The 144,179-nt window shown below is 40.2% G+C and overlaps 1 long non-coding RNA gene across 2 annotated transcripts; it reads right to left on the bottom strand.

The window, feature by feature from the left end:
- Positions 1 to 46,897: 46,897 nt before the first annotated feature.
- LOC129652611 (uncharacterized) lies at positions 46,898 to 119,830 on the bottom strand. Of its 2 annotated transcripts, none has more exons than XR_008714619.1 (5): positions 119,547 to 119,830; positions 103,434 to 103,501; positions 101,004 to 101,228; positions 95,760 to 95,819; positions 46,898 to 48,276 (listed from the first exon to the last, which is right to left on the bottom strand). It is a non-coding gene; the product is annotated as an uncharacterized LOC129652611 (long non-coding RNA). The 2 variants fall into 2 exon arrangements; XR_008714620.1 differs by having other exon boundaries at positions 101,004 to 101,093; positions 119,547 to 119,823.
- Between the last annotated feature and the right edge of the window lie 24,349 nt (positions 119,831 to 144,179).

Here is a 144,179-nt window from a genome sequence, read left to right as displayed (position 1 = left end):
ACATGACTTTAGCATTCCTGACAAATTTGAAAATTGGCAAACAGCCTTTGTCCCATTAAGCAGGTTCAACAGTCATGGCCTTTAAAGCTCAGTTTAAGTCTAAGCTAGTGAGTGACAAGGGAAGGAAGAAAATAGTTTGGCATTGAGGTGTTCTAATAACATTGTTCTATTGTTTTTTAATCTGCATTTCTTGTCCAAATTGCTTTTCATTAGTATCTTTTACTTCTGCTGTATCTTATATCATTTGCTGTTATAATCCCTGAATTTAAATGTACTGTGAGGATTCTGTGGTACTTTTAAGAATACAATTCATACTTATTGTTTAGATATATTTTCACATGAACAATAAAATAAGGTGTAAAGCTTAATTGTGAAGGAAAAAAATATTATCCAATCAAGAAACCTTCTTTATATCTTTTCAGAGTACTACACACATTTCCAGATATAGTAATGACACTGATTTCACACTTCCATCACTTGCTTTCTTGGTGCCAGTTTGATCACATTCAGACCAATTTTCAGTAAGAACAGAATTTTGTGAAATTTCAACTAACTCCAGTTTCATTCCCATCCCCTGCTCAGTGGTAGTTGTGAAAATAACAGCCTACATTCCCAGGACTAGAGGGGAAAAAAGAGAGTTTATTCTCAAAGAACTGTAATTAACTAAATGAATAAATAAATAAATGACAGAGGAAAGACAAATCTCCTAAGTGAAAGAACTTCAAATAATTCATGTAGATGCTCTTCCCTCAGAGAAGTGATGTTTTTCCCCTTCTATATGGACTGTGTATAAGAAAGACTTCTTTCTAAAAAGTACAACACAGAAAAGGGGATAAATGATAATTTTGCAATGAAAACCTGACAATAACTCTTTCAGCCACACAATATCAAGGTCTGCATCAACAGACATAAATCATGTCCATAGTATGTGTGTAATAAAAATGATGTATTATGTAATAAAAATTGCATTTTTATCTCTGTGATCTTTCTCCCCAAAACTTCTGAACTCAGTTTTATCATGAGAAAATATCAGACATGACAATAGAGGGGCATTCTACAAAATATCTGACTAGTATCCCTTAAAACTACCAGAGTCATCAAAAACATAGAAAGTCTGAGAATTAGTCACAGCCAAAAGCAGCTTAGGGATCAGTTCAGTTCAGTTGCTCAGCTGGCCAACTCAGTTGTCCGTGATCCCATGGACTGCAACATGCCAGGCTTCCCTGTCCATTACCAACTCAGGGAACTTACTCAAACTCATACCCATTGAGTGGTGGTACCATCCAACTAGCTCATCCTCTGTTGTCTCCATCTCCTCCCGCCTTCAATCTTTCCTAGCATCAGGGTCTTTTCCAATGAGTTAGTTCTTCGCATCAGGTGGACATGGTATTGTAGTTTCAGCTTCAGCATCAGTCTTTCCAGTGACTATTCAGGACTGATTTCCTTTAGGATGGACTGGTTGGATCTCCTTGCAGTCCAAGGGATTCTCAAGAGTCTTCTACAACACCACAGTTCAAAAGCATCAATTCTTTGGCACTTAGCTTTCTTTATAGTCCAACTCTCACATACATACATACATCACAGCTGGAAATACCATAGCTTTGACTAGATGAACCTTTGTCGGCAAAGTAATGTCTCTGCCTTTTAATATGGTATCTAGGTTGGTCATGGCTTTGCTTCCAAGGAGGAAACATCTTTTAATTTCATGGGTGCACCTATCATCTGCAGTGATTTGGGAGCCCAGAAAAATAAAGTCTGTCACTGTTTCCATTGTTTCCCCATGTATTTGCCATGAAGTGATGGGACTGGATGCCATGATCTTAAAAGTTTTCTGAATGCTGAGTTGTAGGCCAACTTTTTCACTCTCCACTTTCACTTTCATCAAGAGACTCTTTAGTTCTTTGCTTTCTGCCATAAGGGTGATGTCATCTGCATATCTGAGGTTATTGACTCTTCTCCCAGCAATCTTGATTCCAGCATGTTCTTCATCCACTCCAGCATTTCTCATTATGTACTCAGCATATAAGTTAAATAAGCAGGGTGACAATATACAGCCGTGACATACTCCTTTCCCAATTTGGAACCAGTCTGTTGTTCCATATCCAGTTCTAACTTTTGCTTCTTGACCTGCATACAGATTTCTCAGGAGTCAGGTCAAGTGCTGTGGTATTCCCACCTCTTTAAGAATTTTCCAGAGTTTGTTGTGAGTCACACAGTCAAAGGGTTTCACGTAGTCAATAAAGCAGAAATAGATGTTTTTCTGGAACTCTCTTGTTTTTTCGATGATCCAACAGATGTTGGCAATTTGACCTCTGGTTCCTCTGCCTTTTCTGCCTTCCAGCTTGAACATCTGGAAGTTCATGGTTCACATACTGTTGAAATCTGTCTTGGAGAATTTTGAGCATTACTTTGCTGGCATGTGAGATGAGTACAATTGTGTTTGAGCATTCCCAACACATTCTCAGTTCTCAAAAGTAGTTTGAGCATTCTTTGGCATTGCCTTTCTTTGAGATTGGAATGAAAACTGACCTTTTCCAGTCCTGTAGCCATTGCTGAGTTTTCCAAATTTGCTGGCATACTGAATGCAGCACTTGAACAGCATCATTTTTAAGGCTGCAATAGCTCACTGGAGTTCCATCACCTTCACTAGCTTTCTTCATAGTGATGCTTCCTAAGACCCACTTAACTTCGCATTCCAGGATGTCTGGTTCTAGGTGAGAGATCACACCATCATGGTTATCTGGGTCATGAAAATCTTTTTTGTATAGTTCTTCTATGTATTCTTGCCACCTCTTCTTAATATCTTCTGCTTCTGTTAGGTCCATACCATTTCTGTCCTTTATTGTGCCCATCTTTACATGAAATATTCCCTTGGTATCTCTAATTTTCTCAAAGAGATCACTAGTCTTTCCCTTTCTATTGTTTTCCTCTATTTCTTTGCATTGATCACTGAGGAAGGCTTTCTTATCTTCCCTTGCTATTCTTTGGAGCTCTGCATTCAAATGGGTATATATTTCCTTTTCTCCTTTGCCTTCAGCTTCTCTTCTTTTCTCAACTATTTGTAAGACCTCTTTAGAAAACCATTTTGCCTTTTTGCATTTCTTTTTCTTGGGGATGGACTTGATCATCCCTAAGCTGATATTCAGCTTCAGTTCAGTTGCTCAGTCGTGTCCAACTCTTTGCGACCCCATGAATCGCAGCACGCCAAGCCTCCCTGTCCATCACCAACTCCCGGAGTTCATTCAGACTCACACCCATCGAGTCGGTGATGCCATCCAGCCATCTCATCCTCTTTCGTCCCCTTCTCCTCCTGCCCCCAATCCCTCCCAGCATCAGAGTCTTTTCCAGTGAGTCAACTCTTCGCATGAGGTGGCCAAAGTACTGGAGTTTCAGCTTTAGCATCATTCCTTCCAAAGAAATCCCAGGGCTGATCTCCTTAAGAATGGACTGGTTGGATCTCCTTGCAGTGCAAAGGACTCTCAAGAGTCTTCTCCAACACCACAGTTCAAAAGCATCAATTCTTCGGCGTTCAGCTTTTTTCACAGTCCAACTCTCAAATCCATACATGACCACTGGAAAAACCATAGCCTTGACTAGACAGACCTTTGTTGGCAAAGTAATATCTCTGCTTTTGAATATGCTATCTAGGTTGGTCATAACTTTCCTTCCAAGGAGTAAGCGTCTTTTAATTTCATGGCTGCAGTCACCATCTGCAGTGATTGTGGAGCCCCAAAAAATAAAGTCTGACACTGTTTCCACTGTTTCCCCATCTATTTCCCATGAAGTGATGGAACCAGATGCAATGATCTTCGTTTTCTGAGTGTTGAGTTTTAAGCCAACTTTTTCAGTCTATTCTTTCACCTTCATCAAGAGGCTTTTGAGTTCCTCTTCACTTTCTGCCATAAGGGTGGTGTCATCTGCATATCTGAGGTTATTGATATTTCTCCTGGCAATCTTGATTCCAGCTTGTGCTTATTCCAGCCCAGCGTTTCTCATGATGTACTCTGCATATAAGTTAAATAAGCAGGGTGACAATATACAGCCTTGACATACTCCTTTTCCTATTTGGAACCAGTCTGTTGTTCCACGTCCAGTTTTAACTGTTGCTTCCTGATCTGCATACACATTTCTCAAGAGGCAGGTCAGGTGGTCTGGTATTCCCATCTCTTTCAGAATTTTAGGGAAAGACAAAGAATAAATGTAATGCATTATCCTGCACAGGATCCTGGAACAGAAAAGGGACAATAAGTAAATACTAAGGAAATGTGAATAAAATACACTTTAGCTAATAATAATCCATCTGCATAGATTCAATAATTGTATCCAATATACCATACTTATATAGTATGTTAATAAAAGGGGAAACTGGTTTTTGAACATTTGGGAACTTTCTGTACTGTCTTTGCAATTTTTTTGTAAAAACCATTTAAAAACTGAAATGTATTTAAAATATACTAAGAAAATGGTTGACACATTTATTTATTTAAAATTAATTACTTAATTCTGTAAGATAAACCAATTTAAAAAAATTACGTGAAACTTATACCCATCATGTGTCCTTTCCTCAGCACTTCCCTATGTTCTGTCATGTTCTAGAATCTCATAGATTAGAGCAGAGCTCTTTAGTACTTGTGTCATTTAACTACTCTGAGACTCATAGGAGGTAACATAGTTGTGATGGAGATTAAGTTAAATAAAAAGATGTGTGGTGCCCTTTGTGAACTCATGGACCAACAGACTAGCACAGCTCAATACATGTAAACAAAGTATTAAATATAAAACAATTTTAAGGCAAAATAAGTAGGTAAATAAATATGCATTTAAACATGTCTCTTGAAGAAAATTAGAGATACCAAGGGAGTATTTCATGCAAAGATGGGCACAATAAAGGACAGAAATGGTATCGACCTAACAGAAGCAGAAGATATTAAGAAGAGGTGGCAAGAATACACAGAAGAATTGAACAGAAATGTCTTAACAACTAGACAGCCATGATGGTACAGTCACTCACCTAGAGCCAGACATTCTGGAGTGTGAAGTCAAGTAGGCCTTAGGAAGCATTACTTCTCTTCCTTGTTTTACTCTTGGGAAAGTGCCTACTTTACACCTGTAGATTTAGAAATATTGAACTTCAAATATAAGAGGCAGCAAGCATCTCAAGTTTAAAATTTTAGCACTTTTCTATGCATGGGAAGATGCAAGAGTCAGGGTTCATTAAATCCAATTTATTTATCTTATCTAACTGGGGCCTGTAATCCTGCTTTCTCAGTTTCCTCAAGGTTAACCATAGGGAGTGGTTGGAGTGGCTGAAGTCTAAGGACTGCTAGGTGGCAGGCATTTCCTTTCTCGGGGTTCACTGGCTCACACTGAAGGGCTCCATTCGCTGATTCCATTTCTCTGGTCTTCAGCTTCTGGTCATGAATGACCATTACTGGGAAACATTTCATGATCAATATTTGTCCCAATCCACTGGGAGGCTCATCCCAGTTCAGGTAAAAAATTATTGATATGTCACTACAGGTGTTAAGTTTGGGACCAAGCCTCATCAATAATTAAAATTGTCTGGGTTCTTTATAACTTGAATCCATCAGACAGTTTCCTTTGTTGCTTCTTCCCATATCTGGAATCACACTATTACAATTATTTCCTCTGAATGTTTAATCATAGAAGTATTGTTGGAGGCCTGATTGACACACTGGTCACTGTAAGAACAACAATCTTACAAATTAAACAGAATATAAGTAACACAGACAATGACATAATGCAATGCAGAGATACAAAGCCAGTTTGTAAACAAAGAACAAATTTAGCTAATGATTAGTATAACTAGTTATAGCCCAGTTTTAATAATCGAGTGACCAAAGGAACCATAACTGATTTAATGAGCTATCTGCAGTTTCATTGTACTGGCCATGCACAGTTATGCACAGCTTAATCTTTGAGACAACCATATGTTACTGGCACAATCAACCAGGTAGAGAGAAAAAGATTAATATTCCAAAAGGCATGATCTACCAATTTATTGCAAGTCATAATTAATTGAAGAAGTTTTTTTCTTACATCTAGAAAACACAGATTTAAACCAGTAATCCTTTGAGATAGAGACCATAAAAATTACAACCATATTTACCAGTTTCCTCAATTCTATGTAACTAATCCCTCTTATTAACAGCTTTATGAAATCTTGAGGTTTCTCATTTGAATTCAGTTTTGTTTTTTTTTTTTAACTCAGTTCAGTATTATTTTCTAAAAGTCAGAAACGTGTATGTATCTGAAAGTCTTTTTCATAAATTTTCTTGAAGAGGAAGCATTTTTACAAAGGCATCAAAGTGAAACCATAACTGTGTATATTAACAAAGACTTAAAGAAGGCAAGTTTAAATCTGCTTACTGCTATAATATACAAAACCTTCAAGCCAGAAAGAAAAACACCAATACAGTATACTAACGCATATATATGGAATTTAGAAAGATGGTAACGATAACCCTGTATGTGAGACAGCAAGAGACACAGATGTATAGAACAGTCTTTTGGACTCTGTGGGAGAGGGCGAGGGTGGGATGATATGGGAGAATGGCATTGAAACATGTAAATTATCACATGTGAAACAAATCGCCAGTCCAGATTCGATGCATGATACAGGGTGCTCAGGGCTGGTGCACTGGGATGACCCAGAGGGATGGTATGGGGAGGGAGGCGGGAGTGGGGTTCAGAATGGGGAACACTTGTACACTTATGGTGGATTCAAGTCAATGTATGGCAAAACCAATACAATATTGTAAAGTAAAATAAATAAATAAATGAAAAAAAAAACCTTCATAACTAAAATTATGACTGACAATATTCTATCAGGACACATGAGATTCTTAGGAACTCCATATACTCTCTAGAATATCTCCACCATTTTCCACATAACTTAAAGTTTATTATTCATTTGACATCTCTTCCCTTGTAGTTTAATATATCAAATGAACCTGACTAGTTTAATATCTCTCTTTGGGGTCCCTCAGGGGCCCCTTTGAAGGACTCCAAAGTTAGCTGGAGGTCAAAGGAACTTTATTATAATTTGATTTGGGAAGCCTTGTCAAAGGAGCACCAAGTAATGTTTTACCATGGGTCACTGTGAAACTTAGCCAAAATGACAATAAAAGACTTTGAAGGCAAATACAGATTAAATACACTTGAACTCTGTATCAAGAGGCAGTTTAGCATCTTCAGAAAATGTGTCTGTTTTAAGAGAGAGAAAAGTCAAAGTTATGTTTTACATTAGCTTAAAGTTTCATTTATTCAATTAGACTTGTTTTAAATCATAGTTAATTCTAACTGATCATGTACAAAAACCCTTTTATCACTTAATTTAACATAATTTTAACTTTTAAGTTGTAGACTATCTGGAGAGATCCTAAAACATGTATTTCTAAAAGTTTCTTTACATTTAACTGGGCCTCCACCCACTTGTGGGTGTATCACTTAGCTTGCTGATATGTTACAAACAGCGAATATTGAGGCTCAAGGTCTAGTGGAAATTGACCACTCCACCATCCTGGACATATTTGCTTATATTCAGCCTGTGTAATGTCCTTGGGTAATGTCATTCTTTCAGAGCTTGTGTCCTGCCCCATTTCCTGTTTCATTTCCCTCCTCAGATTTTACTCCTATATTCTTATGGGAAGCAGAGGGGTGAAGGTCTGCCTTCTGTAATTGCTTTAAGGCTGAGTAGGGTGTCGACCCTGATGTCAGGGAGCAAAAATCTCAGGATACCTGGTCTAGGGGCCCAGGGGCAGGACAGCCTTGTTTTAATCTGTGTGGGCTGGAATTCTCACACAGTCATCACATTGATGTGGAACTGCTACAACTGCTTCCACTGCCTTCCTGTAAATTTCCTTGATAATGAAGCCCTTTTTGTTCAGCATCAGAGTACAAAAGTATCTATAAATGACAAAAGACTGGAAAGTCATGGTTAAACATCTGATCTGTTGACAAAGGGCTTGGATAATACTTATTTCTTAACCAGAGATCTCAAAGCGAATACACATCACTTAAAGGCAAAAAGCTCATTTACTCCATCATCAAAATGGCATTCCAAGAGAGCTTTTCTCTGAACAGAAAGAAAAGACAAGTCCATGTCCTAGCTTACTCCCACACAAGATCCATTCACCAAGATTTACTCACCCAACCAAATTCAATCTGGTTTTAGGAATCCATGCATAACTCTTAATGGCAACCCACTCCAGTACTCTTGCCTGGAAAATCCCATGGACAGAGGAGCATGTTGGGCTACAATCCACAGGGTTGCAAAGAGTAGGACAGGACTGAGCGACTTCACTTTCACTTTCACTATGCATAACTCTTAAGTTTTTTTTTTTTTATTTCTCACACCTTCTACTGAAAACATGTGTCTTCATTTTCTTAAAGTTTTTTCCACATTGAGGTATATTTTGGCTGACAAATTTGTAACAGATATAGTAACTTATTTATGTTAAAGTGAAGTGGCTCAGTCATATCCAACTCTTTGCAACCCCATGGACAGTAGCCTGTACCAGGCTCCTCCATCCATGGGATTTTCTAGGCAAGAATACTGGAGTGGGTTGCCATTTCCTTTTCCAGGGAATCTTCCCGACCCAGGGATCGAACCCAGGTTTCCCTCATTGTAGACAGATGCTTTACCATCTGAGCCACCAGGGAAGTCCTAATTTATGTTAAATCTAAACAAAATGAAAGTATTATACTTAATATTATACTTAACATGTTGATGACTCAAGACATGTCTATATTATTATTAGATCAACAAACTTAAACATTAATGCTGCTGCTGCTGCTAAGTCGCTTCAGTCGTGTCTGACTCTGTGCGACCCCATAGACGGCAGCCCACCAGGCTCCCCCGTCCCTGGGATTCACCAGTTACTAATTTAATATTAACTATTTCCCAGTTCATGTGAAACTGAAACTCATTAACCATGGCAATGTGGTTAAAAAAACAAAAGACACAGACACACATTGAAGTCGCAGTTCTTATTTTGGTTTCAACCTTCAGTCAGGTCCAGTAATATAAAACCCATTAGTTTACAAAAAGATTGTATTAAAATTGGGGTTCTCACGGATGAAACAAGTCAGGCTCACTTGGCTAGGTGGCTAAATATTTATAGAAAAACCAACTTTTAATAACATCAGACAAGCCAACCTCTAAGTTCTTCTACTCTTTTCAAATTTGCATTCAAAAGACAACAGAGAAGACCAGAGAGGATATTTGCATCTCAAAGGTAAGTTCTTCCTAGGATGACCCTGTTTCCCCTTTGTTTAAAATTGGCAAGCTTCATAAGATGGACAGGGAAGCTTGGGAGTGGTGAAAGGACTTTTGGAGCCACTCTTCTGGTCCTGTGAAGGCTACATTTGTAAACCAAGGACAGTTTTGCTTTTCCCTCCTTTGCGAAAGAATTGGGTGGCCTCCCCAACAAGGACTGATACCTCTACCCACCCGTGTTGGAAAGCTTCACCTCTCCTCCTAATAGCCTAAGGGAGAAGGCCTCTCAGGAAGGCCTAGGGGCAACACCCAGGCTCCCACAAGAAAGAAGGGAAGGCAAGAGGAGAGACAGGGTAGAGGGTCTGAGGAATCTGCCCTGTAATCCCATCAGCCTGGTCCTCAGCTTAAGGGAGGAAGAAGAAAGGAGAGCCCTTACCCACTTGAGTGGCAGCTACTGGGGCACAGTGGGTACACACAGAGAGTAATACTGGGCAGAGTTCCTCAATTGTTTCTACAGCCACTCACCTGTTCACAGAGGGTTCGAGGAGAAAGAAATGAGAAAACCATAGCGGAAGCCCTTAGCACCAGATGTCTGCTCATTACCAAAAGTAGAAAAGTACTGATTGCTCAGTCATGTCCAACTCTTTGCGACCCCATGGATTGTAGCCTGCCAGGCTCCTCTGTCCATGGGATTTTCCAGGCAAGAATACTGGAGTGGGTTGACAACACCTTCTCTAGGGGATGTTCCCGACCCAGGGATTGAACTGAGTCTCCTGCACTGCAGGCAGATTCTTTACTCTCTGAGCCACCAGGGTAGCACATTACCAAAGTAACCAGAATAAACCCAAACCTAGCCAGCCAGAAAGTCATATTAACATGACTTCCTAGTCCCATTAGACCAGTGACCTTTCTCCAAAGTGCCTTATAAACAGTTGCCCTTCATATGGAGAACACCCCAAATTGGAGCCACAGCCCACCAGAAAGTAGCTGAAGCTCCCCAGATTGGACAAGGTCAAAAAGGCTCCAGTGGGACCCTGATGTCAAGCTGTTCTGGGGAAAAGATTATTCAAGCATTTAATTTACAAAGGAGAGTAGTAGCTATTAGAGAGTCAATCAACTTGTTCCTCACTGTCAAAGTTATCCAGGGTTTCTGTAGGGGAAATTAGAATTGGATGCCTCAAGTCCAAAGGAGCCCCAGGTCTTTTCCTTTTCAGAGTATTCCTCTCCTTTGTAAAGTGCTTCTGACTGCCAGTCAGTCAGTTCAGTCGCTCAGTCGTGTATAACTCTCTGTGACCTCATGGACTGCAGCATACCAGGTTTCCCTGTCCATCACCAACTCCCGGAGCTTGCTCAAACTCATGTCCTTTGAGTAGGTGATGCCGTCCAACCATCTCATCCTCTGTCGTCCCGTTCTCCTCCCACCTTCAATCTTTTCCAGCATCAGGGTCTTTGCCAATGAATCCATTCTTCACATTAGGTGGCCAAAGTATTGAAGCCTCAGCTTTAGCATCAGTCCTTCCAATGAATATTCAGAACTGATTTCTTTTAGGATTGACTGGATTGTTCTCCTTGCTGTCCAGGGGACTCTCAAGAGTCTTCTCCAATACTACAGTTCAAAAGCACCAATCCTTCAGCGTTCAGCTTTCTTTCTGGTCCAATGCTCACATCCCCATACATGACTAGTGAAAAAACCATAGCTTTGACTAGCTGGACCTTTGTCAGCAAAGTAATATCTCTGCTTTTTAATATGCTGTCTAGGTTGGTCATAGCTTTTCTTTCAAGGAGCAAGCATCTTTTAATTTCAAGGCTGCAGTCACCATCTGCAGTGATTTTGGAACCCAAGAAAATAAAGTCTGTTACTGTTTCCATTGTTTCCCCTACTATTTCCCATGAAGTGATGGGACCAGATGCCATGATCTTTGTGTTTTGAGTGTTGAGTTTTAACAGATGTGACTGCCAGATTGTTTAAATGTGAGCCATTCAGAGGCCATTGCTCTTCTGATCTTACCATATCTAATATTCACCCCAAAGATCTTTTCTTTGGGATAGATGAAATATTTCCCATTTTATAAGCTTTATAACACCAAAACCCAAAACATGCAGACAAATTTCAGCAAAAATGGCACAAATTTCAGCATCCATGCACAGATGAACTGATTCCCTCAATCAGGTAAACAAGTTTACCCTACTACACAAATGAACTAATTACAGCTACCCTTTCAAAAAAAATAGCTCCCCAATGAATCGCTTCCAACTGAGCCAATTCCCAAATCAGGTAAATGTACCCTACAAAACAAATGAGCTAAATCTAACTAGGGTGGACTTGCCCCACAAGAACTAGTTTCCAAATGAACCAGTTCAGAGTGGACTCCAACAACATTTTCCCTCTCCAATAGGGTACCCCAACCAAACTGGCTTGTCCCATACAGGAAAAGCACAAATTGGCAGGGCGGGGGCGGGGGAGGGGGGTGGGGATGGAAATGTTCCCAGTGTTCTCACTGGAGCGACTTACCCTCCAAAATTGAGCCCATGGGCTGTTAACACAAAAGGGTAACATAAAAACAAGCAAACTGGCTGAACTGGCAGTTGAATTGGATAGACTTACCCTACAAATGAAATGAAGTCCGTCAACTCTTAGAAGTTTGTCGGTTCCTTGTCTCAACTGCCAAGTGCTGGGGGCTGCTGGTACCATTACAGGGAATCTTGAAGGAAAGACCCTCAGGACAAATGGCCCCAGCAGCTGCCAGGGGCTTGCCCCAATATTCCCTGATTGGGGCCGGCTAGCCACCAGCAGCGAGGCTCCTGGCTGGCCAAGTTGTTAGGAGTCCAGGCTCGCTCTGCTCACCATATGACAGGCCGATGAATCTGTGAGATGAGGGGATGAGGCAAGGAAGAGACTTTATTCAAAGAAAGCTGATCAAGACAATGGCAGGCTAGTGCCTCAAAATAACCATCTTGTTAAGGCCTGGTTGCCGGGTTCTTTTCTGGATCAGAGATGGTTCTTTTCTGGATCAGAGATGGGGGTGGGGTGAAGTAAAAACTATTCAATCCTTGCAAATATCCCTAGAATGGCAAGCCTTACAGTCCTTCACAGGTGGGTTGCTCAGGTTATCTCCCTCAGGCAGACCATTATGAATGTTTATAATAACAAAAAAGGGATAAAGTCACAGAAGCAGATCCAGTGTAAATTTAAAATTAACCCTTCTCCATTATACTCTGTCCAGGTTGGTGATAGTCCTTTGAAATATGTCTTTGTCACAATGTATAAATCTCTGGTTGCAGGTCACTGAGGCATCTGATCTTTATCTAAAGATAGTTTAGTGAGATAAGCTTTAGAAACTCAGAGTGTCCCTTAATAGCTTAATTAAACTTTTTAGCAATATAACACAATAGCAAGGAACTAACTGGAAAGTGAGCTTTACAAACACAAACCTAATTAACAAAACTGGAATTTAATATTTAGTGAAACAAAAAAAAATTTTTTTCATTGTAAGGGCATTAGCCTTGCTGCCTGGGAAGGCTTTATTCCATTAAATAAAAATGAGCCTGTCGGTAGTAAGGCCAATTCTCAACCTCACAATCCAACGTTTCCTGGGGCCTTGACCCATGACCCAAGTACTCTAGTCCCTTGACCAGTGACATTTCTAATATTTCTTTGTAAGTCAAGGATCACAGTCCCATCGCTCCTTTGATGCTCAAGCTGAAACCCACTGCAGCTGCCCTCACCAATCAAGGTCGTTTTAAGACGTCTTGTCCTCCAAGCGGCCTGCAGTCTCAACAGTAAGCGGTTTACCCCAAGTTTTCCAGGACTTCGCAGTCTCAGCTGCCTAGTTTGGGCTGAGACGATTGAGCCTGGATAGGACCACTGACCCCTCAACTGGGTCTACACAGGCCTGGGGCCTAGTTGTACCTGTGCACAGGAACCACTGGGCACCTTTCTAAATCGGGATTCCTGGCCTCCCCTGGCTGCCTGTGCAACGCACCCCCGGTTCCCCATGCCCCATGGTTTCCCATGCCCTGCGGAATCGCATCCACACCTCTCACGCCCTCTGTTTCCTGCGTCCACGCCCCCACGTCCACACCCCCCACGCTCTACAACATCACGTCCACGCCCCCCACGCCCTGCACTCCCACGTCCACACCCCACAGGCCCTGCGCCCCCGCACCCGCGCCCCCACCCCCACCCCCACACCCCCATGCTCTGCGACCTTGTGTCTAGCCCCACCCCGACCTGTGTTCCCACATCCACGCTCCCCACGCCCTGAGTCCCCGAGTCCACGCAGCCTGGGTCAGCTGTTCGCTGCTTCTTTCCTGTCCTTGGGCTTCGCTGAGGCATTTTGGAAGCTTGCTGTCCCCTCTCGTCGTCTCGCTGTGAGTAAACCCTCTCCGTGCTTCACCTCAGTTTGTTTTGCGTCAAACAAAACCAGCTTGGTGACGAATTTGGTGATGGATTTGGAAGTGGGCCGGGAAGGAGGAATTACAGGGGGACCTCGGCCCAAGGACTTCGCCCCTCCCAGGGACCGGGAGGCCCAGCCTGAGCCTTGGGTCCCTCTGCATCAGGGCCGCCTCCCCAGCCCTCATCGGGCACCCTGACCTCCTGTGCTGTTTCGTTTTGTGGCAGAAAAGCGGTTTTAGAGTTTGGGTAGGAAGATGTCCAGAGAAGGCGATTGCACCCCACTCTAGTACTCTTGCCTGGAAAATCCCATGGACGGAGGAGCCTGCTAGGCTACAGTCCATGGGGTCGCTAAGAGTCGGACACAACTGAGTGACTTCACTTTCACTTTTCACTTTCATGCATTGGAGAAGCATCAAGGGAAGTCGTTACAGAAGAATCGGACACAACTGAGTGACTTCACTTTCACTTTTCACTTTCATGCATTGAAGAAATCCCCACTCCAGTGTTCTGGCCTGGAGAATCCCAGGGACAGAGGAGCCTGGTGGGCTTCTGTCTATGGGGTCGCACAGAGTCGGACACGACTGACGCGACTTAGCAGCAGCAGCAGCAGCAGCAGCAGCAGGAGGAAGATGTCTTCTGGGTGTGTTGCCTTGTTAACGAGACGCACCTGTGCCAGGTCGTAGGCTTGTCCTGACCAGGGCAGGGCTCGAGGCCGGCTGGAGGGCTTTGGAGACTATTATGCAAAGTCTGGCATCTGAGGGGCTTCCCGGGTTGGGGTTGCTCAGCGATTAAGAACCCGTCTGCCAATTCAAGAGACACAGGTTCGATCCCTGGGTCAGGAAAATCCCCTGGAGAAGGGCATGGCAACCCACTCCAGTATTCTTCCTGGAGAATCCCATGGACAGAGGAGCTTGGAGGACTTCAGCCCACATGGGGCCGCAAAGAGCTGGACATGGCTGAGAGCTCACACCGCAGCTGAAACACCAGGGCTGGAGCCCAGGGCTCTGGTGTTTGGTCTCCTTTGTTCACGTCTGTTTATGTCTGACATGTCTGACTGGCTTAACTGTCGAGATTTGGCCTCTGAGTTATGGTTGATGAAAGAATGCCCCAGATCTTGGTTCTGTGCAAGAAACAGTTATCCAAAATGGTAATAAACTTAATATGCTGCTCAACTCTTAAGAAAATTATACAAATTAAGAAAATACACTTTAATCTGCATGAGGTTGTGTAGAGTACAGAAGTGTGTGGATGAGACAGCTGATGTGGAGAACTTCTTTTGTTAAACTTTTGTGGATAATTGTTGAAATTGGACAGTTGGAATAATATGGAGATCCTGTATGCTCTTTACCCAATTTCCCTCATAACTCCTGTGAAAAACTATAGTTAAACATAGGAACTAGCCTACTGACCCTGATACAGTCACATGCTAGGTTGCTTCAGTCATGTCCAGCTCTTTGTGATCGCATGGACTGTAGCCCACCAGGATCCTCTGTCCATAGGATTTCCCAGGCAAGAATACTGGAGTGGGTTGCCTTTCCTTCTCCAGGGGATCTTCCTGATCTAGGAATTGAACCCGAGTCTGCTGCATCACAGGTAGATTCTTTACAGACTGAGCATCAAGGGAAGTCTTTACAGACTGAGCTTTCAAGAAAACAGAACATGTAAGCGCCCACAAAAACCTTGTTCCTGACTTTAAATGGCTACACCTGCTTACCTCCTGTCCCTGCTACCTTATTCATCCTTATCTCCAGTTCTGTAATTTCCCCATTTTCATAGATGCTGTTTAAATTCAATCTTACGGTATGTAACCTTTGGCTTTTTTCACTCAGTAATTCTTTGGAGATTCATACAGATTGAGGGCTTCAGTGGTCTTTTATTTTTCATTGCCAAGTTACTGTATCATTGTATGAGTGTTGCTACTGCTAAGTCACTTCAGTCGTGTCCAACTCAGTGTGACCCCATAGACGGCAGCCCATCAGGCTCCCCCGTCCCTGGGATTCTCCAGGCAAGAACATTGGAGTGGGTTGCCATTTCCTTCTCCAATGCATGAAAGTGAAAAGTGAAAGTGAAGTCGCTCAGTCGTGTCCAACTGTTCACAACCCCATGGACTGCAGCCCACCAGGCTCATCCGTCCATGGAATTTTCCAGGCAAGAGTACTGGAGTGGGGTGCCATTGCCTTCTCCGTTGTATGGGTGTATTACAGTTTATTTACCTGTTGAATGACATTTGCGTTGTTTCCTGTTTTGTGTTATAATAAGTAAAGGTTCTGTAAGAAAAACAAGAATTGGTTATTGGCGACTAAGCTTCTTGGTCACCACAGCAAGGACCCTTACATTTCATTGCTGTGACCACTGGAAGCAAAGCGGCTTCAGAATGGGAGGTGCTAATTGCTACCCCCCTTCCTCCGTTGTGATTCCCTTAAACTGTGTTCACCAAAGTTGGGTGAGCTTGACTTATGAAACCACGCCCAAGGAAAAGGTGGTTTTCTTCCTGCCCACTTCTCCTCTACCGCCCCCCTGCCTTTCTCTCTCTCTCTCTCTCTCTCTGCATGGCCACAACATCCTATAGACTCCAGAGGAAAACAGCCTGGAAATAAATTCTTAAGTTATAGTACAAGTTTTCAACCAGATTTATTTTGTAAATGGGAAAGTGAAATGCTTTTTCACAGTCTCCTATGTTGTATCAGAATACACCTGTGCCAGGAAGATATAAAGTCCCACAGGGAAGGGACAAAACCTGTTTTGCTTGGTCTTAGTGAAAAGGAGGATGACTTGCTGTCAGTCAAACCCACCGGGGCACCTGATTGGGCTAGAAAGCTACCCAAACTCAGGTGGGGCAACATCTGTTAAAGCAAGTTCCCTTGGGGGTGTGAATGCGAGGTGGGTGGGATGGATCTAGGTCCACTCTTCTTCTGCAACTTTAAATTTATTTGGAAGAACAGTATGCCAATTTACAGAGATGACCCCAAGGGGGCAGAAAACATTGTTTCAATCTTTTTTTTTCCTCTTTCAATCAGCAGCCTGACCTGGGGAGATATTCAAAGTGTATTAAACACCCTTCTCACTTTAGAAAAATGTAGAATAGTGCAGAATAAAGCTCAGAAGGAGGCAGATGGGCTTCTACAGAAACCCCTGGTGACTCAGCTTGGGCTGCAGCAAGTGTAGCTGTGTGAGCAGGTCCCAGTTGGGATGTGAGTGCTGAGGACAGGCTGAAACGTGACCGTCATAGAGATTGCATTCTTGCAGTGCAGTGAAGAGGGGGCCAAAACAAAGAAGCCTTCAGTTCAGTTCAGTCGCTCAGTCATGTCCGAAAGAAGCCTTAATGAAGTACAAAAGGTAAACCAGAAACTGAATGAGGAGCCTTCAGAATTTCTAGACAGGGTCTGTAAAGCCTACTGGCAATACAGATACAGACCATGAGGACCCAGGGAAAAATGATCCCATGATTCTCACTTTTCAGAGCAACTCTGACAACAGAAGAAGCTGCGAAGGATGGGGGATACTTTAAGGATGCCGATGTCTCAACTTGTTGGAATGGCCTTAAGTCTGTGTTTGCAGGGATCAATTTCAGGAGACAAGGAAACAATGGAGAATGAAATGGTCCATTGTGCTGGCGGCTGCCTGAACTCATGAAAAGTGAAAGTGAAGTCCCTCAGTCATGTCAGACTCTTTGCGACCCCATGGACTGTAGCCTACCAGGCTCCTCCATCCATAGGATTTTCCAGGCAAGAATACTGGAGTGGGTTCCCATTTCCTTCTCCAGAGGATCTTCCCAACCCAGGGATTGAACCTGGGTCTCCTGCATTGCAGGCAGATGCTTCACCATCTGAGCCACCAGGGAAGCCTGAACTCGTGAAAGAATGAACCAAACCACGACCCCCACAAGGGACTTGGGAAAAGGTAGAGATCCAACCAGTCCATTCTAAAGGAGATCAACTCTGGGTGTTCTTTGGAAGGAATGATGCTAAAGCTGAAGCTCCAGTACTTTGGCCACCTCATGCAAAGAGTTGACTTATTGGAAAAGACTCTGATGCTGGGAGAGATTGGGGGCAGGAGGAAAAGGGGACGACAGAGGATGAGATGGCTGGATGGCATCACCGACTCGATGGACGTGAGTCTGAGTGAACTCCGGGAGTTGGTGATGGACAGGGAGGCCTGGCATGCTGCAATTCATGGGGTCACAAAGAGTAGACACGACTGAGTGGCTGAACTGAACTGAACTGAACTGAGGAGGCCTTAAACCCCCATTCGAATGGGGCACCTAGTAGTGGGACCTTACTAATGTGTATACCGCAGGCAGGAGGGACCCTGGAATAGTGTCCCATGCTGCAACTCTTGAAGAAGGTAAACAGGTGGCACCTCCACTGCCCCAGGTAACTGACAATGACCAAGGGTGAGGCTGCCAAATCATCACTGCCTCCCACCTGGAGCTCTGGGTCACTTGGCAGATGGAAATCACTACATGGGAGTCAGGGAACTTGGTTTTAAATACCCGGCTTTCTAAACTTTCTTTGAGACTGTTAGTAGCAAGGGGCGTCAGAGGACCCTAGAGAAAAACTTTTCTCCAGTGGGGGAAGAGCCCCTAATAGCTTTCTGTCCATGCCTGATGGCCTCACTCCCTCTCTGGGATGAGATTGACTGAACTAAGTGCCAGTGTATTCCTCTGCACCTGGACACCGGGTGGATTTTAAAGCACCACCAGAGCAGTCCTGCGAGTTGTAGGCTCTACAGTGGCAGTTCTGGGAGAGAAACCCCAGAGGGCAAGTCTGGGGGATGGGCTATGGGGTTGCTGGGAAGAAGGGAGATGGCCACAGCCATACGGGTCAGGCTCTGCAGGGGGCAGGCATCCAGGCCTTATCCAGTATCCATGAAAAGGAGAAAGCAAACCCTGGGGTGTGGACTCCTAACAGCCTTCCTCCAGGATGACCCAGTATGCTTCTGATGGTTACTTTGTGATTGGCTGGTCCACAGCTGAGTGTTTGTACCTGACTGAAGAGCACTTAATAGGTTGTAGGAATGCATTGCTGTCCCTAGCCCATCCTCTGCTGACTTTGTCCAGAGACTCTTGTTGGGTGACCGTTACGGACTTGAAGAAGGCCTTTTCTGCACACCCTTGAGTTTTGAATCCCAAGTCTTCTTTCAAGTGGGAAGATGGACGTAAAGGAGTTAGCGCTTCCTCGGGGACTTACAAGTTCACAATACTTGAAGTCCTGGCCAGACTTGGAGGACCTTGAACTAAACAGAGAGGCCCTGCTCTAGGATCTAGATGATACTCTGATCACCAGGGGACAGAGGACACCTGAGACCAGGGTACCGGTTTGACTTCAAACTTCTTTTCTGAATGAGGCTATAAGGTGTCCAGGAAGAAGGCAGATTCTCAGCCATCTGCTAAATATTTGGGGTTTTGAACTCAAGGACAAAGAGCTGATGGGGGTGGGGTAGAGCTCTAACCAGGATTGCAGTTGCTACCGGAAGACTGTAGGGGTCCTGGGAGTGACTGGGCTCTGCCACATCTGGACCCCCAACTTTGGACTCAACAGAAAACTCTTCTCATGACACTTTTAAAGGAGGAGACAGGGACTTCTAGATTGGAATCTTGGAAGATGAACATCTAGAAGACTGGCTTCATCCCTGCTGGACAGGCTCTCAGGAGAACTGCAATGGGAAATGAAAACTATGCTGTAGAAGGAGGACCTTGACCAAAGTTGTCCAAACCTCACTGGTTCTAGACACTGGTTTCTCCCAGGGGCAGAGCAACCTCGACAGACCTCAAATTGCTGTTCAGAAGCAGGAAAAAAAAAAAAAACCTGCAAGAAAGAAACTAAGGTGAGTGGGTTCGTGGCCGTGGTGGCTTTGTTCAAGTCGGACCCTTTGGAAAGGAACATAAAGACTTGCTAGGTTATGAGGAGGACGTATTCTTTTGTGATGCCTTTGTTTCTAACCTCCCAGGGTTGGGAGGACTCCTGCAGTGGTAGAAGTAGGTAATGATGAAGATTTTTGCTACATTGGTAGAAGAGGGTAATCTCTCTGGCAACAGCTCTGTCTTACAAAACCTGTTTCTGTACCAGCTTGTGCTGACCCCTTGGTTGTGCTGGTCAACTTTCTGACCACAGCTAACTTCACTGACTTCAGATGTAACCTATCAATTGAGTGATCACCTGTCCCCTCCTTTCCCTGGATCACTTCATTTCAGTCGTGTCCAACTCTTTGCAGTCGCATGGACTGCAGCACACCAGGTTTCCCTGTCCATCACCAACACCCAGAGTTTACTCAAACTCAATCCATTGAGTCGGTGATGCCATCCAACCATCTTATCCTCTGTCATCCCCTTCTCCTCCTGCCTTCAATCTTTCCCAGCATCGGGGTCTTTTCAAATGAGTCAGACATTTGCATCAGGTGGCCAAGTATTGGAGTTTCAGCTTTAGCATCATTCCTTCCAATGAATATTCAGGACTGATTTCCTTTAGGATGGACTGGTTGGATCTCCTTGCAGTCCAGGGGACTCTCAAGAGTCTTCTCCAGCACCACAGTTCAAAAGCATCAATTCTGCTGTGCTCAGCCTTCTTTATATCTAACTCTCAAATCCATACGTGACTACTGGAAAAACCATAGCCTTGACTAGACGGACCTTTGCTGGCAAAGTAATGTCTCTGCTTTTCAATATGCTGTCTAGGTTGGTCATAACTTTCCTTCCAAGGAGCAAGCATCTTTTAATTTCATGGCTGCAGTCACCATCTGCAGTGATTTTGGAGCCCCGAAAAATAAAGTCTGTCACTGTTTCCATTGTTTCCCCATGTATTTGCCATGAAGTGATGGGACCGGATGCCATGATCTTAGTTTTCTGAATGTTGAGCTTTAAGCCAACTTTTTCACCCTCCTCTTTCACTTTCATCAAGAAGCTCTTTAGTTCTTTTTCACTTTCTGCCATAAGGATGGTGTCATCTGCATATCTGAAGTTATTGATATTTCTCCCAGCAGTCTTGATTCCAGCTTGTGCTTCTTCCAGTCCAGCATTTCTCATGATGTACTCTGCATATGAGTTAAATCAGCAGGGTGACAATATATAGCCTTGACGAACTCCTTTCCCAATTTGGAACCAGTCTGTTATTCCATGTCCAGTTCTAACTGTTGCTTCTTTACCTGCAAATAGATGTATCCAGAGGCAGGTCAGGTGGTCAGGTATTTCCCATCTCTTGAAGAATTTTCCACAGTTTATTGTGATCCACACAGTCAGAGGCTTTGGCATAGTCAAAAAAGCAGAAGTAGATGTTTTTCTGGAACTCTCTTCCTTTTTTGATGATCCAGTGGATGCTGGCAATTTGATCTCTGGTTCCTCTGCCTTTTCTAAAACCAGCTTGAACATCTGAAAGTTCACAGTTCACGTACTGCTGAAGCCTGGCTTGGAGAATTTTGAGAATTACTTTACTAGTGTGTGAGATGAGTGCAGTTGTGCGGTAGTTTGAACATTCTTTGGCATTGCCTTTCTTTGGGATTGGAATGAAATCTGACCTTTTCCAGTCCTGTGGCCACTGCTGTGTTTTCCAAATTTGCTGACATATTGAATGCAGCATTTTCACAGCATTATCTTTTAGGATTTGAAATAGCTCAACTGGAATTCCATCACCTCCACTAGCTTTGTTCATAGTGATGCTTCCTGAGGCCAACTTAACTTCATATTCTAGGATGTTTGGCTCTAGGTACGGGATCACACCATCATGGTTATCTGGGTCATGAAGATCTTTTTTGTATAGTTCTCCTGTGTATTCTTGCCACCTCTTCTTAATATCTTCTTCTAGGTCCATATCATTTCTGTCCTTTATTGTGCCCATCTTTGCATGAAATATTCCCTTGGTATATCTAATTTTCTCAAAGAGATCTCTCGTCTTTCCCCTTTTATTATTTTCCTCTATTTCTTTTCATTGATCACTGAAGAAGACTTTGTTATCTCTCCTTGCTATTCTTTGGAACTCTGCATTCAAATGGGTATATCATTCCTTTTCTCCTTTGCCTTTCGCTTCTCTTTTCACAGCTATTTGTGAGGCCTCCTCAGATAACCATTTTGCCTTTTTGCATTTCTTTTTCTTGGGGATGGTTTTGATCACTGCTTCCTATACAATGTCATGAACCTCTGTCCATAGTTCTTCAGGCACTCTATCAGATCTAAACTCTTGAATCTATTTGTCACTTGCACTGTATAAGCGTAAGGGATTTGATTTAGGTCATACCTGAATGGTCTAGTGGTTTTCCCTACTTTTCTTCAATTTCCGTCTGAATTTGGCAATAAGGAGTTCATGATATGAGCCACAGTCAGCTCCCAGTCTGTTTTTGCTGACTCTTTAGAGCATCTCCATCTTTGGTTGCAAAGAATATACGCAGTCTGATTTCTGTATCAACCATCTGGTGATGTTCATTGTGTAAAGTCTTCTCTTGTGTTGTTGGAAGAGGGTGTTTGCTATGACCAGTGTATTCTCTTGGGGAAAACTCTGTTAGCCTTTGCCCTACTTCATTCTGTACTCCAAGGCCAAATTTGCCTGTTTCTCCAGGTGTTTATTGACTTCCTGCTTTTGCATTCCTTTTCCATGGATAAAACCCCTAAAAATCCTGAACGTTAGCCATGGCTGGCATCCCCTGTGCCCCTTGATGGTCCATCTTTGCAGTGTCAGTTACCAGCCTTGGGCTGGTGCTGCCTTGATAGCTGGTGCAGGAACTATTTTTTGTTGGGGTGAATGTTAATGTGGAACCAGAAATAAGAAAATACACTCAGGCGAGTGCTAAGTAGTTCGACTCTTTAAGCCCCTGTTGGGTCTCCTTACAGCAGAAAGTTGCCAAAGCTGCCCTCACCCCTTTACCCAGATTGAGGCACAATCACAAATGGGGGGGTCAGTGAACCCAGAGCCTGCAGGCTATACCCATTCTACCTGCTGTCCCTAATCAGGGTTGTGAAGGCTTGCATGTCCTCCAAGCAGTTCAGAGCCTAATCAGTTAGCTGTTTATCTGAGTTTTCCTCTAGGGACTTGGAGGCGGCTCTGTTGAGTGTGGGCTGAGCTGATTGAGATGGGATAGGACCATCTCAACCACCAACACCTCACCTGGGTGAGGACCACCAACACCTCACCTGGTGAGGTGAGCTGATGACCTTGTGAACATGCAGAGGCTTGGAGCCTAGTCACATCTGTGCACAAGGATGTTTAGGCACCTTCTTAATCCTAGTGCCCAGGCGGCCCTGTTCACTGTCCCATCAGTACTCCAGCTCAATGACTCCTGGGAGGCAGACCTGAGATTTGTTCTCCAGTCTCCTCACTTGGCTGCCTCATAAATAAGCCCTATTTGCTGACAACCTTGGCATCTCGGTGTCTTGGCTGGCTGTGCGCCTGGCAGAACGAACCTGGTCCACTAACAGTGACAGTACTTCACCTGTGACATGTTGTCTAGGAGGGTGCCTGCATGCTTCATCCCCAGAAAGCCACTGATGGGCAACCCGGTGCAGCTGGGCTCAGCATCCTCAGATGCCAGGCCTTGCCAGTCAGTCCTGAAGACCATGTACCTCGTTATCAGAAGTGACTGGTCTTCTAATTGTTCAGAGCTTGGAGGCAAGTCTGTCTTCCCTCTTGTCTGGAGCACTTCCTGAGTGGGGGCGTAAGGTCAGGGAGACCCAGGGCAGCAGGAATTCTGTGTGACCAGGATCCAGGGCGGGTGTGGACTGGTGTCAGGAGTGCTTTTCCAGATCCAGCTGTCTAAAGATGGTGGGCTCTGAACTTGAAGGACGAGGGTCCAGTCCCCTAACCACTCTGGGAAATACCATCATTTGAGGGGCCAGGGGGTGAGGGGTGGTCCTGCACCGATGGTGGATGCTCCTCAGGGGACCCTGGATCAGTAAACAGACATCTCTCCCGGGCAGCTGCTACCCATGCAGGGGGTGTCCCATGGACGTAGGCGCCCTCTGTTCTGTGCTCTGCAGATGCTGTGTTTCTTAATAATCAAAGGTTTGTGGCAACCCTGCCTTGAGCAAATATGGTACCAGTTTTCCAACAGCATTTGCTCACTTTGTCATAATTTAGTTACTCTTGGGGTATTTCAGACTTTCATTATTTGATTCGTGATCAGTGATCTTACTTTTCTGACTTGGAAGGCTCAGTTTCTGGTTAGCACTTTTTAGCAGTGAGGTATTACAGTGTGTGCACTGTTCAGACCTAAGTCTATACACATAGAAGACTGCAGCGTAGTGTCAGCGAGCCTTATATGCACTGGATACCAGTTCACATGGGTCACATTGTGTGGTCAAGTCCTGGTGATAGACATGAGCCCAAGTTCTCTCCCAGGTCTGCCTGTCATTTGCTTCAGGGGGAGCCTGTGGAGTTCTGGGAGAAGGACTGGGGGTCCAGGAATGCTGTGGGCCCCGCTGAACTGTGGAGAAGGGACAGTCTGGGCCAGAGTGACAGTGACAAGTGGGCTGGACTGGGGAGGGTCACAGTCTCTCGCGGACCAGATTGTAGTCAGGCTCCTCTGAGTGGCTGCCAGCGAGGTCCTGACTCCTCAGGCTTCGGGGTCTGTCTCTTTATTGTCCAATTTTATCAAGATTCCTGTTGAGTCCGATTAGTCAGAGCTCGCCAGGCTCAACATCAGACCAGACTGCTCGTCCCCCACTCCCTGATACTGAGGTCTGATCCCCTGCCTGTCTTCAGCATGAATCCTGTACGTCGGTTTAGTGGGGTCATTCTGCTGCAGTCTGAGTGTGTATCCCCCCAAAACTCAGGTTGAATCCAAATGCCCAGGGTGGTGGTGTTGGTCTTTGGGGAGTGATGAGGTCATGAGGGTGGAGCCCCCCATGAAAGGGATCAGAGCGCCCCCAACCCTTCTGCCACTTGAGGACACAGGGAGAAGGCATCGTGTGTGAACCAGGAAGGGGCCTCACCAGACACTGAATCTGCGGTGAGTTGATCTTGGATGTCTGTCCTCCAGGCTCTGAGGATTCAGCTCATGGTCCTGCTGTTATGAGTTCGACAGATGCACCCCCACCCTGCCATTTCCTCTCACCGACTTCCTGTTGGTGGCCCCACCCTGCTCCTGGCTGTCACCCCCAGAGTGGGATGTGAGCCTGACCTCACCCCCACATCAAAGTCCACGGAGGAATGAATCTCTCTTTCCTGGATCTTCTGCTGTCCTGACAAGCATCTGGGGATGAACAATGATGGGACCCAAGAATGGAGGAGTGGCCACCATGTGTCCTGTCGGGCAGCATCCTCATGTGTCTGCTATTGGGACCAGCTGCCTCCTGAATTCACAGAGGAGAGAGCATGGGGCTGAGATTTGCTGGGCTGAGTCCATTCTTGTCTTGGTTTTCATTTGTAGTAACCATTAAAATGTATTCAACCCATTACATATTGACATAACATTTCCTGTCTTATAGAACTGCTTTCCAAAACCAATCATTCATTGAGAAGAGTAAATTATTGTTTATTTTTGCCAATTTATCCTTAACTTAAATAGTGAGGAGAGCTCACACCTGTTTCAGTGTCTGTTGGTCGTACCAGACTGGTGCCTGGAACCCTGGCCCATAAGTAAGGAAATAGTAGGGAGGGAAAGGTACACGGGGCTAGTGGGGACCCAGCCATTCCGGGGAGCTGTGCTGGTGGCCTGGCTGTGGTGTGGGGACTAGGGCTCTTACCTTGAGAGCAGAGTCACTGGGGTGGGGGGGGGGCAGTTCTTCAGCTGAGGACGGCTGTGTGGTGACTTTCAGGAATGGGGTGGCTCTGCCATGTGGACCAGGCTGTGACGGGGAGCCAAGGTGGAGGCTGGGAAGATGGGGAGACGTGGACGGAGGTGATGGTGAGGGTTCTGGGCACGTTCTGCAGGTGCAGCCGGCGGGACATGCTGACGGAGTGGCATCCAGGAAGGTCCTAGGAGTATTGACTTAAACAACAGTGAGTGAAGATGCGCCCTTTATGGAAGCAGCTGAGGAAAGACAAGAAGAGGCTGGTTTGGGGGTGATGTGGGGCTCAATGGGTTTTGGACACCCTGGAGTCACCTGGGGGAAGCTGGCTGTGCAGCTGGAGCAGAGGGAAAACCTGGGAGCCTGGGGGGACAGGCCTGACTGAGACCCGCGAGGAAGGTGGGCTGGCCTCTGGAGCGCACAGTGGCGAGGGGTCTTGGGGAGGTGGAGGGACCGAGACAAGGTTGTGTCCAGGATCTGCAAGGAGGAACCTTGAGATGGGGAAGTGAATGTGTGAGTGCCCTTGAGGGTCAGGCATGGGGGCCACCATGGCAGGGGGCATGCCACAAGGGAGCCAAGCCCGTCTCAGGAAGACAGAGGGCGGGGGCTGCCGTGGACGTGGGATCGCGTGTGAAGGAGGCTCTTTCAGGGTTCTCTGTGAAGAGGAATAGTGGCAGTTGAAGATGTGAGATCCAGGAGGTCTCAGTGTCGGGAACGGTCACTGCACGTTTGTGGGCTGTCACCAAGCAGAAGGGGTGGCTGTCAGGGAAATGGGCAAGTGATGGTGGAGGAGGGCAGCTGAGAAAGGCCTGGACAGGCTTGGGCACTGGCGGGAAGAGGCTGGGGGGAGGCTGGTCCGGGTCCCCTGAGGCAGAGGGGTGGAATGATGGTGAGAAGATGTGGACCTTCTTTCTGTGCAGAGAGAGGCCACGTGGTCTTCAGGCCATGAGGACTTGGGCGATGCTGGGGGCCTGAGGGGAACACACTCAGGCCAGGCATCAGGACCTCGCGGTTGGTGGCTGTGCGTTTAGCAAGAGGCTGGTCAGTAGGGCGTGGACTCGCAGTGTGACTGCAGGCCTGGGGTGGGCTCAGATCTCCCTAGCTGCCTCTTTTGTAAATACTGCTGCTGTGAAGTTTGAGTTGCACGTTTTTTTTCAAGTTAGTGTTGTCATTTTCTTTGTATATGTACCCAGGAGTGGGATTGCTGAATCTCTTGTTAGTTCTGTTTTTAATTTTTTCCACTACTGTGTTCTGCCTAGTGGCTGTACCAATTTACATTCCCGCCAGCAGTGTAGGAGCGCTCCCTTTAATCCACATCCTCACCAGTGCTCATTCCCTTTTTGAGGATATCCAGTAAAGAATCTGCCTGTAATGTGGGAGACCCAGGTTCGATCCCTAGATGGGGAAGAGCCCCTGGAGAAGGGAGTGGCTACCCCACTCCAGTATTCTTGCCTGGATAGTTTTCAAGGACAGAGGAGCCTGGCAGGGGTCCAGGGGGTCACAAAGAATCAGGCATGACTGATGACTAAATGCTTTTTACTTTTCATTTTGACAAGTACAAGGTGAAACTTCACTATGGTTTTGACTTGCATTTCCCTGATAAGCCAGTGATGTTGAACATCTTTTCATGTGCCTCTAGGGGATTTGCATTTCTTCTTTGGAAAACTGTCTTTTCAGTTTCTCTGCCCATTTTTTAATCAGAATGTTCATTTGATACTGAGTTGTATGAGCTGTTTTATATACTTTGGATATTAACCTTTCATTGGTCATATTATTAGCAAGTATTTTCTCCCTTTCAGCAGGTTCTTTTCATTTTGTCATTGATATCCTTCACTGTGCAAAAATATTAAGGTTTAATTGGGTCCCATTTGTTTGTTTTTGCTTGTTTGTGTTAGGAGAAAAATACAGAAGATACTGCTGTGATTTATATCACATGTGTGCCTATGTTTTCGTCTAGGATTTTTGTGGTTTCTGGTCATACCCTTAGGACTTTAATCCATTTTGATTTTATTTTTCTAGGTGGTGTGACTGCATGTTCTAATTTTGTTCTTTTACCTGTGTCTGTCCAGTCTTGCCAGCACCACTTATTGAAGAGATTGTTTCCCCAGTGCCGGGGACCAGCCCCGGCTGATCCAGGGTATTCGAAGGAGAGACGGCTAGGCGAGGGTCAGGGAACAACTGCTTAATTACACTTTAATTAAGGATACAAAGAGTAATAGAATAAGGATAGCTCAGTGAGGAAATTCAGTGGAGAAAAGCGGCTGAAATAAGGATAGCTCAGTAGGAAAATTCAGTGGAGAAAAGAAGCTGAGTGGCTTGGTTTACGCGGAAAATCAATATAACCCGTGACACCAGGTTAGCTCTGACCACGGAGGCCGCAGGCGCCCTCTCGAATAGCGGAAGGTGCCCCACCTTAGACACCTTCTCGAGTGGGTCTTAGAAGCCCAGGCAAATAAATGGTCGCAGAGGACATCCGCGCTCCAGATGGACACTCAGCTGGAATTTGGGAGATAGAGTGACATGGGGAGACCAAGTTTCAGTGAACAAGGCCCGCACTTTATTTTCCAAAGTAGTTTTTATACCTAAAGTTGTGCATAGAGGATAATGGGGGAAGGGGTGGAGTCATGCAAGGACAGCAGTTCCTGGTCCTAATCGAAGCCAGGCTTTCAAACTTATCATATGCAAAAGTTCAGGCGATTGACATCATCTTCTGGCCCGGAGGCCTGTTAACATTTTAAGAAACTTATTTTTCTCTAAAGGTGATTATTCCAAAGTCAGGCACCAGCCTTCCAAAAAGCATTAGACAAAGCTGCATTTTACATTTCTATACACCCATTATATCAATCAATACACTGCCAAAGACACAGTAGGTAAGGAGTATGGAGACTTAGCAGCAAACATTGGCCCAACAAGTGAAAAACCCTTCACCAATACAATTTCTAATCAATCTTTTAACTACTCAAAGGAATCTGTGTTTAGGCAGTTTAGAACATCTCCTGCCTCTCACAGTTGGGAGGCTCTGAACAATCACATGTGGCCAGAAAAACCCATTCAGGCAGGCTAGAGGATTTCCAAAGGAGTTTGTAGGTTAAACACTGTCACATCCAGGAATTATTAACTGGAGCTGTAAGCTAACTCTTTTTTCAGAGAGAGGTAGTGGGGGACAGCCCCCCGTAAAGTCAGAGGTGTAGGTGAAAGCACAAAGCACAAAGTAGGCCGACTCTGGTTTTGGGGGTAGATGCTCGAGAATTTCCAGGGGGACTCCTGAGGCTCGATCCCGCCTTTGCGTATGCCGAGCCTCCTTCCTCATGACCTTTGTCATGGGCGGAGTGCCTCACGCTGGCTCCCGGCAGTGATAGAATTCCAGTTGAGCTATTACAGATCCTCACTCAATATGCAATATGCCGGCTCCCAGCACCCCAGTGTGTATTCTTGCCCCTTTTGCTGATTCATCATGAGTGCATGGGTTACTTTCTGCAATCTGTCCTGTCCCATTGGTCTGTGTGTCCTTTTTTTGCCAGTGTTGTGTGTTTTGATCAGCTTTGTAGTCTGAAGTCAGGGAATGGGACCATACTTAAGGTGGCTTTTGTTCTTCAAATTCTCTTGGTTTTCCATACAGACCTCAAAATTATCTGTTGCAGTCAGTGAACACTCTCATTGATGTTTCATAGGGGGTTGTATTGAATTTCAGGTGACATTGGGTAGTACGGTCATTTTGACAATATTGATTATTCTAATCCAAGAACATGGTCTGTCCTTTCATACAGTGGTGCTGTGTCACTCACCAGTGTCTCTATTGTTTCCTCACTACAGGTGTTAGCCACGTTAGGTAAGCTTATTCCTAGTTATTTCTTTTCTTTTTTTGGTGTGATTGTAAATAGGATTGTTTCCTTAATTTCTCTGATAGCTTGTTAGTGTGCACAAATAACGCATTTCTGTATATTAATTCTGTATCCTGCAAACTTACCAAATTCATTGAGCTCTACTAGTTGTCTAGTAGCACGTTTGGGATTTTCTGTGTAGAGTATCATGTCACCTGGAAACAGTGACAGTTTAATTTCCAATTTAGATTCCTTTTATTGCTTTCTACCACTAGGACTTTTAAAACTATGTTGACTAAAAATGGCTAGGCTGGACATCCTTGTCTTGTTTCTGATCTTAGAAGGTATGTTTCTTCTTTTCACTGTTGAGTCTGATGTTAATTGTGCACTTAATGTACATGGTCTTTATGCTGAGGTATGTTTCCTCTATACCTACTTTCAGGTTTTATCATAAATGGCTGTTGACCTTTGTTAAAAGTTTTCTCTGCATTTACTGAGATGGTAATATGGCTTTGATGTGGTTTCTTACTGTGGTGTATCACAAGGACAGTGGATACTGAGCCATCCTTCATCCCTAGGATAAAACTCACTTGATCTTGATGTGTAGTCCTTTTAATGAGTTCCTGGATTTCCTTGGTAATTCACTGAGGAGTTTGCATCTATGTTCATCATTGTTATGGGTGTGCAACTTTCTTGTTTCTGTGAGTTGTCTGGTTTTGGCCATAGGGTGATGCTGGCCTCAGAATGAGTTCAGAAGTGTTCCTTCCTCTGCAGTTTTTGTGGAATAGTTTCAGTAGGGTCAGTATTAACTCTTCTCTAAATGTCCAGTAGAATTCACCTGTGAAGCCATCTGGTCCTGGACTTCTGTTAGTTGGGAGTTTTAAATAACTGGTTAAATTTCAGTACTGGTAATTGGTCTGTTGGTGTTTTCTATTTCTTCTTGGTTTAGTCTTGGGAGATTGTACATTTCAGATAATTTGTTCATTTCTTCTAGCTTGTTTATTTTATTGATATATAGTTATTCATAATAGTCTCTCATGATCTTTTGTATTTCTGTGGTGCCAATTTTAACTTCTTTTTTATTTCTGAATTTTATTGATTAGGGCCCCCTCTCTTTTTTTCATGACTGAGTCTGTTTAAAGGTTTATCAGTTTTGTTTCACTCTTCAAGAAACCAGCTGTTTGTTTCCTTGATCTTATCTGTTTTTCAACTTATTATTCACTTATCTCCTCTGATCTTTAAGATTTCTTTCCTTCTCAATTTGGGATTGTTTATTCTTTATCTGTTCCTTTGGGCACAAGTTTAGAATGTTAGAGATTTTTTTTGTTTCCTGAGGTAAACTGGTATCACTGCAACTTCCCTCTTAGAACTGCCTTTGTTGCATCTGATAGATTTTTTTTGATCATTGTGTTTTTGTTGTCATTTGTCTCCAAGTGTTTTTTTAAATTACTGCTTTGACTTCTTCAGTGACTCATTGGTTATTTAGTAGTGTATTGTTTACCCTCTATGAGTTTGTGCTTTTTGCAGTTTTCTTGTTGATTTATAGTCTCATAGTGTTGTAGTCAGAAGAGATCACTGATATTTCCTTTTTCTTAATTATCAAGGCTTGTATTGAGGCTTAGCATGTGTTGTATCCAGGGGAATGTTCCATGTGCACTTGAAAAGAATATATATTCTGCTTTTGAATGGAATAACCCAAATGTGTGTGTGTGTGTGTGTGTGTGTGTGTGTGTGTGTGTGTGTGTGTGTACACATATATAAAGTCCATCTGAACCACTGTGTCATTTAAGGCTGGTGTTTCCTTATTGATTTTTCTATCTGGGTGATCTGATCATTAAGTCCTCTGTTATTATTTTGCTTCTGTCAGTTTCTCACTTTATGTAAATACTAGTTTATATGTGTAGGTGCACCTACTTTGGGGGCATGTATATTTACAATGAAAGAAAGTGAAAGTGTTAGTCGCTTAGTTGTGTCCAACTCTGCGACCTCATGGACTGTAGCCTGCCAGGCTCCTCTGTCCAGGGTATTCTCCAGGCAAGAATACTGGAGTGGGTTGCCATGCCCTCCTCCAAGGGTATATTTTTGGATTCATCTCTTGGTAATTATACACAATCCTTTGTTTCTTGTAACAGTGTTTGTTTTAAAGTCTGTTTTGTCTGGTAAGTATTGCTACCTTGACTTTCTTTTGGTTTCCATTTGTATAGACTACCACTTTTCATCCCCTCACTTTAGTCTGTATCTTTAGATGTAAAGTGAGTGTCTTGTAGGCAATGTATACAGGGGTTTTGCTTTAGCGTCCTGTTATTCTGTCTTTGGATTGGAGCATATAGGCCATTTACTTTAACTTTTGATTTGTATGCACTTAATGCCATTATGTTTATTATGTCAGGGTTGTTTTTTATTCCTTTATGTACTTGGAGTTTTAATGACAATCTTCAGCGTTTAAATTTCCTGTGTTCTTTGTATCACTGTGGAGCATTGTTGATTGGGGTTTGTCATTACCATGAGGTTATATAATCTGTATATGTGACTATTTTAAGTTGCTGTCCCCGAATTTTAGATGCATTTTAACAATCCTGCATTTTTACTGGCCTCTCCTTAGGTTACTGTCGTTGTCATATTTTACACCCATTTTGTAGATGATTATACTAAATTAAATTGTAACCTTCTTACCAGTTGTGTGCATAATTTAGTAGCTTTACTAAAATTTTTGCCTTTATTATTGAGTGTTTTCCTTTTATAAGTTTCATGTTTTAGTTGTGGCCTTCTCTTTCTTTGCTTAGAGAAGTCCTGTAACATATCTTGTAAAGCTGGTTTGGTGGTGCTGGACTTTTTAGATTTTCCTTGTGTATGAAGTTCTTAAACTCTTCATCAAGTATGAATGAAAGTCTTACAGGACAGAGTATTCTTGGTCACGTTACATATATTGTGCTGCTCACTTCTGGCCTGTGAGTTGGTGTTGAGAAGTCAACTGAAAGCGTTATGGTAGTTTCCCTTGTTGTTACCTGTTGCTTTTTCTTTGCTGCTTCTGATGTTCTGTCCAACCTTTGCCATTTTACTTATAGTGTGTCATGATGTGACCCTCTTTGGGTGAATCCTGTTTGGGACTCTCAGTGCTTCCTGGACCTGGAAGTCTGTTTACTTCTCCGGTTTGGGAAGTTTTCAGCTCTTTCTTCTAACGTGTTCTCTACTCCTTTGCTCTTCCCTTTCTAGGGCCTTTATAATGTGAATATTAGTTACTTGATGTCCCAGATGTCTCTTAAACTACCATTTCTTATTTTTTCTGTTCAGCATCAGTGATTTTCACTACTGCCTTTCAGCTCATTGATCTGTTCCTCTGCTTCAATCTGTTGATGTCTTCTGCTGTACTGATTTCAATTATATTCTTCATCTCTGGTGGGTTGTTAACATTTTTTTAACTGTTTAAAACTTCTCTCTTCTTACTCGGTTAATCTGTTCGTCTCCTTAGTTCTTCAAGCAGCTTTATGATCATCCTCCTCAGGTAGATTCCTTGTCTTCACATAACTTCTAAGAAGAACTGGTTCCTTCATTTGGACCATGTTCCTCTGTCTCCTCATCTTGCCTAAATTGCTGCACTTTGTGTAGGTGATGTTTGGTTCATTTTCCTGAACTTGGACAAGTGGCCCCTGTAGGAGACATCCTCCGTGTCCCAGAAGCATACTCCCCTCTTGTGACCAGAGCTGTATGCTCTAGGGTTCCCCATGAAGGCTGCATAGGTCCTGTGCATGATATTCAAGGCTGAATACTATGAGTGGTCTGTCTGGTAGGCGTGGCTGGCCCTCCCATCCATTGGGTTGCCAGGCCCTGCCTTGCACAGAGGCTGCTAGATTTTGGTTGTAGGGGGAGGTCCTGAGAGGGTGGCTGCAGAATCATGGGGGATCCCCAGGGCTAGTGCTGACTCACAGGTGGGCTAAGTGGAGCTCCAGGTAATCCCAGGGCTGTTCCCCACCCGCCAGGTGGTGACACTGGGTCCTGGGGGCGAGTGCTGGCCCTTTGGCAGGAAGAGCCAGTCCTGGGGTCTGGCTGAGGGCCTCTGAGCTCCTTGGCTGGTGTCAGACTGCTGATGGGTGGCGTGACACCTGATGCTTGTGTTGGCCTGCTGGTGAGTGGGCTGGGTCCTGTCACAGCAGGCTGTAGTTGTCCTGCAGCTGGTATCTTCCCACTGCTAGGTGAGGATGGTGTCAAGGCTGGAGCAGGCTTACTGGTGGGCAGGGCCGGGTATGGGGTCTCTGGCTGCAGGACTCTGGGTGTCCCTGATCTAAGGCCTGTGCACTGCTTGTGTGTGGGGCCAGGTCCCGGGCCCTCTGGTGGGCAGGGCCATGTCTGGGGCATCTGAGAGCTGGCGGGTGGGGTGGTGGTGGGGCACTTAGAGAGGCCCTCTGGTGGGTGGGGCTTATCCTTGCCCAGTTGGTTGCAGAGCCTGAGCATCCCAATCCTGGTGCCCACAGGCTGTTGGGTAGAGGCAGGGCTGGGCCCAGAGGCTGACCAGCTAGAGGGAGGATCCCACAGTGGTGGTGGCCGGCACGTGTCCATGTGGGACAGTGAGATCCCAGATGGCTGTTCCCAGTGGCTGTAAACCCAGGACAACCAGTCTCCTGAAAGTAAGCCCTACTGTCCTTCAAAAGCAAACTGTCTAGGGGCTTGTCTCCCTGTTACAAGACCCCCATTCTGGGGAGCCTGGTATGGGACCCCGACCTCTTGCTCCTTGGGGAGAACCTCTGCAGTTGTAACTGTTCTCCTATGTTTGGGTGACCCACTCTGGGGGATGGGTCCTTCTCTCTGGAAGTATGTTGTTTCGGGAGTACAACATAGTGACTCAGTGTTTTTACAGATTATACTCCATTATAAATTCTTACACAATAATGGGTACAGTTCCCTGTGCTATGCAGTTGAACCTAGTTGCTTATCTGTTTTATGTATTCATATTTGCCCCATTTTGTGTCTCCCTGCTTCATCTCCCCTTTGGTAACTGTAAGTTTGTGTGTCTGTTTCTGTCGTACACATACATTCGTTTGCATTTCTTAGATTCCACATATGAAGTGATACCATATAGTATTTGTCTTCTCTGACTTGTTTCTCTAAGCATAATATTCTCCAGGTCCATCCATGTTGCTGCAGATGGCATTATTTCATTTTATTTTAGTCTTTTTCCCATTGTGTGTTTGTACCTTCTTTATCCCTTCTTCTGTTATTGGGCACTTAGGTGCCTTCCGTATCTTGGCTGTTTTAAGTAGTGCAGCTATGGACATTGTGGTGCACGTATGTTTTCAGATTAGTATTTGTGTGTGTGTGTGTGTATGTTTTTCCAAAATGAGCCCAGGAGTAGAAATGCTGGATCCTGTGCTAGTTGCAATTTTGTTTTTTTTTTTTTTAAGGAAACTTTGTGCTGTTTTACATAGTGGCTATACCATTTTACATTCTCATAAAAAGAGTACAAGAGTTCCCTATTCTCTACATCTTCCCTGACATTTATTATTTGTACCTTTTTGATGGTGGCCATTCTGACTGATTTGGGATGAAACCTCATTGTAATTTTGGTTTGCATTTCTCTTTTAATAACCAGTGTGGAGCCTCTCTGCACGTGCCTGTTTGCCATCTATGTGTCTTCTCTGGAAAAAATGTTTGTTGGAATCTTCTAGCCATTTTTTTGATTGGATCTTTTTTTTTTTTTTTTGGTACAGAGTTGTATGAGCTGTTGGTATATCTTAGTTATTAACCCCTTGCTGGTCATGCCATTTGCAAATAGTACTTTCCATTCAGCCGTTTTTTTGTTGATGACTTTTGTGCAAAAGCTTTTATGTGTAATTTGGTCTCATTTGTGTGTGTCTTTTTAAATTATTGTTTGTTTTGTTTGCTTCAGTTTCTTTGGTTTTAAGTGACTGAATCAAGAAATAGCGCTATCATATATGTCAGAGGCTCCTATCTTCTTTTGTATGGATTCTATGGTTTTATGTCTTATATTTAGGTCTCAAAATAATTTTGAATTTAGCATGTTCTGTCACCTCACATAGTAGAATTATCTTTTTTTTATATGTGATCGTCCAGCTTTCCTAGCACCACTTGTTGAGGTGGTCTTTTCTCCATTGTATAGTCTTGCCTCCTTTGTAGATTAATTGACAGTAGGTATGTCAGTTTATTCCTAGGCTCTATACTCTGTAACATTGCTGTATATCTGTTTGTCTACCAATACAACACTGGTTCAATTACTGAGCTTCGTAGTATAGACAGAAGTCTGGGAGTATCATACTTCCAGCTTTGCTCTTTTTTTTAAAGATTGCTTTGGAAATTTGGAGTATTTTATAGTTCTCTACTAGTTTTTTGATTATTCTAGTTCTGTGAATAATATTCTCACAGTTTGATAGGGATTGACTTATATGTGTAGATTGATTTACGTATTATGGCCATTTTAATAATTCTTTCAATCCAAGAGCATGAAGTATCTTTCCATTTCTTTTAATCATCTTCTATGTTTTTTAACAATGTTTTTTATTGTTTTTAGCCGATAGTCTTTTCACTGCCTTGGTTAAGTTTTATTCATAGGGTTTTTTTCTTAATGTGACTTTAAACAGGATTGGTGGTGTTTTTGTTTTTGTTTTTAAATTTTCTCATTGTGATATTTTATTATTAGTATATAGGAATGCAACTTATTTCTGTATATTAACAAGCTTGCTGAATTCATTAGTTCTCATAGTTTTTAGGTGGGGACTTTAGGGTTCTTGATAGTGTCATCTGGACATTTACACGTCTTTGCTTCCAGCTGGGTACCATTTATTTCTTACTGTGTCTGATTTGCTCTGTCTAGGGCTTCCAATACTATTTTGAATAGAGGTGGTGAGAGTTGGCATCCTTGTCTTGTTCCTGAATTTAGTAGAAAGGCTTTCAACTTTTCACCATTGAGTGTTATATATTGGCTGTGAGTTTGCTTTAGTGACCTTTTTTATGTTGAGACACATTCCCTCTATACCCACTTTGTTGAGAGGTTTTAGCCTGGATGGATGCTGCATTTTATCAAAAGCTATTCTGCATCTATTTAAATGAAGATTATGTTTCAGTCTTCCTTTTTTTTAGTGTCAGTCAGTTCAGTTCAGTCGCTCAGTCGTGTCCAACTCGTTGCAACCCCATGAATCACAGTACGCCAGGTTTCCCTGTCCATCACCAACTCCCAGAGTTCACTCAAACTCACGTCCATTGAGTCGGTGATGCCATCCAGCCATCTCATCCTCTGTCGTCCCCTTCTCCTCCTGCCCCCGATCCCTCCCAGCATCAGAGTCTTTTCCAATGAGTCAACTCTTCGCATGAGTTGGCCAAAGTATTGGAGTTTCAGCTTCAGCATCAGTCCTTCCAATGAACACCCTGGACTGATCTCCTTTAGGATGAACTGGTTGGATCTCCTTGCAGTCCAAGGGACTCTCAAGAGTCTTCTCCAACACCACAGTTCAAAAGCATCAATTCTTCAGCGCTCAGTTTTCTTCACAGTCCAACTCTCACATCCATACATAACCACTGGAAAAACCATAGCCTTGACTAGACAGACCTTTGTTAGCAAAGTAATATCTCTGCTTTTCAATATGCTATCTAGGTTGGTCATAACTATCCTTCCAAGAAGTAAGAGTCTTTTAATTTCATGGCTGCAATCACCATTTGCAGTGATTTTGGAGCCCAAATTTTTAGTGTAGTTATCACTTTTTGTTTTCATTTTACGTATGTTGAACCCTCTCTGCAACCCTGAAATGAATCCAATTTGAGAGTGGTATTTGATCCTTTTTGTGTATTGTTGAATTTGGTTTGCTCCTACTTTATTGAGGATTTTTGCATGTGTGTTTGCCAAAGGTGTTGGCCTGTAATTTTCTTATTTTGTAGTGTCTTTGTCTGGCTTTCATGTCAGGATGATGGGTGGCTTCATGGAATGCATTGGGAGTGTTCCCTCTGCAGTTAATTACTTGAAAGAATTTCAGAAGGATAAATAGAAGGCACACAATCCTTTGTGTGCCAGGTAGAATTACCTTGTAGACTAGACTGGGTCAGACTTTTCTTTAATAGGAGTTTTGTTTTTTTTTAATTACAGATTCACTTCTGATGATCAGTTCAAATTGTCTAATTCTGCTTGACTCAGTCTTTGCAGTCTGTAGGTTTCTAGAAGTTTTTCCATTTTCTAAGTTGTCCTATTTGTTGGCCTATAGTTATTCATAGAATATGATTTTTTTTTCATGGTACCTGTTATGTATCCATTCATTTCTCATTTTATTTGGGTTCTTTCTCTTTTTTGCATGTCTGGCTAAAAAGTTTATCAATTTTATCTTTTACAATAGTGCATGGTTTCATTGATCTTTTATTTTCTCTCTGATCTTCATTTCCTTCCTTCTGTTCACATTGTGCTGTTTTTTCTTTTGGTAATTCTTTTACTTGGTAGGTTAAATTGTTTGAGTTTTTATTATTCCTTGAAGGTCTATATTACTATGAACCTCCCTCTTAGAACTAATGTGGCAGAGTCCAGTAAATTATATAGAGTCATGTTTCATTTTCATTTGTCTAAGGTATTTCAATTTCTTTTTGATCTCACTGTTGACACATAGATTCTTTTCAGAAGCATGTTTAGTCTCCACATGTTCTTTTTTCCACTTATTCTCTTCAGTTGATGCAACAGTGGGAAAAATGCTTGATATGAATTCTATCCCCTTATATTTGTTGAGGCTTATTTCTTGACCTAGTAGATGATCTATCCTAGAAAATATTCCATGTGCACTTCAAAAATACTGAAATTCTGCTTTGTTAGATGATATGACCTATGGATATCAATTAAGTCCAACTGATCTATTATATCATTTAAGGTTATGCTTGACTTATTAATTTTTTTAACTGTCTTATACTTTTTTTTTTGGATGTCACTGGGCTGTTAGTCTCCTTCTATTATCAATCTCTGTCTTCATGTCTATTAATATGTCTATTAATATTTGCTTTATATGTTGTTTATGTTTAGTTGCTAAGTAATGTCTGACTTTTTGTAACCCCATGGGCTGTAGACTGGCAGGCTCCTCTGTCTATGGGATTTCCCAGACAAAAATACTGGAGTGGGTTGCTATTTCCTCCAGGGAATCTTCCCAACCCAGGGATCGAACCCACATCTCTTGCATTGGCAGGCAGGTTGTTTACCACCTGACCACTAGGGAAGCCCTTTTATCCTATATTAGATATGTATGTGTTAACAAACATTCTCTTATTGCATTGATACTTCAAGCATTATATAATGTTCTTTTTGCCTTTTTTTATCCTTTGATTTAAAAGCTGTTTTGTCTGATAAGAGTATCGCTACTCCTGCTTTCTTGGTCCCACTTGCATGAAATCTTTTTCTATCCTCTCACTTTCTCTGTGTCTTTCACCCTGAAATGAGTTTTTTGTAAGCAGCCTATTGAAGGGTCTCGTTTTTTTAATTCAGTCAGCCACCCTATGTCTTTTTGCTTTGCAAAGCTATGTTTTAGCACTAAAGAGCATATATTTAATGACAGTAATTAAGTCAATGTACATAAAATGACTAAATTCCAAAACTCCTTACTGTGTTAAAGTACAAATTTCTAGTTGTAAGTAACAGCAAAATGTGTTGAATAATGTTGATTCCAGTTGTGCATGCATTGATGCATATTTTAAATAGGATTGTCTTACCTGTAAATAAAATATTGCTACTGAAGGTAAAAGAACATTATTATATAAACTTATAAGCAAAAAGTATAAAACAGTATCAAAGTTTGGGCTTCCCAGGTGCTGCTAGAGGTAAGGAACCTACCTGGCAGTGCAGGAGTCATAAGAGATGTGGGTCTGATCCCTGGGTTGGGAAGATACCCTGGAGAAAGGAACGGTAACCGACTCCAGTATTCTTGGCTAGAGAATCCCATGGACAGAGTAGCCTGGTGGGCTACAGTCCATAATGTTGCAAAGATTTGGACATGACTGAAGTGACTTAGCACACAATATCAAAGTTAAAAGAATATAATGATTTGGGTATTTGGGGGCAGTTCTTTTTAATATAATTTTTTATATTTGGATATAGTTTATTATCAATGTTATTATCAGTGTTCATCTGTGCAACAATCATTTCAGGTATACATACACATATATCCATCTTTTTCAGATTTGTTTCTCATATAGATAATTACAGAATATAGAGTAGAGTTCCCTGTGCTATACAGTTCAGTTCAGTCACTCAGTTGTGTCCGACTCTTCGCGACCCCATGAATCGCAGCACGCCAGGCCTCCCTGTCCATCACCAACTCCCGGAGTTCACCCAGACTCATGACCATTGCGTCAGTGATGCCATCCTGCCATCTCATCCTCTGTCGTCCCCTTCTCCGCCTGCCCCCAATCCCTCCCAGCATCAGTCTTTTCCAATGAGTTAACTTTTCGCATGAGGTGGCCAAAGTACTGGAGTTTCAGGTTTAGCATCATTCCTTCCAAAGAAATCCCAGGGCTGATCTCCTTCAGAATGGACTGGTTGGATCTCCTTGCAGTCCAAGGGACTCTCAAGAGTCTTCTCCAACACCACAGTTCAAAAGTATCAATTCTTTGGTGCTCAGCCTTCTTCACAGTCCAACTCTCACATCCATACATGACCACAGGAAAAACCGTAGCTTCTATATAGTGTGTGTGTGTGTGTGTATATATATGTATGTATGTATGTATGTATATATATATGTTAAACTCCTTTAATTTATCCCTCCCCTGCCTGCCTTTCCCATTTGGGAACCACTAGTTGTTTCCAGAATCTGTGGAAAATCTCATGTCAGAGGAGCCTGGCAGGCTATAGCCCATGGGATTGCAAAGGTCAGACACACTTAGCAATTAAACAGTGAAAACAATTACAACCTTCAGTTCAGTTCAGTCGCTCAGTCATGTCCGACTCTTTGCGACTCCATGATCGCAGCACGCCAGGCCTCCCTGTCCATCACCAACTCCCAGAGTTCACTCAAACTCACGTCCATTGAGTCGGTGATGCCATCCAGCCATCTCATCCTCTGTCGTCTCCTTCTCCTCCTGCCCCCAATCCCTCCCAGCATCAGAGTCTTTTCCAATGAGTCAGCTCTTCGTATCAGGGGGCCAAAGTATTGGAGTTGGAGCTTCAAAATCAGTCCTACCAATGAACATCCAGGAGTGATTTCCTTTAGGATGGACTGGTTGGATCTCCTTGCAGTCCAAGGGACTCTCAAGAGTCTTCTCCAACACCACAGTTCAAAAGCATCAATTCTTTGGCGCTCAGCTTTTTTCACAGTCCAACTCTAACATCCATACTTGACCAAAGGAAAAACCATAGCCTTGACTAGATGGACCTTGGTTCGCAAAGTAATGTCTCTGCTTTTTAATATGCTCTCTAGGTTGGTCATAACTTTCCTTCCAAGGAGTAAGCATCTTTTAATTTCATGGCTGCAGTCACCATCTGCAGTGATTTTGGAGCCCCCCAAAATAAAGACTGACACTGTTTCCACTGTTTCCCATCTATTTGCCATGAAGTAATGGGACCAGATGCCATGATCTTAGTTTTCTGAATGTTGAGTTTTAAAGCCAAATTTTTCACTCTCCACTTTCACTTTCATTAAGAGGCTTTTTAGTTCCTCTTCATTTTCTGCCATAAGGGTGGTGTCATCTGCATATCTGAGGTTATTGATATTTCTCCCGGAAATCTTGATTCCAGCTTGTGCTTCTTCCTGTCCAGCGTTTCTGCATAGAAGTTAAATAAGCATGGTGACAATATACAGCCTTGATGTACTCCTTTTCCTATTTGGAACCAGTCTTTGTTCCATATCCAGTTCTAACTGTTGCTTCCTGACCTGCATATAGGTTTCTCAAGAGGCGGGTCAGGTGGTCTGGTATTCCTATCCCTTTCAGAATTTTTGCACAGTTTATTGTGATCCACACAGTCAAAGGCTTTGGCATAGTCAATAAAGCAGAAATAAATGTTTTTTTCTGGAACTCTCTTCCTTTTTTGATGATTCAATGGATGTTGGCAATTTGATCTCTGGTTCCTCTGCCTTTTCTAAAATCAGCTTGAACATCTGGAACCTTATTTACTCCTAAATGATATTTTTAAAGGACATAGGAATCTATATTTCAATTAATTTCTAAACACATGGTAGATTTTGACCAAAATTATTCATTTAACTGGGCAGTAAATTTTCTAGGTGCCAATGAACAAAAATCAAAGCATATTTTAAAATACACATTACCTGCCCAGCCCCCACCTGGCTGCCCTCACTCCTTGCTGCTACAGCTTCCTGCTTGTCATTTGAATAACCAGTGGTTCTACAGAGCACTGGAAAAAAAAACAATAAAATAAAATACACATTAATCTGTGTTTAAAGACTGCTCTTTTAAGGAAATTTAACATATCATTTATCTTAATAGTATGTCAGAAGTGTTTATTTTAAAGCTATGATTTCTAAATTTCTCTACATAATTACACACATGTATGCAGAGAAGGAGATTAGATCGATAATAAATAGATGATAGGTGACAAATAGATGATAGAGGAGGAGGAGAGAGCGAGGGAGGGGCAGGGGGAAAGGAAGAATGAGAGAACTGGCAACATCAAGGCTTTGCTGTGCCATAAGCTGCAGAAACCAGAATGTCATTAATCTGTAAAGCTCCTGAATTTTCAATTTTAAATGGCAAACTAAGTTTATAGCTGTTTCCAGCTCTTTTGCTGTATTTCCTTAGACACACATACTTAGTCTACAGCAGACTTACTAATGGGCTAAATTCCATTTTAGCTCACATCTGCCACCAGCCTGAAACACCAGCCCACACAGACCTAAGAGCCATCAACCTCCGCACCTTTGGCTGCACCTTGGTGTACACCTGCCATCCAGGATTCTTCGTCTGGGGTGGGTCTGAGCACAGGACATGTAAATCAGACATGAAATGGACAGGGAGGTCCCCTGTCTGTAAAGTAAGTCACTGGTGAGAAGTGAGAGTGGGTCCCTGCAGAACAGACTCGTGTCCAGGTGGAAGAACCCCAAGGAGTAGCCTTTTGGAGGCACTGTCCGTCATCCCCCCAAATCCATGCTTGCTGTGTGTGAGCTGTGTGTGTGTGAATATGTGTGTGGTCTGTGTTGGATGCAGAGGCAGCAGAAGCTCAGGAGAGATGCAGATCTCATTATTTGCAGATCATATTTGGTTGTGATCTGAGATCTACCAACTAGCCTGTTGGTCGTTCTCGCTCTAAATTCTAAAAGAAAGAGTTCTCTTCCTGTGGGTCAGGATTCCCCAGGAAAAACCCCCTTCTGTCCTCGGGATCCCATCGGCAACCCTGTTCTGCCCTCAGGATCCCACCGGAAACCCCATTCTTCCCCTCAGGATTCCCCCAGAAACCCCCTTCTGCCTTTCAGAATTCCCCTTACACACCTTTCTGTCAGGATTTTCTTGGAATCCTTGAACTCTCTGTCGGAATTCCACGGAAAGAACCTTCTCTCTGTCAGAATCCCCTCAGGAAGCTTCTCTGTTGAATTCACGTTAGGAATTAAGACACTTAATGTTTTTCTTTTCCCTTGTCCCTCTCTCACAGAGTCAGATACACACTTTAAAAAAGTGTTAATTTGTAGTTTGATACAGAACTATGAAAATGAAGAGATTATGAGTTAAATCTAAGTTGACAAACCAAATTAAACATTTTGCAGGTGAAGTGTTTTGATGTTGTTCACTGCTACCTCATGAGTTCACTGATGGTAGTGAGCACTTGGAAAACTGAGAGGAATTATGGTTCTTTTATAGTAATTTTGTAAATTACCTTTGCCTTGGAGACAGAGTTTCCAAAGAGGAGTGAGAAAGGGCTTAAATATCCTCCTTTACAAGCTCTCTGTTGTAATATACTGAATGCCCAAGTCAGATCCAAGTTGATTTCCACTATGAAACTCAGTTTTCCCACAAAAGCAAAGGATAATCTGCTGTGAATATGTGGGTTTAAAGTGGAGATGTATAACATATTCCTATTTTGTGCATTCAAGAAATCTGGAGAAACCTTGCTTCGGTTTAATATTTTTCAAACTTATTTGAAAATAAATGTTTTTTGAAAGTGATAATTTGTCTTTTTACTTGTAGGTAAAGGAGAGAAGTTAATGAAACAGTTACTAAAACTCCAGGTTTTTAACCCAGAAAAGTTACAGATTTAAATCAAATAAGGTGATCTGTTTTCTACTATATGCAGCCATATAAACAATTTCTGATTCCTTTAGTTCATGAACAAGTTAATGTTTTACTGAAAGGTACCTTGGGCACTTTATAGGCAAAAGTGGACATCAGATGTTAACCCAGAATGTTGTATAACAGAGAGCCTTATAAAGAGGGTTGTGTGTCTTTTCTCCACACGAGGAAGCCACAGTAAATAACACGTCATAACAGCATCAGCTGTGCATTCCAGCAGTTCAAATGTGGTGCTATATCCTTCCCCGAATATCTCCATAATCAGACATCCTCTGCCTCTGACACATTAATTCTCACTTTCTGTTGTGTGTGATACCTTGCTCAATGTATGTTGTAGCAAACAGGAGAGGTGCAGGTTTATTTCCTAATGAAGATGTTGGTTATTCCAAATCACCAGGCCTGTTGTATCTGTTATAAATTTAGAGAATATTTAAATAATACAGTGTGTCCCCCAAATCATAGTGTAAGTCAAACTTAAAAAAAAAGAGAGAACATAAAACACTTAGGTAAGTTGAATTTTTTGGTGTTTTCTTCATTCAGGTGTTCACACTGGTCTCTTAGACATAAACTCTGCTCCAGGATCAAATGTGAAGAGGGTATATGAAATGCTATATAGTTCAGTCACAGATGCTGGGTTTTGTATTTAATTTTTAGATGAGGCCAAAAGTTCCAATATGCTTAAAGGAAGTCATGCATTGTATACCATGAAGTATGAGACCTACCTTAAAATTCTTTTCTGGATTGTTCTATGTAAATGTTATTTACAAATCAAACACAGAAAGCAGTGCTCTATCCAGGCAATGTTTTCTTCGATGGAAGGAAACACAGTGGGTGGTGGCGGTGTGTTTGTTCTGTATTTTTGCTGGTTTTGTCATGGACAGTGAAAAGTCTGCGGGCTCTTTTTAATTTATTTATTTTTAACTGAAGGATATTTGCTTTACAATATTGCATTGGTCTCTACCAAACATCAATATGAGTCAGTCACAGAGTTTCAAACTTTATCTCAGTGTGCCCTATCCTCCCTGAAGGGAAGCACTGAAGAAACTGGTTTATTTGTTTAGGGGCACAGTCTATACCTCTGTTGTGATGGTTATATTATACCGCAAACCACCAGCAGCAGGTGAGAGGACAAGGACCCCAAAGGATCCTTCAGGTCCCCAGTGGCCACAGCTGAGCACAGCTGACCTGCCCTGCAGACCTGCTGCTGCTCCTGCTGGCCCACCTGACCGAGGCGCACCTCTGTGCATTCACAGCTTCTACTGAATGTGTCCCTTCTGACTGGGGAAAGCAATCTGGATACTGTTTAAAAGGTATTTATTTCAGAAAAGGAAGATGAGGCATTCTGGGCTTGCTGATTAAAAGTGGGCCTCGGTGATGCTGCTGATGACAGGCGGGCTTGTTCAGTGTCCTTATCAATCAGCAGCTGTGTCAGAGGCCTGTGCCGTGTCTCTGCTTTAAACTTATTTGAGTTTTAAAATGATTGCTTTTAGGAAGTTGGGTCCATCATAGCCCTACAAGTGCTGACATGTGTTGTTGTCTTGTTAGGAGATGTCTTACAGTGTCAGCCTATCTGGGAAGACAGGCAAACTTCCAGTGGAACTGGAAAGAAATGCACAGCCAGGGACACCATGCTTGTCCTCATCACATTGTGGCCATAAGTGCATTTGCTAAAAAAAAGACACACTTAGGGAGACAAGCATCTTTCTTTCTACCTAGGAAGTCCAAAATGTTGTGACCATTCCCACTCACAGTGGGAAATATGTTCTGACCATTCCCACTCACAGTGCATCTTGTCTAATTAAACAATTTACACATTATTATAATTCTATATTATATATAATTATATATATAATAAATAAATTAAATAATAAATATATTATAAATATTATAATATAATAAATATATAATATATATAATATATAATAATTATATATAATATAATATAAATATATATAATATAATATATATATTATATATATATATATTCCCAAAAATATGTTCTGACCATTCCCACTCACGGTGGATCTTGTCCAATTAAACAATTTACACATTATCATGAGAAGCAAAGCAGAGAGAAATTGAGATTGAGTACATTCACTGATATAGATTTACATCAGTTTGCCTGTAAAATGTTATAGCAATATTGTGAAAATAGCAGGATTTTATACATATTAGCGGAAATGTGAAAAAGAAGTTTCATTTTTTTGTAACCAGTGCAAAGAGAGACTAGCTCAATAATCTTTGTAAGAATTCCTGTCCCAGATGAATTGTAATGTTTTAAGAAAACTTTCTGCCTTTTGTTTTTGACATCATTTAGTCTAGATTTCTTGCCAATTCTGGACTATTTCTTATAAAGTAGAGTATATTCTCTATAAGAGAATATACTCTTATATGTAATTATATATATATTATATAATTATATAATATAAACATAATATATAAAAAATAATTATAAATATATAATTATATAACCATTATATAATATAGTTATATATTATAATTCTATATTATATATAATTATATATATATATAATATAATTCTCTTATAGAGCAGAGCAGAAGAGTTAGATGAGAGATTGGCTTTACTTACAAAATAAAGACCTTGGGAAATAAAGCATCTTTGTTTCTATAAGCTGGATCTCTGCAGTCAGAGTGGTGCTGTGAAGTGTAGGCTTTCTGAGGGCAGAAGAGCCCTGGCAGATGTCAGTTCCTCTGAGCCTCCTAAGTCTTCCCACAGCAAGTGGACTTGGATATTCAGTGAAGTAGCAGTAGTGGTTTTCAGGTCAGCCTGATGAGGTCTTACCTAGTGTCAGCAGTCCCAGTTCACCAAGCACGCTGGCCCTGGTGGAGCTGGTAACACAGGTGCACTGGTGTCCACCCCAATGACAGATGCTTGTCTGCATCTCTCAGTAACCTGCCTGCTCCCCGCTTGGCTCATCTGACTCATAAACCTGCTGTGAGGGGACATGGAGACAGGTCATTTTTGTCCTCACCATCATCACTGTCGTGATGTCTTAACTGAGCAACACGTCTAAGTGTAATTGTTCCTTGTGTGCTACCATTTGTCTGCTTTTCCCCCCACAGTTCCTTCAGATGTGTTTTTCATCCATTCGGTGTGGAAGGGATATTATGAATATTCAGGGAAAAGATAGCCTGTGACCCCAACTGTCTAACTGTTTCAACGCAGCAAGCAGCAAAGTGAACACGACCTCATTGAAGCCTCCCAGGGGGAGCTGAAGTTGACAGGTAGGCGCCCAGGGCTCTCCCTCACCAGACCCTCTGTCAGTCTTCTGGTCCAGGGGGCGCCAACGCCAGGCCAAGTGCTGGCTGACGTCACCTGGGCTTTGCACCTGCTGCCTCTCACTATGTCATCTCATGACGGGCAGGACAGTTCTGTTTTCCCACTTTAAAGGTTACAAAACCAGTACAGAAAGGCAAATTAATTTGCTCCAGATTACACACAGATCCTGTTACAGCAAAGATGTAAGATTTATGTCCAGATAGTCACATCTCCAAAATTCACAGTTTTGATAGCCTCTCGCTGTCATTCTGTAAAACTTGTTTGCTCCTGGTGAGCTTTCACTGATGTGTCTCAGTTTAAAAAAGCAATTTTTAAAAAAAGCACCAGCTCTGGTTTATTTTTAAGTAACAGACACTATTTTAAGCTCTTTATATACATTGTCCTTTTCCTTCTTAATCAATTTTGTGATTTAAGTATTATTAAACACATTTTTTTTATATACTGGTTAAAAAAGAGAGATACCCAGGAAAACTAAGCAACCTTCCTAAGTGACAGTACAGGAGTAGGATTTGAACTCGGTGGTCAGAATCTCAGCAATTAGAATCCTGAACCCACAGGACACAGAAGCACCTTCACACTAAATCTACTGTCTTCTGTTTTTTTTTTTTTTTTAATTATCTCGTTTCTTACAACAATGTATTCTTTTTTTATAGACTTAACTTCTAAAGGGTTCAGACTCTGAGTTACCCAGGAGCCCCAGCCCTGGTTCTGAACATAAAGGGCCCCCAAGGGGCACCCACACATTACTGATGACTAGACAGACACATGGTTCACCTCCAGAAAGTGTGAGAGCCACTCAGGCCTCCTCCCATTCCTCACATCTCACTTTCCTGCTTCCCTGGCTGGGAAAACATCTAAAAATGGTGCACACATTCTGGATGTAGGAAAAGAAAAATAATTCATACTCACAGATTTTTAACAGGTACTTATTTATGAATTCACGATCTAGGGTCCCCAAAAGTTCTTTGCTCCTTGACCCTGTGAATGTATAAATGAGATATACCAGGTGCTCAAATCTAGTCCTGTGTCAGAATAAACTGAGACTTGGAAAATATTCAGATTTCATAGGCTCACCCAGGTCCTTTGGATAATATTTCTCTTCATGAGTTTGAATTTTTTCCCCAAAGGAAATGCTCTCCAGTGTGATCTGATGGAATTAGGTTTGGATTTGGGAAAGAAGTTGGATCAAGAGTTGTTCAGACTGAGTCCCAGTGGACAGAAGTCCACCTGCCATGTACAGTCTGATTGGGAAGGACCATAGAGAAGGAAGCGGAAGTCATGCTTCTGGAGGACCAGCCAGGACTTGGTGTTCTGTGAGGTGCTGTAATTTAATTGCCATAAAAATCTCCTGAATCTTATCTCTACTGACAGTTTTTAGAAGTGGGATTCAGAGTTTTATATGTTGAATTGGATGCTAGGAACACAGAGCTGCTGATGGTGGAGATGGACAGCAGCCCGGAGTCAAGTGTTAGGTGGTCCTGCTTGTCCATGGGTCTTTCTCGTCCTCGGGTCCTCCCCGTTCACAGGTCTTTCTTGTCTGTGGGTTCCCTTCCATCCTGTGTGATTAGCCAGTGGCCACTCTTCTGTGATGTTAGAGGTTTACTTCTGTGATGGGAGGAAGTGGGAATTAATTGCCAGAGTCCCTGAAATGAACAGTGTGACTTTCCCTTTAACCTGTCTCTCTGCACAGAAGACATTTGGGTTCATTGTTATTTAATATCTGTTCATTTGTTTGTTTACTTATTTATTTGGTTCCTCCTCTGGGTAGGGAACTAGCCGTAGCTGCAAACACATTCCCCCTGCCACCCCACACATACACCCTGACCCCGTGGACAAAGGCATTCAGCAGTCATTCCAAGGACCTTTGTTCTCCATGCCATTCATTTCATTTCAATAAGTGCAATTGATCTGTATAAGTAACTGTATTTGGGGCTATTGTTATGGTATCTCTCTTTTTTTTTTATATTGATTTAGAAATATTTGTTTTAAATTTTGTAAGAATTTTGTACAAACTCTCCACATATATTTTCAACATAGCTGTATTTATTAAGACTTTTTTTTAGTGATTCAATATTTATAGATTATTCTCCACTTAAAATTATTGTAAAATATTTGGTATATTCCCTGTGCAATGCAGTATATCCGTGCAGCTTGTTTATTTCATACACAGTAGTTTAATCCTCTAGGTTAAGTCTCTTTTTCTTTCTTATACTACATACCCCTGTCCTCAGAAGTGAGTAAAAATTGAATAAAAACGCTGCACTTAAAAAATTAATATAACTGAATATATGTTACTTTTGTTCCTTCTGTGGGATAAAGATGTTGAATTGAGTGAAGTAAACGATACTTGCTTGAGACAGACGAGGACCTCAGTAAGAGGTGATTTTTAGGAAAAAAGAAGGACTGCAGCTAAATATTAAAAATATTAATCTCTGTTATTGAAAACACTATCCTTTCTGTATCATATTCCACATAAATGGGCTGAGTGCCTGCCTTCCTAACTCATAAGCATTCCTATGATGTAAGAATAACACAGTGATTCTTTCCTAGGAGTTTACAAGAAGGAGGAGGCCCACTTATTTCTGAAAACTTTTCAGATTAAAGAGCCAGTGGATATTTTCATCAGCAACTTTGAGAATGACAACTGGGGACTGGATGGTTATGTGAGTACTTCCTGGAGGGCTATCTAATCATCATGTCTGTGTAGAGGTGGGGGCACCAATGGGTGTTCCTTCCAAGACAACCTGGGTCCTGTCTGCACCGTGAAAACTCAGGGCCCTCATCCTGGCCTGACAGCCACGTCACCCCATCATCATCTGACGGAAGAAAGCCATCCCTGAGATGAGAATGAAACTGGCCAGGAGAGACAGGCTGTCCCTGCCAGACACACGAGAGCCTAGATGCAGACCACGCCCCACTGTCAGAGTGGGACTCTACCCAGGCCTCAGTAACCACCCTGCATGGGCTGAGAAAGGGAAATTCCAGATGCACCTTCACAGTCTCCTTTGCAAGTTAACCCTTTGCTTTGGCACTAATTCATCATAGAACTTGAACATAAAGGGCCTTGCATGATATGCATGAGACAGTAGCTGTGACACAGTGAGTTTTACATAATATAGGCTCTGAGGTAATTCATATGTGTGTCCCCATTTACAAAGGATATTCAACCTATAAATAAGGTGTCAAATTTACTACTACTGTTTTTGAGATCAAAATGAGACCGAGTTTGTTAGTTGAAGTTCATGTCTCTATTTTTCAATTTTAACTATAACTGTGAAACTCAAAGGAATGACAGATTTTTAAAAGAACCATTAATGTCTAAATAAGAGAAACAATATATTATGTTATAAGGAGAGGTTATGATTAATCCTTGTTGATTTCTTCCCTTTCATGTGTATCAGGTATCATCCGGACTTGGAAGGGTTTACTTTTCAAGGTGACATACACAGAAAAGACTGGGAAATATAAGCTGGAAAGGCAAGGTATGCTGCACTTACGTGATTTTTCAAAGAAAGTATCAGGTTGGTCTGCAGATGACTGAGCTGAGTGTGATAGAAAAGATGTGATTTGAAAGAAACAGAAACAAAAATAATGGGAAAGACTCATGTATTTTACACCTGGTTGAAAAAAGTCCCCTTCACTGGCAGCAAAATAGAAAATATCAGCTGGCATAAATGCAATAAATATGCAAGACACAGAATATCCTTAATTTACAAAGAGATATTTTTGAAAAACAGGAAAAAAAAGCAAAGTGGAAATGCAAAAGAATAAACAAACTACATTACCCTAAGAATATCATTAAATATAAGTAATTAAAAATGGCCAACAAACTATGAAAAGATCTTAACTTGAAAAATATGTATTATGACAATAAAGGTAGATCATTTTCAGCTATGAGAATGTTGAAGTTTCTTAACAATGATTTGGGGTGGTCTAGAAAAAGGCACCTTAATGTTCATTTTTGGTGAGTGTGTGAAATGTATACAATTTGACAGTATTCTTTTATCAACGATTCTACCTCTAAAATTTTAATCAGACAAATGTGATCATTTTTTTGCATATTCAGGTATGTGTATAGCAGGATTATTTTTAATACATGAAATCAGAAATAACCTGGGTATCTCACACTCCTATCTTAAATGAATTGCTTCTTATATCAATCTTATACAATGTGTTAAATAGAAGACAGTTTAGTATATGTCATTAGAGAACAAAGATTACATAATGATGTAGAAAGGTGTTCATGACATACATGAGAACGAAGTTTGTTCTAGATAGACAGAAGAGACAAATGTGCCTGCCTTCTTTATGTCTTTCTCAAGTACTAATTAGACATGAAAAATGTTTGGAAAAAACAGTAGATGTGAAGCTTCCCTTATCTACTTATTAGTTTTGTGATCCAGGAGGAATTACAACATTTTTGAGCCTATTTCTTCGTCTGAAATCTCAGTAAAGAGTAAGTTCCCGATTGCTGTCAAGATTGAGAGTCAGTATGACGGTTTGCTTTGTGCTAAAGCTCTCCTCACACATATCTTCAATCATGTTGCTACTAACACACATGAGAAGCGGCATCTCTCATGGAGATGAGATGATGAGCACCACGTTTCTCCTGAATAGTATCAGCTACTTTCTACTTTACTTACAGAATGCTACTAACATATTAATTGTACACAGAAGAGTACTTCTGTGTAGGATTTGACACTGAGCAGCCTTTCAGAGGAAAGTGTAGTACTTGGCGATGATTGTCACTGATGTACTCATTTCATAAAACCTTTATCAATATCCTGAGGGAAATATATACCAACTGTGTAATATCACACTTGAAAAACAAAAAACTTGACCAAAAGGGATAATTAATCATAAAATACTCTAAATCCACCTTTCCAAACCAAGACCTTTTACATAGAAAAGCTTTAATTTACAATGTCAGCCATCAATGAGATGGTGCTTTCAGTGGGGTTCTATTATTTTGAGATAATGAAAATAGGCCAGCACTAATGATAGTGAAGTTTTCTCTTGCTCTGAGCCAAACGCTGTGGTTATCTGCCCTCCTCTCTCCAAGACACACACTCTAGTAATTGTGTCTAAGGACACCCCAGCAAGCCGTGCACTATACTCTGTGGATGTCAGAGTTTACTGGTCCAGTCAGCCTGACCGGAACCATCACTTTGCTATTTTCTTTGCACCACCCTATTTCTTTTTAATCTAACAAAACAGCAGCTTGCTTTAACAAGTAATCTTTCTTCTCATGTGATGATGAGCTTATTGTCAGGAAAAACAATTTCCCTCACAAAATAATTTGAATCACAAGCACGCCTCCCATTCAACTAATGAGAAAAGTCTGTGTGTAAGTAATGCTTCAACAGCAGCCATTCATTTCAGAGTTATGGCTACACTCTGTTTTTATGGATAAAAATAAACCACCTCTTACCTCTTAATTGTTTCCAGTCAGTAGATAAAGTGATTATCTTTAAATGGATACTAAAACAAGTTAGTTTGAAAGGCAACTCTAATGCAAAACTTGTGTAAGAAACAAAATAAATTGATTTTTCCATTAAAGTCAAAGCCCCCAGAACTTCCCTGGTAGTCCAGTGGCTAAGACTCCATGCTCCAATGGGGGCCCAGGTTTGATCCCTGGTCAGGGAACTAGATCCCACATAGCACAACTAAGACCCAGCACAGCCAAGTAAATAAAAATAAATAAATACTAAGAAAATTGAAGTGGCCTCCCCCCACCCCAAATCAAATGGGAGAAAGTGCAAGCCATGTGTCTACTCAGGGACTTATATTCAGAATATGTAAACCCTTATAGATAAATAGTATGTAGGCAGACAACCTAACGAAAACACTGGCAACCAATTTGAATACACATTTCTCCAAAGACATAAAAATGACCAACAAACAAAGGAAAAGATGTTTAACATCATTAATCATTAGGGAAACAAAAATAAAAACCACTTCACACCCACTAGGGTGGCTCAGACCATAATGACAAACAAGTGGAGGCAAAGATGTGCAGGAATTAGAATGCTTGTACTGTGTTGATGGGAAAGTAATGGTAAGGCAGCTGTGGAAAACAGCCTGGCAGTCATTCATTGGGTAGTTGAAACATGGGGTTACCACAAGGTTCAGCAATTCCACTCCAACACATATGAGCAACAGAACTAAAAAACATATATTCACACATAAATCTGTACATGAATGTTTATACCAGCATTATTCCCAATTGTCCAAATGTGGGAACAGCCCAAATGTCCATCAGCTGGTGAAGAGATCAACAAAGAGTGGTGCTTCCTTACGATGGAGTATTATTTTGAAAACATTATGCTAAATACAAGCCGCCATTCACCAAAAAAAAACATATATTGAATGATTATATTTATATGCAATATCCAGAACCGCCAAATCTATACAGACAGAGAGTAGTGGTTGCCTAAAGCTGGAGGCTGGGGTGAGGAGGAGGAGGACTGCTGAGGGTTCTGTTCAATTTTAGGGGTGACAGCAGTGTTCTAACAGATTGTGGTGATCACTGCAGCATCAACCCCCCATTTTTAATAGTAAAGAAGAAACACCTTTGACTTATATGTATGCATTAAAAGGGTAAATTCTATGAATTCTATCTCACCTTAATTCTTAAGAAGCATAACTGAGAAAATAACTACCCTGCATTTGATTTCCTAGGACAGCAGCAGCGTTAATAATGTGCAGAAAGGGGGCAGTGAGAGGCAAGGATGGAGGTGGAGGTTCAGGGCGGGGCTGGAGGGGAGACAGGACCCAGTGTCCAGGTGTCTCTTGAGATGGGTAGGGAGGAGATCAGGACACGACTTCAGAGAGTGATTAGGTAAGACTTAGCAACACTACAAGGTACATGTTCTCTTAGGCAGTGCTGCTTAGAATTCTGTATATTCAGACTCTGATTGATGCATCGCTGTAGAAAGAGGATTTCATGGTGGCATCATAGAGAAATACTAGAAGTGGCCCAAATGTTCTTCAACAGCAGAGTGACTAAATTCTAGCTTAGCTAATTAATAGAATACTGCACACCTGAAAACAATTACATTCACATGTGCAGATAGAAGAAACACAAATATATGGTTAAGCTTAGTGTACTACGGAGCTGGGGCCCTTTCAGTGGCACTGAGATCTCTTGAGAAAATTAGAGATACCAAGGGAATATTTCACTCAAAGATGGGCACAATAAAGGACAGAAATGGTATGGACCTTACAGAAGCAGAAGATATTAAGAATAAGTGACAAGAATACACAGAAGAACTATACAAAAAAGATCTTCATGAACCAGATAATCATGATAGTGTGATCACCAACTTAGAGCCAGACATCCTGGAATGTGAAGTCAAGTGGACCTTAGGAAGCATCACTACGAACAAAGCTAGTGGAGATGATGGAATTCCAGTTGCGCTATTTCAGATTCCAAAAGATGATGCTGTAAAAGTGCTGCACTCAATATGCCAGAAGATTTGGAAAACTCAGCAGTGGCCACAGGACTGGAAAAGGTCAGTTTTCATTCCAATCGCCAAGAAAGGCAATGCCAAAGAATGCTCAAAATACCGTACAATTGCACTCATCTCATACACTAGTAAAGTAACGGTCAAAATTCTCCGAGCCAGGCTTCAACAGTATGTGAACCGTGAACTTTCAGGTGTTCAAGTTGGATTTAGAAAAAGAAGAACCAGAAGTCAAATTGCCAACATTGATTGGATCACTGAAAAAGCAAGAGAGTTCCAGAAAAACATCTATTTCTGCTTTATCGACTATGCCAAAGCATTTGACTATGTGGACCATAACAAACTCTGGAAAATTCTTAAAGAGATGGGAATACCAGACTACCTGACCTGCCTCTTGAGAAATCTGTATGCAGGTCAGGAAGCAACAGTTAGAACTGGACATGGAACAACAGACTGGTTCCAAATCGAGAAAGGAGTACGTCAAGGCTGTACATTGTCACCCTGCTTATTTAACTTATATCCACTGTACATCATGAGAAATGCTGGGCTGGAGGAAGCACAAGCTGGAATCAAGATTGCCGGGAGAAATATCAATAACCTCAGATATGCAGATGATACCACCCTTATGGCAGAAAGTGAAGAAGAACTTAAGAACCTCTTGATGAAAGTGAAAGAGGAGAGTGAAAAAGTTGGCTTAAAACTCAACATCCAGAAAACTAAGATCATGGCATCCAGTCCCATCACTTCATGGCAAATAGATAGGGAAACAATGGAAATAGTGACAGACTTTGTCATTTTGAACTCCAAAATCACTGCAGATGGTGGCTACAGCCATGAAATTAAAAGACCCTTGCTCCTTGGAAAAAAAGTTATGATCAACCTAGACAGCATATTAAAAAGCAGAGACATTACCTTGCCAACAAAGGTCCATCTAGTCAAAGTTATGGTTTTTTCAGTAGTCATGTATGTATGTGAGTTGGACTATAAAGAAAGCTGACCGCTGAAGAATTGATGCTTTTGAACTGTCATGTTGGAGAAGACTCTTGAGAGTCCCTTGGACTGCAAGAAGATCCAACCAGTCCATCCTAGAGGAGATCAGTCCTGGGTGTTCACTGGAAGGACTGATGCTGAAGCTGAAAATCCAATACTCTGGCCACCTGATGCAAAGAACTCAGTCATTGGCAAAGACCCTGATGCTGGGAAAGATTGAAGGCAAGAGGAGAAGGGGACGACAGAGGATGAGATGGCTGGATGTCATCACCGACTCATTCGACATGAGTTTGAGTAAACTCCAGGAGTTGGAGATAGACAGGGAGGCCTGGTGTGCTGCAGTCCATGGGGTCGCAAAGAGTTGGGCATGACTGAGTGAACTGCTCTGGGTTCTCCCTGCTGGACAGCGCCACCCCTGGTGGCTGGATGTTACTGCAGCATGCTACCCCCAGTCTGGCCTGGCTCACCTGGCAATATATGGACCCACCACTAGGGAGCACTTGATGCTGTTCCCAGGGCTCTAGTCTAGCCACAAGAATCTCTGCATTATTCATGCTAACCCCATGGCCAGGGAGGGAGCAGCTTGTTGGCTCTGCTTACAAGCCCATTACGTGGGCACTGAAATTGAGGAGAGCAAGTATCTGGCATCCCCCATGCATGGCAGCTGGTGAATGTTCCTGAAAATAAAAAAATTAAATCTGATTCATACGTGCTGATACAGAAGGATTGCAAAAATGTATGGTTGGTTTACAAGATGCCAACATCCAGGATAAAATATGTTTACCTAAGACCTGAGGTAGAGGGAGTAGCATAATCCTTCTCAGTAGCTCAGTCAAGTCCAACTCTTTTCAACCCCATGGATTGTAGCCCACCAGGCTCCTCTGTTCTTGGGATTCTCCAGACAAGAATACAGGAATGCCCTCCTCTAGGGGATCTCCCCAACCCAGGGATTGAAACCGCATTACATGCATTGGCAGGTGGATTCTTTGCCACTGAGCCACCTGAAAGCCCTGAAGAACAGTATGGAGGTTCCTTTAAAAACTAAAAATAGAGCTACCATATGATCCTGCAATCCCACTCATGGGCATACATCCAGAGAAAACTATAATTTGAAAAAAACATATGAACCCCTAAGGTTCATTACATCACTAATTATAACAGCCAAGTCATAGGAGCAATCTAAATGTCCACTGACAGTTGAATGAAGAAAATGTAATACATATGTATGTACACACACACACACACACACACACACACAAGTATTACCCAGTCATTAAAAATAATGAAATCCATTTACAACAGCATGGATAAACCTAGAGGTTATCATACTAAGTGAGACAGAGAAAGACAAATATTGTATAATATTGCTTACATGTGGAAAAAATAAAATGATACAGATGGACTTTTTCAAAACAGAAATAGCATCACAGACATAGAAAACAAACTTATGGTTATAAAAGTGGGGAGGAAGGGGATAAATCATTAATTTGGGATTAAAATATATACACAACTACCTATAATCAACAAGGACCTACTCTACAGCACAGGGGAGTATACTCAATATCTTGTAATGAGGGATAATGAAAATGAATCTGAAAAAAATGTGTGTGTGTATATGTATATATATATAGCAAAGTGATCAGTTATACATACATATATATACATGCCATTTATTAATTTTTAAATGTCATGAATGTGTTTGAGTGGTCTTGACTACCAAGACAGAACAGCATGACACAAATGAAATAAAAACATATATATTGTGTATTCTACATGTCAAGCTGTGTTTTGGGGCATTCTGTTCTGTGAAAACTTATTTAATTCTTCAGCAAACCAAATGAGGTAGACAATTTTCTCCATTTTTCAGATGAGCAAACGAACAGGCAGAAATACTTAAGAGTCTTGCCTGCCATCATGTAACTAGAGAAGGAGAACTAAAATGTCAACCTCGACAGTCTGTTTCCTGTGTATTCTCTTAAACATCTGTATTATCTATTTATTCACATGTTTTACATCTTATTGTGCTATTGGGGCCAATTAAAATATTTATTTTCTTGAATTAATGTATTACTTCTGTACAGAAAATTTAACATAGCATTAAATACATCTTTCTATCTCAGATTTATCCCTTGATCTGACTTTGAGAGAAGTTAATGGTATGCTTCATGCAGATGACACCACCCTTATGGCAGAAAGTGAAGAGGAACTAAAAAGCCTCTTGATGAAGGTGAAAGAGGAGAGTGAAAAAGTTGGCTTAAAACTCAACATTCAGAAAACGAAGATCATGGCATCTGGTCCCATCACTTCATGGGAAATAGATGGGGAAACAGTGGAAACAGTGTCAGACTTTATTTTGGGGGGCTCCAAAATCACTGCAGATGGTGACTGCAGCCATGAAATTAAAAGATGCTTACTCCTTGGAAGAAAAGTTATGATGAACCTAGATAGCATATTGAAAAAGCAGAGACATTACTTTGCCAAGAAAGGTCCGTCTAGTCAAGGCTATGGTTTTTCCTGTGGTTATGTATGGATGTGAGAGTTGGACTGTGAAGAAAGCTGAGTGCTGAAGAACTGATGCTTTTGAACTGTGGTGTTGGAGAAGACTCTTGAGAGTCCCTTGGACTGCAAGGAGATCCAACCAGTCCATTCTGAAGGAGATCAGCCCTGAGATTTCTTTGGAGGGAATGATGCTAAAGCTGAAACTCCAGAACTTTGGCCACCTCATGCGAAAAGTTGACTCATTGGAAAAGACTCTGACGCTGGGAGGGATTGGGGGCAGGAGAAGGGGACGACAGAGGATGAGATGGCTGCATGGCATCACTGACTCGATGGACGTGAGTCTGGGTGAACTCTGGGAGTTGGTGATGGACAGGGAGGCCTGGCGTGCTGCGATTCATGGGGTTGCAAAGAGTCGGACATGATTGAGCGACTGAACTGAACTGAATGTATCTCCTTGCACATGATATTGTCTACTATATATTATCTAGCCATCTGTCCTTCCTGAGTGAAAAATAACATGTTTTTATGTGTCAGTTACCTAAACACACGTTAAAAGAGCTTTTGAAAAGGAATGAATTATTTTTGATCCAAAGTGAAAGCTTTTTTGAATAATTAAAATAACAATATCAGAAACGATTAGCAATAATTGATTTTTTTTATGTGACACTCATCTGTGTAAGTACTTTCTAGTCATCTTTTGAAGTAATGATAAAAATTAGTCTGTGTTTTTACAGCCCAATAATGCTCACCAACAAAAGAAAAATTCTGCCCAGTCTTAATGGTCAACTATGTTTGTTTTCAATTAATCAATAACCTTCATATATTGTCCCACAAAGAGCTAAAAATGCTATTCAAAGTATGAAATGCAACACTATTTAATCTTGTTCTCACTCAGCTAAACATTTTAAATTCCCCTTTGGTAAGCAAGATCTGAGGATCAGGGTTGCAGCCTGTTTGAATATGGACAGAGGATGTCAATTATAATGTTCATCATGCAAAGGATCAACCTTGAGGTTAATAGAATCACACTGAATAATGTAGGAAAATGCCCAGAGGCATTTTATTAAAAATAAAATGACCAATGAACAATGCAATAAATAAGATCAAAAACACGCTGGAGGGAACCAACAGTAGAATAACAGAGGCAGAAGATAGGATAAGTGAGGTAGAAGGTAGAATGGTAGAAATAAATGAAACAGAGAGGAAAAAAGAAAAAATAATTAAATGAGGACAACCTCAGAGACCTCTGGGACAATGTTAAATGCCCCAACCTTTGAATCATAGGAGTCCCAGAAGAAGACAAAAAGAAAGACCATGAGAAAATATTTGAGATAATAGTTGAAAACTTCCCTAAAATGGGGAAGGAAATAATCACCCAAGTCTAAGAAACCCAGAGAGTCCCAAACTCTATGGATAAACCCAAGGTGAAACACCCCAAGACACATAGTAATCAAATTAATAAAGATCAAACACAAAGAACAAATATTAAAAGCAGCAAGGGAAAAACAACAAATAACACACAAGGGGATTCCCATAAGGATAACAGCTGATCTTTCAATAGAAGCTCTTCAGGCCAGGAGGGAGTGGCAGGACATAGTTAAAGTGATGAAAAAAAAATAACCTACAGCCCAGATTACTGTACCCAGCAAGGATCTCATTCAAATATGAAGGAGAAATCAAAAGCTTTACAGATAAGCAAAAGCTGAGAGAATTCAGACCACCAAACCAGCTCTCCAACAAATGCTAACAGATCTTCTCTAGACAGGGAACACAGAAAGGGTGTATAAACTTGAACCTCAAACAATAAAGTAAATGGCAATGGGATCATACTTATCAATAATTACCTTAAATGTAAATGGGTTGAATGCCCCAACCAAAAGACAAAGACTGGCTGAATGGATACAAAAACAAGACCCCTATGTATGTTGTTTACAAGAGACCCACCTTGAAACAAGGGACACATACAGACTGAAAGTGAAGGGCTGGAAAAAGATATTCCATGCAAATAGAGACCAAAAGAAAGCAGGAGTAGCAATACTCATATCAGATAAAATAGACTTTAAAACAAAGGCTGTGAAAAGAGACAAAGAAGGATAGGACATTATGATCAAAGGATCAATCCAAGAAGAACCTATAACAATTATAAATATATATGCACCCAACATAGGAGCACCGCAATATGTAAGACAAATGCTAACAAGTATGAAAGGGGAAATTAACTATAACACAATAATACTGGGAGACTTTAATTCCCCACTCAAACCTATGGACAGATGAACTAAACAGAAAATTAACAAGAAAACACAAACTTTAAATGATGCAACAGACCAATTAGACCTAAGATATCTATAGGACATTTCACCCCAAAACAATGAATTTCACCTTTTTCTCAAGCACACATGGAACCTTCTCCAGGATAGATCACATCCTGGGCCATAAATCTGCTGCTGCTGCTGCTGCTAAATCGCTTCAGTTGTGTCCAACTCTTTGTGACCCCATAGACAGCAGCCCACCAGGCTCCCCTGTCCCTGGGATTCTCCAGGCAAGAACACTGGAGTGGGTTGCCATTTCCTTCTCCAATGCATGAAAGTGAAAGTGAAATCACTCAGTTGTGTCCAACTCTTCATGACCCCATGGGTGCAGCCTACCAGACTCCTCCACCCATGGGATTTTCCAGGCAAGAGTACTGGACTGGGTTGCCTTCTCTGGGCCATAAATCTAGCCTTGGTAAATTCAAAAAAATTGAAATCATTCCAAGCATCTTTTCTGACCACCATGCAGTAAGATTAGATGTCAGTTACAGGAAAAAAATTTTAAAAATACCAACATATGGAGGCTGAACAACACGCTGCTGAATAACCAACAAATCACAGAAGAAATCAAAAAAGGAAATCAAAATATGCATAGAAATGAAAGAAAATGAAAACACAACAACCCGAAACCTATGGGACACTGTAAAAGCAGTGCTAAGGGGAAGGTTCATAGAAATACAGGCTTACCTCAAGAAATAAGAAAAAAGTCAAATAAATAACCTAACTCTACACCTAAAGCAACTAGAAGAGGAGGAAATGAAGAACCCCAGGTTGAGTAGAAGGAAAGAAATCTTTAAAAATTAGGGCAGAAATAAATGCAAAAGAAACAAAAGAGACCATAGCAAAAATCAACAAAGGCAAAGCTGGTTTTTGAGAAGATAAATAAAATTGACAAACCATTAGCCAGACTCATCAAGAAACAAAGGGAGAAAAATCAAATCAACAAAATTAGAAATGAAAATGGAGAGATCACAGCAGACAACACAGAAATACAAAGGATCATAAGAGACTACTATCAGCAACTATATGCCAATAAAATGGAAAACTTGGAAGAAATGCACATATTCTTAGAAAAGTATAACTTTCCAAAACTGAACCAGGAAGAAAGAGAAAATCTTAACAGACCCATTACAAGCATGGAAATTGAAACTGTAATCAAAAATCTTACAACAAACAAAAGCCCAGGACCAGATGGCTTCACAGCTGAATTCTACCAAAAATTTAGAGAAAAGCTAACACCTATCCTACTCAAACTCTTCCAGAAAATTGCAGAGGAAGGTAAACTTCCAAACTCATTCTATAAGGCCACCATCCACCCTAATACTAAAACCTGACAAAGATGCCACAAAAAAAGAAAACTACAGGCCAATATCACTGATGAACATAGATGCAAAAATCCTTAACAAAATTCTAGCAAACAGAATCCAACAACATATTTAAAAGACCATACATCATGACCAAGTGGGCTTTATCCCAGGGATGCAAGGATTCTTCAATATCTGCAAATCAATCAATGTAATACACCACATTAACAAATTGAAAGATAAAAACCATATGATTATCTAAATAGATGCAGAGAAAGCCTTTGACAAAATTCAATGTCCATTTATGATAAAAATCCTCCAGAAAGCAGGAATAGAAGGAACATACCTCAACATAATCAAAGCTATATATGACAAACCCACAGCAAACATTATCCTCAATGGTGAATAATTGAAAGCATTTCCCCTAAAGTCAGGAACAAGACAAGGGTGCCCACTCTCACCACTACTATTGAACATAGTTTTGGAAGTTTTGGCCACAGCAATCAGAGCAGAAAAAGAAATAAAAGGAATCCAGATTGGAAAAGAAGAAGTAAAACTCTCACTGCTTGCAGATGACATGATCCTCTACATAGAAAGACTCCACCAGAAAATTACTAGAGCTAATCAATGAATATAGTAAAGTTGCAGGATATAAAATTAACTCACAGAAATACCTTGCATTCCTGTACACGAACAATGAGAAAACAGAGAAATTAAGGAAAAAATTCCATTCACCATTGCAGTGAAAATAATAAAATACTTAGGAATATATCTACCTAAAGAAACAAAAGACCTGTATATAGAAAACTATAAAACACTGGTTAAAGAAATCAAAGAGGACACAAATAGATGGAGAAATATACCATGTTCATGGATCAGAAGAATCAATATAGTGAAAATGAGTATACTACTCAAAGCAATCTATGGATTCAATGCAATCCTTATCAAGCTACCAACAGTGTTTTTCAGAGAACTAGAACAAATAATTTCACAATTTGTATGGAAATACAAAAAACCTCTAATAGCCAAAGCAATCTTGAGAAAGAAGAATAGAACTGGAGGAATCAACCTGCCTGACTTCAGGCTCTACTACAAAGCCACAGTCATCAAGACAGTATGGTATTGGCACAAAGACAGAAATATAGATCAATGGAACAAAATAGAAAGCCCAGAGATAAACCCACGCACCTGTGGACACCTTATCTTTGACAAAGGAAACAAGAATATACAATGGAGAAAAGACAATCTCTTTAACAAGTGGTGCTGGGAAAACTGGTCAACCAGTTGTAAAAGAATGAAACTAGAGCACTTTCTAACACCATACACAAAAATAAAACGGATTAAAGATATAAAAGTAAGATCAGAAACTATAAAACTCCTGGAGGAGAACATAGGCAAAACACTCTCTGACATACTTCACAGCAGGATCCTCTATGACCCATCTCCCAGGATATTGGAAATAAAAGCAAAAATAAGCAAATGGGACCTAATTAAAATTAAAAGCTTCTGCACAACAAAGGAAACTATAAGCAAGGTGAAAAGACAGCCTTCAGAATGGAACAGAATAATAGCAAACGAAGCAACGGACAAAGAATTAATCTCAAAAATATACAAGCAACTCCTGCAGCTCAATTCCAGAAAAATAAATGACCCAATCAAAAAGTGGGCCAAAGAACTAAACAAACGTTTCTCCAAAAAAGACATACAGATGGCTAACAAACACATGAAAAGATGCTCAACATCACTCATTATCAGAGAAATGCAAATCAAAAACCACAATGAGGTACCATTTCACGACAGTCAGAATGGCTGCTATCCAAAAGACTACAAGAAATAAATACTGGAGAGGATGTGGAGAAAAGGGAACCATCTTACACTGTTGGTAGGAATGCAAACTAGTACAGCCACTGTGGAGAACAGTGTGGAGATTCCTTAAAAAACTGGAAATAGAACTGCCATATGACCCAGCAATCCCACTGCTGGGCATACACACTGAGGAAACCAGAAGGGAAAGAGACACATGTACCCCAATGTTCATCGCAGCACTGTTTATAATAGCCAGGACATGGAAGCAACCTAGATGTCTATCAGCAGATGAATGGATAAGAAAGCCGTGGTACATACACACAGTGGAATATTACTCAGCTATTAAAAAGAATACAATTGAATCAGTTCTAATGAGGTGGATGAAGCTGGAGCCTATCATACAGAGTGAAGTAAGCCAGAAAGAAGAACACCAATACAGTATACTAATGCATATATATGCAATTTAGAAAGATGGTAATGATAACCCTGTATGCGAGACAGCAAAAGAGACACAGATGTATAGAACAGTCTTTTGGACTCTCTGGGAGAGGGCAAGGGTGGTATGATATGAGAGAATGGCATTGAAACATACAAATTATCACATGTGAAATGAATTGCCAGTCCATGTTTGATGCAGGGTGCTCGGGGCTGGTGCACTGGGATGACCCAGAGGGATGGGATGGGGAGGGAGGTGGGAGGTGGGTTCAGGATGGGGAACACATGTACACCCATGGCGGATTCATGTCAATGTATGGCAAAACCAATAAAATATTGTAAAGTAAATAAATAAATAAATAAAATTCAGATAAAAAAAGACCTCTTAAAATTCAATTGTATATGTTCGCAATAAGGAAGTTTAACTCAATTATAATGATGCATCAAAACTGTAAAATGCATCATTCCAGGACTCTAAATTAATTATGGGATTTATTCTGAACTGCTGACTTTTAAAATTATGTTGGAAAACCCATTACTATTAAGTTAGCATTAATTTTTTAGAAAACAAGTAAGCCAATATTTTTGCAAAGTATCTGCCTCGTTTTAAATTTTAATAATCCACTAATAGAAATGCAGAAATGTTATGATTTCCTTTCTCTTCTAACTGTGAAGTAGATAGGTACTCATATTCATGGTTAGAAGCATACAATCATCATATCTTGCACACTGAATTTTTCTAGTTTTTCTCCATTTTTCACAACAATATTATTCTCCCACCTGTAGTAAGTTATTCCTTTAACTAATGGTTATTCTTGTTACATACTTACTGTGTTCTTTACTTACATGTACTTACTACAAAAGTTAAACTATCTGAGTCACTCTGTCTTCCAGAGACAACTTTTCTTGGCTTCTTACCTGAACATGTATTTTGACTCTGATTGGAAATATTTTTTTCACCTCTTGGCCAAGCTGAAGCCCTAACCCTTATTCAGGATTTAGTTAAGAAAACATGTTTTTCTCAAGAAAGAACCATATTCTGAGGTCTAACGTGGCTTTCTGTGTGATTCTCTATCCTCAGTCAGACTACAATGTTGTAATACACAGAATCCAATTATTTCTTTAGTTTGAATTCCTTGTATCCTAATCTGCCTCTGTCACTAAATTATCAGTGACTGAGCAGATGGTGTGACTACCTGGAGTTTACAGGTGCCCAGGACAGATTAGGGCTTTAATAATATCTAATAAAGAAATATTGTATCTGTGACACTTCTACATTATTGTTTTCCTCACATAATGCCCCTCTATGACCTGAATCTCTGGATCTACTTAAAATAAGTAACCTCAATTAGTCTGTATGTTGGCTTCTTTCATTTTACTCTAATTTAAAATAAAAGGTCAGAGCCTTCAAGAACATTCAGTAGTATCCAATATCTAATCTATTTAACATTAAAAGAGTGATAAGAATGATCTATTTTTTAAAAAAAAAATTATTGATATATGGTTGACTTAAAATGTTGTGTTGATTTCCTCTCAACAGCAAAGTGACTCAGTTACATAAATGTATATTCTTTGTCATATTCTTTTCCATTATGCTTTGAACTCTGGATGGAGATTCATGACATTGTACAGGAATCAGGGATCAAGACCATCCCCATGGAAAAGAAATGCAAAAAAAGCAAAATGGATGTCTGGGGAGGTCTTACAAATAGCTGAGAAAAGAAGAGAAGTGAAAAGCAAAGGAGAAAAAGAAAGATATAAGCATATGAATGCAGAGTTCCAAAGAATAGCAAGAAGAGATAAGAAAGCCTTCCTCAGCGATCAATGCAAAGAAATAGAGGAAAACAACAGAATGGGAAAGACCAGAGATCTCTTTAAGAAAATTCGAGATACCAAGGGGACATTTCATGCAAAGATGGGCTCAATAAAGGACAGAAATGGTATGGACCTAAAGAAAGAAGCAGAAGATATTAAGAAGAGGTGGCAAGAATACACAGAAGAACTGTACAAAAAAGATCTTCACAACCAAGATAATCACGATGGTGTGATCACTCAACTAGAGCCAGACATCCTGAAATGTGAAGTCAAGTGGGCCTTAGGAAGCATCACTACAAACAAAGCTAGTGGAGGTGATGGAATTCCAGTTGAGCTATTTCAAATCCTGAAAGATGATGCTGTGAAAGTGCTGCACTCAATATGCCAGCAAATTTGGAAAACTCAGCAGTGGCCACAGGACTGGAAAAGGTCAGTTTTCATTCTAATCCCAAAGAAAGGCAATGCCAAAGAATGCTCAAACTACTGCACAATTGCACTCATCTCACACACTAGTAAAGTAAGGCTCAAAATTCTCCAAGCCAGGCTTCAGCAATACGTGAACCATGGACTTCCAGATGTTCAAGCTGGTTTTAGAAAAGGCAGAGGAACCAGAGATCAAATTGTCAACATCTGCTGGGTCATCAAAAAAGCAAGAGGGTTCCAGAAAAACATCTTTATTGACTATGCCAAAGCCTTTGACTGTGTGGACCACAATAAACTGTGGAAAATTCTCAAAGAAATGGGAATTCCAGACCACCTGACCCGCCTCTTGAGAAATCAGTATGTAGGTAAAGTTAGAACTGGACATGGAACAACAGATTGTTTCCAGATAGGAAAAGGAGTATGTAAAGGTTGTATATTGTCACCCTACTTATTTAATTTATATGCCGTGTACATCATGAGAAACGCTGGGCTGGAGGAAGCACAAGCTGGAATCAAAATTGCTGGGAGAAGTATCAGTAACTTCAGATACGCAGATGACACCATCCTTATGACAGAAAGTGAATAAGAACTAAAGAACCTCTTGATGAAAGTGAAAGAGGAGAGTGAAAAAGTTGGCTTAAAGCTCAACATTCAGAAAACAAAGATAATGGCATTCAGTCCCATCGCTTCATGGCGGATAGATGGGGAAACAGTGTCAGATTTTATTTTTCTGGGCTCAAAAATCACTGCAGATGGTGACTGCAGCCATGAAATTAAAAGACGCTTACTCCTTGGAAGGAAAGTTATGACCAACCTAGACAGCATATTAAAAAGCAGAGATGTTACTTTGCCAACAAAGGTCTGTCTAGTCAAGGCTATGGTTTTTCCAGTAGTCATGTATGGATGTGAGAGTTGGACTGTGAAGAAGGCTGAGTGCCAAAGCATTGATGCTTTTGAACTGTAGTGTTGGAGAAGACTCTTGAGAGTCCTTTGGACTGCAAGGAGATCCAACCAGTCCATCCTAAAGGAGATCAGTCCTGAATATTCATTGGAAGGACTGATGATGAAGCTGAAACTCCAATACTTTGGCCACCTGATGTGAAGAGCTGACTCATTTGAAAAGACCTTGATGCTGAGAAAGATTGAGGGCAGGAAGAAAAGGGGATGACAGAGGATGAGATGGTTGGATGGCATCACTGACTCAATGGACATGGGTTTGGGTGGATTCTGGGAGTTGGTGATGGACAGGGAGGCCTAGTGTGCTGTGGTAAACAGGGTCTCAAAGAGTCGGACACGACTGAGCAACTGAACTGAAGATTTATTACACAATATTGAATATTGTTCATTGTCCTATACAGTTGGATGTTGTTGTTTACTCATCCTGTATGTAATAATTCACATCTGCTAATCCCAAACTCCCAATCCTTCCCTCCCCTACCCCCTAACTAATGATATATTTTGACAAAGAATTATTATAGTGAGGAAAAGATGTTTTCCCTTAAGATTTTTACAACTTACAGTTTGTTCCAATTATATTTTAATTTTCTTTCTAAAAGCCTTAATGCAAATAACATGGAAATCATCAGCAACTATGAAACAATTAAGTCTGTATACATAAGTTGGGGAATTTATTTTAGATGAATTATGAAAATAAATGTTTTGGTAGTTGTTACATTTGAAGCCCTCTTAGGGGTTAATGGGGAAAATTTGTTTTTTTAAACTTTCTATTTAGGAGATACTTTTTTTTATATAAAATTTTTCTTAAATGTGTTTTCCTACTGACATTTCACTCTAAATATTAGATTAAAAATGCACAATAAAAATTCATACTAACAATAATTATTGCTTTCTGTCTCCTTTAAAAATAAATTTCCTTGGCATTGAAATATGTATAACATCATATATGAAACGAGTTGCCAGTCCAGGTTCAATGCACGATACTGGATGCTTGGGGCTGGTGCATTGGGACGACCCAGAGGGATGGTATGGGGAGGGAGGAAGGTTCAGGATGGGTAACACATGTATACCTGTGGCAGATTCATTTTGATATAGGGCAAAACCAATACAATATTGTAAAGTTAAATAAAATAAAATTTAAAAAAAAGAAAAAAAAATCCATGATCCTCCTCCCCCCCCCCCAAAAAAAAAATCCATGATCCTCCTCCCCCCCCCCCAAAAAAAAAATAAATAAATAAATTTCCTCATGACACACATGCATATGTAAGGTTTGCCAGCCTTCTCTCATCTACTCTCCCCACCAGTTGAGGCCATTTTTTAATTCTTATAATAATTATTTCTGGTTATTCCTGTAGTAAACCAATCAAGAGACCCAGCAAAGCCATACTGTTGAGTCTTGGTCACAGCATTTTAGGCTGAATGTATCCACTCAGTACTGTAGTCAAGCTGTGTATTGCAAAATAGACGGGAAACAGTGAGAGACTTTATTTGGCGGGGGGGTGGGGGGGGTGTCCAAAATCACTGCAGATGGTGACTGCAGCCATGAAATTAAAAGACCCTTGCTCCTTGGAAGAAAAGCTATGACCAACCGGGACAGTGTATTAAAAAACAGAGACATTATTTTACCAAAAAAGGTCCATCTAGTCAAAGCCATGGTTTTTCCAGTAGTCATATATGGATGTGAGAGTTGGACTATAAAGAAAGCTAAGTGCTGAAGAATTGATGCTTTTGAACTGTGGTGTTGGAGAAGACTCTTGAGAGAGTCCCTTGGACTGCAAGGAGATACAACTAGTCCATCCTAAAGGAAATCGGTCCTGAATATTCATTGGAAGCACTGATGCTGAAACTCCAATACTTTGGCCACCTGATGTGAAGAATAGACTCATTTGAAAAGACCCTGATGCTGGGAAAGATTGAAGGCGGGAGGAGAAGGGGATGACAGAGGATGAGATGGTTGGTTGGCATCACTGATGTGATGGACATGAGTTTGAGTAAGCTCCAGGAGTTCTGATGGACAGCAAAGCCTGGCATGCTGCAGTCCATGGGGTTGCAAAGAGTCAGACACGACTGAGTGAACTGAACTGATGTACTGAATTTTATATCACTAATGTTAGGGAAAAGTAAATTCATAGTTGAAGTTAGAAAATTGGTCCTTTGAGAACCCACCTTTATTTGCCAGTATCAGCTTTTGTCCTGATTGTTCAAATACTTCTGAATTGAAATCCAGTTGTAATTTAGTAGTTTTGTGTCTTTGGGGATTTACGTCAACTCTGTTCATCTCAGCATCCTATGCTACTATGTTGCTACACCCCAACCCTGGCGAGGGCTTTATTACAGGAGACAAAGTGAAGTGAAAAGACTGGCCATGAGCTCTCCACTCACCCTCCTCAAGCCTGGTGTCACTCTGGTTTTTCAATCTCAATATATATTCTCACTATAAAAATTAAACAGGCAAGCTTAATAGTTTCTAGGGCTGTGTGTGTTAGTCACTCAGTCATGTCTGACTCTCTGCGATCCCATGGACTATAGTCCACCAGTCTCCCTTATCCCTGGAATTCTCCAGGCAAGAATACTGGAGTGGCCATGCTCTCCTCCAGGGGATCTTCCTGACCCAGGGATCGAACCTGAGTCTCCCACATTGCAGGTAGATTCTTTACCATTTGAGGGACAATTCATACTTTATTGAAGAGCTTGAAAAATAGTGATGGAGTCCAGGGGGGTGACTCCTGGAAAGACAGGAGGGAAACACACCTGGAAACAGGGCACTTGTGCTCTGACCAGAGCCATCTCCACTCTGATCACCCTGTTCTCCACGGTCAGGAGATATACACAGGCATTGCTTGTATTCATACTGTGATATTTCAAATGTAATTTTATCCTAAAGTTAAGCTCCATGGATATAACAAAACAGCAATAAGCCAAAATTGCATTTAAACTATATTAATTCAGGGAAATTATGAAAGTTCAGAATTAAAAAGCTTACCATGATTGTGCAGCAATTAAGGACCTTCAGATGTGCTGGGTTTTACTCTTAAAGATGGGAACAGGGGTTCACTCCTGACTGGTTTGGGACAATGCTCACTGGGGCTAGAGGGGAGTCTGAAACACTCTAAGTAAAATTGAAAGTCGCTCAGTTGTGTCCAGCTCTTTGCAACCCCACGGACTATACAGTCCATGGAATTCTCCAGGCCAGAATACTGGAGTGGGTAGACATTCCCTTCTCCAGGGGATCTTCCCCACCCAGGGATTGAACCCAGGTCTCCTGCATTGTGGGTGGATTCTTTACCAACTGAGCTATCAGGGAACCCTGAAACACATTAAACAACAGGTCATTTTCTCAAGCAGGTTTCTGCCTATAAGCAGTTCCTGCCATCGTGTTCCCCATAACAGGATAGGGAGTTGGACAACTACTGGAGGCCACAGAGGCCCACAGAGACCTTCATACATGATGGAAACCATACATGCTGTGGCACGACAGCCAGGAGGGCACAATCACTCCTGTAAATGTGCCCCACGGCCTTCTATTACAAGGATGAAGTCAAACATGAATTGTCCTCTTAGGGTCCTAAACTGACAATCTGGTCCACTCCCCACAACTCCCCACTGCCATCTCCTCCTCAATTGTTTATTGGGGAAGGGGGAAGTTAGGAAACACAGCCCTTCCATGGAGCACATGGCTGTGGAATCACCAAGAAATACTCCAGAGAGAAAGTCATCCTTCCATGTGCTACTTTGTAAGTTGGAATCAATTTTGCTTTCCAACTGAATGTGAGAATTGCCAAATATAAATCTTTAAAAATCCAGGTGAATTCTGCCTAGTTTACTTGTTATGTGGTGGTGGAATCTCTTTATTTTAAGACAGAAGGGAGCAAATTTCCCTTTCCATAACTGTATGTGGTGAAACACTTAAACCAGACAAAACAAGTGGGTATAAAAACCCAACTTAACCCAACCCAACAAAAAAGTCATTTCTGCTATCTCTAAACTTAGAAAATGATCTCTAAATATTTGAAATCATCATGTGAAAAATGTGAACTATGAAGCCAAATGCCAAAATGGAGTCTTGATATTCTTGGCATTTTTAGAATGCTAAAACCAGAACTGTGGTGCTGGAGAAGACTCTTGAGAGTCCTCTGGACAACAAGATCAAACCAGACAATCCTAAAGGAAATCACCCCTGAATATTCACTAGAAGGAACTGAAGGTTTGGCCACCTGATGCAAAGAGCCGACTTATTGGAAAAGACTCTGATGCTGGGAAAGATTGAAGACAGGAGGAGAAGGGGGGCAAAAGAGGATGAGATGGTTGGATGGCATCACAAACTCAATGGGCATGAGTTTCAGCAAACTGCAGGAGATGGCGAAGGACAGGGAAGCCTGGCATGCTGCAGTCCATGGAGTTGCAAAGAGTTGGATACAACTAAGTGACTGTACAACATCTCTATATATGTATATACATACATACATACATATGTGTGTGTGTATATATATATATATATATAGGTTATTCATCCAAAATCAGAATATATACTCTTTTCAAGTGCACATGGAACATTCTTTAGGATATATTACACACTAGGCCCTGATACAATCCTTGATAAGTAAGAAAATAGAAATAATATCAATGATCTCTTCTGACCACACTGTGAGACTAGAAACTAACAAGAAAACTGAAAAAAGCACAAACCCTTGGAGGCTAAACAATATGCTACTAAACAGCTAATGAGTCACTGAAGAAGTTAAAAGAGTAATAAAATTAATAAAAATACCTGGAGACAAATGAAAATGAAACGATCCAAAAATCTATGGGATGCAGCAAAGGCAGCATTAAGACAGAAGTTGTAGTGATACAAGTTTGCCTCAAGAAACAAGAAAAAACTCTAACAATCTAAACTTATGCTCAAAGGAATAGAAAAAGAATAAAAGAAACCCAAACTTAGAAGAAATCTTAAATATCAAAGGAGATAAGTGAGTAAAAAATTGAAAAACAGATAAGATCAAGGAAACAAACAGCTGGTTTTTTGAAGAATGAAACAAAACTGATAAGCCTTTAAAAATATTCAATCATGAAAGGAAGAGGGGCCCTAATTGATTAAAAAAAAATGAAGAAAAACATTATATTGCTGCTGCTGCTAAGTTGCTTCAGTCGTGTCTGACTCTGTGCAACCCCATAGACAGTAGCCCACCAGGCTCCCTTGTCCCTGGGATTCTCCAGGCCAGAACACTGGAGTGGGTTGCCATTACCTTCTCCAATGCATGAAAGTGAAAAGTGAAAGTGAAGTCACTCAGTCGTGTCCAACCCTTAGCGACCCCATGGACTGCAGCCTACCAGGCTCCTCCATCCATGGGATTTTCCAGGCAAGAGTACTGGAGTGAGTTGCCATTGCCTTCTCCTAAGTTATACTGGCACCACACAAAGTATCATAAAACACTACTATGAGTAACTATTCAGTTCAGTTCAGTTGCTCAGTCCTGTTTAACTCTTTGTGACCCCATGGACCATAGCACACCATTTAAGTCTTTCTTGTCCATCACCAACTCTTGAGCCTCCTCAAACTCATGTCCATCGAGTCAGTGACGCCATCCAACCATCTCATCCTCTGTCTTCCCCTTCCTCCTCCTGCCTTCAATCTTTCCCAGCATCAGGGTCTTTTCCAATGAGTCAGTTTTTCAATCAGGTGGCCAAAGTCTTGGCATTTCAGCTTCAGCATCAGCCCTTCCAATGAATATTCAGGAATGATTTCCTTTAGGATGGACTGGTTGTATCTCCTTGCAGTCCAAGGGACTCTCAGGAGTCTTCTCCAACACTACAGTTCAAAAGCATCAATTCTTTGGCACTCAACTCTCTTTATAGTCCAACTCTCACATCCATACATGACTACTGGAAAAACCGTAGCTTTGACTAGACCTTTGTTGGTAAAGTAATGTCTCTGCTTTTTTAAAAATTAATGAACTTTAATTGGAGGCTAATTACATTACAATATTGTAGTGGTTTTTGCCATACATTGACATGAATCAGCTATGCATGTGCATGTGTCCCCCATCCCAAACCCTTCTCTCACCTCCCTCCCCATCCCATCCCTCAGGGTCATCCCAGTGCACCGGCCCTGAGCACCCTGTTTCATGCATCAAACCTGGACTGGCCATCTATTTCACATATGGTAACAGAAGCATAAGATATTAAGAAGAGGTGGCAAGTATACACAGAAGAAAAACGATCTTCACGACTAAGATAATCACGATGGTGTGATCATTCACCTAGAGCCAGGCATCCTGGAATGTCAAGTCAAGTGGGCCTTGGAAAGCATCACTATGAACAAAGCTAGTGGAGGTGATGGCATTCCAGTTGAGCTATTTCAAATCCTGAAAGATGATGCTGTGAAAGTGCTACACTCAATATGCCAGCAAATTTGGAAAACTCAGCAGTGCCCACAGGACTGGAAAAGGTCAGTTTTCATTCCAATCCCAAAGAAAGGCAATGCCAAAGAATGCTCAAACTACCATACAATTGCACTCATCTCACACGCTAGTAAAGTAATGCTCAAAATTCTCCAAGCCAGGCTTCAGCAACACATGAACCATGAACTTCCAGATGTTCAAGCTGGATTTAGAAAAGGCAGAGGAACCAGAGATCAAATTGCCAACATCTGCTGGATCATGGGAAAAGAGAGTTCCAGAAAAACATCTACTTATGCTTTATTGACTATGCCAAAGCCTTTGACTGTGTGGATCACAATAAACTGGAAAATTCTGAAAGAGATGGGAATACCAGACCACCTGACCTGCCTCTTGAGAAACGTATAAACAGGTCAGGAAGCAACAGTTAGAACTGGACATGGAACAACAGACTGGTTCCAAATAGGAAAAGGAGTATGTCAAGGCTGTATATTGTCACCCTGTTTATTTAACTTATATGCAGAGTGCATCATGAGAAACGCTGGGCTGGAAGAAGCACAAGCTGGAATCAAGATTGCTGGGAGAAATATCAATAACCTCAGATATGCAGATGCACCACCCTTATGGCAGAAAGTGAAGAGGTGCTAAAAAGCCTCTTGATGAAAGTGAAAGAGGAGAGTGAAAAAGTTGGCTTAAAGCTCAACATTCAGAAAACGAAGATCATGGCATCTGGCCCCATTACTTCATGGGAAATAGATGGGGAAACAGTGGAAACAGTGTCAGACTTTATTTTTGGGGGCTCCAAAATCACTGCAGATGGTGACTGCAACCATGAAATTAAAAGAGCTTACTCCTTGGAAGGAAGGTTATGACCAATCTAGATAGCATATTGAAAAGCAGAGACATTATTTTGCCAACAAAGGTCTGTCTAGTCAAGGCTATGGTTTTTCCAGTAGTCATGTATGGATGTGAGAGTTGGACTGTGAAGAAAGCTGAGCGCTGAAGAATTGATGCTTTTGAACTGTGGTGTTGGAGAAGACTCTTGAGAGTCCTTTGGACTGAAAGGGATCCAACCAGTCCATTCTAAAGGAGATCAGTCCTGGGTGTTCTTTGGAAGGACTGATGCTAAAGCTGAAACTCTAATACTTTGGCCACCTCATGCGAAGAGTTGACTCATTGGAAAAGACTCTGATGCTGGGAGGGATTGGAGGCAGGAGGAGAAGGGGACAACAGAGGATGAGATGGCTGGATGGCATCACTGACTTGATGGACATGAGTTTGAGTGAACTTCGGGAGTTGGTGATCGACAGGGAGGCTTGGCATGCTGCAATTCATGGGGTCGCAAAGAGTCAGACACAACTGAGCGACTGAACTGAATTGAATATACATGTTTCAATGCTATCCTCTCAAATGATCCGACCCTCGCCTTGTCCCACAGAGTCCAAAAGTCTGTTCTTCACATTTGTGTCTCTTTTGCTGTCTTGCATATAGGGTCATCATTACTATCTTTCTAAATCCCATATATATGATTTAATATATATTTGTGTTTTTCTTTCTGACTACTTCACTCTGTATAATAGGCTCCAGTTTCATCCACTTCATTAGAACTGATCCAAATGTATTTTTTTTAATAGCTGAGTCTCTGCTTTTTCATATGTTGTCTAGGTCATAGCTTTTCTTCCAAGGAACAAGCGTCTTTTAATTTCATGGCTACAGTCATCATCTGCAGTGATTTTCAGTTCAGTTCAGTCGCTCAGTTGTGTCTGACTCTTTGCGACCCCATGAATCGCAGCATGCCATGCCTCCCTGTCCATCACCAACTCCTGGAGTTCACCCAGACTCACATCCATTGAGTCAGTGATGCCATCCAGCCATCTCATCCTCCGTTGTCCCCTTCTCCTCCTGCCCCCAATCCCTCCCAGCAGTGATTTTGGAGCCCCCCAAATACAGTCTCTCACTGTTTCCATTGTTTCCCCATCTATTTGCATAAAGTGATGGCAAAAGCATGAGTAAAAAGTGATAGCATTAAAGCATGAGTAATTATGTATCAATCAAATAGACAAGCTAGAAGAAATGGACAAATCTGTGAAATGTATGATCTCTCTAGACTAAACCAAGAAGAAATAGAAAACACCAACGGACCAATTACCGGTACTGAAATTTAACCAGTAATTTTAAACTCCCAACAAACAGAAGCCCAGGACCAGATGGCTTCACAGGTGAATTCTACTGGACATTTAGAGAAGAGTTAATACTGACCCTACTGAAACCATTCCACCAAAACTGCAGAGGAAGGAGCACTTTTGAACTCATTCTGAGGCCAGCATCACCTATTGCCCTCAGTATTTCCCAGCATCAAGGGTATTTTCCAATGAGTCTGCTCTTTGTATAAGGTGGCCATAGTACTGGAGCATAAGCATCAGTCCATCCAATGAGTATTCAAGGTTGAGTTCCTTCACGATTGACTGGTTTGATCTTGCTGTCAAAGGGACTCTCAAGAGTCTTCTGCAGCACCATAGCTGGAAAGCATCAATTCTCCAGCGTACAACCTCTTTATGGTCCAGCTTTCATATCTATACATAATTACTGGAAAAACCATAGCTTTGACTATTTGGATCTTTGTCAGCAAAGTGATTTCTCTGATTTTTAATATGCTGTCTATGTTTGTCATAAACTGTGGAAAATTCTGCAAGAGATGGGAATACCAGACCACCTGACCTGCCTCTTGAGAAATTTATATGCAGGTCAGGAAGGAACAGTTAGAACTGGACATGGAACAACAGACTGGTTCCAAATAGGAAAAGGAGTACGTCAAGGCTGTATATTGTCACCCTGTTTATTTAACTTATATGCAGAGTACATCATGAGAAACGCTGGGCTGGAAGAAGCACAAGCTGGAATCAAGATTGCCGGGAGAAATATCAATAACCTCAGATATGCAGATGACACCACCCTTATGGCAGAAAGTGAAGAGGAACTAAAAAGCCTCTTGATGAAAGTGAAAGAGGAGAGTAAAAAGTTGGCTTAAAGTTCAACATTCAGAAAACGAAGATCATGGCATCTGGCCCCATCACTTCATGGGAAATAGATGGGGAAACAGTGGAAACAGTGTCAGACTTTATTTTTCTGGGCTCCAAAATCACTGCAGATGGTGACTGCAGCCATGAAATTAAAAGACGCTTACTCCTTGGAAGGAAGGTTATGACCAACCTAGACAGCATATTGAAAAGCAGAGACATTACTTTGCCAACAAAGGTCTGTCTAGTCAAGGCTATGGTTTTTCCTGTGGTCATGTATGGATGTGAGAGTTGGACTGTGAAGAAAGCTGAGCGCTGAAGAATTGATGCTTTTGAACTGTGGTGTTGGAGAAGACTCTTGAGGGTCCCTTGGACTGCAAGGAGATCCAACAAGTTCATTCCGAAGGAGATCAGCCCTCCGATTTCTTTGGAAGGAATGATGCTAAAGCTGAAATTCCAGTACTTTGGCCACCTCATGCGAAGAGTTGACTCATTGGAAAAGACTCTGATGCTGGGAGGGATTGGGGGCAGGAGGAGAAGGGGACGCCAGAGGATGAGATGGCTGGATGGCATCACTGACTCAATGGACGTGAGTTTGGGTGAACTCCGGGAGTTGGTGATGGACAGGGAGGCCTGGTGTGCTGCGATTCATGGGGTTGCAAAGAGTCGGACATGATAGAGCGACTGAACTGAACAGAACTGAAGGAGCAAGTGTCTTTAAATTTGTCTTTAAAGTGATCAAAGCTGTACTCACTGTCCACAGTGATTTTGGAGCCCAAGAAAATAAAGTCTGTCACCTTTTCCATTTTTCCCCATATATTGGCCCTTGGAACCTCAAGACCTGGGATTGTGTTACTGACAGCTGCCCTCAGGAAATGTCCTATGGCCAGCACCGGAGATAAATTCCAAAAGCAGCTGACATTCAGGAAGCAAACAGCCAAAGGTAAACTGTCATCACAGCCATTAGAAAAAACAAAAGGAGGAATAATCACACTCAAATCTCTCCCATCAAACAAGATGCACAGCATCCCTAATTGCTACAGGAATGACAATCAAAAGGACAATTGGAGGGAGGAGGGTTCAGGATGGGGAACACATGTATACCTGTGGCGGATTCATTTTGATATTTGGCAAAACTAATACAATTATGTAAAGTTTAAAAATAAAATAAAATTAAAAAAAAAAAAAGACAATTGGAAATTAAATTGTAACACTCACAGTGGCCAGCGGCACAAGTCTACAGCCAATAAATAAGGAAGAGAGTCTGGAGGGAAAAAAATCCTACTAGGCTGTCGGTGGGAATAGACACTGGCAGCAGCCAGTAGAATGGACAAGCTCTGAATGCCTGAAAAGACTAAGTCCAGAATGCCTAGGAGCTGACATTCCTTTGGCATATATCATGAGAACACCACCGATCAAAAGGCACATGCACCCCAACAAACCTCCAGCACTGCTTCCTTCCAGTAGCCAAGAACACAGCCAGCAAAATTCCCAATGAGAAATTAAAGCTTAAACGACATGTGGTATATATATGCGGTAAACTATTTCTCACTCATAGACAACAGACACTCACATTAGGGAATTATAACACTGGGAGACTCAGGGATGGGCCTTAAAGGATCACAGCAAAGGGAAGTCAGTCAGACAGAGAAAGATCCTGGTATAACAGGTCTCATCTAGGCTGAATGAGAACAGACATATAAGTCAACAAATTGACATCCTAAGAAAGAGACATGGAGAATTCAAAGTCAGACAAAAAGTTTCAGAAATAATAAGTAATTAGATAAAGTGAAGGGCCTGGAATGAATTAGGGGTAAGTACCTAAAGCGATACACTTGTACCTATAAAATCATCGACATGGATTATCCTCCTCCTTCCTTCCCTCCATCCACATAGACACAGAAATCTGTAGCTCTAAGAGATAATCCACAAAAATTATCTATCTTCCTGCTTTCTATTCACAGAAGACTGTATCTGAAGTAGAAAAGGAACAAGGACCTGATGCTCACCACTCTGCTTAACCTATTAAGGAAAAAGGCCCCCCAAACCATAGAGATACCTATAGAGGACTTAATACCAGAATCAGGCAGCTGTTCAGTGAAAATAATCACAGTCTGACAAATGGACTGCGCTGCAGGGAGTGTTGGCAAGATGTTAAACCAAAAGGAAGGAAAACAGTGCCTACTGTATTATGTCCGACCTCCCTGACTTGGGATGCTATCCCATCCTGGAGGCTGAGGAGGCTTTGGTCCCACTGCTGATTTGGGGTGGGGTCCACACAACCTGGCAGGGTGCCCTACTCTGAACATTTTTTTAAAGTCTACTGTGTTCAACATGTGGCTGGGACAAGAGCATGTCATCAAGGCCCCAAGGAATTTCAAGGCAAAATTCAGCTAATTTCAACCTCTCCTGGTGCTGGGGATCCCAGCTCAAGCCTCCTTCCTGAGAGTGCAGCCTCCTAGCACCTAAGCACCCTCAGCTGTGTTCTGTGGACCCTGAAGGGATTAGTCTGGATGGGCTGTTTGCGAGATGTTTTGGGGGAAATAGTAGTGAGACTCAAGCCCTTTCCTGTTTGCTCAGGTCTCATTCCACTTTATCTGAAAGTCCAGGAAACCAACTTGTCCTAAGAATCTTCTTGCCACAAGGAACCAGAGAGCATGAAAAAACCGTGCTGCTCTCTTGTGGACATTGTCTGTAACTACAACATGATCCCCCTTGCTCACAGGTACAATTCACAAGACCTCACTTCAGTTCAATTGCTCAGTCTGCAACCCCATGACTGCAGCATGCCAGGCTTCCCTTGTCCATCACCAACTCCCGGAGCTTGCTCAAACTCATGTCCATAGAATTGGTGATGCCATCCAACCATCTCATCTTCTGTTGTCCCCTTCACCTCCTGCCTTTAATCTTTCCCAGTATCAGAGTCTTTTCCAATGAGTCAGTTCTTCCATCAGGTGGCCAAGGTACTGGAGCTTCAGCTTCAGCATCAGTCCTTCCAATGAATTTCCTTTAGGATTGACTTGTTGGATCTCCTTGCAGTCCAAGGGACTCTCAAGTGTCTTTTCCAACACCACAGAACAAAAGCATCAATTCTTCAGCACTCAGCTTTCTTTATAGTCCAAATTTCACATCCATACACAACTACTGGAAAAACCATACTTCTGACTAGATGGACTTTGTTGGCAAATAATGTCTCTGCTTTTCAATATGCTATCTAGGTTGGTCATAGCTTTTCTTCCAAGAAGCAAGCATCTTTTAATTTCATGGCTGCAGTCACCATCTGCAGTGATTTTGGAGCCCAAGAAAATAAAGTTTGTCACTCTTTGCATTATTTCCCATGAAGTGATGAGATTGGATGCCACGGTCTTCATTTTTTGAATGTTGAGTTTCAAGCCAGCTTTTTCACTCTCCTCTTTCACTTTCATCAAGAGGCCATTTAGTTCCTCTTCACTTTCTGCCATAAGGATGGTGTCATCTGCATATCTGAGGTTATTGATATTTCTCCAGGCAATGATAATTCCAACCTGTGCTTCATCCAGCCCAGCATTTCTCATGAGGTACTCTGGATATAAGTTAAATAAGCAGGGTGACAATATACAGCCTTGACTTACTCCTTTCCCTATTTGGAACAAGTCTATTGTTCCATGTCCAGTTCTACCTGTTGCTTCTTGACCTGCATACAGGTTTCTCAGGAGGCAGGTCAGGTGGTCTGGTGTTCCCATCTCTTGAATTTTCCACAGTTTGTTGTGATCCGCACAGTCAAAGGCTTTAGCATAGTCAATGAAGCAGAAATAGATGTTTTTCTGGAACTCTCTTGGTTTCTCGATGATCCAGAAGATGTTGGCAATTTGATCTGGTTCCTCTGCCTTTTCTAATTCCAGCTTGAACATCTGGAAGTTCTTGGTTCATGTACTGTTGAATCCTAGCTTAGAGAATTTGAGCACTACTTTGCTAGCCTGTGAGATGAGTGCAATTGTGTGGTAGTTTGAACATTCTTTGGCATTGCCTTTCTTTGGGATTGGAATGAAAACTGACATTTTCCAGTCCTCTGGCCACTTCTGAGTTTTCCAAATTTGCTTGCATACTAAGTGCAGCACTTTCACAGCATCATCTTTTAGGATTTGAAATAGCTCAGCTGGAATTTCATCACCTCCACTTGCTTTGTTCATAGTGATGCTTTCTAAGGCCCACCTGACTACTCATTGCAGGATGTTTGGTTCTAGGTGAGTGATCACATCATCGTGGTTATCTGGGTAATGAACATCTTTTTTGTATAGTTATTCTGGGTCTTCTTGCCACCTCTTAATATCTTCTGCTTCTGTTAGATCCATACCATGTCTGCCCTTTATAGTGTTCATCTTTGCATGAAGTGTTCCCTTGGTATCTCTAATTTTCTTGAAGAAATCTCCACTCTTTTCCATTTTATCGGTTCCCTCTATTTCTTTGCATTGACCACTAAGAAAGTCTTTTTTTCTCTCCTTGCTATTCTTTGGAACTCTGCACTCAGATGGGTATATCTTTCCTTTCCTTCTTTGCCTTTCATTTCTCTTCTTTTCTCAGCTATTTGTAAGGCCCCCTCAGAAAACCATTTTGCCTTTTTGCATTTCCTTTTCTTGGGGATGGTCTTGATCACTGCCTCCTGTACAATGTCATGAATATCCATCCATAGTTCTTCAGGCACTCTGTTTATCAGATCTAATCCCTTGAATCTATTTGTCACTTTCACTGTATAATCATAAGGGATTTGACTTGGGTCATCCCTGAAGGGTGTAGTGGTTTTCCCTACTTTCTTCAATTTAAGTCTGAATTTGGCAATAAGGAGTTCATGATCTGAGCCATAGTCAGCTCCTGATCTTGTTTTTGCTGACTGTATAGAGCTTCTCCATCTTTGGCTGCAAAGATTATAATCAGTCTGATTTCGGGGTTGACCATCTGGTGATGTCCATGTGTAGAGTAGTCTCTTGTGTTGTTGGAAGAGGGTATTTGCTATGACCAGTGGGGTCTCTTGGCAAAACTCTGTTAGCCTTTGCCCTGATTTATTCTGTACTCCAAGGTCAAACTTGCCTGTTATTCCAAGTATCTCTTGACTTCCTACTTTGGCATCCAGTCCCCTATGATAAAAAGGACATCTGAAGGTCTGGGATTACTTAAATGACAGCTGCCCTCAGGAAATATCCTGTGGTTGGCACCTGAGAAATAAATTCCAAACACAGCCGACATTCACGAGGAAGCTGCCAAAGTTAAATTGTCCTCACTCCATTTAGGGAGAAAAAGAAAAAGAACAGAAGCACCCAAACCTCCTCCACCAAACAAACCCCAATTGCTGCAGGAATGATATTCAAAAGGACCGTGGAGAATCAAATCCCAACACTTAAAATGGACATCACAAGTCTACATGCAATACATGTGAAAAGAGTCTACAAGAAAAAAAGTCTCCCTAGCCTGTCCCTGGGAATGGACATTGGCAGCAGACACTAGAATGGAGTCTCCAAATGTCTGGAAAAAGCTATGAAGTCAGGCTAAACCTAGGATCTGACATTCCCACACCTTGGCCTACATCCTGAGAACACCATCGAGCAAAAGGCACATAAAACCAACAAACCTCCAGCACTGCTTCCTTCCAGTAGCAAAGACACACAGTCAACAAAATCCCCAACGAGAAGTTAAAGCTTAAATAAGGCATGGTACAAATATATCTGGTAGACTATTTCTCACTCATAAAAAACAGACAGTTAAATTAGGGAATTATAGCACTGGGAGACACAGGGATGGACCTTGAAGGATCACAGGCAAAGGGAAGTCAGGTAGAGAAAGATCCTGGTATATGAGGTCTGCTACAGGCCAAATGAGGACAGACATACAAGCCAAAAAATTGACATCCCAGAAGGAGATTTGGAGAATTGAAAGTCAAAAAGTTTCAGAAAAAAATGGATAAACAAACAAATAGTAAAGGGTCTGGAATTAGGGGGTCTATACCTAAAGTGACCACACCTGCAGCTGTATAAATCATTCATGGGTTATCCTCCTCCTTCCTTCCTTCCATCCACACAGAAATCTGTAGCTCTAAGAGATAACCCACAATAATTATCTCCTGTCTTCCTGCTCTCCTATTCACAGAAATGTGTATCTGAGATAGAAAAGGCATGAGGACCTGATGCTCACCACTTTGCTCGACCTTCTAAGGCAAAACGTACCCCCAAACCATAGAGATACCCCATAGATGACAATACCTGAATCAGGCAGCTGTTTTGTGACAATAATCACAGTCTGGCAAACGGACTGCACTGCAGGGAGTGTTGGCAAGATGTTAAACAAAAGGGAAGGAAAGCAGTGCCCACTGTATACCTCCCTGACTTGGGATGCTATTCCGTCCTGGAGGGTGAGGAGGCTCTTCTCCCACGGCTGATTTGGGGTGGGGTCCACACAGCCTGGCAGGGTGCCCTACTCTGAACACTTTAAAGGTCTACAATGTTCAACGACTGGCTGGGACAAAAGCCCCGCATGCCATCAAGACCCTGAGGAATTTCAAGGCAAAAGTTAGCTAATTTCAACCTCTCTTGGTGCTGGGGATCCCAGCTCAAGCCTCCTTCCTGAGAGTGCAGCCTCCTAGCACCTAAGCACCCTCAGCTGTGTACTGTGGACCCTGAAGGGATTAGTCTGGACGGGCTTTTTGCCAGACGCTTTGGGGGAAACAGTAGTGAGACCCAAGCCCTCTCCTGTTTGCTCAGGCACATTCCAATCTATTTAACAGCCCAGGAAGCCAACTTGCCCTAAGAATCTACTTGCCCCCAGGAAGCAAAGGAGGGCATGGAAAAGTGCTGCCGCCTTGTGGACATTGTCTGTAACAACAACATGATCACTCTTGCTCACAGGCACCTCAATTCACAAGGCCCGGGGTTCCTTAAATGACAGCTGCCCTCAGGAAATGTCCTGTGGCCGGCACCTGAGAAACAAATTTCAGGCACAGTGACGTTCAGGAAGCCAACTGGCAAAGGAAAATTGCCCTCACCCTGTAGGAGACAGGAAGAATAAAAGAAAAGCAGGCCCCAGCAAGGGCCGCAAAAAAAATTTATAATTATTGATAAACTGGATGCTATAAGGCATGAGACTCTTGGGAACAAGTCCAGAAAACAAGATATGATCCTGGGGTCGGAAAACTGACCCCAGACTGTCTCAGCTGGCATCTCAGAGTCACATGTTTTACGTATCTGGTGGGAAATCTATAGATAAGAATATTAGTCTTAGTTACTGATTTGTTATTGATTACTGCTTCCTAATTACTCAATGGTTAATGATATTTGTTCTTTGGCCCTGAAGGCCACATGAGTTAAACTCCTCGCATATTCTTTCATTCACAGCTGAAGTTATAATAAAGCTGGCTTGGATTCAGTTTCTGCACCTTCACCATGGAGCGGTGTTGGTCCCCTGATCCTCGCTTTTCTCTGAATTCTTGTGTCTCATTTCTCTTTCTCTCTCCATATCGCAATTTCAGAAACCATGTTTGTCGAGCTGGTCTCGACATCACCCCATTTAAGGGAGGGTGGGGGTGGAGAAACAGACCCACCCACACCTCCCCCATCAAACAAGATGCTCTGCTGCTGCTGCTAAGTCACTTCAGTCATGTCCCACTCTGTGCAACCCGGTAGACGGTAGCCCACCAGGCTCCCCTGTCTCTCTCCAGGCAAGAACACAGGAGTGGGTTGCCATTTCCTCTCCAATGCATGAAAGTGAAAAGTGAAAGTGAAGTCGCTCAGTCATGCCTGACTCTTAGTCACCCCATGGACTGTAGCCTACCAGGCTCCTCCATCCATGGGATTTTCAAGGCAAGAGTACTGGAGTGGGGTGCCATTGCCTTCTCTGAACTGCTTTAGGAATGCCAATCAAAAGGACCATGGGAAATCAAATCCCCGCACTCACAATGGCCAACATCACAGGTCTACATAAATACATGCAAGAAGATCCTGTAAAAAAAAGAATCCCCTAACCTGTCCCTGGGAATGCACACTGGCAGCAGACACTAGAATGGACAGTCTCCAGGTACCTGGGGAAAAAACTGTCAAGTCTGGCTAAGCCTAGGAACTGACATTCCCACACCTTGGCCTATATCCTGAGAACACCATCCATCAAAAGGCACAGGAGCCCCAACAAACACCCAGCACTACCTGCTTCCTGTAGCCAAGAAACGTAGTGAGCAAAATCTCCAATGAGAGATTAAAGCTTAAACAAGATGTGGTACACATATCCAGTCGACTATTTCTCAAGGATAAAAAACAGACATTGAAATTAGGGAATTATAACACCGGTAAACATAGGCATGGGCCTTGAAGGACCCAAGGCAAAGGGAAGTCAGTCAGGCAAAGGAACAGGCTGGTATAAGAGGTCTCATCTAGGTCAAATGAGACAGACATACAAGTCAACAAATTGACATCCTAAGAAAGTGACACGGAGAATTCAAAGTAAAAAAAAAGGTTTTAGAAATAAATAAATAAGTGAAGGGCCTGGAACAAATTAGGGGGTAAGTACCTAAAGCACCAACATCTGTACCTGTAATAAATCATCCACATGGATTATCCTCCTCCTTCCTTCCCTCCATCCACATAGACACAGAAATTTGTAGCTCTAAGAGATAATCCACAAAAATTATCTCCTAACTTCCTGCTTTATATTCACACAAAGGTGTATCTGAGGTCAAAAAGGCAGGAGGACCTGATGCTCACCACTCTGCTCGATCTTCTAAGGCAATCAGTCCCCCAAATCCATAGAGACACCCCAATCCTAGATGACTTAATACCTGAATCAAGCAGCTGTTTGGTGACAATAATCACAATCTGGCAAATGAACTATGCTGCAGGGAGTGTTGGCAAGATGTTAAACAAAAGGGAAGGAAAGCAGTGCCCACTGTGTTAAGTCCAACTCCCTGACTTAGGATGCTGTCCCATCCCTGGAGGCTGAGCAGGCTTGGGTCCCACTGCAACACTTTTTAAAGTGTTTAAAGTCTACCGTGTCCTATGTCTGGCTTGGACAAGAGTCCCTTGATGCATCAAGGCCCCGAGGAATTTCAAGGCAAATGTAAGCTAGCCTAGAGCTCTCCTAGTGTTGGGGATCCTAACACAAGCCTCCTTCCTGAGAGTGCAGCCTCCTAGCACCTAAACACCCTCAGCTATGTACTGTGCACCCTGAAGGGATTAGTCTAGATGGGCTGTTTGTGAGATGCTTTGGGGGAACCAGTAGTGAGACTCAAGCCCTCTCCTGTTTGCTCAGGCACGTTCCACTCTGTTTCCCAGCCCAGGAAGCGAACTTGCCCTGACTCTGCTTTCCCCGGGGAGCAAAGGTGGGCATGAAAAGTGCTGCCGCCTTGTGGACATCGTCTGTAACAACAATATGACCGTCCTTGCTCACAGGCACCTCAATTCACAAGGCCTGGGGTTCCTTAAATGCCAGCTGCCCTCAGGAAATGTCCTGTGACTGGCACCTGAGAAATAAATTCCAAAAACATCCTATGTTCAGAAAGCCAATTGCTGAAGGTAAATTGTCCTCACACCCTTTATGCGGGAATTACAGACCTACCCAAACCTCTGCCACCAAGCAAGATGCTCTGCATCCCTAATGGCTGCAGGAATGCCAATCAAAAGGACAATGGGAAATCAAATTCTAACACTGAAAATGGGGAATGTGACAAGTCTACAAGCAATAAATGTGGAAGGTATAGTCTGGGGGAAAAAGAATCCCTGTGGGCTTTTGGTGGGAATACATCTTGGCAGCACCCACTAGAATGGACATTCTCTGAATAAGTGGAAAAAGAAACTCTCAAGACCAAGACGGGCTTAGCCTAGGATCTGACATAAGCACCGTGGCCCATATCCTGAGAACACCATCTTTTTCAGTCTTAGGACCCCAAATGAAGAAAGTATGATGCCTTTACTGATTAGAGAAAGATCATATTTTAAACTCTTAAAAAAATGGTCAGAGAATTTATTTAGGAATACATTTCTTTAAGCAAAAGAGCAAACCAGTGTAACAGGACAACGGCTTGCCTGGTGGCTCACATGGTAAAGAATCTTCCTGAAACGTGGGAAAACTGGGTTTGATCCCTGAGTTGGGAAGATCCCCTGGAGGAGAGCATGGCAACCCACTCCAGTATTCTTGCCTGGAGCATCCCATGGCCAGAGGAGCCTGGAAGGCTCGGGTCTGTGGGGTCGTGAAGAGTCGAACATGACTGAGAGACTAAGCACAGCATGTTACAGGAGAAAGGATTTTTCATATCTTTGATTTAAAAGAATTTCCTACATATATATAGTAAAAATATTTTGCAAGATGCATTTACAAATATAATCACATTTGTTCCTGTCAATAACCCTGAGTGGGATTTGTTAATGTTATCACCTGTTTCTATCCAAGGATGTTGATGAACAACAAGGTTACGAGTTGCCAGTCCAGGTTCGATGCACGATACTGGATGCTTGGGGCTGGTGCACTGGGACGACCCAGAGGGATGGAATGGGGAGGGAGGAGGGAGGAGGGTTCAGGATGGGGAACACATGTATACCTGTGGCGGATTCATTTTGATATTTGGCAAAACTAATACAGTTATGTAAAGTTTAAAAATAAAATAAAATTAAAAAAAAAAAAACACACTTTGAAAAAAAAAAAAAAAGAAAACTGACCAAGTCATTAAGTAAGGAGGAGTTAAGCAAAACGAGACACACATTTATTCCACCACATAAACTGTGTTTCCTAAACAAGAATCAGGGTAAAAATCTTCAGTAGAAAATATTAAGTGTAGATGTCATTTAAAATATCCAAATATTTTAAATCATGGAAGCACTGCGATTGACATGGTAATATTAATATAGTCTTTCTCAGAGCTTTTTCCCCTCTATTTCTGCTTGCATTGCAGACCTGGACCCACACCAGGTGCTTCCCAATGGTGGCATGTAGATTTCCCGATTGATATCAGGAAGGACTATTTGCACAAAAATGTTTAGATGATTTATAAACACAGAATTTCCATACATCATATAACATACCAAGATAACCTAGAAATATTGGTAGACTCAGGGAATTTTCACACTTGTCATTCTGGAGATGGGAGAATGATTGGAGAATATATGTTAGCAGAGATTTCCAAATGAAAGTGAAAAATCAGGAAGAAAAATTAAAATGGTGTATTGGCACTTGTTCCCTGGTGGCTTAAATGGTGAAAAATCTGCCTGCAATGCAGGAGACCTGGGTTTGATTCCTGGATTGGAAAGATCTCCTAGAGAAGGAAACAGCAATTTACTCCAGTATTCTTGCCTGGGAAATCCCACGAACAGAGGAGCCTGGCGGGCTATAGTCCGTGGGGTCGGAAAGAGTCAGATATAACTGAGTGACCAAGAGTTTCACTTTCATTGGTAGTGGCAGTTTCCATTGGGTTTTTATTAGTTTACAGACACCTAAGTGTTATGAGATCAGGGCATTAATATGATCTTTACACCCTCCCCAAGTATTTCTGCCTTGCTCATGTCTTCCCAAGTTAGCTTTAAATCCAACAGAAGTCTTTATTAAGACAAAACTGCTCATGTGAATGGAAACCTATTACACTAGAAACTTAAATTCTCAGTGGAGAGAGTGAGCATAGAGAACAGAACAGGTAGATAGAGACAGAGGGTAAAGAGATATGCTTTTCCCTCTTCACAGATAAGGGTTTGATCCATCAGTGCATTTCCTGTTGGAATCTATGAGGTATGTTTTCACCTTGTATTAGATGGAGACTAACAGAGTTTAGCAAGAACAGGATAACCTTTCTTGGGATGTAGCAAAGTCCTCTCATTGAATGATTTCATATGATGCAAGTGGCTGCTTTTGGAGGCTACTGAGGAAGATCCTACATTTTTTTTAAAGGGAATGGGCTGGATTTTTCAGGATCTTTGCCACTGTAGATTCTAAGTTTCTGAGAACTTTTTTATGAATAAGAAGTGATGAAGATATAGGAAGTCTCTTCTCAGAGGTTAGGCATAGAATTCCATGTGTTGGTCACTGATACAACATTGCCATGACTTAAAACTCACATTTTGGTCTTACTTTTAAGAGATGAGTAAGCACCTTTGACAAAAAGTGTGTTTTCTGCAGTGCTGCCGTTGGATTTCTTCTCTCCTCTGCTCATCCGTTCCTTCTTTTCTCTTCCTCCTCCATCTCATCCTCCTCCTTTTTATCTAAAATTTTTCAACACTGCATCTGTTGCTGGAATTTTACATACAATTATTTTTAGAGGTGAGTCTTTTTAATCAATAGGTTTAAAAACACCCTTGTATCAGAAAGATCCTTAACACATGGAATAGAATAAAATAATAAATCCATAAATTTGGTTTCAAAATGATACCTGCTCACAGCTTAGAGAAAACCAACTTGCTTAAATTATTTAGAACATATCATTTGGGGTTATCTGATTTTTATTCTATGAGGACTCCATGCTTTTCACTGGCTATGTGCTCTTTCATGTCTTTCTAAGATGTAGATAACTGATACCATTGCAAAAATAATTCCTGTACACATATATGTAGATAAATTCTTTCCTGTGGAGTTTCAATTGACTTGTCTACCTTACTGTGGAATGAATCAGTTTTATATCCATTTCTAAATTGATTTCAGTATTGATGTTGTTATTCAGTCACTAAGTCGTGTCCGACTCTCTGAGACCCCATGGACTGCAGCACCCCAGGCGTACCCGTCCTTCTCTCTCTCCCAGAGTTTGCTCAAATTTATGTCCATTGAGTCGGTGATACTATCTAACCATCTTATCCTCTACTGTCCTCTTCTCCTTTTGCCTTTTATCTTCCCAGCATCAGGGTCTTTTCCAATGAGTCATCTCTTTGCATCAGGTAGCCAACATATTGGAGTTTCAGCTTTAGCATCAATACTCTCAATGAATGTTCAAGGTTTATTTCCTTTTGGATTGACTGATGATCTCTTTGCAGTCCATGGACTCTCAAGAGTCTTCTCTAGCACCACAATTTGAAAGCATCAATTCTTCAGAACTCAGCCTTTTTTATGGTTCAAAGCTCACATCCATACATGACTACTGAAAAAACTGTAGCTTTGACGCTATAAAACTTTTTTGGCAAAGTGATGTCTTTGCTTTTTAATATGCTAAGTCAGTCATAGCTTTCTTCCAAGGGGCAGAAAGAAAGAAAGAAAGAAAGTGAAGTCACTCAGTCGTGTCCGACTCTTTGCGACCCCATGGACTGTAGCCTACCAGGCTCCTCCCTCCATGGGATTCTCCAGGCAAGAGTGCTGGAGTGGGTTGCCATATCCTTCTCCAGGGGATCTTCCCGACCCAGGTCTCCTGCATTCCAGGCAGACGCTTTAACCTCTGAGCCACCAGGGAAGCCCATTAAGGGTCTTTTAATTTCATGGCTGAAGTCACTGTCTACAGTGATTTTGGAACCCAAGAAAATAAAGTCTGTCACTGTTTCTACTTTTTTCCCTTCTATTTGCCATGAAGTAATGGAACCAGATGCCATGATCTTAGTTTTCTGAATGTTGGCTTTAAGCCCACTCTTTCAGTTTTCCTTCACCTTCATCAGGAGGCTCTTTAGTTCTTCTTCAGTGCAGTGCAGTGGTAGTGGTTCAGTCGTGTCTGACTCTTAGTGACCCTATGGACTCTTAGTGACCCTATGGACTCTTAGTGACCCTATGGACTCTTAGTGACCCTATGGACTCTTAGTGACCCTGTGGACTGTGGCCAGGCTCCTCGTCCATGGTATTTTCCAAGCAAGGATAGGAAGTGGGTTGCCATTTCCCTTCTCCAGGGCATCTTCCTGACCCAGGGATTGAACCCAGGTCTCCCACATTGCAGGAAGTCTCTTCACCATCTGAGCCACGGGGGAGTTCTTCTTCAGTCTCTGCCATTAGCGTGGTATCATCTGCATATCTGAGGTTGTTGATGTTTTCCCCAGCAATCTTGATTCCAGTTTGTGATTCATCCAGCCTGGCATTTCACATTGCGCATGAGGTACTCTCTATATAAGTTAAATAGTGTGACAATATGCAGCTTTGTCATATTCCTTTCCCAATTTTGAACCAGTACGTTGTTCTATGTCCAGTTCTAACTGTTGCTTCTTGATTTGCATACAGGTTTCTCAGGAGGCAGGTAAAGTGGTTTGGTAATCCCATCTCTTTAAGAATTTTCCACAGTTTGTTGTGATCCACATAGTCATAGGCTTTACTGTAGTCAATGAAACAGAAGTAGATGTTTTTCTGGAACTCTGTTGCTTTCTCTATGTTTGAACGAATGTTGGCAATGATCTCTGATTCTTCTGCCTTTTCTAAATCCAGCTTGTACATTTGGAAGTTCTTGGTTCACATACTGTTGAAGTCTAGCTTGAAGGATTTTGAGCATAACCTTGCTATCATGAGAAATGAGTGCAATTGTCCAGTAGTTTGAACAATCTTTGGCGTCGCCTTTTTTGGAATTGTAATAAAAATTGACCTTTTCCAGTTATGTGGACACTGCTGAGTTTCCCAAATTTGCTGACATACTGAGTACAGCACTTTAATAGCATAATCTTTTGGGATATGAAATAGCTCAACTGGAATTCTAACACCTCCATTAGGTTTGTTTGTAGTAATGCTTCCTAAGTATGACTTCACATTCCAGGATGTCTGGCTCTAGGTGAGTGACCACACCATTATGATTATCCGAGTCATTCAAATCTTTTTTGTCTAGTTCTTCTGAGTCTTCTTGCCACCTCTTCTTCATCTCGTCTGCCTCTGTTTGGTCCTTTCTGATCTGCCCTTTATTGTGCCCATCCTTGCATGAATGTTCAGTATCCTGATTTATAAATGGTTATGTTTTTTTCATTTTCCTTAATGTGGTTTTCATATCTGCCTAGCCTCCTTTCTAATACGGTAGTAACTAAGGTCTTTAACACATTTATTTTATACCTGTAGCACTGTCATGATTTTATATATGTATTTTTTGAAAACCATTCTTTAACGCATAGACAGGAACAACTAAATATAGTGCCTAAAGAAAAAATATTCAAAGTACAATTAACTCCTGTTTTAGAAATTACAGATCATATCACTATTAAAGTAAAAGCAAGGCATGTTTTAAAAAGTATTTAATGAATAAAATTAGTTTCTATTTTATGCAGCGACCTTTCTTTTACTCTATAATAAAATTGTTATAATAACATTTGCTGCTTACCATGTAGGTTCACATTGGACTTTCCTACACTTTTAATTGGGAGAATGGATGTAGTAATTCCCTGGGCAGTGATTTTCCAATATCTAAATGCCCCTCTAAAAAAAGGCCATCATGGAGAACATTTCAGAACATGGCATGTAGTCTCTCAAAAAGTGCTGACCTTCCCAGTCACTTGAAGATTTAGGGGCTGCAATACAATTTACATTTTTAAAAAGTAATTACAAAGAAAGTGTGTAGAGGCTAAAGAGGTAGTTTACCAATTAAAAACTGAGTTACTTAGCATAGAGATGATGGTAATAAAGGCAATTCCCATGAGCTGATAGTTTTCCCAGAAGGACTTATAAGAACTCCACTGCCCCTATATGCTTCCCAACTGTGGTTATTTTCAAATTTTAATCAATTGTAGTATTATTCTGTGGGCCTACTTAGATCAGCTTGCTAACCCGTGATACCCATACAGGCTGGGAGGGGAGACAGGCACTATAATTCAGCCTTCCTTCCTAAGAATTGTTGTTCAGTCACTCAGTTGTGTCCAACTCTTTGTGACCCCATGGACTGCCACATGCCAAGCTTCCCTGTCCTTCACCATCTCCTGGAGTTTGCCCAAACTCATGTTCATTGAGTTGGTGATGCCATCCAACCATCTCATCCTCTGTTGTCCCCTTCTCCTCCTGCCTTCAATCTTTCCCAGGATCAGGGTCTTTTCCAGTGAGTTGGCCGTTCGCATCAGGTGGTCAAAGTATTGGAGCTTCAGCATCAGTCCTTCCAATGAATATTCAGGGTTGATTTTCTTTAGGATTGATGGGTTTGATCTCCTTGCTGTCCAAGGGACTCTCAAGAGTCTTCTCGAGCACCAAAAGCTCAAAATCATCAGTTCTTCAGTGCTCAGCCTGTTTTATTTTCCAGCTCTCACATCCCTACATAACTACTGGAAAAACCATAACTTTTACCAGTCTAAGCCCTGCTTTCTTTGTTCCTGCTTTCCTGCTTGAATGTTTTCACTTGTATCCTGTCTAACATTCTGTAGATTACCAACTGTAATGGCTCCAACATCTGGGTGAAAATAATGAACGTGCCTTATTGGTCCCAAAGGAGAATGGTAAGCAATCATGGAGAAGCTGTCCAGAGACTGGCCAGTAGGAAGATACAGCTAGGGCTCACCCACTGATGGCAGGAGTTCAGGGTTGAATTCTAACACACTGATTTTTAGGAACTTCTCAGAATCTTATATTATGAATGATTCTGAACCTGGAAGCCAGCTAAGTAAGAAAAATTGCCATGACCCCTTAGCATGGTCTGTAATAGGCAAAGAGTGGGCCATGTATACATATATCAACAGTTTTAAATATTTTGTCATATCTGGATTAAATCAATTTTCTTATTTTCCTCTGACCTGTGTAATTTTTTCCCCAAAATTTGAACTAGTAGCAAAATGAAGCACCCTATGCATATATTCTAAATGTTATATATAAGATATAAATATTACATGTAATAGCTTAGGAGTCAGATATTTGTGGTTGAGAATACTCTTTTTAACATAACTCCCAACTTGGCAAGTGAATCACCCACTGCAGTTTTCAAACCAGCAAACTGAATAGGACTAAAAAAAAAAAAACAAACATAAATTTGAACAAATGTATCTGTTTAATTTTGGCTAAGAGAACTTCCTAAAGAGAATGGTACATGTCAGCAGAAAGAGTACTTCTCATTGCCTCATAGAAAATACAGCCTCAGTAAATATTTACTGAATAAATAAGAAATTAATAATCTTGAAATTATGAGGTTTAGATTAAAGTTGTGTGACCTTATATAAGTTTCCTAATCTCTGGGTTTATTTTTCCTCTTGCCATTAAAATATGATAGATGGGCTATATTGTCTTTAAATTCTCCTAGAAGTCCCAATCTTTAGGGATTCTGTATATTTAAGAGAATTCCTAAATTTGTATGAAGAAAAATCATGTCTGCCTACACTCTGGATTGTCATGACATTTGATAAGCAATGGATATGTTTATATATCCACAAATAACAAATATAACCTAATCTATATGTCTATCACTTTAACTGGTAACTGATGAAAAATAACAGTGGCCAGTTGACTTTTAGGCTTTAAGCATGAAGTAAATGAGATCCAAGTATTTAATTTGACATCTTTTTCTAAGTCATAGAAAATAAAATACAAATTCTGACCAAAGATGTTTTAAAACAGTACAGTTGACTACAAAGTTTGGAGGAAACAGGAAAGAGATTTAAGTCTGAGCTAAGATATCTCTCTCCAAATGTTTGTCTGCTCTGTAGATAAAGCATCATATTTTCATAGGGAATATGCTAGTATTGATAATAAAATGCACCAAATCCTGGTTACCTTTAATATATTTCAAATATTACTAAACATCTGTCTCCAACAATGTTTTTTTGGCTTCTGGATTAGTGTATTTTAAAGTGCTCATACAGATGTTTGGTTCTGTGTACTACATAGACATTAATCTATAAATTCATTTTAGCACTTAATTATAAAGGGAAATAAAATCAGAAAAATGATAATATTGTCATGCATTTCAATATTTTACAGTATCAATATTATATGAAGCAACTAGAAAAAATTTAGAGATAATATATAATCTATGCAGGGCTTCCCAGCTGATGCTAGTGGTAGAGAACCCCCCTGCCAATGCAGGAGATGTAAGAGATGGAGGTTCAATTCCTGGATTGGAAAGATCCCTTGGAGGAGGGCAAGGCAATCCACTCCAGTATTCTTGCTTGGAGAACCCCATGGACAGAGGAGCCTGGTAGACTACAGTCCATAGGGTGGCAAAGAATAGGACATGACTGAAGCAACTTGGCATGCACACATGCTTTTAAAAGGAAGAAAAAAATATAAGTCATTAAGTTAGGGCCTAAAAATATAAGAAAGGCCATGTTCTTTTCTCTAACACCAAAGAAATTCCTCTCCAGGGTACCCCTACCCTACCATCCAATGAGTACTCTAGGTTTCCTGTGAACAACTGTGAAAGACTAGGCTATAGCTTGTATCCAGAACTTTCTAACACAAGCTTTCTAGCAATATTCAAGAAATACACAGTTGATATCTGTACTCTTATTAAGAATATGGCAAGTATAGACAATGAAGGATACTTTCTCCCTACAGAAACATGTAATGAAACAAGAAGAAACACTAACTTATATTTCAGAGCCATTCATGGTAGTATTTTATCTAGTGGAGCATCAAGCACCATTTCTAAATTTTTAATATTCCCATTCATATCTTCAAGAATTCTTGTCCATGGCAGGTTTTATACTAAGAACTATAACTTTTGCACTACCATTAATTGTCACCTTATAGGGATATTCTCCCAAAGATGGAGAACTCCTCTCAGTAAATCAAATATAAACAGAGAAGGAAATTAGGCAATTTATCTCTCTCTGATCCATTTGCTTTCAGTCAAAAAAGTTCTTCCTTGGGGTCATGATTTTAAGAAACAAACTGCCCACTGTCAAAAAAAACAAAAAAACAAAAACCCACTTTGTTTATCCTGCATTTGATTCTTCAACACATTTGATGAGTAAAAGTAATTTCACTCTACCAAAACCCTTGTTAATCACTGTATAGATTCATAAAATTTCTTTACTGTTTCCTTTCCTATGAAAACATTCTCTTTTAAATTAACAACATATGTTAGTTTATATATTTCGTGTCCAGAATGTATTTTCAGGATCCTGGATATTCTGAGAGTTCTTATGGCTACTTTAGAAGATGGACAAAAATCCAGGTCAGAACACTCAGTGGTGAATCTTCTATTCCTGAGGTGGGAGTTTCATTTCCCTGCTGGATAAGTAGAGAATCATATAGACTGGATATATTCAGTTTACAGGAAGAAGAGGATAATTAATTATTCTGGTTAACACTGGAATAGCTAGGTTTATGAATTTATACATTTACATATGTATTAACTTACTTGCTTACTGATTTTTAAGAAGTGCTTGAAGCCATTTTCTGGCATCAGAAAGAAGAGAAAATGTATTGGTTGACTAAGATTCATCAGCAACCACACATTTCTCAATCTGATAACTGATTATCTTGGCACGGATCTGCAGGCTTGACACAGAGACGTTATAAAAATTTACTAGAATGTCAGTGAAGTGACAGACATTTATGATTAAAGACAGCTGTTAAACAGGTTGATAAAGTATTTCAGACATCTTCAGCACTTCAGATAGAAAATGGCAATGAAATCCTTTGATTAAACAGCCATTTCTTAGATACATGGCTTTAAATCATTTACTGGCGTCTAGAGATTTACAATGTTTTATTACTTTTTTCTTATGAAAATGTTTAAAACTGTTAGAAAATATGCTAAAAATAATCTAACTGCTAGGAGTAGAAAAGAACAATTATATAAGAAGCTGAGGTTTAAAAGAAAAAAATGACACTAATATTGTTTTTATCTGATTAAGGCTAGAAGAATACAAATACAACTCACCTCGTCTGCATGGATGGCTCTAGCTTATTTCATGACAAAATCTGCATTTCAGGCTTTGTACTAAATTTAAAAATAAAAAATACCATTTTAGAACCCTCTTTTTTCCCCAGAATGGTTTTGGGTTTGTATATACCTAGAGTCGTCCAAGTTTTGAATTTACTGGTGGGAATTTTTTGGATTCATAGATGTCATAGATTTGGAAGGAATCTGATGTGTTATGTGGTGCAGTCACTTTCATCTAACTATTTTATTGACTTTAATTAGAACAAAAACAACCAAATAAAGCTATTTGTCTCAGTTAAAGCAAAGAGAAATTCACTGATGTCCCCGCTCTGCTCATTCTGTCAGGTCCCAAGATCATTATGCACCATAATTCACCGGGTTTCAGTATAAATGAGTATAATATTCTTGGATGGCAAAGCTGGAGCAGCATAGGAAAGTTTAGTCAGGGCTGACAAGGAGATGAACATGGCATTTCACAGATTTAGGTGCATTTCGCAGTCCACTCCAACAACCAGCAGTTCTAGGCACCTGTGTAGAGTGATACGTTTCCATTAAGCCAGAGGTAACTCTAAGAATTTTAGAGAGTATCTCACTCTTTGGAAAGATATCCAGAATTGTATATTATTAAAAACAGCCACAGATGGGCTGGACCAATTGACCAACAGGACTCAGAGTAACTTCTTGTCAAGGCTCCTGCCATGACTGTTTAAGGTTGCTTAGTCACTAAGTCCTGTCTGACTCTTTTGTGACCCCATGGACTGTAGCCCGTCAGATTTCTGTCTATGGGGTTTTCCAGGCAAGAATACTGGAGTGGGTTGCCATTTCCTTTTCCACTTCAAGAAAAGGAAATGCTTCTAAGGTTAGAATTAGCCATTTCTTTTTTTAAAAGACTTTTTTTTTTAAACCAAACTTTATTTCTCAGGAAAGTTTTAGACTTACAGAAAAATGGAGAAGATAATACAGAATTCCCACATACCCTGTACTCAGTTTTCCCCTATGGCTAACATCTTGCATTACAACAATATGCTTCTTACAGTTTGTGAACTAATAGTTGGGCTTCCCTGATAGCTCAGTTAGTAAAGAATCTGCCTGCAATGCAGGAGACCCCGGTTCAATTCCTGGGTCAGGAAGATCTGCTGGAGAAGGGATAGGTTACCCACTCCAGTATTCTTGGGGTTCCCTTGTGGCTCAGCTGGGGAGACCTGGGTTTAATCCCTGTGTTGGGAAGATCCCCTGGAGAATGGAAAGGCTACCTACTCCAGTATGCTGGCCTGGAGAATGGGGTCTCAAAAAGTAGGACACCACTGAGTGACTTTCACTTTCAGTGATACATTATTATTAGCTGAATTCGCTTTATTAAGATTTCCTTTGTAATGTCCTTTCCTGTTCCACAATCCCATTCAGGACACATGACATTTCATCATCATGTCTCCCTGGGCTCCTCTTGACGGGGACAGTTTCTCAGACATTCCTTGTTGTTGATGACCCTGGCAGTTTTCAACTGTTTTGTAGAATGCCCTTCTACTAGAATTTTCCTGGGGTTTCTCTCATAATTGGATTGGACTGATGGGTTCTGTGAGGAAAAATATGATGTAAAGCACCACTTTCAACACACCAGATAAAGGAAACATACTATCAATATGACCTTTCACTGTTGGTGGTAACCTTGATCACATGACTGAGTCAACGCTCATCAGATTTTCTCCACTGTAAAGTTACTCTCATTTCTAAGACATAGCTGGCACAGGTGGATGAAGTGACCCTCAACAGTTAATATAACATGCTTCCTCATGCTTCGTGCAGCTATCATCTTTTTATTTATAAAAAGTAATAGTGCCTTGAAAATTTAGTTTCTACAGGTTTTTGAGAAGACTTGTATAATTCACATCTGCATCTTCAAAAGAAGTTATTAGGAAATTTAGATTAAAAATGCACACTGAGGAAACCAGAAGGGAAAAAGACACGTGTACCCCAATGTTCATCGCAGCACTGTTTATAATAGCCAGGACATGGAAGCAACCTAGATGTCCATCAGCAGATGAATGGATAAGAAAGCTGTGGTACATATACACAATGGAGTATTACTCAGCCGTTAAAAAGAATACATTTGAGTCAGTTCTAATGAGGTGGATGAAACTGGAGCCTATTATACAGAGTGAAGTAAGCCAAAAAGAAAAACACCAATACAGTATACTAACGCATATATATGGAATTTAGAAAGATGATAACAATAACCCTGTATACGAGACAGCAAAAGAGACACTGATGTATAGAACAGTCTTATGGACTCTGTGGGAGAGGGAGAGGGTGAGAAGATTTGGGAGAATGGCATTGAAACATGTAAAATATCATGTATGAAACAAGTCGCCAGTCCAGGTTCGATGCACGATACTGGATGCTTGGGGCTGGTGCACTGGGATGACCCAGAGGGATGGTATGGGGAGGGAGGAGGGAGGGGGGTTCAGGATGGGGAACACATGTATACCTGTGGTGGATTCACTTTGATATTTGGCAAAACCAATACAATATTGTAAAGTTTAAAAATAAAATAAAATTTAAAAATAAATAAATAAAAAATGCATACCATACTGACATAATTAAAAACAAAAACAGCAACAAAATAAGGTCCAAACTGTAATATAAAGGAGATATAAAGGGAAAGTAGTTTACAATGAATATGTACCTCAGTATGCAAATTTCTGAGCACAGCTATCTGGAAAAACTAATATAGTAGACACTTTTGCCTACATATAGAATTACATGAATGCAGCAAGCCTTAAGGGGTTTCCCCGGTGACTCAGTGGTAAAGAATCTGCCTGCAATGCAGGAGACGAAGGTTCGATCCCTGGGTTGGGAAGATCCTGGAGGAGGGCAGGGCAACCACTCCAGTATTCTTGCCTGGAGAATCCCATGGACAGAGGAGCCTGGTGGGCTACAGTCCACAGGGTAGCAAAAGATTAGGACATGAATGCAGTGATGGAGCAGCAAGATTTAAATGGGGAATATTATAACATTATATCAGCAACTCAAGTATCACAAGCAGCACTCACCTTGGTAATGTTCTAAACAAAACAAAAAAGCTATTTAAGTTCACCTGCTAATTGCATGCTTGGAAAATTTCCTGTATACTAAAATTATGAAAAACCTTTTTTTATTTATAAAATAAGGTTCTAGTTTAAGGTAGTTATAAGTAGTTTCTTTTATTTGTGTTTGTTTGGTTTAGTTTGTTTTTCTAAATGAAGGCCTGGCAGGGGTGTGTGTGTGTGTGAGGGGGGCGGTGTGTGTGTGTGTGTGTAGGACAATCCTGGCAGGACTTTACAGAATATCCATCTTTCCTGTCCCCGCCATCCCCATTGCCCATCACTCCACATGCCAGGAGTATTTCACAATCCTGTGCTACTAACAAGGCTACATCATCACCACCAATTTTCAAAATTCCTTTTGGAGACAGTACCATTTACACTGAGAAGCACAGCTGTAGATGGATTTCATGTAAATTGTTTAGACTACTGACAGAAAATTCATTTCAGCCATTTTCAAAAAGTTTGCCCCAAATAAGTAGAAACTTCACCTTTCTTAACTTTCATGAAGGTAATGTCTTTCTGACCTTTGCATGAAGTATTTCTCTCCATTCTTTCTTCTTTGAAATTCCTTAAGAATCAGTGGCAAGCACACTTCCTCTGGTAGGCCGTTTCTAACTCTAACCTAGGCCCTGTGCCCTTCGAGGTCATGAGACTAGCTTTCCAGGTCTGTATATTTACCTTATAATGAAATTACTGCTTTCTAAATCTGTGTCCCTAAAAGAGCTGAGAGCAATCCAGAAAACAGAAATACTCCCTAAAGTTAGTGGTTATTTGACTGAAATAAGCATTGATTGTTATTTAGTTTGGAGAATTAATTTAGCCATTTATCATTATGTTTCCCATTTAACTAGAAGGTTTGCTGTTTCTATTTTACCTTATTTTGAATAACTGGTAAGCTTCCTATATCTTGAGAAACTCATTAATGGCCCTCTAACTTTTAAAGTTCTTCTCCTTCACAAATCAGAATGATAAAGAAGAAAGACAAGTTGGAGTTACAAAGAAATAAATATGTATATGTATAAAATATATATTTATATATGTATATATTTACATATTACGATGGGTATGTGAACCTATATATGTATATATACATGGTTCTTTATAAAACATATATATATAGTTTCTCTTTGTATATAATTGATTAATGGATAACAAAATATTTCTTTTCAGCTCAGCAACTGAAATTTATTTTGTTAATTAATACTAGTAAAATTATACATTTGTTTTTTCTTTCATTACTCTATAGAAACTGGGTATATAGAATTTAAAAAAACAAACAAACCCTGCCCCCATGTAGCTTATATTCTAGTAGGATGATACATGTGAAAACTTTAATGCACTATGCAACATACATAAATTCATTTTCTCATTATTACTTTTTATCTTACTCAGATTTAAAGAACAGCAGAATGTTTTGTTGGGATGAGAAGATTTGGGGGCATTTTAACTGGTTGAGTTAAAATAAATTCTATGAAATTGTTTTCAAAATGTGGAATATATACCGGTTGTCCTGTTTATCATGTTTATTTCTTAACAATGCCTTTTATCATACAAGTTTCTTGAAATGACCAACTTGAGCACAGCATTTTTTCAAATTGTGATGATACAATAAAACTTAAGAAGATATATTTTTTTCTTCTGGATATTCAGAGATTGTGAGCTTGAATAAAATGTACATTGTAACTTTAAAACCAGTAGCTATACTGACTCACCCGACATGCACCCATGCTTTGTACCTCAAGAATCCGAAATTGCTCATGCTCCGTTTAAGGGGATATAAGCAAAAGTAGTTTAGAAGACTATCAAAGCTAATAAATATATGTTGTTTCTGCTTACTAGCCCCTCTACTTTTCCTTCTTCTGGTTATAATATCATGATGTTTTTTTCCCCAGGGGACACATTTTTCCTCTCCAGTGAGCCTTCTTGGTGTGGGTAGCATTAACCCCACTAAGTAAATTGATGAGTAATATATGTAATAATTCTAGTAAATCAGAACCTTACAGTTTACTGTAGAAGTCTGAGTAGCTAGCTAAAAATACATAACTTTTCCTAGAATTAATAGGAAATGGCTAGAGATCATCACTAAAACAGAACTTATCAATTAATTAGTTCAACAAAGGAAAAAGCAGAGTTAAGATGTAGAAAGGAAAATACTAACCTGGGATGATACAGAATGCCTAGATACAGCTTGGCAACCCACTCCAGTATTCTTGAGCTTCCTTGGTGGCTCAGATGGTAAAGAATCCTCCTACAAAGGCAGAGACCTGGGTTTGATCCCTGGGTTGAGAAGATTCCCTGGAGTGGGATATGACAACCCACTCCAGTATTCTTGCCTGGAGAATCCCCAAGGACAGAGGAGCCTGGCGGGCTATGGTCCATGGAGCTGTAAAGGGTCATATACGACTTAAGCGACTAAGCACAGCATAGCACAGGGATGATACAACATGCCTAGACACAGCTAGACCAGGTCTACATTTTTCAGTTATCTAGAACTACCATCATTTGTCACTTTCCACAATTTTTGACTCTTGTTGCTTTGTCATGGATATTCTCTGATCTTTTTAAAAAAATGTCCCTCTGTTATTACATTATAAATCAAAATAACAGATAGGAATAATTGTTGTCCAACCTTAGACCACATGCCCATGACACAGCTGTCAGGGAAAGGGAAATAGCAAAAGGCAGATACTTTTTACCACATATTTAGGAGTGCATCAAATATGAAGTTTGGTTAAATGCTGCATAGAACAAATGACTACTACAACCGTTCTAAAACACAAATTTATGTACTTGTAAGTCCTGCCTAGTGTAATGTTATTTATTATTGATTTATTATTGGGCTTCCCTGGTGGTTCAGATGGTAAAGAATCTGCCTGCAATGCAGAAAACCCAGGTTCCTGTGGTGCAGAGCTTGCGCTCAGTCTTGTCCAACTTTCTGCAACCCCATGGACTGCAGCCCACCAGGTTCCTCTCATCCATGGGATTTTTCAGGCAGGAATACTGGAGTGGGTTGCCATTTCCTCCTGAAGGAGGTCTTCCAGATGCAGGGACTGAAAGGTCTTCTGCATTGGCAGGCAGATTCTTTACCACTGAGCCACCTGGGAAGTCCTTATATTTCCCCTTATTCCCATTAAAAACCTCTCTCAATCTAATATTGATATTGAGAAATTATTAGAAGGCAAACCCATTTAACTTGCTTTTGACTTTTGAAAGGAAACCTACAATATCATGAACTTAGGTGAGCAAGTGTGTAGAGCTAAAATCTCCAACAATTTTTTAGTCTGTAAAATAGAAATGAGTTACCATGATTCTAGTAAATATTTATAATCTTCCGTCATGAAAATTCAATAATGACAAATTGCTATGATCCAAGTTTAACCATACTTTTAGGTTATGAATTGAATAGAATTCTTTTGGAAGAATTTTGGGTAGAATTTAGAGAAAGTCTGGGGACCAAACTTAAGAAAATGGCTAAGAAACAAGCAATATAAAGCATGTTAGTAAAAATCTAAGGTCAAGAGATAGGATTAAAGCACTATACCTAACTGTAAAGTGGAAAAATTGAACTCCAATAGATATAAATGCAAATGTCACAATCTCAGACTAATTATGATTACATAAATTATAAAATATGAAAATGTGTGCATCGTATTGTTTTTAGATCTAAAAAATAGCTCATCATTGCCCTCAGCTGAAAACATGCCATTGGATTTGCTAAGTATAATTAAATTTAAAATGAGAGCAAAAACACCTGCAGAAGTATTCAATCTAAAACTAGAGTTTTCCATGTCTTATTGTGGAAAGTACCTCCTGTTTAAAATGTAATAACTTGACTCTACAGAAGCAACTTTATATGACTGCTTGGGCTCTATGCATGTTTAAATATTTCTTAAAATCCTTGAAAAGGTGATATGTGCCCTTCAAAGGTGAGAGCTTGCAAGTGATGAGATACATGCACTAGTAATAAGGCAATTCATCTTATATAGTGATTAATATAAAATGGAAATATTCTGCTTCATCAATTCTTACATAATGCAACTTTTTACTTTCAAACCTTTTGATCCCAGGATGCAGCTTGCAAAAGATGAAAACTTTTTCAGGTGTTGTTTCTTATAACTCTAGAAAGTTATTGGCAGGTCAGCATCTTAGTTAAAATTCTGATTGTAGGACAGGTGATGCACAGAGTCATAGAACCTCTTGTTTTGAAAGAATAAATGAGCTAGCTGTCAATAACCAAATTTGATGTATGTATTGAATTAAACTTTAATATGCTTTTATTATCAGAAGCCTGCAATTTTCAAAGCCAGTGCAACCCTTTATCAGGCAATATAAGACATTATGATTCAAGGAATAATTTATAGCTAGAGCAGTAACTAGGCAAGATAAATTTGCTGTGAGACCATAAGGAAAATTTAGTTAATTCACTCATAATTACTGCTGAGGATATTTGTGCCCTGACCTACTCAATTAAGGCTTGAACACCTGCCACTTTTTCCTTGCTATTCTGCTGAGAATCCCTGGCCAATAAAATCATTTCATTGTAGGAACATGGCTAGATGATGATAGTGATTAAAAGCATATTTCTTACCTCAACTTTGTGAGAAATTCTTCTTGAAGTTTTTTCAAAATTTTTTTTCCTTATTGTTCAGGCCAAAGCTGTAAGAACATATATTATTTATTTCTAAATTAGTAGGATAGATTTTATAGGTGCATTAAGATATAAATAATATTTGCTTTAAAATTTTATGTTTATACACTAACAATAATCAGGATATATAAAAGGGATCAAAGGTAATGTATCAGATGGTGTACGTGAGCACCCTGTGTATTATGTGTGCATGAACTGAAGCTTGCTGAATATTTACTATTGTGGACAATTCTTAATACTAGCTAGGCTCTCAAGTGGACAATAAAATGCTATTGCATGTTTAGTAAGCAGGGTGTTTTATATAATACATTTGATTTATTTCCTTCCATTGGCATCATTTGAGGATTTTTAGTGCTGAGTAGAATGGGCTGGGGCATGTGGAGCACAGTATCATCACCCTTATTGTTTCCAACCAGAGTAACTTAGCCTTGCCTGTGGTATAGAAGTGTTGTATTTATGGGGCTATTGTTAGGGGAACAGTATTTGACTTACTCCGTGAAAGTGACTCTATGTGTGTGCATGATAGTCACTCAGTCATGTCTGACTCTCTGGGACCCCATTCACTGTAGCCCTCCAGGCTCCTCTGTCCATGGAATTCTCCAGGCCAGAATACTGCAGTGGATTGCCATTCCCTTCTCCAGGGTATCTTCCTGACCCAGGGATCGAACCCGGATCTCCCACATTGAAGGCAGATTCTTTACTATCTGAGCCACCAGGAGAACCTGAAAGTGACTAATAATGAAAATGTCTTTGCAAGATGTAAAGGAGATCAGATTTTCTTCTTATACCCTGATTCCATGTTTTTTTCCCTCTCTGGTGATAGGTGGCTCAGCTGATAAAGAATTCGTCTGCAATGCAGGAGATCTGAGTTTGATCCCTTTGTTGGGAAGATCCTCTGGAGAAGGGAATGGCTATCCACTCCATTATTCTGGCCTGGAGAATTCCATGGGCTGTATAGTCTAGGGGGTTGCAAACAGTTGGACACGACTGAGTGACTCTCACTTGCACTCTCACTTTCTGATGGTAAACCCAATCCTGAATTTGGTGGATATGTTTTTGTAGTATATAAAAGCACACACTCTCTCTCTCTTTTATATTATATATATGGAGAGAAAGAAATGTTTTTACATATGTATATATCTTGAACTACTTATATTATATAGTCTGTAAACCATGTATAAGCATGGTTATTAGTAATTTCAAATTTTATATAATGAATTCCACATTTCTAAGTTAAATAGAATCTACTCAGCCTCTTAAAAATATCCTGTTTAAGGTTAGCATGATAAACTATAACTAGTGCTAGTAAACAGGAGTGACTACTATGTTATTGAGCCATTTAGCCAGTGACTTTTTCTTTTTCCTTCTTGGTTATCTATTTTAAATATAGCAGTGTATATATATCAATCCTAAACTCCCAATCTATCCCTCCCTACGTTCTACCCTTCCTCTCTGGTCACCATAAATTCATTCTCTAAGTTTCTGGGTCTGTTTCTGTGTTGTAAGTAAGTTCATTTATATAATTTTTTAAAGATTCTGCATATAAGTGATAACATATGATATTTGTCTTTGTCTGACTTACTTCACTTAGCATGATAGTCTCCAGGTCCATCTGTATTGCTGGAAAAAAATATTGTTCAAAAGGCTACATGTAGCCCAGTATTCATTGCAGCACTGTTTACAATAGCCAAAAACATGAAAGCAATCTAAATTTCCATCAACAGATGAATGGATAAAGAAGATGAGGTAGTGTGTGTATGTATGTATATGTGTGTGTACACATAGGAATACTACTCAGTCATTAAAAAGAATGAAATAATGCCATTTGTAGCAACAAATGATTCTTATCTTCCTCATAATATCAGTAGAATTTCACATTTTATGACAACTTTTTCTTACTAGGCATATTTATTGAACTTCTATTCCTGACACAGAGCTCCTAAATCCTTTGTATTTTTCTCGGTGGTAGGAAAAATTTTGTTCTAATGAGGTTAGAACAAAACTTGATTGGCTCCTGAATAACTTGTCACCAGAAAGATCAAGCCATGATTAGAAGTTTGGTACTTTCAGCCTCACCCTCTTATGCCAGAGAAAGGAGAGGAGATAGAAATTGAGTTAATCACCATGTCTACATGACGAAAGCGCCATAAAAATTTCCAGTGTTTGGGGCCAGTGAACACATATCCCCATGACTCCATGGGAACAGAAGCTCTTGCACTTGGGATCCTTCTTAACTTTACCCTATGTATCCTTTTATCTGGCTGTTCATGTGTAACTTTCATCATAATTTAATAATAACCACTCATTCAGCTGTGTCCCATTCTTTGAGCCCCGTGAATTGTAGCCAGGCTCCTCTGCCCATGGAATTCCCCAGGCAAGAATACTGGATTGGGTTGCCATTCCCTTCTCCAGGGGATCATATCCCTTATTATAAAATAGGCCAGTAATCATAAGTGTTTCCTTGAGTTTTGTGAGCATTTCTAGCAAATTATCAAACCCATAGGGGGTTGTGAGAACTCTGATTTATAGCTAGTCAGAAGAGCAAGTGACAATTGGTATCTGAAGTGGTATGGTCTTGTGGAACTGAACTCAGTTTGTGGAATATGACACTATCTCCAGGTAGGTAATATCAGAACTGAATTGAATTGATCAATGCAGAAAAAAAAATTCATACATATAATGTTAGAAGTACTGTGAGCAAGAGAGCAAAGGAAAACGTATTTTTCCTACACAGCTTCAGAGGTACCACATTCTTGCTTTCTTGTGGACTGTGTTGCTATGATTGTTTTCCAGGTCATTTTTTCCTCCCTTTTCTTCCCTCATAGTCTACTTTTTGACAATTTCCATTGCTTCCCAAACTTTAGCTTCCCAAGTGGCTCATTCGGTAGAATCTGCCTGCAATGCAGGAGACTGGGGTTCAATCTCTGGTTTGGGAATATCCCCTGGAGAAGGGAAAGGCTACCCACTCCAGTATTCTTGCCTGGAGAATTCCATGGACAGAAGAGCCTGTCCATGGGGTTGAAAAGAGTCAGACATGACTGAGTGACTGACACTTCTTCACTTCTTCTCCTTCCCAAACTGTTCAACCTTGGGATTATCCATGTCTCAGTACTTGATCCTTCTCTCTCTATTCTCCTCTGTATCATCTTGGTGCATGCATGTAGCATAAGCTTTAATTGCCATCATCTGTTGTAGTGAATTCCAAGGGCATATCTTTCAAATTCCAAATGCTTTCCTGAAAAGTCTACTTGGATTTAACCATATCAGACCTAATAGGTCTAAAATGTACGTGTGATCTGTGTCTCCAAACCAATTCATATTTCATCCATAGCCTTCAGTTCAGTTGCTCAGTAGTGTCCGACTCTTTGCAACCCCATGGACTGCACCATGCCAGGCCTTCCTGTCCATCACCAACTCCCAGAGTTTACTCAAACTCATGTCCATTGTGTCAGTGATGCCATCCAACCATCTCATCCTCTGTCGTACCCTTTTCCTCCCACCTTCAATCTTTCCCAGCATCAGAGTCTTTTCAAATGCGTCAGCCCTTCACATCAGGTGGCCAAAGTATTGGAGTTTCAGCTTCAACATCAGTCCTTCCAATGAATATTCAGGACTGATTTCCTTTAAGATAGACTGGTTGGATCTCCTTGCAGTCCAAGGGACTCTCAAAAGTCTTCTCCAACACCACAGTTCAAAAGCATCAGTTCTTCAGCCCTCAGCTTTCTTTTTAGTCCAGCTCTCATGTCCATACATGACCACTGGAAAAACCATAGCCTTAACTAGATGGACCTTTGTTGGCAAAGTAATGTCTCTGCTTTTTAATATGCTGTCTCGGTTGGTCATAACTTTCCTTCCAAGGAGGAAGCATCTTTTAATTTCATGGCTGCAGTCACCATCTGCAGTGATTTTAGAGCCCCCCAAAATAAAGTCAGCCACTGTTTCCACTGTTCCCCCATCTATTTGCCAATAAATGTGATGGGACTGGATGCCACAATCTTAGTTTTCTGAATGTTGAGCTTTAACCCAACTTCTTCACTCTCCTCTTTCACTTTCCTCAAGAGTCTCTTTAGTTCCTCTTCACTTTCTGCCATAAGGGTGGTGTCATCTGCATATCTGAGGTTATTGATATTTCTCCCAGCAATCTTGATTCCAGCTTGTGCTTCTTCCAGCCCAGAATTTCTCATGATGTACTCTGCATATAAGTGAAGTGAGCAGGGTGACAATATACAGCCTTGATGTACTCCTTTTCCTATTTGGAACCAGTCTGTTGTTCCATGTCCAGTTCTAACTGTTGCTTCCTGACCTGCATATAGGTTTCTCAGGAGGCAAATGATGTGGCCTGGTATTCCCATCTGTTGAAGAATTTTCCACAGTTTATTGTGATCCACACAGTCAAAGGCTTTGGCATAGTCAATAAAGCAGAAATAGATGTTTTTCTGGAACTCTCTTGCTTTTCCCATGATCCAGCAGATGTTGGCAAATTGATCTCTGGTTCCTCTGCCTTTTCTAAAACCAGCTTGAACATCAGGAAGTTCACGGTTCACGTATTGCTGAAGCCTGGCTTGGAGAATTTTGAGCATTACTTTACTAGCATGTGAGATGAGTGCAATTGTGTGGTATTTTGAACATTCTTTTGCATTGCCTTTCTTTGGGATTGGAATGAAAACTGACCTTTTCCAGTCCTGTGGCCACTGCTGAGTTTTCCAAATTTGCTGGCATATTGAGTGCAGCACTTCCACAGCATCATCTTTCAGGATTTGAAATAGCTCAACTGGAATTCCATCACCTCCACTAGCTTTGTTCGTAGTAATGCTTTCTAAGGCCCACTTGACTTCACATTCCAGGATGTCTGGCTCTAGGTCAGTGATCACACCATTGTGATTATCTGGGTCGTGAAGATCTTTTTTGTACAGTTCTTCTGTGTATTCTTGCCACCTCTTAATATCTTCTGCTTCTGTTGTTGAAAGAGGGTGTTTGCTATGACCAGGTCGTTCTCTTGGCAAAACTATTAGCCTTTGCCCTGCTTCATTCTATACGCCAAGGCCATATTTGCCTGTTACTCCAGGTGTTTCTTTACTTTCTCCTTTTGATTTCCAGTCCCCTATAATGAAAAGGACATCTTTTTTGGGTGTTAGTTCTAGAAGATCTTGTAGGTCTTTGTAGAACCGTTCAACTTCAGCTTCTTCAGCATTACTTGTTGGGGCATAGACTTGGATTACCGTGATACTGAATGGTTTGTTTTGGAAACAAATAGAAATCATTCTGTCGTTTTTTGAGATCGCACCCAAGTACTGCATTTCAGACTGTTTTGCTGACTGTGATGGCTACTCTGTTTCTTCTAAGGGATTCTTGCCCACCGTAGTAGATATAACGGTCATCTGAGTTAAATTCACCCATTCCAGTCCATTTTAGTTCGCTGATTCCTAAAATGTCAACATTCACTCTTGCCATCTCCTGTTTGACCACTTCCAATTTGCCTTGCTTCATGGACCTGACATTCCAGCGGCATGCAGCAGCTGTGCAGCACTGGAGTGGCCTGCGGCCAAGAGGTGGTACCCCACGTCCAAGGTCAGAGAAACCCCAGTAAGACGGTAGGCACTGGAGCAGCTGTGAGGTGATACCCCACATCCAAGGGCAAAGGAGAAGCCCTGGCAAGATGGTAGGAGGAGCGAATTCATGTTTAGAATCAAACCCCATTCCTGCCAGAGATGCTCAGAGGGTTCAAACAAACCTTGTGAGCACCAGGACCCAGGGACCCCACAGAGACTGAGACAGAACTGTGTTTGAGCATCTCCTGTGGAGGTATGGGTCAGCGGTGGTCTGCTGCAGGGCTCTGGGTGCAGATCTGGGTGTGGCACAAGCTCTCTTGGAGGAGGTCACCATTAACCCTACCATAGAGCTGCCAGAACTTACACTGGACTGGGAAATAGACTCTTGGAGGGCACAACAGAACCTTGTGCACCAGGACCCAGGAGAAAGGAGCAGTGGCCCCACAAGAGACTGTCCCGGACTTGCCTGTGGGTGTCCTGGAGTCTCCGGCAGACGTGTGGGTCAGTGGTGGCCTGCTGCAGGGTTGGGGGCTCTGAGTGTAGCGGTGCATACATGGGATCTTTTGAGGGAGGTCACTGAAAGATGAACTCCCCAGGTTGGTAGGTGCCCAATATGCTACTGGAGATCAGTGGAGAAACAATTTCAGAACAAATGAAGAGACGGAGCCAAAGCAAAAACAACACCCAGTTGTGGATGTGACTGGTGATGGAAGCAAGGTCCACAGCCTTCCCCTTCTTCAAAAGAGAAAAACTATCTTTCTGAATATTCCAAACAAAGCTCCTGTTTTCATAACTCACAATTTATACCAGATTTTTCAAAAATACTGTTGCTTTTATCTTATGAATATCTCCAGAATTTAGCATTGCATCCCCTTTATTTCCTTTAGGTTAGAGACTCTCAATTCGTCACCAGTGACTTTTTTGCAATCAAGACACTGTGCAGAGATGTGCAGAGGCATGCAGGTGATTCAGAGGTGAGTAGATATTCAAGACATCAAGGGTACTATTACCAAATAGAGATGCTAAAATATGTCCTCTAATAATCATAATTAAAGAAAAATAAACTTTGATTCAATGAATTTTGACTAATATCAAATGAAGCATTAAAATTTTTTTCAGAGGAAAGCATCTAATACCCATCTGCTTGTGATTAAATAAAATTTAAAGACTATATTATGTTTTAAAATCTGAATTCTGCAGTAAAATATATAAGGTTTGAAACCCTGAAATTTGACTTCTAAATTACCAGTTATTGACATTATCCAAATTATTTCTTTTCTCTGGATTTGGTGCCATAATTTTAAAAATGTGATTAATAATTAAGTGGATTGATATAATGAAGGTAAATCACTAAGCAAGTGTTTTGAATATAGCAGATGATCAATAGATATTAACAACCATGCTTCATAATATTACTTCTATTGACAACAAATTTGCTCATTTTTGTCAGCATTTCCTTTAACTCATAAGTACACAGCTTGCAATGTCTTTTTTTCTCCTGTATTTGCACCCTTTCCAACTTAGGCATGCTCTTCCAGGCCAAGTCAAAACTTGACTCTTAAAAAAACAACAACAAAACAAAACTTTTATTCGAATTAGTATCATACCACTGGATTTTCCTCAAGTCCTTTCTCCATACTTCTCTGCACTTATATCTTAAGCTTTGTGCTGTGCTATTTTTCAGTTTTACGTTCTAACACCTTTTTGTGTTTTTACTCTTAATGGGATTGTAGAGTGTGAAATACATTAATTTGTCTAAGAACAACTGAGAACATACATTTTCAAATTATGTATGGGAGTGAAAAAGTAAATAAGGATTTTTTTTTTTAATTTATTCTTTTACTGAAGGATAGTTGCTTTACAGAATTTTTTTTTCTGTCAAACCTCAGCCATAGGTATACATAAATCCCTTCCCTTTTGAATCTCCCTCCCATCTCCCTCCCCACCCCACCCCTCTAGGTTGATACAGAGCCGTTGTTTGAGTTTCCTGAGCCATACAGCAAATTCCCGTTAGCTATCTATTTTACATATGACAATGTAAGTTTCCATGTTACTCTTTCCATACATCTCACCCTCTCCTCCCCTCACCCCATGTCCATAAGTCTATTCTCTATGTCTGTTTTTCTATTGCTGCCCTGTAAATAAATTCTTCAGTACAATGAGAAACACTAAAAGTTTAATACAAGCTTATAGGGATGAAAAGATCTAAGATAAGATTTTAGTTAACTATGATCTTCAGAGATGCCAATGTCATAGTATAAAAAGATCTAATGGGCTCTCATAGTGTTCAAGCTAGCACTTCACTAATTTAGAACCTATTTATTCCTTAAAAATGCATTAGGATTGCTCTACATCATTTCTGACATAGCAGTTTGAATCCCTCTAGAATTGAGTAAAAAAAATTAATTTGTTAGCCCTCATCGGTTAGATGATTTTATTTGAATGTCTACTGAAATCATTCTGTATAGTGCTGACAGATGATTTAATAAAAACTACTTAGGATTTTCTACACAAATTATTAATAGTTAAGAAAAATGGATTGGAAAACTTGAAAGCAATCTGACAGCCAAATCAAAATAATGCTTTCTAGTGTCATTCTAATGTCTGTCCCCCCTCCTCTCTTAAGCACAAGTTTGCTCATTCCTGTCTTCATGTCTTTCATTCTTAATCTTTAAATAATCAGTAAACTGCCAGGTCTATCCCTTTTCCAGTTCTTATAAAACTGAATTTAATATTTTTATAGCAACTGAACAGTGAGTGGGGTGCCTGCTATAATGGGAATATGTGCTGCATAAAGGACCACTTTGGACAGTACACATTTTGCCTTTTGAAAAGTTTTATCACTTTTGTCTTTTGAAAAGTTTTATCAGTGTTTTTTTCCTCTGAATGGAGATACCTACTTTCTTCTGGGGGAAACATCTGTGTTAAAAGCATACTTTATACACTATAGAAAAGAGAGTTCCTAACATGAAGCTGCTGAGGGACTCTATGGCAAGGTCACCACTGTCTGTCTCAATTCTAACTTCCCATGATCTCTGAGATGTCACCATGAAAATCAGTGTTCTGGGTTGTAACTGTGATGTGTCCCATCATTTATTCCTCAAACATTAAAAGGTTATGTGAACCATGCACTAAAAATAAAAGGAATCATGAAAAACTATGTATGCCCTTGAGATCTCACTGTCTGTTGGGGAGATAGACACAAATACTATAACACGCAGGAATAAAATAAACAGTTTGTATTGAACTTCTATGTAAAAATACATATTCTTTAAAGAGTAATATTAGTATGATTACATAAAAATAATGGAGAACCTATAAACATGTATTATTGTTTGATTATTAAAACAAATATAATGAGCACAATACACTGAATAATGGGAATGGGTTTACATCTAACATAAGTACAACTCCAGAAAACATGCAATTGTAATCCCTTGAAAGAACCCAACCAAGCTGCCCTTGAAAACCTGACCAGTAGAATCCATAACAGATATCAATGAATATTTATTGTAGTTTAAGGTAAAAAGTTTTAGGATGATTTAGTATGCAGTATTCGATAAACAATACCATAGCATAGATATACTCCACTGTATTCTTCTATTAATTTTGAAGTATTATCTTTTATATCTAAACTTATTGTATGTACAAATTAATTTCTGCTTATGGAGAAATGGTTCATCCCTGGTGGCTCAGACAGGGATGAGAATCTGCCTGCAATGCTAGAGACCTGGGTTCAATCCCCAGGTTGGGAAGATTCCCTGGAGAAGGAAATGGTGACCCACTCCAGTATTCTTGCTTGGAAAATTCTGTGGACAGAGGATCCTGGCGGGCTACAGTCCATAGGGTCACAAAGAGCTGGACACGACTGAGCGACTAAGCACACAGGGAGAAATAAAAAAGTTCTTTTTCATCTCAAGTGTTTGTGGCCTTTGTGGCTAGAAACGTCTTTTTCACCAGTGAATTCTGTTGCAAATCAAATGGCCATGTATTCGTCTGTTGATGAGAATGTTTTGCACTCTATTCACTAGTCCTACTTGTCTGTTATTACTCTATCTCATACTGCATCGCTTAAAAATCATGTAAGTTCTCCAACTTTGTATTTATTTTTCAATATTTTTTTAAACTGTCATAGGTCCTTTGCTTCCCCATATAAATTTTAGAAACAACTTGTCTCTTCTTTAAGAAAACTGAGCAAATTTTGACAGAAAGAAGTTTCTAAGTATAATTTTTAAAATTACTAAATGCATTCCATAATATGTCGAAACTTATGATTAGCTTGCATGCAATTCATTACTTAAATATGTTTCACCCTCATATCTGTCAGTGTATCTAGCTTATAGTAAGTGTTCCAAAATAGTTTGAAGAAATAAAGATAATTTATTCTTATTAATTTCTTCAGTACAATGAGAATTTCTTCAGTACAGTTCACCATTATTTTATTATTATATTTGCTTTTTCTCTTGAAGCTGAGCTTACAAGTGAGCCCTATACTGGATATGAATTTGTCTTTTAGGCTTTTCTTTTTTCAATTTGAATATTTCCACTAAATGGTGGAGTCTTCAGTTATGTCTGTACTTTTTAAGAAATTCTAGGAGAAAACAGTTTTCCAACATACATCAGATATATGTGGATATATATATATATGTGTGTGTGTGTGTATATGTATAAATATACTTACAAAATGGTTTAGACATTTTCTAAAATTAGTATGCCCAATTAATAATGTACATACTATTTAATGAATGATAGAGAAAATTTAAACAATGCATAAAGTTCTTAAAAATTTAGTAGTATATCTTCCAAATGTGTTTTATGGAATATAAGTTCTTAAACATAATCAGGGAACAAAAGTCTTCATTGTCAAATCAGAAATTGTTAATGTTACACTCTCTCCTCTTTCCCTTGGTTGTCTCAGTATGTTAAAGCTCATTAAAGGTTCTGAGACATCCTGTCATACAGAAGCCAGTTTATCATCGTTAAAGATAGGGGTTTGCTGGCTAATCTCATCGTTTACCCCTTCTGCACTCAGTTATAATGCTTTTTTCAGAAACTTGTAAACTAGTGTGTCCCTGGACCAGCAGCATAGGGATCAATTTAAAAATTTTTATAAATGCAGAATCTCATATACCACCCCAGACCTAGTGAATCTGAATCTGCAAATTACCAGAATTCCTCAGGGTGTTCTTATGCAGGGTAAATTTTAGAACAACTGCTTTAGTATACAGTTTTGAAATTTTGGGATTAATATCTTGTTCCCCTAAATATTTATTATGAACATTCACTACTTAATTTAACTTTAGTATTTTTGTAAATAATAAAGACTTTTATGGAATTAGGTTACTTCTAGGCTTTCAGACTATTCCTGTGTGCTCCAGCACATGGGTTCTCTCACTGTCAGCTTTAGCTAGCCTGTATAGCTGATTATATTTCAATCTTAAACTACCTGTCATAGAACACAAGGAAGGAGACACAAGTTTCCTTTCTAGGTCTCCTAAATCTCTACGACATTTAAAGTATTTTTCCTCCGACTTTAAAGTAAAACTTGTATTTTGTATGTCCATATCATTACTGAAGTGGCTTGATTTGAAATAACATTTCTGCCTTTTTGGATTGCTCTTTATCCCCATGGAATAGCTTGAAAATCAGGAGAAACTAATGTCACAAGGACTTTCAGATCTGAATCAGCGATGTCTATCCTTGAAGTCTTCCTGACAGTAGTAAAAGTTTCTTATTAACCATATTTCATTTTCATTTGCTACACTTGGTCTCTTTCCTTAAGAGAGGATTTTATTTGTTAAAGCAGGATTTTGACAGCTGTTTACTCTAAGTTCCTTCATACTATACATATATTCTTTTGGGTAATCTTTCCAGATTTGTCAAATTTACTGCGGTTGCTGTCTTCTCCCCCAAGATAGATATCAGAAACTTATTTTCCTGGTATACTTGAAGGTGTGCAGATACGTGGATCAGGTCTATAAACCAGAAATACTAGTGTGAGATTTTGTTTAGAAGAAAATAATGTGAGGGAGCAGGTGTCTCAAATTCATTTTTCAAAGAGGATGGTGGCAAAGGCAGTCAGCTTTAGGGGGTAGATTGCAAGAGGTTCTGAAGTTCTGTGCCCCTTGTCAACAAAATGAGCTAATGTGTTCACTCCCTGGGTGTGCAGGGTCATTGCAGGAACACTATTGAGCTGTAATTCATGTTTTTTTGGGCTGTGTAGTGTCAAAGTTCTAATCTTTTCTTCTCACCAAGTGAACTTTGCGTTGCTTAATATTTTTTTTTTTTAATTCCTGTTCTGCTTAAACATGCCACAATGATTCTTTTATTTGCAAATAAGTATGTAGACTCATAAATGACAATGGTTACTAATATTGTCAGTTAATTAACTTTAAAAAGATGTATGTAATAGGTTTATTGTCTTTCAAGAAAGTCATATACTGAGGAGTACACAGTACATATTGAGAAATGTGTATAGGAGTTGATTTATAGTTTCCTTGCTAGATTACAGAAACTTTCTTAATTCTCTTTCCAACTAGGTGATCTTGATTTAAAATGGATAAAAATGTATTTGCTAATGTGTATTATTTCATAAAACTTTCTATCTTTATTCTATTATATCCCAGATATCAAAGAAAAGAAAGTAGCATAATAAGAAAACTCTTTGGGGATGTGTATCTGATGACTTATTTCCAATTGCTGCCCCATAGGAGTTACTAAAGTCATGATAATTTTGTTAATCAATATAATTTAGCACTCTTCTTCCCTGATTGTTTTGCAAGAAAGGGAGAAAGAAAAATACACTTTCACTGATGAACTATTCTGCCTGCGTATATTCTGCCTGAAGAACTCATAGAACATATACATGAAATTGTGAAGTCCCAACTGAGGTACTTAACTTTTAAGTTTAAAGTTTGGGAACAAAATAAGGATTAGTTTCCTGCTTCTATACATCTAAGTTTCAGCACACAGAATTCACAAGAAAACATTATTTTGTGAATACTGCCAGGTGTGCAGTTGCATGCAAGAAAAGGAAAGATAACTGTGCTGATTACAGTTATCCCTCAGTATCTTCAGGGGATTGGTTCCAGGACTTGCCTTGGATCCAAAATCCATGGACACTACAGTCCTGTGGTCAGCCTTCCATTCCTGCAGATGCAAAAGCCATGGATAATGAGAACAGATGGTATAATCTCTTTTGTTCTTCTAGATCTGTTCTTTCTCTACCTACTTGTATCCCAGGTGTGGTGTAGGAATACGATCCTGGTGGTTCCCTTGCACCTTGGGTTTGAATTCTGTTTAATCATTAAGAAGGATCAGCAGGAGATAACATAGTAGGGGGAAGGAGAGATAGAAACATTTATATCTTTGATCTCTCCTCTCTGGGCTTTGTGTCAAAAGATGAGTTTCTCTACCAAAGGTCACAGCTCATCTCTGATAGTCCTTATCTACAACTGGAGATTTCTCTAAGGCTCTAATAACAGTTCCTTCCATTTATTCCATTAGTGTAGTAGCAATTTCTCCCTGCTACTAACCCCAAGTATTTTCTTATCTATTATTAACTGTCACTTTGCCTATAGCTCTATTGATGGGCTTTTCATAAAATGCTGTACAATCATTTCTTTTAAAGTTGATCTATTTCTCTTCTGGAATTCCATTTAGTGCTTTAATTCCATGAGTCATCCTATGTTATCTAGGTTGGGTTATCTATATACTTGACAAAAGAATGAATATCCTTTTCTTTCAGTAGAAATAGAGTAAGGACCACCTGATCTGCTTCTTGAGAAATTTGTATGCAGGTCAGGAAGCAACAGTTAGAACTGGACATGGAACAACAGACTGGTTCCAAATAGGAAAAGGAGTACGTCAAGGCTGTATATTGTCACCCTGTTTATTTAACTTATATGCAGAGTACATCATGAGAAACGCTGGACTGGAAGAAACACAAGCTGGAATCAAGATTGCCGGGAGAAATATCAATAACCTCAGATATGCAGATGACACCAGCCTTATGGCAGAAAGTGAAGAGGAACTAAAAAGCTTCTTGATGAAAGTAAAAGTGGAGAGTGAAAAAGTTGGCTTAAAGCTCAACATTCAGAAAATGAAGATCATGGCATCCGGTCCCATCACTTTATGGGAAATAGATGGGGAAACAGTGGAAACAGTGTCAGACTTTATTTTTCTGGGCTCCAAAATCACTGCAGATGGTGACTGCAGCCATGAAATTAAAAGACGCTTACTCCTTGGAAGGAAGGTTATGACCAACCTAGATAGCATATTCAAAAGCAGAGACATTACCTTGCCAACAAAGGTCCGTCTAGTCAAGGCTATGGTTTTTCCTGTGGTCATGTATAGATGTGAGAGTTGGACTGTGAAGAAGGCTGAGCACCAAAGAATTGATGCTTTTGAACTGTGGTGTTGGAGAAGACTCTTGAGAATCCCTTGGACTGCAAGGAGATCCAACCAGTCCATTCTGAAGGAGATCAGCCCTGGGATTTCTTTGGAAGGAATGATGCCAAAGCTGAAACTCCAGTACTTTGGCCAGCTCATGCGAAGAGTTGACCCCTTGGAAAAGACCCTGATGCTGGGAGGGATTGGGGGCAGGAGGAGAAGGGGACGACAGAGGATGAGATGGCTGGATGGCATCACTGACTCGATGGACATGAGTCTGGGTGAACTCCGGGAGTTGGTGATGGACAGGGAGGCCTGGCGTGCTGCGATTCATGAGGTCGCAGAGTCGGATACAACTGAGCGACTGAACTGAACTGAACTGAATCTTGGACATGCAGTGATATTATGATTATGAAACTATCTCTAGGGTTGGCTTGGAAAGTATAGGACAAAATCCTAGGAGATGAAATATCCATGGTACATTGTCACTGTGCTGACAGTGGTAATTAAATAGGAATTCAGGCATAATTTGTTACTTTTGGCAATACTAGAGAGGGTACATAGAGTAAGTGAAAGTGAAAGTGAAGTCGCTCAGTCATGTCCGACTCTTTGCGACCCCGTGGACTGTAGCCCTCCAGGCTCCGCCGTCCATGGGATTCTCCATCCATGGGATTCTTCAGGCAAGAATACTGGAATGGGTTGCCATTTCCTTCTCCAGGGGATCTTCCCAACCCAGGGATCGAACCCAGGTCTCCCGCATTGCAGGCAGACGCTTTAACCTCTGAGCCACCAGGCAAGGACCAAGTAAAAGTGTTATTGCCCAACCCTGAGGCAAAGAGAGAAAGCAGAAAGCTTCTTGGGAATTTTAATGGTTGAGATTCATATTTAGGGCTTTATAGTCAACAATATTGACACCCTCACTTGAGCTTTAATGTGTTGGCTTGAGTGTTTGTTTGGAGTTGTTCTGACATTCCAATCTCCAATCCCAGCAAACAAAGGAATTGACTTGGGAGAATTAAGAACTAGACTACTGAAAGCTGAGTTTAACTCTAATCTTGAAGAAAATATTCTACAAGAATGTGGTGCTTTCCAATAGGATTTGATACATGACTCAAACATGTGGACATACAGTGAAATCACTTCTGTACCTGGAATACAGGCGTCCAGGAAGCAAAAGGTAGAAGTAAGAATCAGGTGAGTAATCTGCATATTAGAACACTATGGACCTTGATCAGATTTCTCTAGTTTTATTCTTCCCAGGTATAGTTACCATCTTGTTGTTAATACATTTAACAACTCAAAGTTTCATATCTTGTCTCTATTATATTTGGTTCAGTGAATATAGAAAACTTGGTTCTCAACACAGAATTTTTTTAAATTGGAGGAATATGTAACATAAATTTCAGCATTTTAACCATTTTGAAGTGTACACTTCAGTAGCACTTAGTTCATTTACATTATTGTGTAACCATGACCTCCATTACCCTCCAGAGCTATTTTCATCTTTCCAAACAGAAAGTATTTTGTACTGTTAAACAATAATCATTTGTTCTCTCTTCAGCCCCTAACAACCAACATTCTAATTTCTTTCTCTGAATTTGACTACCCGAGATACCTCATGTAGTTAGAATTGTACAATATCTGTTCCTTCATCTCTGGCTTACTTCACTTACATAATGTCTTCTAGGCTCATCTATATTGTAGCATGTATGTATTTAAGAATGTTTATATATCTGTAACTGGAGGTATGGGGCTGTATTCTCACAACTAACCATAGTACAAAACACATCATTTTTCCCAAACTCTTTGATTAAAAATTAAACTAAATTGTTCTCTTAATTGTGCTAGCTACATATTTTCAAGAATATATTGTTTCTTCATTTCTAAAAAGTCGTAAAGAAATATAATAATTTTTTTCACAATTTCTGACTTTTTGATTGTGATTCACAGGCTTGCTAATGCAGAACAGGGAGATTATACAGAGGAAGGAAAACTCCCAGACTTGTTCTATGAGGCCACCATCACCCTGATACCAAAACCAGACCAAATAAAAAAGAAAGAAAGAAAGAAAATTATGGGCCAATATCACTGTCAACTACAAATTGGCACTTACCAAGAGCATTGCCAATGACTGAACAACAAATGCATTTGCCACCTGCCTCTGTGGAGATTGAACCCCATGCTGCTGTAGCTGTTGACCTCCAACACCCCCTGAGGGAGTTCAGGGCGGAGTGAGGCACTCTGTGTTCCAGGGAATCTGGTGGGACAGGTCTTTAGATAGTTGGATGTTTTTAGGGACAGATTTTATGATCTCAATCCTTGCATCTCCTTATATCTAGAGAAGCACTAACTTCCTTCATGGTGATATCAGATCCTCATGACCAACAAAAAGCCTTTTGTAAAATGAGTGCTTCATGGTATTGAACTCCCCCTTCACCAAAACCTTATATATTGTCTTTCCCCCACTGCTACTTTGGAGCAGTCTCTCAGAGCCATCTGAGATTCTGCCTCCCGGGCTGCAGTCCTCATTTTGCCCCCAATAAAACTTAACTCACAACTCTCAAGTTGTATATCTTTTTTTAGTCAGTATCACTAATGAACATACATACAAAAGTCCTCAACAAAATACTATCAATCCAAATCCAACAACATATTAAAAGGATTATACACCATGATCAAGTGGAATTTATCCCAGGGGCAAAAGGATTCTTTAATACTTACAAATCAAACAGTGTGATATACCATGTTAATAAATTAAAGATTAAAAGCCGTATGATTATCTCAATAGATGCAGGAAAGGATTTTGACAAAATTCAACACCTATTTATGATAAAAACTCTCCAGAAAGTGGGCACAGAGGGAACATAACCTCAACATAATAAAAGCCATATACAATAAACCTACAGCTAACATCATACTGAATAGTGAAAAGCTGAAAGCATTTTCTCTAAGAGCAGGAACAAGACAAGGATGTCCACTCTCACCACTTTTATTCAGCATAGTTTTGGAAGTCCTGGCTGTGGCAAGCAGGGCAGAAAAAGAAATAAAGGGAATCCAAATTGGTAAAGAAGAAGTTAAACTGTCATTGTTTGCAGATGACATGATACTATACCCAGGAAATCCTAAAGAACCTGCCAGAAAACTAGTAGAGCTCTTCAATGAATTTGTAAAGTTGCAGGTTACAAAGTTAATATACAGAAATGTTGCATTTCTATACACTAACAATGAAAGTTCAGAAAGAGAAATTCAATAAACAATTCCATTTATCTTCTCATCAAAAAGAATAAAATAGCTAAAAATAAACCTACCCAAGGAGGCAAAAGACCTGTACTCCTAAAACCATAAGATGCTGATGAAAAAAGTCAAAGGGGGCACAAACAGATGGAGATAAATATCATGTTCGTGGATTGGGAGAATCAATATTGTCAAAATGACTATTCTACCCAAGGTAATCTACAGATTCAGTGTGCTGCTGCTGCCGCTGCTAAGTCACTTCAGTCATGTCCGACTCTGTGCAACCCCAGAGACCGCAGCCCACCAGGCTCCCCCATCCCCGGGATTCTCCAGGCAAGAACACTGGAGTGGGTTGCCATTTCTTTCTCCAGTGCATGAAAGTGAAAAGTGAAAGTGAAGTTGCTCAGTTGTGTCCGACTCCCAGTGACCCCATGGACTGCAGCCTACCAGGCTCCTCTGTCTATGGGATTTGCCAGGCAAGAGTACTGGAGTGGGTTGCCATTGCCAGATTACCATTGGTACTTTTCACAGAATTAGAATAAAAAATCTTAAAGGATACATGCATTCCAGTGTTCATTGCAGCATTGTTTACAACAGCCAAGAGCTGGAAGCAACCTAAATGTCCATCAATAGTGTAATGGATAAAGAAGACGTGCTACATATATATATATAATGGCATATTACAATGGAATGAGATGGATGAACCTAGAGCCTATTATACAGAGTAAAGTAAATCATAAAGAGAAATATAAATTTTGTATCCTGATGCATATATATGGAGTCTAGAAAGATGGTACAGCAATGGAGAAACAGACATAGAGAACAGACAGGGGGAGGGGAGGAGGGAGAGGGTGAGATGTACAGAGACAGTAACATGGAAACTTACAATACCGTATGTAAGATAGACAGCCAAGGGGAATTTGCTGTATGACTCAGGACTTCAAATAGGGGCTCTATGACTCTAAAGTGGTGGGGTGGGGAAGAAGATGGGAGGAAGGTTCGGGAGGAAGGGGACATGGGTGTCCCTATGGCTGATTCTTGTTGATGTATGACAGAAAACCACAAAATTCTGTAAAGCAATTATCCTTCAACTAAATTTGTAAAATTAAAAAAAAGCAGGGGGAGTAGATAAAGATGTGCTACATATATACAATGGAATATTACTTAGCCATTAAAAAGAAATAATGCCATCTACAGCAACATGGATGGACCTAGAGATTGTCATACTGAGTGAAGAAAGTCAGATAGAGAAGGGGAAATATTTTATGATATCCCTTATATGTGAATTCTAGAAAAAAAATGATATAAATGGACTTATTTATGAAACAGACTCACAAACTTAGAGAATGAACTTATAGTTGCCAGGGGGTAAGATGGGGGGTAGGGATAGTAAGGGAGTTTGAAATCAACATGTACACATTGCTGTATTTAAAATGCATAACCAACAAGGACCTACTGTATAGCACAGGGAACTGTGCTCAATGTTATGTGGCAGCCTGGATGGGGAAGGATTTTGGGAAAGAATGGATACATGTAAATGTATGGCTGAGGCCCTTTGCTGTCCACCTGTAACTATCATGATGTTGTTAATCAGCTATACCCCACACAAAATATGGCCTTTAAAAAAGAACAGGGAGATTAAAATTTTCCCCATAAGGTAGTAATTAATCTTCCAATACTAAGTGGACTAGAATTAGAAGCTGATGTTAGCTGGTCAGCCTTCTGAGAGTTCTATTCAGACAAATTTCTTTCTTTTGTCATAACTGGAAACAAATCACTAAAATATTGGGCCAAGTTTTGGCTTACGAAGCTTTATAACTTCTAGTAATTGAAGATTTAGCTTATGTTTTTCCATTTTTTGCAATATTATCTTATGAAAAAGTAACTGCATTTGTTATTAACTGGAATTATTTCTTGCGTGTCTTCACTAACATTTCTATCTGCCTTGGGAGTGATCATGCACAAGTTGTGGAAATTTAGCTGGCATAATGGAATGATGAATCCTCATGCCCTGAAATTAAGCTTCCTGAATTCGTCTGGACAGAGTGAAATCATTTTTCTTTCTACTTTCACACAATGAACATTAGAGAAAAGAATTTCATTGCAGACTTAGTTCTCCTGAGAATAAGGTAGATGGTATGATCAATGTAAGCTTAAAGAGACTGTTGCTGCTGCCGCTAAGTCACTTCAGTCATGTCCAACTCTGTGCGACCCCATAGATGGCAGCCCAGCAGTCTCCTCTGTCCCCGGGATTCTCCCGGCAAGAACATTGGAGTGGGTTGCCATTTCCTTCTCCTCAAACCATGATTAGCAGCAGTATATATGAAACTATTTATAGTCAGTCCTCCAATCCACTTTCTTTGGTGGATTCTGAAAACATAAGCCCAAAGAAGATATCCTCCTTACTGCTGAGACGAAAAGGTGAAAAATTTATTTCCCTATCACTGGGCTAGATGTATGAGTATTCCTATTTTCTTCTCCAATATAAATTGTACCTTTAAGATCTATAAACTTCCACCCAACTCAAAAAGCTATTTTTGTATTTTTTCAAGTCTTTACTGAATTTGTTACAGTATCTCTTCTGGCATTTTGTTTTATGTTTTGTTTTTTTGACCACAAAGCATGTGGAATTTTAGCTGCCTGACCAGGGATCAAACCTGTATCCTTGGCATTTGAAGGTGAAGTCGTAAGCACTGGACTGCCAGGGAAGTCCCAGAAAGCTACCTTTTGATTATTCTCGATCCCAGCAGAAGTTATAGGATTTATAGCCTTGTGTCTGGAGGCAGACATATCTGGATTAAAATCTTGCCCTCGGTTTTGTAAAAACCCATTTTCACCTGTGTCACCTGTAAAACTGCTTAGTCTCTCTCTTCCTAATTTCCTCACCTGAAAAGTGAGGACACTCAGAATCTTTCCAGTAAGGCCATGAGGACTGTAAATTGTATCAGGCAGTACATGTCTATATGTTAGATGCTCAACAAACCCTAACTGTCACCAGCATGGTGATTATCATTATCAGCACTATCATTAGTATCACCATCTTTAAACTCTGCTTATACCATTTATCATCTTTGCAAAATTTTGGCCTCCTTTTGTATTGTTCAGTTACAAATATAGTTATGTATTATCTCTTCAATCAGTTTGTAAGTTTTTTGATAACAGTAACAGAATTCTTATATTTGTTACATGATTGGAATATAGGAATAGGAAATGTATTAATTTGCTATTGCTGCCATAGCAAATTATCATAAATTTAGTGCTCAGTGACTTAACAACACAAATATTTTCTATAGAGTGTGAGGTCAGAAGTTCAAAGTCGGTTTCATTGGGTTTGAAACCAAGGTGTCAACAGAGCCATGCTTTCTCTGGACTTCCGGGGGGGCGGGGGGTGGGGGTGGGAGGGAATCTTTGTTTACTTTTTCCAACTTCTATAACTGCATCCTTGCTTTTCCTCAATCTGTGGCTATTTTCCCAGTTTTCAAAACCAGCAATATAAGCCTCATTACAGTTTTTTTTTTTTTTCCATCTTTACATCACCTTCACTTCTTTTGTTAAGTCTCTCTCTTGCTCCCTCTTATAGGGACACTCAATGATTACTCTTAGAGGTCACACAGATAGTCCAGATTAATGTCCTTACCCCAGATAAACTTTATGCATTCAAATCTTCTGTTTCCACATACGTTGAATTTCACAGTCTTCAAGGATTAGGATATAGATATATTTAGGGCTTATTGTTCATCCTACAATGATTCACCCTTTGGTCCACAAATATTCATGTTCAGCCCACATGCAAAATGTATTCATGCTATACCAACATCCCCCAAAGACTTAAAGCATTGTAAAACCAATTAAGTCCCAAATCTCAAATACCATAACCTCAGAAGTACTCAAATCATTACTTAAATAACCTCAATCAGGTATGGGTGAGAGTCTGGGTATAATTCTTCCTGGGACAAAATTTATCTCCATTTGTCAACCTCTGAAAATAGAAAATAAGTTATGTTGTTTGCTTCCAAATTACAGTGATGGAGAAGGCCTAGGATAACAGTATATCACTTCAAAAGACAGGAAATGGAAGGAAGAAAGTAGTCACTAGCCTCCTAAATGTTTGAAATCCAAATGGGCAAACACCATTGGCAAACACCATTGGGATTCACCAATAATTCCCAATAATCCTGGGAATAATCCTCTCTGCTTTGTGACTCCACCCTCTGTACCCATGGTTTTCCCTTCTGTGCACAGGGCTGCAACCACTGGGCCCACATTTTCTCCTTCTTCATCCTTAGAGTCATACTCCATTTTTCTAAAATGGTAGCATACATTTTCAGCTAAGTAAATTCATCAAGTTCTTTTTCCTACTATAATTTCAGAAGTCAGAGGTCTTATTTCATTTTGTCACACAGTATTTTAGAAGCATTAAGGAGCCAGTCAAATACTGGTGGATTTTTCTAGTCAAAGTGGATTGAAATTTATAAATTTATCCAGGATTAATGAATCTAAATAAAAGATCTGGTATAATAACATATGTATCATCTAAAGTACCCCATGCACACACAAGAAAGAAGAATTTTCAGGGATACATATGTATACTTGCTCAGTCATGTCTGACTCTTTGCAACCCCAAGTGACTGTAGCCCACCAGGCTCTGCCATCCATGGCATTTTCCAGGCAAGAATACTGGAGTGGGTTGCCATTTTCTACTCCAGAGGATCTTCCCTACCCAGGGATTGAACTTGTGTCTCCTGCGTTGGCAGGCAGATTCTTTACCACTGTGCAACCTGGGAAATCCTATGTACACTTAGGGAATCAGAAAAGTGGGACATTAGGTCTTGCTCTAACATAATCTCTGTGTAACCTTTGTAAGTCCTTGCTTCCCCTGGGCCTTCATTTCTTTACCTGTTAAGAGAGAGGACAGATCTTCATAGTCCATTTATTTTTCAAGGTATTATGAGTCTCACACAGAACAGAGGACTTTTAGAGGCTGTTCAACATCTCAGTCACAGACTTAAATGCCCTTAGAAGACATACCAAGACCTACCACCAGCACAACCACTACCATCTTTATAAATGTAAATAAAAGAGAAAGAGACATTGTAATTGATGGGCCCCTTCCACCCCCACACACAAACATACACATTACTCCTAGGGATCACAGTCTTAGATATTTACAAGAAGTCTCACTGAAATCTTTCCAAACATTGACTAGACTATCATGTCCATTTTTAATGGGAGAAAAAATGTACAGTTCAGAAAAATTAAGGCAGTTTCTAGAGCAATAGAACCAAGAATAGGGGAGTTGAGATTCCAATGTGGTTCTATCTGACTTTATCCTGAAAGTCTGGACAATTGAATCTCCATCCAACCTTTCTTAGAAATCATTCCAAACTGAAAATTCCAGGAAACTCATTTACTTATTTTTTTGTAGTTGTAAGTCACTTTAATAAAGGTACTAATCTGACATATTTAGGGAACAGAAGAAATATCTTAGTGATAAAACAGTGTCCCAGGGGAATTCCCTGATGGTTCAGTGGTTAAGAATTTGTCTTGCCATGCAGGAAATGCAAGTTCGATTCCTGCTCAGGGAACTAAGACCCCACATGCTGCAACTAAGACCTGATGCAGCCAAATAAATAAAGAAAAACAAGCAAAAATACAGTGTCCTAGGGTCCTAAAAATGAACATGCCAGTACTGATGGAAGAGTTAAACTTTCAGGGGTAATTTTCTTTACCGTAATGGGAATCATAATCTCTAGAGAAGATTTTTTCATTCCTTCAGAATATTCTTTTAGTTCTTACCTTCTGCCTTACATTATAAATGTGAGAGGGAAAAAATGTTTCAACATGGCCAAGTTAAACTATATGGTAGGCTGATCAAAGCCAGGGAAAGCTTGTTGTTTAGATATTTCATTCCTTTATAGTCTCTTTCATGCTCCAGGCGTGGATTGGAAAAGAATTTCCAGACATGAGACAGAATGAGAGGAAAATAAAGTTTATTAGAATGGGAGATGCTGTTAGAACAGTGGGCCAGCTCAAGAGAGAACTGACATTGAACAGGGGTCCTTAGTCCACTTTTATACCCAGGGTACAGAAGTGGGATAGGGGCCTTTCAAGTCATTTGCTGATTGGATGAGGCACGTATATTGGGTAGGGGAAGAGTAAGGCAAATACCTTCTCCCTAAGGGGTAGGAGGGGAGACAGGTTATACTGCTCAGGAGGACCAGAATTCCGTTAATAGCTAAAACGTGGGGCAGGGAAGGATGATAGGGTCTGGTTTGTCCGTTCCTGCTTTCCAAGACCCTCCTTGGTTTTATATGCTCTTTAGTCCTTCGGTCACCACAGTATCTAATCATTTTCAGTTCAGTTTACTTGCTCAGTTGCATACAACTCTTTGTGACCCCATGGACCGCAGCACGCCAGGCCTCCCTGTCCATCACCAACTCCTGGAGTTTACCTGAACTCATATCCATTGATTCAGTGATGCCATCCAACCATCTCATCCTCTGTCGTCCCTTTCTCCTCCTGCTTTTGATCTTACCCAGCATTAGGGTCTTTTCAAATGAGTCAGCTCTTCACATCAGGTGGCCAAAGTATTGGAGTTTCAGCTTCAAAATCAGTCCTTCCAATGAACACCCAGGACTGATCTCCTTTAGGATGGACTGGTTGGATCTCCTTGCAGTCCAAGGGATTCTCAAGAGTCTTCTCCAACACCATAGTTCAAAAGGATCAATTCTCTGCTGTTCAGCTTTCTTTATAGTCCAACTCTCACATCCATATATGACTACTGGAAAAATCATAGCCTTGACTAGACAGATCTTTGTTGGCAAAGTAATGTCTCTGCTTTTTAATATGCTGTCCAAGTTGGTGATAACGTTCCTTCCAAGGAGGAAGCGTCTTTTAATTTCATGGCTACAATCACCATCTGCAGTGATTTTAAAGCCCCCCAAAATAAAGTTATCCACTGTTTCCACTGTTTCCCCATCTATTTGCCATGAAGTGATGGGACTGGATGTCGTGATCTTAGTTTTTTGAATGTTGAGCATTAAGCCAACTTTTTCACTCTCCTCTTTCACTTTCATCAAGAGGCTCTTTAGCTCTTCATTTTCTATCATAAGTGTGGTGTCATCTGCATATTTGAGGTTATTGATATTTCTCCTGGCAATCTTGATTCCAGCGTGTGCTTCATCCAGCCCAGTGTTTCTCATGATGTACTCTGCATCTAATTATTTTATTTATAACTAAATCTAGTTATAAATCAATTTAGCTATAACTAACTAGCAGCTCAGTTATAACTGCTAACTGCTAACTAGGCAGGCTAAAATATATGGTTTAGTATTTCCTTAAAAAACTCAGGATTTCCTTTTCATTATTCTCATGCCTTCCTCCTTTTCACTTTCTTTATAATGTTTCCAACTTCATTTTGCTCGTCTTCTGATTCATGTTTTCATGAAAACATTGCAACCAGTTATACTTTAAACTGACATCTGTACTATTTGCCTTATAGACTGCAGAAGAATTATAAGATCAAATCAGATCAGTCGCTCAGTCATGTCCAACTCTTTGCGACCCCATGAATGACAGCACGCCAGGCCTCCCTGTCCATCACCAACTCCCAGAGTTCACTCAAACTCACGTCCATCGAGTCAGTGATGCCATCCACCCATCTCATCCTCTGTCGTCCCCTTCTCCTCCTGCCCTCAATACCTCCCAGCATCAGAGTCTTTTCCAATGAGTCAACTCTTCGCATGAGGTGGCCAGAGTACTGGAGTTTCAGCTTTAGCATCATTCCTTCCAAAGAAATCTCAGGGCTGATCTCCTTCAGAATGGACTGGTGGGATCTCCTTGCAGTCCAAGGGACTCTCAAGAGTCTTCTCCAACACCACAGTTCAAAAGCATCAATAATTCAGCGCTCAGCCTTCTTTACAGTCCAACTCTCACATCCATCCATGACATCAGGAAAAACTATAGCCTTGACTAGACGAACCTTTGTTGGCAAAGTAATGTCTCTGCTTTTGAATATGCTATCCAGCTTGGTCATAACTTTCCTTCCAAGGAGTAAGCATCTTTTAATTTCATGGCTGCAGTCACCATCTGTAGTGATTTTGGAGCCCAGAAAAATAAAGTCTGACACTGTTTCCGCTGTTTCCCCATCTATTTCCCATGAAGTGGTGGGACCTGATGCCATGATCTTCGTTTTCTGAATGTTGAGCTTTAAGCCAACTTTTTCACTCTTCACTTTCACTTGCATCAAGAAGCTTTTGAGTTCCTCTTCATTTTCTGCCATAAGGGTGGTGTCATCTGCATATCTGAGGTTATTGATATTTCTCCCAGCAATCTTGATTCCAGCTTGTGTTTCTTCCAAGCCCCGTGTTTCTCATGATGTACTCTGCATATAAGTTAAATAAACAGGGTGACAATATACAGCCTTGATGAACTCCTTTTCCTATTTGGAACCAGTCTGTTGTTTCATGTCCAGTTCTAACTGTTGCTTCCTGACCTGCATACAAATTCCTCAAGAGGCAGATCAGGTAGTCTGGTATCCCATCTCTTTCAGAATTTCCCACAGTTTATTGTGAGCCACACAGTCAAAGGCTTTGGCATAGTCAATAAAGCAGAAATAGATGTTTTTCTGGAACTCTCTTGCTTTTCCTATGATCCAGTGGATGTTGGCAATTTGATCTCTGGTTCCTCTGCCTTTTCTAAAACCAGCTTGAACATCAGGAAGTTCACGGTTCACATATTGCTGAAGCCTGGCTTGGAGAATTTTGAGCATTACTTTACTAGCATGTGAGATGAGTGCAATTATGCGGTAGTTTGAGCATTATTTGGCATTGCCTTTCTTTGGGATTAGAATGAAAACTGATCTTTTCCAGTCCTGTGGCCACTGCTGAGTTTTCCAAATTTGCTGGCATATTGAGTGCAGCACTTTCACAGCATCATCTTTCAGGATTTGGAATAGCTCAACTGGAATTCCATCACCTCCACTATCTTTGTTCGTAGTGATGCTTTCTAAGGCCCACTTGACTTCACATTCCAGGATGTCTGGCTCTAGGTCAGTGATCACACCATCGTGATTATCTGGGTCATGAAGATCTTTTTTGTGTAGTTCTTCTGTGTATTCTTGCCGTCTCTGCTTAATATCTTCTGCTTCTGTTAGGTCCATATCATTTATGTCCTTTATCGAGCTCATCTTTGCATGGAATGTTCCTTTGGTATCTCTGATTTTCTTGAAGAGATCCCTAGTCTTTCCCATTCTGTTGTTTTCCTCTATATCTTTGCATTGATCGCTGAGGAAGGCTTTCTTATCTCTTCTTGCTATTCTTTGGAACTCTGCATTCAGATGGGTATATCTTTCCTTTTCTCCTTTGCTTTTCACTTCTCTTCTTTTCACAGCTATTTGTAAGTCCTCCCCAGACAGCCATTTTGCTTTTTTGCATTTCTTTTCTATGGGAATGGTCTTGATCCCTGTCTCCTGTACAATGTCACGAACCTCATTCCATCTATCTATCAGATCTAGGCCCTTAAATCTATTTCTCACTTCCACTGTATAATCATAAGGGATTTGATGTAGGTCATACCTGAATGGTCTAGTGGTTTTCCCTAGTTTCTTCAATTTAAGTCTGAATTTGACAATAAGGAGTTCATGGTGAGCCACAGTCAGCCCCTGGTCTTGTTTTTGCTGACTGTATAGAGCTTCTCCATCTTTGGCTGCAAAGAATATAATCAATCTGATTTCAGTGTTGATCATCTGGTGATGTCCATGTGTAGAGTCTTCTCTTGTGTTGTTGGAAGAGGGTGTTTGTTATGACTAGTAGATTTTCTTGGCAAAACTCTATCAGTCTTTGCCCTGCTTCATTCCGTATTCCAAGGCCAAATTTGCCTGTTAGTCTAGGTGTTTCTTGACTTCCTACTTTTGCATTCCAGTCCCCTATAATGAAAAGGACATCTTTTTGGGTTGTTAGTTCTAAAAGGTCTTGTAGGTCTTCATAGAACCGTTGAACTTCAGCTTCTTCAGCGTTACTGGTTGGTGCATAGACTTGGATTATTGTGATATTGAATGGTTTGCCTTGGAAATGAACAGAGATCATTCTGTCATTTTTAAGATTGCATCCAAGTACTGCATTTCAAACTCTTTTTTTGACCATGATGGGCACTCCATTTCTTCTGAGGGATTCTTGCCCGCAGTAGTAGATATAATGGTCATCTGAGTTAAATTCACCCATTCCAGTCCATTTCAGTTCACTGATTCCTAGAATGTTGACATTCACTCTTGCCATCTCGTGTTTGACCACTTCCAATTTGCCTTGATTCATGGACCTGACATTCCAGGTTCCTATGCAATATTGCTCTTTACAGCATCAGACCTTGCTTCTATCACCAGTCACATCCACAGCTGGGTATTGTTTTTGCTTTGGCTCCATCCCTTCATTCTTTCTGGTTTATAATCTTTTTAAAATGCCATATGAAAAGAAATATAATTTGTTTATCTTTGTGACTTTGCCTAATGAAAATTACTTTTCATTTTTATTTTGCAGTTTAAACACTTTAAGCTTAATCAATGAGGAGGTTTAACTTTAAACATGCTCAAGTTTTAGTCTCCAAATATCAACGTTATCTATCAAATGCCTTGTCATTACATTTTGACATGCTGTTGTCAGGGCAGTTTGTAATTTCCTCAGTTCTGTCAACTGCAGCAAAAATTTGAAGTGACAGACGGACCAGTGTTACAGCTTGGTGTTACATCTCAGTTTTATTTGGCGAGCAAAGGAAAGTACATCCTCGAGGCACGAGGGCAGGCTGACCCAAAAGATGTGAAGAGATTAGAAGCTAGAGGCACAATTTTGGCTCCTCTTTTTATATATTTTTTTCTCCTAAGAAAAAAAGGAGAATTCCAAAGCCTGCTCTATGCAAATTGGGCTAGCCAGGAGGGCTGTTTGGTTCACCTGAGGTTCTCACTCTGGTCCTCGCACCTTCCTTTGTTAAATTTTTGTGGGTTATTTCCTTTCTTTGTCTTTTAGCCACTGATGTTTTGGACTTTTCCTTTTTTTTTTTTTCCATGTTACTCTTTCCATACATTTCACCCTCTCCTTCCTTTTTGCTATTCTAGCTACCTAACACTGTTATCTTAATAGATATATTACTAACATCTTTGTGAATATAAATGAAAACTTTTTTCCTTTTAGTCTTGCAAGTACATGATGAATACAAGGAAATACTGTGTATACTTTTCAACATTTTGTGCTGAATTTTTTAAGCTAAATGAATGCAACAAGGTCAATTAACATAAGAGAAGCAGCAAATATGAAAAACAAATGGAAAAAAATGTTTACCCTTTTGAGTAATCAACAAAATGCTTATTTAATCAACCTCAAGGCACCATGTGTATACATGTGAATGTTAGACAATATTACAATTAAAATGCTAATTGATAAAAGATGTAAATAAAAGCACTGAGATGGTTTTAGAAATTGTTAGTTGGTTAAATTTTTAAAACTCAATCAAGTAATAAGTAGTGATAGTTATAAAGACATTTATGTACTCACATCTGGTTACATGCAATTTTGAGATTGTTGGGGTGCTTATTTCTAACTTTACATTAAAAAACACAAAATTTTAATTCACTAAGATACTTCTTAATGCATTATCCATTATTTAAAAAGAATGGAGAAAAAGCCTGGAAATAACTGAATTTCACAGTGATGTTGAAATGGAACATTTATGCAAACAATCATTATCTTATCATTAAATATATAATCATAAGGGTGACCAAAGACAATGGGAACCATTTTGAAATGTTACATTAAATCATAAAATAAAATTATGTTTATTCAGTGATTACAACTGCAATATATATTTCTGTTTGTGTATTTGCTTAATTAGAAAAATGGAAATAAAGTATTAACTATATCATAGCTATGGAACTTAAATGCCATAATATAAATAAAGTGTTCAGAACAGTGCCTGGCTTATAATAAGCCTTCATGGTAGGTTACTATTGTTACTATTGTGAAATCACATAAGCCAGCTTTACTGGGCAATTATTGTTTGCTTATTTGTTATGGTAAAACTCAATGGCTTATTAAGATTATTGCTAGGTAATTTTTGTAGGTCTCTTAGTCTTCACAACTCCACTGAAGAGGTATGTTTTAATGAAATTCAACTCTCAGTTTGAATTCTTCTGCTCAGAGAAACATAACAAATTTTTTAAGAAATGCTTTTGCCATAGGAGTTGGTAATGGATAGGGAGGCCTGGCATGCTGCAGTCCATGGGGTCGCAAAGAGTTGGACATGACTGGGCAAATGAACTAAATAAGACAGACCTGCAACAGATATTTTCTTAGCTCTCTAAGAAGGAACATGGTCCTACTGAAGATTTGTTAGATTTATGGACTCCAGAATTTAGAAACAGTAAATTTCTGTTCTTCTAAGGCATTCAGTCTGTGGTACTTTGTTATGGAAACTCCAGCAAACTAATACGGCATCTCACTGCCTCATTAACATTCCCACCGCAATGCCAGTTCACAATCCATTCGCCGTTTCTCTCCATATTTCATTTTAAATATAATGTGTATTTATAAAGGTATTTATTTTAGACTTAAATTTCATTTTCTCTAAACCAAATGATTTGGAGCAGCTTACAATGCAAACAAGGGGAAGCACTTAGAGATAAAATGAGAGCTGGAGAGTGAAAAGACAGGAGACACATCAGAGACAGCTCAGAGTCCTGAGGGGAGAGACTAGTGAGTATTTGAGACCCAAAGAATCTGCAATGCAGGAGCTGCAGGAGACGCAGTTTCGATCCCTGGGTAGGGAAGATTCCCCTGGAGGAGGGCATGGCAACTCACTCCAGTACTCTTGCCTGGAGAATCCAGTGGACAGAGGTGTCTGGTGGCTATAGTTCATTGGGGTTGCAAAGAGTCAGACATGACTGAAGCAACTTTGCATGCATGCAGGAACATACATCACAGTTTCTCAGCAGCTGAAGTAAAATAAGTAAAGTTGGCATTATATATATATATATATATATATATATACACACATACACATATATATGTATTCTGATTAGCGGATATATGGTTTACTAAGGACAGGTTTGTAAGTAGAAAAGTTGAAATTTAATTATGTTCAGGCAGAGGTTTAGGAATATAGAACCTAACTTCAGCATTCCCAACTCCTCTCCAAGAGTCCTGGCTGTTCTGCAATTCCACGACCACAACTTCTTACCTTAGTTCTACAGCTTTGGTGACTGGGGGACTGTTGTAACAACTATAGTTTTAGCCATCATTTTATGGCAGGTACTCAGAGTTACTATACACAGTTATATGGATTACTATATATCACGAATCCTAGGGGTCGCATACACCTTTTGTTCATCATAAGTTTATGTATTTTGACATTTTTCTGGCACATGGTTGACATGTACTTTGAGCAGATAAGTTATTTTATAATTTATTAAAGACAACATAGAGGCAGGTATTGACTCAGACTTACATTTAGAATTTACATAATCTATTTATTCTTACAGCAACATTTTTGAGAGTGTTTTCCAAATTTTACAGTTGAAGGAACTGAGGTTCAGTAAGATTGAAACCTACCCAAAGACACAGAACCTTTAACCAATCAAGGATTTGAACCCTAATCTACTAATTATTCATATATATTATTTTATATACATATATACGTCATATAGGGCTTCTCTGGTGGCTCAGACAGTAAAGAATCTGCCTGCAATGTGGAAGACCTGGGTTCAATCTCTAGGTCAGGAAGATCCCCTGGAGAAGGAGGTAGCAATCCACTCCAGTATCTTGCCTGGAGAATTCCATGGACAGAGGAAGCCTGGTGGGCCACAGTCCACACAGTCACAAAGAGTCAGAAACAACTTAGTGACTAACACTTGATATGTATCATATTTACTTATATACTGTGTGTATATATAACTTTATTTTGTATTTTACAGTGAAAATTTAAACTGTGTACAAAGTAGAAAGAATACAGTTTAGCTATCACCCAGTTTTGATAGACTTCTTCACTCTACCACTCTTGTTTCTTCTACATTCCCCCCCCCCACACTTCTCATCCTTCTCATTTGATCATTTTTAAATTATTTTATATTTGGAAGATAAATATAGGCTCTTCATAATTTAGTGGAAATAATAATTTTGTATTTTTTAAGATTACACCTGGGAGAGCATATTAAAGCATTTGGGAACCTGGGGAGTTGAGGGAAAGACAGCAACATTGTTGAGTGGTATTTGGTTTCCCAGATGGCACAGTGGTAAAGAATCCACCTGCCAAGCAGGAGGTGCAGATTTGATCCCTTGGTCCAGAAGGTCTCCTGGAGGAGGAAATGGCAACCCACTCCAATATTCTGGCCTGGGAAATCCCATGGACAGAGGAGCCTGGTGGGCTGAAGTCCATGGGGTCACAAAAGGGTTGGACACCACTGAACACACAAATGCATTTGTCCCACACATGGTAAAACACCTCTACAATAAGGCAGGTTGTTTCATATAATTTATAATAATTTATTCTAAAGCTATCTCATTCTCAGTAAAAGTCATCATGAAAATACATGGTACATTTATTTATGTAATACAACTATTTTCCTTAATCTTCAAATCTGAAACACTGCTGTAAGGCTTCTGATGAAAACAAATATCATTGTGCCTGTGAAGTGGCTGAGAAATATAATTTTCTTAATTCAAGACTGAGCTGATGGAAAAAATAATGTCATATGACTTTTTGTTGCCAGCCCAGAATTTCCAATGTTCATTTTTGAATGCCTCTGTATTTCATATCTTGTATCCATAATTGACTATTTTCATACAAAAGCAACTGACTCCTGAACAACTGAGAACTCAACATGCCAGAATGCTTCTGCAAGCACAAAGTGCACATTTAAACTCTAAGAAATGTGTCTGCCCTAGTAAATTCTAACTTACTTGTAGCTTAGAGATCTAACAGTTAAAACTGTTTACTTCGGCTAAAGACTATACCATCTTGGAATTTTAAGAATAATACATGTATCATCCATGGTTCATTATCTGATTATTCAGAGAAAAAAAAATGCAAGATTGTAACTTATCATGTTAAATGAGACATATTTAACTAAGTGCACCCATGGTGGATTCATGTTGATGTATGGCAAAACCAATACAATATTGTAAAGTAATTAGCCTCCAATTAAAATAAATAAATTTATATTTTAAAAAAAGACTGAGGATAACATTACACCATTGATATAGGTGTATTAACAATACTGACCCCTCTTATGATACAGGGTCTATGCTACGTACTCCCTAATGATAACTCTGATCATGATATTCTCCTTCTCAACAAAGTTTGTCTTCTCATTGCCTGGTGAATCACCAAACAGCCTGATTTTATCTGTGCTGGGCCAATGAGAGTAATAAAATGAGGATGGGACAGGATGAATTTGTTTTCTTTGGAATTTCCTCTTTTTAAATTTATTTTTATCCTCTTTCATACTTACATCATCATGCTGCATATGGTGCATATTGGGTGATGCAGGGCAGGTTACTGAAGGTTAGAGCAGAACAGGGATTTATGCCATTAAGAGTAACACAAACATAAGAAAATGCTCTTTTTCCTAAAGTTAACATTCCTGATTTGAAACTCCCATTGTATTTTACTCAGCTACTCAAGTTACATTTATGAACAGACTGTTGGCATCCCCTAACGTATAACTTTCAGTACTACAAACTGTAGTTTGTACTGTTTTAATGCTGCTATTTATCCACACACAATTCCATTAAATCTGATGGCTGGGATAAGGTAAAAGTTAAACTGAATCCCTAATTAAACATAACATCACACTTATTTTTCCCTTGAAATAGAAGATTAGAAGTTTTCTTCCCTGGTAATAAAATGTTTATTGGTTCTCTTAGCATGTTCAGTATAAATACAAGGAAATTATTTGTGTCAGTACAGGATCTGGTAAGAGAGAGATCATGCCTGATACATGTAGCTATCTGATTTGTTGTCGTTGTTCACTTGCTGAGTTGTGTCTGACTCTGTGACCCCATGGACTGCAGCATGCCAGGCTTCCCTGTCCTTCACTATCTCCTGGAGTTCTCTCAAACTCATGTCCATGGTGTCGATGATGCCATCCAACCATCTTATCCTCTGTTGCCCCCTTCTACTACTGCCCTCAATCTTTCCAGGCATCAGGGTCTTTTCCAATGAGTTGGCTCTTCACCTCAGGTGGCCCAAATATTGGAGCTTCAGCACCAGTACTTCCAATGAATATTCAGGGTTGATTTCCTTTACAATTGACTGGTTTGATCTCCCTACTGTTCAAGGGACTCTCAAGAGTCTTCTCCAGAATCACAGTCCAAAAGCATCAGTTCTTCAGTGCCCAGTCTTCTTTATGGTCCAATTCTCACATCCATACATGACTACTGGAAAAATCATATTTTTGACTTTATAGACCCTTGTTCGTAAAGTGATATCTCTGCTTTTTAATACACTGTCTAGGTTTGTCATAGCTTTTTTCCCAAGGAGCAAGTGTCCTAATTTCAGGGCTGCAGTCAGCATTCTCAGTGACCCTGGAGCCTAAGAAAATAAAATCTGCCACTGCTTCCACTTTTCCCCCTTCTATTTGCCGTGAAGTGATAGGGCTGGATGCCATGATCCTAGTTTTTTGAATGCTGAGTTTTCATTAAGCCAGCTTTTTCACTCTCTTCCTTCACCCTCATCCAGAGGCTCTTTAGTTCCTCTTCACTTTCTGCCATTAGAGTGGTATCATCTGCATATCTGAGGTTGTTGATATTTCTCCTGGCAATCTTGATTCCAGCTTGTGATTCATCTATTCTGGAATTTTGCATGATGTACTCTATAGGTGATATGTTTATTCCTCATGTCTGCTTTAAGGATTTGATGAGGCTTAGAAATTAAAACAGATTGAAGGACTTCCCTTATGTTCCAGTGGCTAAGAATCTGCCTGCCAGTGCAGGGGACACTGGTTTGGGATTGGTCTAGGAAGATCCCAAATGCTCAGAGCAATCAAGCCTGTGCACCACAACTACTGAGCCCATGCACCTAGAGCAAGTGCTCCACAGCAAGAGATGCCACCACAATGATAAGCCCTACAACATGGTAAATATTGAGTGCATGCATACTAAGTCACTTCAGTCATGTCCAATTCTTTGTGGCACTATTGACTGTAGATTGCCAGGCTATCTATGTCTGTCCATGGGATTCTGCAGGCAAGAATAGTGGAGTGGGTTGCCATGCCCTCCTCTAGGGGATCATCCCAACCTAAGGATTGAACCTGTGTCTCTTAAGTCTCCTGCATAGACAGGCAGGTTCTTTACCACTAGCGCCACCTGGGAAGCTCAAATATTCAATAAATCAATGCAACTACCACTAGGTAGTAACACAAATGCTTTGCCAAATCTTTTACTATTCGAAACAGATGAAAATTGAACATCAATTATTTAAAAAAAGCAACAACAACAAAAAAAATTAAAAAAGCAACAAGCTAAGACTGACCCCTTTTTAATGAACATATTTTTAAAAATTAAATGCACACATAAAATTTAATAAAATATTCTTTATTAAAAGACAAGAGTGATATGAAGATATCCTTTTTTTTCAATGAAGACATTTTTAATGAAAAAAATCCCCTAAAGAAGTAAGAGGTAGACTTCCCCAAAACTCAGGTAAACTGGTTCAAACAAAACAAGGTTTTCAATATGAACATTAGCAGAATTAGTTTAAATTCATGGGAAAAAAATCACATTCACTCACATTCAAGATGGGAAAGATCTCTGAGATCAGTCATAGAGTTTATTTTTAAATTGATGAAAAGTGGATTTCTGCTCTATTTTATAGTATATTTCCTCATTTGAGGCTAAATGTCAGATAATATCAACCCAGGCAAAAATCACCAACATAAAGCATAATCAGCAAATACCAAAGATCAGCAATACACCAGTATATTTTTTTTTCAGGAAGAATATTTATAAATTGTTTGCTTAGAGAAGTATGTTAGTACCCGAGACCTTGGTTAAAGATTTTTGCGTCACAGTTGCCTATCTTTAGAGAAAGGAGTAAACCCTTCAGATCTTATGTCAAAAGAAGTCTGGATATGAATATACTTCTTACCAAACAAACAAGCTTTATCTTGGTAAACTGGGTTCAGAAAGGCAGAGGTACATAATTTTTGCATTTCTAACACTCCTTTTCAAATCTTAAGGAAGTCTATTTTACCAGTCCTACAGTATTAAGAGGAACAAGAGACCAAATTGCCAACATTCATTGGATCATGGAGAAAGCAAGGGAGTTGTAGAAAACCATATACTTCTGCTTCACTGACTAAACTAAAGCCTTTGACTCTGTGGATCACAATAGATTGTGGAAAATTCTTAAAGAGATGTATGTACCAGACCACCTTACATGTCTCCTGAGAAACCTGTATATGGCTCAAGAAACAACAGTTAGAAGTGGACATGGAAAAATGGACTGATTCAAAATTGGGAAAGGAGTACAACAAGGCTGTATATTGTCACCCTGCTTATTTAACTTATATGCAGTGTACATCATATGAAATATCAGGCTGAATGAATCACAAGCTAGAATCAAGATTGCTGAGAAATGCAGGTATACATAGGAGATATGCAGATGATACCACTGTAATGGCAGAAAGTGAAGAGGAGCTAGAGAGTCTTCTGATGAGGATGAAAGAGGAGAGTGAAAAAGCTAACTGGAAACTCAACGTTCAAAAAACAGATCATGGCATCTGGTCCCATCAGTTCATGGCAAGTAGAAGGGGAAAAAGTAGAACCACTGACAGATTTATTTTCTTGGGCTCCAAAATAACTGTGGATGGTGACTGCAGTCATGAAAGTAAGGCACTTGGCCCCTTAAAAGGAAAGCTATGATAAACCTAGACAGCACATTCAGAATCAGAGACATCACTTTGCCAAAAAAGGTCCATATAGCCAAAGCTATGGTTTTTCCAGTAGTCATGTACGAATGTGAGAATTGGACCATAAAGAAGCCTGAGTGCTGAGGAATTGATGCTTTCAAACTGTGATACTGAAGAAGACTCTCGAAAGCCCCTTGGACTACAAGGAGATCAAACTAATCTGTTACTAAAGCTAAAGTTCCAATACTTTGGCCACCTGATGTGAAGAGTCAACTTACTAGAAAAGAGCCTGATGCTTGAATAGATTGAAGGCAAAAGGAGAAGTGGTTGGCAGAAGAGATGATTGGATAGCATCATTGACTCAAGACATTAATTTGAGTAAACTTCAGAGATAGAGAAGGACAGAGAAGCCTGGTGTGTTACAGTCCATGGGGTCACAAAGGGTGGGACACAAATTAGCAACTGAACATCAACAGTATTAAGATCAAAATGTGACTTACAGTAAATGTGTTACTCTTCTGAATAACATTCTAAATGTTACTATTATTCTTCTCTGCCAAAATGGCACACCACCATTTCCTCTCTTAGGAGACTTCCTTGATCTCCTGAGTTAAGCATAATGATTTGTCCCTCTGTCTTCTCACAGGAAAATATGTATGAAAACAAATATGAATTTTGGAGTCTTCTCAGATCTCAGTTTCCTTATTTATTTCTGTGTGATACTGACAAATCACTTAGAGTGTTGTCATTTTAAGACATCTCTTGAATATCTTGCACAATCTAAGGTTAAAAAACTTCTTGAGATTGCCATAGGTAAAAATAATGTCCAGACTGCTTCACTTTGCTTGGTTCTTAGAATCAGGTCTTAGAAATCAAAATAGGCACAGGACAATAATGACTGCTCCTCAGAGAATTCTGAGTATGCTAACACTGCATGAATATTATAGAGTCCTCTGATTCTCATTAGGAAAAAAACACTGCAAATATTTGGGTGATTTCTAAAGTGGCTTCCTTTAGAGATCTGTGAATTTTAGAAGAGCATAAAAACCATGAGAAATGGATCCATGTTTTGTCTGCAAATGAGTCCCAGATACCAACAGTGATCACTGCATAGTTTGTGCAGAATTAAGAATTCTTTAATGAAATTATTAAAAAAAAAAAACTTTTCCTTAGCAAGTGAAAAAAATAAAAATAAACTAAAAACTGAGAAATTCCCAGTGATAGGAGGCTGTAAGACTAGTTTTCTAGACCTTAAACTATACACATCCAGAAAGTATGCCCAAGGCTTTATGTACTATTACAGGTAGAATTTTATGTCTCTTGAGTACCAAATTAGGCTTGTAATAAAGCTATATTTACCTCTGGAGAACAAAACCCATGTTTATTCAGATTTAAGCTTAAGTAATTACTGCTAAACATTATGCATCTAGATAAGACCCTATTAAACACAAAAGGCAATTAAGTAAATATTAATTAATAAGTTGATAACAATTATTATAATGCCAGAGATACTTAATGAATGCTTAATGAATGGATACTCAAAAAACTCTGTGGATATAAAAGAAAAAGTAACATCCCAAGCTGTGGTGTTAGGATAATTCTTGAGGGAACCGCACTGATTTTTAGACATTTTAGTTCTATTAGCCTCTAGAATAAACATCCTCCATATCTGCTCATTTTAAGCTTAGGTAATCACTACTAATCACCATTAAGAATCTGATAAGCAGAGAGGTAATTAATCAAATCTGGGCATCAACCCTGTAACACTTTAATTGTCACCTTCCTGGCCTCAATGAATCAATTTTTTCATGTTAAATGAGGACAGTAATATTTGTCTCATTAGTTCACAAGGGTTGTCATGAGAGGTAAGTATATTCAGTCAGTTCAGCAGCTCAGGAGTGTCTGACTCTTTGCAACCTCATGGACTGCAGCACACCAGGCTTCCCTGTCCGTCGCCAACTCCTAGAGCTTGCTCAAACTCATGTCCATTGAGACGGTGATGCCATCCAACCATCAGCATGATGTATTGGCCTTAACCTAGAGGAGCAGTTCATCAAAAGTCAATTCACTCTCATGCACTTCTTACTAAAAAGTGATAGGTTAAGATTTTTTTTAAAAAGGCAGAAAATCTAAGGGATAGATTAGTAACTGATAAATTAGAAAAAAGATCAAGACTGAGAAGCCTGGGAACTGGGTTCTGGACTTTGCCACGGTCTTAGCTATCATAAGCATAATGCCACAGAGGGTCAGCCCATCTCTTCAAGGAGTTTCAGGCTCTGTGCCCTGTAATGTACCAATTTACGCTACTACTTCCTGTTACCACTCCCCTCTTCTTGCTACCTCAAACTGAGGATGTTCTTAAGTTAACATGAGGGCCTATATACATGACTAGCTTTTCCCAGTCTAAAATGGCCTGCTGCGCAGGTGCTTGTCTTTGATTAGGGCATTCTCTTTCTTTGCTGTTTGCCATTGCTTTCCAGGTTGAGCTGTATATGCCCCATTCGTATGAGGTGGCCCATGCTGTACTGTGAGAAGCCTGTTTTTAAAACTCATCACTTCAGAGTCGGAATAATTTCTTACTCATGGATAATTTTTATCACATTTAAATTGAATAACCAAATTTTCTTTTATTGACACTGTGATAAAGGCAGAGGCTAAACATCTGTCAGGATCCTTCTTACTCAGAAATTTCCCCCTTTTGTGAAAGTCTAGATTTTCCAACTCCAATGTCAATTAAGTTTGGGTTATATTTAAGAAAACTATGAATGATTTTGACAAAGCACCTAGAAAGTTTCAATTTTGTAACTTTCGTATTCAAATCTGAAGGAAATACATCACATTCTAAATGATGGAATTTTTATTTTCAGGAGAATTAAAAGTATATACAATTGTAAAAGTAATTAGAAGAGAACTGTCTTACTAACCTTTTTTTTTTCTTTTTTGAGTATGCATACCAATGTGATATGGTATTGCTGGAATAATTTCTGACATTCTTGAATAATTGTAGAATAATAAACTATTCCTTCCTTCAGAAAGCAGTGATAAGGAAATAAAATTCTATTCCATGCTTTGATACAAAGAGAGTTTAAACAATTCTCACAATTTTAAAATTAAGAATCTGAATAATCTCATACAGTGTACATTAAAGTTCACTCTTGGTACTGTATATTCTATGAGTTTGGACAAAAGTAAAGTGACAATGTATTCATCATTACAGTAGTATCATACAAAGTATTTTTCTGCCCTAAAAATCCTCTGAGCTCCACCTATTCATCTCAAACCCCTCCACCACCATAACCCCCCTTGGTAACCACTGATCCTTTTTACTCTCTCCATAATTTTGCCTTTCCCAGAATGTCATATAGTTGGAATCATTTAGTATGTAGTATTCTCCAGCTGGTTTCTTTCACTCTAATAAGTAATGGGTGACTTTACATGAGTAATAATCATTTAAAGTTCTTCCATGTCTTTTCATGGCTTGATAATTCATTTAATTTTTAATTAACACTATTGCAAATAGCATGTGTGCTATCGCTTCAGTCACGTCCAGCTCTCTGTCACTCTATGGACTGTAGCCCACCAGGCTCCTCTGTCCATGGCATTCTCCAGGCAAGAATACTGGAGTGGATTGCCATGCTCTCCTCAGGGGATCGTCCTGACCCAAGGATCAAACCTAAGTCTCTGGCCTCTCCTGCTTTGTCAGGAAGACTCTTTAGCCCTAGCACCACCTGGAAAGCCCTACTAAAAATAGTGTATATTTACAGAAAAGTACAAAGATATTGCAGAGAGTTCCTGTATACCCTACAACCCAGTTTCCCCTATTATTAATACCTTACATTGATACATTAGTTAGAAGTAATGAACCAATATTGATATATTATTATTACTTAAAGCCCATATTTTATTCAGATATCCATGGTTTGATGCAATATCTTTTTTCTGTCTCAGAATTCTATTCAGGATACACATCACAGCTAGTTGTTTTGTCTCCTCAGGATCCTCTTGGCTGTGATAGTTTCTCAGACTTGTCTTGTTTTCAACAACCTTGACAGTTTTGACAAGTACCGGTCAAGTATTTTGTAGAATTTCCCTGGTTCAGTTCAGTCACTCAGTCATGTCTGACTCTTTGAGACCGCATGGACTACAGCTCGCCAGGCCTCCCTGTCCATCATCAATTCCCAGAGTTTACTCAAACTCATGTCCATAGAGTCGGTGATGCCATCCAACCATCTCATCCTCTGTCATCCCCTTCTCCTCCTGCCCTCAATCTTTCCCAGCATCAGGGTCATTTCAAATGAGTCAGCTCTTCACATGAGGTGGCCAAAGTATTAGAGTTTCAGCTTCAACATCGGTCCTTCCAATGAACATTCAGGACTGATTTCCTTTAGGATGGATTGGTTGGATCTCCTTGCAGTCCAAGGGACTCTCAAGAGTCTTCTCCAATACCACAGTTCAAAAGCATCAATTTTTCAGTTCTCAGCTTTCTTTATAGTCCAGCTCTCAAATCCATACATGACTACTGGAAAAACCATAGCCTTGACCAGATGGACCTTTGTTGGCAAAGTAATGTCTCTGCTTTTGAATATGCTATCTAGGTTGGTCACAACTTTTCTTCCAAGGAGT

Source organism: Bubalus kerabau, chromosome 5 (genome assembly GCF_029407905.1).
Source record: "Bubalus kerabau isolate K-KA32 ecotype Philippines breed swamp buffalo chromosome 5, PCC_UOA_SB_1v2, whole genome shotgun sequence".
In the NCBI taxonomy this organism is placed as follows: domain Eukaryota; kingdom Metazoa; phylum Chordata; class Mammalia; order Artiodactyla; family Bovidae; genus Bubalus; species Bubalus kerabau.
The sequence above is the reverse complement of the archived record's forward strand: the minus strand, read 5'-3'. Positions and strand labels throughout refer to the sequence as shown.